Source organism: Nesoenas mayeri (assembly GCF_963082525.1).
Source record: "Nesoenas mayeri genome assembly, chromosome: 7".
NCBI classification, from domain to species: domain Eukaryota; kingdom Metazoa; phylum Chordata; class Aves; order Columbiformes; family Columbidae; genus Nesoenas; species Nesoenas mayeri.
Window position 1 is genome coordinate 23,486,999 of NC_137551.1, and position 126,705 is coordinate 23,613,703.

The 126,705-nt window shown below is 38.2% G+C and overlaps 3 protein-coding genes across 5 annotated transcripts; all 3 read right to left on the bottom strand.

Annotated features, from left to right (window-relative positions):
• Positions 1–15,066: 15,066 nt before the first annotated feature.
• Positions 15,067–61,232, bottom strand: BTAF1 (B-TFIID TATA-box binding protein associated factor 1). Of its 2 annotated transcripts, XM_080347919.1 has the most exons (38): positions 60,914–61,232; positions 51,655–51,778; positions 50,519–50,633; positions 49,057–49,203; positions 46,624–46,787; positions 46,112–46,248; positions 45,350–45,461; positions 43,995–44,063; positions 41,409–41,498; positions 39,960–40,055; positions 39,542–39,718; positions 38,868–39,008; positions 38,609–38,733; positions 37,328–37,448; positions 37,149–37,253; positions 36,765–36,914; positions 35,987–36,129; positions 35,650–35,824; positions 34,972–35,175; positions 32,487–32,913; positions 31,504–31,694; positions 30,400–30,553; positions 30,197–30,306; positions 27,104–27,305; positions 26,538–26,686; positions 24,161–24,313; positions 23,520–23,641; positions 22,016–22,183; positions 21,750–21,827; positions 21,541–21,670; positions 20,730–20,871; positions 20,488–20,618; positions 19,939–20,064; positions 19,049–19,201; positions 18,258–18,469; positions 17,941–18,100; positions 17,173–17,343; positions 15,067–16,940 (listed from the first exon to the last, which is right to left on the bottom strand). In XM_080347919.1, the coding sequence occupies exons 1-38, from the start codon at positions 60,925–60,927 to the stop codon at positions 16,794–16,796; spliced, it is 5,535 nt and encodes a 1,844-aa protein (XP_080204045.1). In that variant the 5' UTR covers positions 60,928–61,232; the 3' UTR covers positions 15,067–16,793. The 2 variants fall into 2 exon arrangements, with proteins under 2 accessions (XP_080204045.1, XP_080204046.1); XM_080347920.1 differs by lacking the exons at positions 15,067–16,940; positions 17,173–17,343; positions 17,941–18,100; positions 18,258–18,469 and having other exon boundaries at positions 19,096–19,164.
• A 10,259-nt stretch (positions 61,233–71,491) lies between these two features.
• On the bottom strand, positions 71,492–91,800 carry LOC308042650 (uncharacterized protein; the record flags this gene model as incomplete). Its single annotated transcript, XM_080348237.1, has 11 exons — positions 71,492–72,189; positions 73,327–73,437; positions 74,282–75,199; positions 75,733–75,834; positions 76,819–76,894; positions 77,494–77,554; positions 78,914–78,969; positions 79,400–79,523; positions 80,368–80,499; positions 84,147–84,222; positions 91,685–91,800. 11 exons carry the CDS (start codon positions 91,798–91,800, stop codon positions 71,877–71,879), a joined length of 2,085 nt encoding a protein of 694 aa, XP_080204363.1. The 3' UTR covers positions 71,492–71,876.
• Positions 91,801–115,327: 23,527 nt separating this feature from the next.
• Positions 115,328–122,533, bottom strand: CCNJ (cyclin J; the record flags this gene model as incomplete). 2 transcript variants are annotated; one of them, XM_080347957.1, is made up of 5 exons in its annotated part: positions 115,328–115,733; positions 117,391–117,550; positions 117,639–117,938; positions 120,339–120,549; positions 122,438–122,533. In XM_080347957.1, 5 exons carry the CDS (start codon positions 122,504–122,506, stop codon positions 115,328–115,330), a joined length of 1,146 nt encoding a protein of 381 aa, XP_080204083.1. The 2 variants fall into 2 exon arrangements, with proteins under 2 accessions (XP_080204083.1, XP_080204082.1); XM_080347956.1 differs by having other exon boundaries at positions 117,391–117,517; positions 122,438–122,506.
• Between the last annotated feature and the right edge of the window lie 4,172 nt (positions 122,534–126,705).

The window sequence follows — 126,705 nt, forward strand, 5'->3', positions numbered from 1 at the left end:
GCAGAGACACAACTATAGTCTCTCCCACAGAGAAGCATATAATACACCAGACTACAGAGAGCAGCCTTACATACCATCACACTCCCTGCTCCTTACGCAACTTTGATTTGTTTTGCATTGTGGCACAGTTTCAGGTTAGAAAGGAGTTCCACACAGATATACTCAGAGCCTCGTGGGTTGCACTAACATTGCAGAACAAGCATTCTAGTCAGTAAAAAGAAAAATAGAAGGACTGGCATTTCCATTTCCCCCTAATGCTCCATCTGTGCTCTAAAAGAAAAGTACATAAGTTGTTATCAGGTATTCATGCCCCGGAAGAGAAGTCCTTATTTCTGAATCCAGCTTTGGTTTAGGTGAGACAAAAATACCAAACTGCTCAGAAAGGAAAAGTTATAGGCATATGAGAAAGCAGAAGTTAGATGCTTAGAAACACCAAAGTTTGCATAATGAGAGATCTCTGCCAGCATTTTGTAGCTGAAGTCGGCTCACAGGTTTGGACCTTTGTCCTCATCCCCAGCCAAAGGCCAAGATACAGGCTTGTGAGTGGTGAAGGTCACTGTTCCTGGCTATCTGTTCTCACTACCACACTTTGTCTAGCTGTATCCTGAATTAGAGCTGAGTAACTTGCTTACCCATTTTAACTTCCAATGAACTCCTCATAGTCCCACTGTTTTTTTACTATTGTTCTTTCCATTTTAACGAGCTGTGGACTACGTATACCAAGGTGTTAACTGCATCATGGAATGTGTAAAGCTGCCTTTGTTCCTGGGAGCAAACTAGCTAACTGATCTCTTGCTGTACGCACTATAGAGACCTGTTTTTCCCAAGCCTTGGATTGCTGAACCCTTCATTCTCCCCTGAAGCAAAAAGCTGACAGTTGGACCATCTATCACTGCATAAAACCAGATTGGCTCATTGCACTTCCTCCTGAAACATAAAGTCTTACATTTTCTACCTTCCAGAGTTCTATTTTAACGGGATCCACCTACTTCATTTTGTTTCCCTACTTATGTTTCAGAAATTCAGGTGGCAAGAACACATTTCAGTAATTCAGAATGTCTCCAGGAGTAAAGCAGCACAACTGGACTACTTTAGAAAACATAATTACTGGGTTAGGGTTTTCAATACATCTCTGAAAACATAATCTCTTATAATTTGAGTCCTGATTATGATACCGCCTTCTAACACATAGAAAGAGTCACAAAAGTGGAACTGCTCTTTAATCTCACCATGATTAACCCCTGCCACTGGAAATATAAATTCCCTAGCAGCTGTGAGCTAACATTAGAGCAAGGTCAAGGCTGGGTTTTTTTTGTTTGTTTTGTTTTTTTCTTCAAGTGCTGAAGAAAACCAGAAAACCATAGGAAACATGGGATGCAACATTTTTTTCCACTTTTCCTCTTTTACCATTTCTCAAACACAAGAGTTTGTTTGTTTGTTTCAGAATTTGCTTTTGAAAATTTAAATACTGATGGGCAAACTTGTTGCAACAAATTTTGGAGCAACCTTCCTCTCTGTACTTCATGTGCTCTGTCAGATTTATACTACCTTAACTACAAGCTCTACACCTTCCATCACTAGGTGCTTCTTAAAATATAATTCCCAGTTCATGAAACATTTGCTGTAGGTCTGCAGAGAATTCACTGATTACATGATCCCAACATCTTTTAGCAACGCAGTAACTAACCTGGACAAATATATGAAAATATCTTCTTTCTTCATATCACGTTTCCCCGCAGGCACTGGCAATTCCACAGTAATTTTTAGCAGTCATCCACGAGAAGCGATGAGGTAGGACTCAGCACTGCCGACTCCCAAATATTTAGGGGAATGTTTCTTGCTCCCCTTCCCTCCCCAGTAAAGCTCTCAGCTGGAATCAACAAGTGTACACAAAGTCTTTGAATTTCCAGCTATAATTTCAGCCCTCTTATGGCCAGATAAAAGTTTGAAAACATGGCACTTAATATTTTTATTATTTTGTGAACTGCTGTAGTTTACAACTAACATCTGATTCTGGTGGAAGTATGGATTGGGGTAAGTGGAAACAGCAAAACTTTGCACTCATGCCGTAAAAAACCTCGCATCCATGCTACATAACATATTCCAGTGGATATCTAAGGTATTGAGTTGTTCTAGTCAAAGATGGATCTTGATGTTTTCAGCTGCTTTGAATTTCTATAAGTGCTGATATACAAAAAGTCATGATATATGAAGCAAGTATACATTTGAAACCTTTCAGTATGCAAGAGAAGATCGACTTTTGTTACTGTGTCCTCAGCTTCAAATAGTCCTAATTAGCAGCTGTCTCCAATCTTTTAATGACTCTGTAACATCATTTAGTTCTAAAGCCACATGCTGTTCAAATTGTCCTTCAAATTTTAATGCCAGTTAAATTTGGGTTTAACTTCAACTCACCTCCCAAGTTTCTCAGCTGTGAATAATCCTCACAGCTCAGTGATTTGGCTGGTATTTGTCACCTGTGCCATGCTGCTAAATTCCTCCTACCTGTCCTAACAAGCTCTCTGACTGGGCCAGCTGACAACTGTCTAAACACAAAATGAAAGGGAAAACAGCAACAAACTCTCCTAGGCCACCTAATTAAGGCTGGTGTGAGAAACAGGTTACCTCATCACCCTTTGTAATTTTCAGGGATTAATTAATGGATGTTCGCTGCAGCGGAGTTTATGAGGCAATAAATAGCTTTTGTGGCTGATTAAATGCCTAAGCAAAGCTGATAAAGGCATCTAATAATTGCAGAAATAATTTATTGCCTTGAATACATCTCTGCCACAGATGCAAGTCTTATTACATGACAGCTCAGCAGCAGACTAAGAAAACAGTGAGACATCTTCTTGCCCCTAGAGACCCTGAATATACAAATATGCAACTCAGCCCCAAATCAGGTTGATCCTCACTTGTCAAGCAACAAACAAAAGGCAGATGAAGATGGTGATTTTGCTGCTCTATGAACACTTCAGCGGCACATACACCAGCTCCTTGGGCCAAGTACCACCCTTTTACTTGCAGGGCTGCAAAAAACCCCTAAAGCCCCCTGTAGCGCCGGGCGCTCCCCGGCTTTTCAGGCAGCAGCAGAGCAGCACTGCTGCCGCTGGGGGAGAGGGGCTCAGCCAGAGCCGCCCTCCTCTGGGCTGTGAGCTGAGTTTTCGGGCAGCGGCCGCTGGTGCCTCGGGAGCCCGGCCCGCCCGCCCCGAGAAACCCGCCTCACCTGGGCACGCGGCCTTCTGGAAGGCTCGACGGGCGGGGCACGCGGCTGCGCGTGCTGCCCAACGGACACTAACGGACACTAACGGCCACAGGGCCCCGCGCGCCGCCCCCTGTGGGTGCTGCGGGCGGAGCGAAGGTGAGCGCGGGGGGCGGGCGCAGGGGCACTCCCGATTTAGAGGGGTTTTTATTGTTGTTATTACTATGATTATTTTTTGAGCCCCAGGGACAGTGAAAGTAGGAAGACAGCCCTGGCTGCTGCAGCCACACAGCCAGTGTTGGACCTTGGAGCCTGTGCGTAAGGGTTGTATTGTCTCTGTTTTTCTGTGCAGGTGTAAGAAGCTGCGGGCTCTGCAGTCAGCTGCCACTTCAGCTTCTTTGGACTTCCAGGCTGGCTGGTTTGTTTTCTTCTCTGGTGGAAGTTGAAGCTGCTTTTCATGCTCAAGTGGGAAGAGAAAGAAGCAGCACAAGGCTCTCAGGGTTAAGGGATTCAAACCCCTGCCGCTGCAGTGCTGTGGTGGCTTCAGGAGCTGTGACCGCATCTATGTTGAAGGCAACAATACTACACAGTGGGAATTTGGAGAAATAAACCAAACTGAGCCGGGGAACATGGTCTGATTGCAAGTGCAATCTCATGTCCCTCCCTTCTTCACTTTGCCCTGACCCCGCACAGCCCAGGTAAACACTCATGGTATGGGTTTTCTTCCACTCTTTTTGCTTTGTTTGTTGCCTTGCTTTTCAACTGATAAATAATAGGTACAGCCAAAGAGTGATGTAACTACAAGAACACACAGTTCTGCATTTTATAAACAATAATTAACAACTGCTGATTGTGCCAGCCCCTAGATGCCTGAAATGCTGATAGCATCTTGTGGCTCTTAGCAGGGCAGCAAAGAAAGCAGAAGTATCAGCTTTAAGTTCTGCCATGTTGTCCTTTCCAGCTTGCAAATGAACTGATAATTTAACTGATACAATGCCTAAGTGCATGACCATTAAATTAATCAAAAACAAACTCAGGTGGGGTGGCACTGACTGTTGGTTTGGTTAGTGTGCATGATGCTTCTCTTGGCAGTCTCTTGAAAACACATTCTCCTGAATACGGGTATGGGCAGTATTTTGACTTTATGCACAGATATGGACTTTGTTTATGTTTATACAGGTATTCAAAGCTTCCAAAAGAATAGAAAATGGCACTTTAGCACTTTTAACTTGGTTGACAAGATTGTTGTGTTTTGTGAGTGATGATACTTGCAAGATAGAGGTACCAAGGATGTACAGTTGCAAGTGTCCTGGAAGTGTTTTATAATTTGAACAGTGTGGAAATGTGGGCAGCATGGAGAAACAGATCAAAATACAGTGCAGCTTTTTCATAAAGCCACACTTGTCTTGATAGCACAGAGTCAAAAGTTGGTTTTGTCCATAAGTGAAGTAGCTCTGATTTAGAAGAGAGACAGGAATCACAGTCAGAGAACGGCTGGGGCTGGAAGGGACCTCTGGAGATCATCTAGTCCAACCCACCTGCTAAAGCAGGTTCACCCAGAGCAGATCACACAGGAATGTGTCCAAGTGGGTTTTGAATGTGATCAGAGAAGCAGATTCCACAACCTCTCTGGGCAGCCTGTCCCAGTGCTCTATCACCCTCAGAGTGAAGAAGTTTCTCCATCAGAGTGCATTGCTTTCTGAGGGTTGACAGCTTTTTAACAACTTCCTTCTCTGGCTGTGGCAGAGATCACGTACAATTCAACTGACTTTTATCAAGCTGTGTTTACTAACTTGCAAAGGCAGTTAGATTTGAACATCTGCAATAGCTCTTCCCTTGCCTTCTCATGACAGATTTCTACTTGAAGTCTTTATTTCTAGGATGCTAGGCCATGATTGATAATGAAATCACTGAAAGTGCAGTATGAGTCATGCAAAACAGGATCAGAATACACAAATGTGTATCTGGAGGGAACAATATTTATTCAAAGAGAAACAACACAGAAACAGTAGCAAAAAACATACCACAGCTAACCACCCAATTCACTTGCTGCTGGTATACTGATAGGTATTCCTGTTTTCTTGATGGCATATCTAAGCAACCAGCCTGCAGAAACTATGAAATGTAATTACTTTGACATATGGGAAATCTCTGGCAGGCACAAACTTGGCATGGACAGAACAGCATCACCCTGCAACGGCCCCTGGAACTGGAGTGTATGGGAGACGTGGCCAGCATGTTCTGACTGCTCAGCTATTTCTGAGCCTCTGACTGAACTGCAGATTAGTTCAATTCGCTGCGTTCCTGGAATGGCCCTTTGGCAGGATGCAGCATACTACTTTTTCCTTTCTCCCCATCTCTGCATTTCACCCTTCCCTACTTTTCCTGCAGTTTTTGTACCTGAGTTGAAATCCATGGTTTTGAAGTTGCTGTTCTCTGGATCGACTTCCCTCATTTAAAAAGGGAAATTGAGCAGTAAGTGTTTTTCTTTAGTACGTGGAATTTTCCTCTTATAGCTTAGCAAACCCCGGTCTCAATTTTACTTCACAAGGAAATACTGCAGGTCATAATCTGTAAGAGTGTATGTTTGTTGATTACTTGCTAAATTAACAATAGACACCCAACACTGAGCTAGCTATCTCCCCATTATGCAGAGCTAAGAAAACAGCACAAGTTTTGAGTGTGTGACTTCTTAAGGTTTTTGGGGAGAGGAGGAAAAGGAAAGAAAACCTAACAAAGTTCCTAAATCCATGTTTGAGTTCCCTAGTGTTATCTGGTGTTAAGTACTTTGTTTCTTCAGCTATTCCTTTCTTCCATTTAAAAGTATTCAGGATTTTGCACAGTTTAGCACTAGAGTTTGTATAATATTCCAGATATTTATATACTAAAATGGACTTAAGTGGCAATTTTGAAGGCAATGTAAATTCAGTCTTAGCCCTCTTTGTGTAAGCAGCAGATCTAATTTTTTGATAGAATCTCAGACTGTTCATCAGTGCAGAAAACAAAAAATAACTGCCCCACAACAACAAAATTAACAAAAACCAACAGACAAACCAGGAACATGCTCTGGTCTCACCAAGAACTACGTAATACTTAGCACATACAAGTGAAAGTGTAGTCTTAACTTCCAGCTTTCTATGTTATGGTAAAGAAAAAAAAAAGGAAAAAAAATAACACATTTCCTACTAAAATTATATAGCTTTGCACAAAAAAGTACAAACAGGGATAAAGTTTAAAGGATAATCACAATGTTGCACCACAATCAAAGTTATCTTCATAGTTTTATAATACTGAAATAAGGAAAAAAAACTAAGAACAAAAGTTTACAGAGAATTCAAGTAATATTCATATGTGTCAAGAAACAGGAAAAAACACCTTTTGAGAAGGACAAAGTATTCTGTTTTATTTTTCTCCCTTGCACTCTTTGCTATTTTCCATCAGCTCTGGTGAGTACCACTGCAGAGTTCTGTGCCAAGGGAGGTGTGTTTAGTTTGGGGTGGCTCCAGCTGCAAATGGTATCTGCTCCATCAAAGCACAGGTTGGTCACACAAGCAGGATTCTCAAATTAGAATGCAGTAGCAGTCAGCTTGCTGCTAGGCACGCTCACACAGAAAGATTGTATACGTGCACATAAGAAAGCTTGAGCCATAATCTCCTTTAGAGATTCTGATGAGAATGAACTCATCATAGCTCCATCTCCAACAGAGAGCTGTCCCTCCTTCTGAGGTTTCATCAGAAGGTCTGAGCTACTGGTAATATACTACAAATACAGTGGTATTGGTAATACAATATAAATACAAACCAGTAAGTCACCATTAATAGAAACATAAATGTTCCTTGCTTCTATAACATAAAATGTTTCTATCCCACCCTTCATGTCATAGACATGCACATTCAACAGGGACATTGTCAAGTACTGGAAGAGCTGGATGTGAACACCTTTGTATGGATCACAAAGCGAGGAGAGCTTTAAAAAAAAATAAAAAAAAAAAATCAAAAAAGTAAGTCAGCCTAGGGGAGGTTAACATTTGATGAGAACTTCCAGTGAGGGCAGAGGTCACAGTTTGCTGTTGGTGCTTCTTCTACTTCCTTGGCTGTCAAACACAGCAGAAACCCCCAAGAAAGCACACTACACCTGGACCTGCTGCTGCTTCTCAGACAGATGAGCACAAATCATAGAATCATAGAATGCTTTGGGTTGGAAGGGGCCTTCAAAGCTCATCTAGTCCAAACCCCTACCATGAGCAGGGACATCTTCAACTAGATCGGGCTGCTCAGAGCCCCATCCAGCCTGGCCTTGAATGTTTCCAGGCATGGGGCATCTACCACCTCTCTGGGCAACCAGGGCCAGTATTTTACCACCCTCATTGTAAAAAATTTCTTCCTCACGTCTAGCCTAGTCCCCTCTTTTAGTTTAAAACCATCACCCCTTGTCCTGTCATAACTTCTAGTTAGGAGGTCTGACCTCATATAGTTGAACTTTTTGAAATTGAAAGACATGTACTTGCCAAAGCTCATATAATCACAACCTAGGAATACAGAAGTACACAATAATGTTGAAAAACCCAAATAATTTCTTAAACTAATTTATAGAACATTGGAAGAATTCAGTCGAGCCACTTCTCTGGTTACTATGTAGTTACTCCTTGTCTTTCACAGGCATTATGTCACACGATCAGCACGTCTTTTTCCTAGATGGAGCAAGTCCCTTCCCAAGTGGAAGGAGCGCTGAACTGTCTGCCCAACTTACCTTCACACTTGGCACATGAGCAATCAAACTGATCAGAAGTCTTACCTGGAAAATGTGGAAACCTATAGGATGACACTTGCTATCCTGGCAGTGCTGACAGAGACTAACTAGATTATTTGCACTGGAAAGCCCATGGTAATCTCATCAAATTCCCTGCAAAATTTCTCTTCATCAATGCAGAATTTTCCCTTTTGGATCTGTGAGAGCAGTTCTGAGGCAACTACTGGATCCAGCTGGTTCCATCCTTGACCACTGCACATCAGACAAAAGTCAACATCTAGTTCTTCACCCAATAAAGTTCCATAACAATGTTCTATCAAATATCCTATGGAGCAGGACAATAAGAAGAGAGTTTTTTTTTCCTTTCATTGTCAAATACTTGCTTTTAATATTTCCTGTATACACATCACTAGTGAATGGGAGGGATAAGAGAAACTATCAATCACAGCTTATCAAAGAAAACTTAGAACCAACCTCACACCAGATAGGATACAGCAGCACACTTGTAGGTGAAATAACAACTTTGCTTATAACAGACAGTACAGTCAAAAGTGTGATGGCAGAATAAATATTTTAATAGTTGTTAAAAATACTGACAAAAAGGTAAAACAAGCTGCACAGCGACTGTTCTGAAAGAATTTTAATGCTCTGTAGTGAAGATCAAACCCCACCATTTGTATGAAGCAGCCAGTTATTTCCATGAACCTGCTAGCTAAGTCACAATGAACTAAGAATTTAAACACCTCATTATTTAGGGCCCATTAAAAGCTTGTGCTTTCAACATTTTTGACTATTTCACTAACAACAAAGAACAGTTCTGCACTTGAATAAAACAGGGCTCTAAGGTCACTTGGTGAAATGCTATCTTATTGCAACTACATGACAACTTACTGTTTGGCAAAGAAACTACAAGAGCCCAACTGTATAGGCAAAACTCTGCCAAAAGCAAAAACCATCAACTTAAGTCTCAATTAATGCAATTAAGCTGCCTTTTTAACATGGGGCGGGGTGGAACGACACACACACCCTGTTCTCTAAATTTAACATGATCACACTGTTACCATATTTTAACGATGATAGCTTGCTCCTTGGGTCAAGAATTGCGTCTTCTTTTTTTCAGTCTAAATATGCTAACACTTGACAAAACAAGCTAGTAGTGTCTGCCCTTTCATTTTTGTTACTTTGCTACATGAACTGCTAAACACATTTCTGCATTTCCTTTAAAACAGATCTCATTTCTATCTACTCAATTCCAGCTTATCCTTCTTATATTAATCTACACAAATGACAGTGCACAAGCAAAAAACAAGTATCCTTCTGCTGTGTTTTGTTTTATACATACTCCTTTGCTTGTCTTCCTTTACTTCCTTTTCTTGAGAAAAACCAAGTAAAGCTGAGTGACTGCTTACAAGTCACAAACTTCTTATGAACAAAGATATTTAGATAACTGCAGAACAACAACAAAACCCTACACAACAAAAATCTGAGACAGAAAATAAGCCAAGATCTTATCTCTACAAGAAGATACAATGCTATGATAAAAAAAAATTTGGTGTTAAAAAATGTTAGATTACCAGAACAAATCAAAATGTGTAACCTGGAACCAATAAGCTGTGTGAACTACTCAACTCTTTAAGGGATAGCACACCAACTCAAGTCTCTCTCCTCCGCTATAGCCTATTAACAATATTTGCCTTTGCAATACATAGATATGCTTCTTGCTTCAGAACTTTGACAAATGATTTTCCAAATGAAAATGAACTTACCCTTCACACCAGGGACCCCTCCAACACTGCCTCCCCCAAGGATTTACTGTTCATAGTAGGAAGATTTCCTTGCCTGACACTTCAGGTAGATTCAACATGTCTGTCACCATAAAGGCATGAAATTCTCCGAGTTCACTTGCACCAGAATAGAATGAAAAGCATTTGAAAGTAAACAAAAGAACCTGTTCCATATATTACAATGAATGACATTAAACTATCCAGTGAAAGAAAGCAGTTTTGAGCTAAGAGGAAATTAAAGTGCTATACAAACAGCATTAAAGAACCCAAACAGTTTGACTTTAGTTGTGACTATATAGAAATAAAATAAATGAAAAATTTAAAGCATATTAACTCACTGCTTGATCTCAAACGTACAAATTCTCGGTGCCAAAATTCATTGAGGTTTTTAAGGGGGGTTTTAGGTGTTTTATCGGGGAGTGTGGGGGTGTGTTTCTTTTTGAGAACTGACCAAACTGGTATTGATATAAAAACAGTCCTCAAAAGCACCCTCCATCCTGAAGTCAACAACTTTCTTAGATCTTTTCTTTATCCAAGGTTATGTGAAATTGCACCATGACACTGGTATGGTACTAGAATCAGTACCATGCATTTGTGGCTGCCTTGTGCTCTGAACCATGTTAAATTGAGGTATTTACTTTAAAATGTCTAGAACTTTACTATCACCTTGCCTGGAATTTAGGACTGAGCAGCTTATTACACAATGTTCCTTCAGATTCATTAATCTCCTAAACACTTTCTCTAAAACCATGCCAGTCTTCTCTTTCTCTGTGTTTCTTCCAGGCCCTGTCAGGATCCATCTTTCAGAAATTCTTCCACTCGGGTCAACCAAAGCATCTGCCACCTGTCCTGCTCACAGCTGTTCGTAAGACACATGCACTATTGGAGACAAAAATAAGAAAAAAAAGAAAGTTTCTGCAAACAGCAGAACTAAAGAAACCCTACCCTACCTCATGTTCTTTCTTTTGCCTACTTGGGGATATACTAGAGAATGGTCATACAACTAAAGAATGCCATTCCCATTCCATTGTTTGGTGGGATGTTTACCACAATTCATGTCATCCTCTATAGAAACCACTCTAGTCATTTGTACCTTAGCATTTGTGCACTACGTCATCTTCCATGATATACTAACTGCATTCTGTATGAAAAAAATAACATTTTTACCTCTCTATCAGTTATTCTTTGTTCACTTTGCACAACCAACTTCCTTCAACAACTTAAGGAAATCAAGAGACTGCCCTACCTGATAACACAGATGCAAAAGAGAGCAGAAAAAACCAAGACTATAAAGAATGATAGGACAAGAGAGAACCATAAGACTCTACAAAAACAAACCTTTCAACCCTACAGGGAAGCTTTAACATGCCACCGCTGCTTCACTATTTCTGCTAAACATATCTACAGTTGAATACATTACTTCATATTTAAAGTCTTTTTCTGCCCTCTGCTGGCAACCACAATGCGTCATCACAGTTCTTTTGGCCAATTGATGTCTATCTTACCAGTACACTTTGTCTGCAAATTGCTTTGTCTATCTGGACAGCATTTTGGTGGATGTGTCACAAAACATAAAATAGCTGCATCTGCAAACACATGAACAATACGGTGGTTTCTTCTCAAAATAATAAACTATCAAATTAAACAAAAGCATCAGTAAAACTCCTACAACTAGAGCCTCCACTAGCATAAAATTATATCGTATCATTGCTTTCCATGAAAATATTTGCATGCTTTCTGCTTTTGATTATGCTGTCTTCATCTATGAAATGCTGCATTAGGAAAATATTTTCCTTTAATAAACTAGATGATCAACAGATAGTGACTTAATGAACACCATTGGAATCCTGATAATTCACTTCAGCTCTTACTTTTCATCGTAATTCTCTCTCCAAGACTAACCTCATATGCAACTAGAAACACACCTTTCAGATCTACAGTTTAAAGAGCAACTTCTGTACAACTCAGTATGGAAAAGCTGGCAGCCATTGTACTTTGTATTGAATAATACACAGATCTGTGCCCAAACCAGCCACATCGAAGAAGTAAGCGGAAGGTGGACAGGTATGGTACCTCCCTTGACTTCCCTCAATAACAATGTTTGCATACTTTGCATAAGCTTTTTCCAATAGTGAAAGCCAAAACATATCCTCTGTCTGACACTGGGAAAAGCAGAGTTTACCACCAAAGCAAGGTAAACGATCCTTGATGGTTACTTCCACCCAGTGTCCAGACTGCCAGACTTGACAAGTGGAACAGCCTTGCTATGACTCATCTGTCCAGCTGGGCTGACCTGCATGAATTACCTAGATGACACAAGCAAATATCCAGAAAAAGAATGATTTTAAGAAAAGCTTAAAATAGTCTGAATATTAACTGTTTGTAATAGTCACAGGGAAAAAAACCATCAGGGACAGGTCACTGCATGCCCCACAGCTGTGGCTGGGCAGGAGTGACGGCAGCCACCCACATGACCCCGAAGTGATGAGAGAGCAATTGGGGGGCCAGGGATCCGTAGGCACTGCAGGTTCCCGAGCACGGGTGGGATTCCATGCCAGGAGTACCTGGAAGAAACTGGAAATCCCCCTGCTCAGAGCTGGGGGAGGAGAGAGAATTCATGGTCATCTGAACAGCTCTGAGAGGCTAAGGGAAACAAAACCCAACTATATTTTTGTGAAGAATATAACAGAGAAACCGTCAGATAGGTTGTTAATCTTGACCGAGTGATCTCCTGAAATAATAGCAAAGATCACATTTTCAGATCGTTGATCTCTCAATAGTTGTCCAAGGGCTGAACTGGCAGAGTAAAGACGTCAGTTCTCATACTTGGATTACTACCACTGCCCAGTAAAAAAGAAAAAACAAAACAAAACACAAAAAAATACTGACTTTCTATAAAAGAAGAACAATGACAAAGAAATGCAGAAATACAAGGCCCCTGGCAGGCTATCCCTCACTAAGCCACTGCTACTTCCAAGGTCTTTGGGCTGGTTCAAGGCTATTTTTTTTTTTTTTGCATTTGAGGCATTTACATTCATGTCTCTCAGGAAGCTGACGTGGGGTTAAGTAAGCAGGCTGCTGAGCCAGCAGGAGAGGACATGATTCTTACCAAAATAGCTGTTTTTCACACACCTGTAATGATGGGATTAAGTCTAATGGTTGCACCACCTGGCCCGTGGGCAGAGAGGTTGTCTTAATGAGAAATCCACAAAAACCACTCCTCAGAACGGATATACTCACCAGTCACTGCAGTACTCATCTGACCACTGGCGGATCCAGAAAAATGTTCTCAGTCCCTTGTCTGTTGTACAGACAGAAGGCTTCTCCATTGCATACAATCAAATGTAATCAACAAACAAGACTTTTCATGTTTTGAGCCTTTCATGAGAAAAGGAAACATTGTGGTTGTTAAGAATAAGGACCTCTCTCATCCATGGCTCATGCAAGAGCTGCAGCTGCATAGGCTGCAAGTGAACAGATCCAGGAGAGGCATGTTGGGGGAGGGAAAGGGAAGAAAAGACTGAGAACAGTGAAGGTGCCTGTGAAGCGTAAAGTGCATGCAACGTTGTTGTAGGTAGGCCCACATTTTGGTGGTGGAGCAGACTTGTCAAGCTCCTATCTCCTTTCTGAACTGTCCCTCTACAGCCTTGAAATGCATCTAGGCCTGAAGATTTGCTAAAGATGGTAGTAAGCTCTCTAGCAATGGTAGATCAGGTCATGAGTATGCAGCCAGCTGAGTCAGCAACCATAGGTTATTCATAAGTAAGTGCTTGGCCAGGCTCTTGCCCACCAGCATGAGAGAGGCTGGTGGCAGCTCCTGCTGCCCACGGTGCGGCTCTCCTCAAGTGGGACTCCCTGTGGTTGCTGTAGGACGCTCTTGCTGCACTGCCCACCACCGCTACTGCTGCTGCCACCGCTCAGCTCGAGGGCCCAGAACTTACCTGCCAGAGATGAGGAGCTCTTCCAAATGCAGATCCAGGACAAAGTGTTTTCCATGATTCATTAATCATCCCAGATGGAGCTGAAATTAGCAGCTGCCTCTTCCCATAAAGGTATTTCTGTTTGCTTCAAGTGAAGAAGTTGTACTTTGAAAATGGTAGCTTTATTTGCTGGGTGTTTTGAAATCAATATAGGATCCAAATCACAAAATTGTAAATGCCAGTGTTCCATCTGGTGAAGTAATTATGTGAGTTTCCATCCCAAATCTGGCCTCTGAGGGTCTGTCCAATTAGTTTGATTTCTGTGATTATATTTGCAGAAGATAGCTTTCCATTTAGTTTCAAGTAGAATTTCAAGCAGTCTTAAAGTTTGGTTGAAAAGCACCAATACATATACAGTTGTTTCAAAATTGTTCTTCCAGCCCAGAATGCAGTCACTAGCAAGAAGTACTTAGTTTTCACAAATTAGCAAGCTTTTACCCTGGGACTACATCATTAGAGGTCCGCCTTGGGTGACTATTAGTGTTCTTTTGATGCCATTAAACAACGGAGTTAGAGTAGTACTTCAGTGCAAATTACACACAATTTGCATTGGGCATGCATGGTTCTACTCACAGGTCATGTTTTTTGGGGCCTGCAATGACTGCATTTCAAGGTTTAGGCTACATCTTCATTAACAGCTAATACCCTTCAACAGGGCCAGAGCTGTAGAGCAAAATGGCTGGTGCTGATAACCTGACATTTATGCACTACCTTTGAAGTTTTTATTTCAGCCTAGTTCTGGTCTGGTTCATTGCAGCTGAATACTCATTGAACAGGTCAAATGCAGTTAGAGGCATTCCAAGAGCATATTTCTTGCTTGAGTTTTGTGGTAAGTGAACGCAGCTCATGCAGTGACAATACTGCACTAGAGCAAGCCAGATCATGGTAAGTGGTCTCCTAGCTCAGAAAGCACAGAAAAGCTCTTAGTTAAATACTAAGGTGAATAAAAATGTTTTTTTTTGTGTACTTAGTGCAGTGTTCCTGCTCGTTTCCATTTTGAAAATGTTAATTCACAGAACATTTAATATCAGTCAGTACATATAATAATCATGAAATTATTATTCTAGGTTCTGCTCCTCCCATTTTTCAGGTGCAGGAGTCTTTTTGATGTCATATCCGAGAGAGCCATCACAAAGAGTATTACAGTTGCATAGCAACCTCAGTGTGATAAATAAGTGGTTTAAAGCAGTCCTTTGTGTATTTTTCTCCAACAGGAGCCAAACAGTTTCCTATCACTGTAGCTAATAAAACTCTTGAAGTCATAAAACACTGCATATGTTTTTCTAAGTAAGAGGTTTCTTTATTCAAATATCTTGGTACTTCTGGGCACTATCACCAGATTACTGCACCAAGTTCTCTTAAAAGTGCCCAGTATTCCAGCATTATAATTTCTCTGCAAACAGAACATCAATATCCATCTTGTCCTCCCCTCCCTTGGATTATCAGTTGAAAGCACAACAGAAATATTCTATGTATGAAGGTAGAAATGAACTAATATAATAACAGTAATCCAGCTGTAATGTCCAAAAGCACAGTCTTCTACCTAGTCAGCTACAGGGAAAAAGTATTCTCTACCGAAAAAGAGACCCTGAATGTGGACATACACAACATGCACGTTATATATTCCCAGTTTTGTTTATTTTCATGGAATGCTAATTCAGTTACAATATGGCAGTTCATAACTACTGAAATGTGACATTAATTCCTCTCCAATGCTGCAGAACAGTCTTGATTTATATATATTGTTTTAAAACAATCTTATTTTACATCGTTGAGGTCTCTGGTGGTTTTTAAGCTCTGATGCTTAAGCACACAGCAAGCTACAAACCTTAGGTTTTTATATTTATACATATATTCTACGTATTCAGACAACTGCTGTAAGTTATCTATAATTTAATATTTATAAAAAGTGCATATACTGGTACATATGCACATCTAGAAACACACTTTTACTACTGCCTCCCTTTTATAAAAAGCTGCGTAACACACAGCCATATTATTCTCACTCACTGTTAAAGTCCTTTACTATCTTTGTTACACAATATCACCTATTCAATTCCCGCAAACTGAATGTAAATATTTCGATGTTTATTTTCTCCTAAAGAAAAAAAGTCCTTCCTATTCCTTTAAGAAGCTTTAAAATCATGCATCAGTTTAACAAACAGTCACTTTAGCATGGATTTTAGAATCCTAGACAGTATGTAAAATCTACTTCTGGAAAACGTCTGTCTGTATATTTAATTTCCTTTTTTTTTTAGTTACAAAAAATATATAGGATTGAAACATACTGAATACATGCATCTCTCAAAGTGGCTATATTCTAGCCTTATAGATAAATTTTAAAAGTACACCCCTGCTAACAGGATGCAAACATGGCCTCAAATAGGCCATTACCTGCATTTAATATAGCTCCTTACATTAAAAAGTTCAAGTCAGATGTTCTCTTAATATGGTGTCAAAAGACTGAAGAGCCTAATATATTTATACTCAATATACAAAGGTGGGTGCAAACACCTAGTGCCATTTAATTATTCAATACTTTCAAGGCTTCTAGGCATTGCCTCTTGTGATACAAGTCCTGAAATTATCTGAATGAAAGTTTAAGTTGAAAATTGTTTTTTAACACACCATAAAAGCAAGTTATGTTTAAAAGAAAAATGTACACTGGACAACTGGAAGTACTCACTGAAACAACTGTACAAAACTATTATAGATACAGAAAGAAATAATGGTGGACTTAACTTCAAACAGAAGTAACACTTGTTAACATATGTAAAAACTTGCTGTGTTTTATTCTTCTACCAAATAAGAATTTGCAGCTGTTCAGAACAAGTAAAATTCAAACCACCTCGCAATGTTTTACATTTTTAAGTTTTTATGCAGTGCAAACGTTTAAGACAGAATAACCCCCCAGTGAAACAGGTGACACTACTCAGTGCCAGTCTTTTGAAGAAGATTCTTTCAATAGGTCTATTTACACATTAAGCTAAAGGTTCACTATATATGCTTTGAAGTTTGCTGAATATCAGCAGAAAAATACGTGAACTAGCAGCAGTTGTATTACGAATATATGATGGTTACTTTAACGAATGCATAAAATTTTCAAGACTGTATTCAGTGTCATACTGTTCTTGATCCCAAAGTTCCCCAAGGTTTTCGAGTATTGATTTCATTGATGCTTTGCCAGAAGAGGTAGAAGTATCTGCTTTTTCAGTTTTTCCATCCTTCACAAAAGAAGAAAAAAAAAAAAAGAATCGATAATATACAGAATAATGTTTTCAGGAATATACTAAATTCTTTGAGTCTGATGATTTTTTTTAGGGAAATATCACTTCCTCTTGTTTTTCAGAGAGCTGTCTACTATGTGTTCATCTGATTAAAATTTACATTTCAAAGCAAATATTTTCTCCAAGCTTACTCTATTTTTTGTAAATATTTGTAAAAATGGTTCTTTACCTTGTCAAGAGTGAACAGATCAAGCAGCTGTTCTGTTCCCATGCTCTGTAGGCTTGTGTTTTCTTGGCTAATCACTGTATTTGCAATATTCATTTTGAACTTTTGAAGACCCATGATCTTCTCCTCCAGAGTTCCCCTGGTTATCAGGCGATATACATTAACAACACGTTTCTGAAAGGAAAAAGAGAGCACACTTAGCTAAAAAATAGCATCTTAGGTATTCAAGAAATCACAGCCTTTTAGTATTCATCATGGACAATCTGGAAGCAGTTTGGCCTGGAGTTCCCCTTCAGTAATTGTACTCAGTCTGATGTTAGATGAAAAGGATGAGACTATGGCAGCCTATAGCAGAGGCACCTGCAATTGCATCTGTACTCAGGAAGTTTTGAATTCATGGCTTTTTACAGCTGTAGAGGGAGACTAACAGTAGTCACCCTTTCCTTGTCCAGGCGTCAGAGAAGGACAACCCTGTGGGGCTTCCCTTCAGTTGTGTGTCTCAGCTACATCTCTACCTCCACTAAAGGGTGATTCTTCACTGGCCTCTCCTCAGCAGCCCAGGGAATACAGAAGAGATGGCACACCAAATTGGGGATATGATAATAGAGTACATACTCCAACATATGGCATATTTGCAAGAAAGCAGTATGAACGAAATCTTGGTGAAACCACCAGACATCACTTTTATTATATCCTACAACTTTATCCAAAGTTGAATAACAGGACTTCAGGAAGAAAAAAAAAAAAAAGGGAAATGGAAGAGTTTTTCACCTGCCCAATGCGATGTGCCCGATCCATGGCTTGCAAGTCTCTCATTGGGTTCCAGTCATGTTCCACAAATACTACTGTATCAGCCCCTGTTAAGTTAAGTCCCAGTCCACCAACATGAGTGGTGAGCAACAGAACATCTATAGATGGGTCATTATTAAACCTGCATTCAAAAAAAGTTAAGCATGGTAAAATTCATTTAAATAACAGATTTATGAATCTCAACTGCTTTGAGGCAGACAAAAGAATGATTTTGTACCATATAAATAATGTAGTTCATTACAGTTTACCTTGTATTGGTTATGAAGGGATATGCTTACCGTGAAACAATGGAATGCCTCTGACCAGCAGGTATGCTGCCATCCAGTCGTAAATAAGTAACTGAAGGTAACTGAGGTCTGAGAAGGTCATGCTCCACTATATCCAGCATGCTCTTAAGCTGACAGAAGATCAGTACTCTGTGCTGGGCCACAACAGCTTCTGTACCGCTTTCTGAAGATCCACCATTCCCCAAACCGCAGTCCAGCAGCAGCTTAGAGCAAAAGAACATTAAAGCATATCAGCAAAATGACAGTAGATCTCACATAAATATTTACATTGATGGACTATAGAAATTAGAAATAAGACAAACACTACTGAAGGAAGTCTGTAAATGACAGTCACTCAAATGACATAATGCAGAGTTTGGCTTCATTGTCAAACCATGAAAAATTTAAGAGTCGTCAGAATAGTAATTTTCTTCATTTTGCCTTACTTGCAATAGAATTTAAGTATGTAATGCAACCTGACTTTATCAAGCTAATAGTCTCCTGTACAATAAATAGAAAAAGAGCTTTTCTGTAACAAGGAAGCCAGGAATAAAGAACAGAATAAAAGTAAGGTTTATTATGTAAATGTCATCACCTTGAAGCAACCTTGTGCTTCCCCCGCTCCTTGAATTAACAGGAAAAATAAGACATAAGCTTAAAAACCTCTAGTAGTCCATTTCATCTGCTACTTAACTAGCATTTTAAGATCAGTCTTCACATTGACGAAGTCTTAAAACCTTCTGAACTGCAACATTGGCAGAGACATTTAGAAAATTTATGGCACAACATGCAAACCTACTTACTTGTTTTAAAGCAGACAGCTTAGGTGCATGTTGGATATCTCGAAGGGATGAATTATGAGCTGCAAGTTGCTCTGTAATTCTTTTATATTCTGGATGTTGAGTTGTTAACACTAATGCTGGATGGTTACATAGCTTCCGTAAGTATTGCAATGCCTTTGATTATTTAGGAAATTAAATTCAAATAAATGGTTAACAACAGTATAGTTACAGAAAAAGGATAAACAAAATTGATTTTTAAGTACAGGGGCCATGCAACCACATTCCACAAGTTGGACTTCATTTCAATGAAAATGTATCCTAAAGTTGCATATTTATATTAAGAAAGCCTGTATTTCACACTGTATCCAGTAACTGCTATGAGCATAATGATCTTGTTTCCTGTTGCAGCAACAGTGCAAAGACCATTTCCCACACCTTCACGTCAGCATGGGATATAGTCCATGGCTTTGGGAGCTGTGCAGACCCTTTGAGAATTGTTTCCAGGTAGCCATGACTTAATCTGCAATTCTGTAAGACCATGAACTTCCATAAATTCAGATCTAACCTTAAGAAAGTGGTTTTGTTCATGTTTTAGAATCTTAATTTTCTAATGCAATAACTGATGAGATCAAAGTTAGTTGCCTCTTGTTTTGGGGTTTTGCACTTCCGGTAATCAGTTTTTAATCAACAGTGGTATCCAAGATCTACAAAACAGCTGAACACTAGTTGAGGAAAACACTAAAAGACAGTTTTATATCATTTAAGACACAAAAACATAGTTTAAGCATACTAGCTATACATCACCTTCCAGGCAATCTGATCCAAAAGCTAAGCATTTTTTATTAAACCCACAAATATAGTTACCAGAAATACATTAACAAACAAGTAAAGGTTACTGAAGAAACCTGTACCTGAAATACATGACCTGTGGCTTTAAGCTTTGGTTTTTCAGTTTCTTCATTCAGTGAAATTGAAGAAACTGTTTCATCAATATCACATTTGGCACGAGACTTGGCAAAATCTTCATAGAGCTGAACCTGTAGACCAAGCCCCAGACAAAAGAATGACTTAAGTGTTTTCCCTGAGAGAAGACAAATGGTCACTTTTTAGAATTTAGTTCTGAATCATCATAAGTCAAGAATGCTATTTCTATGTAGCACAAGATCAACAGTAATAGTGGAATTGCTTGCCATTTTTCTTTCAGCTTGGAAAACATTCTTAAAAAAATCTGCAGATGCCTAGATGTTTTTGTAGAAGAATGCCAGAAATTAATCTAAAGAAATACTCTATCGCAACTGGACTGAAATCAGTTTTTAAACATGTGCTAGAAAGCTTTTTAGTCCTGTGGTTCCAGAGAATGTCAGAGCTGACATCAGATTGAGCCAGGAATACAGAAGTGGTTCCTTTGTGGTCTTAACTATACTGGAAAAACTAAGCTTCCAGCCACTTTTTAAGCATACCTGTAGAGGACTGAGAATACAGTAATAATCTTGAATAATTTTGGGTGGAAGATCTTGCAGTACATCCTCTTTCATTCTCCTTAACAGGAATGGCAGAACTTGGCGGTGCAGTGCTTCCATTGCAAGAACCCCTAGTGAAGCAACGGAAGCAGTATTTTACTGATGGCAATCTCTCCTTTCTTCAGCAGTTCTCATTTAAAGGAAAACAACAAGAAAAGCAAGATTTAATGTCTGATCCCTACCAGCCTCTTGTTCTCGACTGGAGCTTCGGGCATCTCTACTTGCCAGTATTGGTTTCCCATAACGAGCTGCAAATTGGCGTTCAGTACCCAAAAATCCTGGCATAAGGAAGTCAAACAACGACCACAACTCTAAGACGTTGTTCTGAACATAAAAGAAACATTTGTTAAATTATTTCCAAAAGTAATCAATTGTTATCAGAAACATTTCCATGCACATTTAACACTGTCTATTAAACGCTACAAACATAATGCTTCAACATACTTTTCAGGTTCTGGAACTTTGTGGCTCTTTCATCAACTTCAGCTATGGGGAGACTTGCACGTGCACTTGAGCATATAAATGGACTTTGTCTCAAGCCAAACCCTGAGTTCTTCTGGACAAGAAAACCCAGGAGACACCAGTGGTCTTAGTCATGCATGAGACAGATACTCCACAGACAAATCATTTGGCCAAAGCCCAAAATCTGGAGTTTTCAGAGGAGAGTTTCTTGCCAATGTCACTAGAAGCATAGGAAATGTTCTCTCCCCTTCAAAACCTGCTGCTTAAAGAACAAGTGATAGAGAAAGCTGTGTTGCCAACTTTTGAGCCTCATTAGTACCACAAATCTTGCACTCCATTCCCCTTTACGTAGGTATACTAGGAAAAAGATGCAGTTTCAAGCATTTAGCAATAAAAAGCTTTTTTACAACGTGCAGTTTGAACAAGATGACTCTAATAAAAAGCACAATAAGATGGACTGCAAAAAAAATATATCTTTTGCATGTTTTCTACTACCCACCCAACTCCTTAGGAAAAAAGAAAAGCAGTTACCTGGATTGGTGTACCAGAAAGAATTATCCTGTAATTGGCTGTCAGCTGTTTTACTGCTTTTGACAGTTTGGTTTTCCCATTTTTTATTACATGGCCTTCATCAAGAATGCAGTAATTAAACTTAATATTTCTAGAAAAGAAAACACAGACTTCAGTAGCATTTAAAATTCTAAACTATTAAAAACCTCAGAAAACATACCAGTTCTTACCTGAAAAAGTCAATGTCATTTCTCACAACATCATATGAAGCCACTATGAGATTGTGTCTTTTCACCTGGTGTTGTAACCTTAAGAAAAAAGAGGAGATCATAACTGAAGTGTTTCTGGCACGTTATTATTTCAGCTTTTGAAGGTACCATCACAAGTCTTCCCATGCCCACAAACTTTGCTTCAGTAGTAGTAGTAGTAAAGTGAATTACAAAATTCTGAGTGTGATATTTTACTCTACCCAAGTCATAAATGCAAAGCACATTACCTTGCTCTCTCAGTAGGAGGTCCTGTATAGTGCAAAGGATTAAGATATTCTTTTGAGCAAAATTTGCCTACTTCATCCACCCAGTGTCCTGTGAGTGTAGGAGGGCACACCACCAAGGAGGGAAGAGGAACACTGTCCACCAGTTTTGTTCTTGCATATTCCTGAGCCCTTTATGAATATAAAAACAAATTTTATATTTATTTTTTTTTTTTGCACAGAACAGTTGAGGTTGGAAGTGACCTCTGAGGGTCATCTGGTCCAACCCCCCTGCTCAAGCAGAGCCACCTACAACCAGTTGCCCAGGACTATGTCCAGAGTCATTACCATAGAAAAAGCCCTATGATTAAGCCTAGTAAAGCCTCTAACACCATATCCCACAGCATTCTCCCAGAGACGCTGGCAGCTTGTGGCCTGGGTGGGTGCACTCTGTGATGGATAAAGAACTGGCTGGAGGGCCAAGCCCAAAGAGTTGTGGTGAACAGAGCCAAATCCAGTTGACGGCCGGTCATGAGTGGTGTTCCCCAGGGCTCAGTACTGGGGCCAATTCTGTTTAATCTCTTTATCAATGATCTGGATGGGGGGATTGAGTGCACCCTTAGTATGTCTGCAGATGACACCACGCTGAGGGGGAGTGTTGATCTGCTGGAAGGTAGGAAGGGTCTACAGAGGGATCTGGACCAGCTGGATCAATGGGCTGAGGCCAATTGTATGAGGTTCAACAAGGCCAAGTGCTGGGTCCTGCACTTGCATCACAACCACCCCATGGTGCACTACAGGCTTGGGGAAGAGTGGCTGAAAAGCTGCCTGGAGGAAAAGGACCTGGGGGTGTTGATTGACAGCTGGCTGAACATGAGGCAGCAGTGTGCCCAGATGGCCAAAAAGGCCAACAGCATCCTGGCTTGTACCAGGAATAGTGTGGCCAGTGGGACTAGGGAAGTGATTGTTCCCCTGTACTCAGCACTGGTGAGGCCCCACATTGAATCCTGTGTTCACTTTTGGGCCCCTCGCTACAAGAAAGGCACGGACATGCTGGAGAGAGCTCAGAGAAGAGCCATGAAGCTGGCGAAGGTTCTAGAGCACAAGTCTTATGAGGAGCGGCTGAGGGAATTTGGGTTGTTTAGCCTGGATAAAAGGAGTCTCAGGGGAGACCTTATCGCTCTCTACAGCCACCTCAAAGAAGGTTGTAGCGAGGTGGGTATTGGTCTTTTCTCCTAAGTAAGAAGCAATAGAATGAGAGGAAATGGCCTCAAGTTGCACCAGTGGAGGTTTACATTGGATATTAAGAAAAATTTATTCACAGAAAGGGTTGTCAAGCACTGGAACAGGCCGCCCATGGGAGTGGTTGAGTCAGCATCCCTGGAGGCATTTGAAAGATTTGTAGATGAGGTTCTTAGGGACTGTGTTAAAGGCCAGTATCAGGTTAACAGATCTTCAAAGGTCTTTTTCAACCTAAACAATTATATGATTCAGATCTTTAAAAAGAATGTTATTTGCTTAAACTTACCTGAGGCAATGATCACCCGCAAGAATGCAAATGGATTGTAAAGTTTTTCCTAAGCCCATGTCATCACAAAGAATTCCATGAAGTTTATACTTATTGAGAAATGCCAGCCAATTCACTCCATCCTGAAATTAAAAGAAGATCAAATTAGAAAATAAAAAGAATGCATTGGAAGTAAAAACTGGCTTTTGGCTAGTTAAGCTTCACTTCAAACATGTTCTGTCATCCATCAATGCCAAACTAGGAGCTTGTTCCCACCATAAATGCATCCACTACAGCCCATTCACTGAAAAGCAGAGGGAAACAAAGGGAGAAACATAAGTGGCCGAACAGTACAACAAGGCCTGGCTTTGCACTAGTGAGCTGCCACAGTCAGCCTAAGCAAGGCACAGCCCATTGGCCATTCCCTGAGAAAAATGACAGAATCAAGAGGTGAAAAAACCCATTCACTAAAAGAAAAACAGGATAAATGGCATGCATTAGTTATTTTGTTGTTCCTTCCCCAAGAGTCCAAGATATATACCGCACAGCTAAAAACAAAAGACTCACAAGCAAAAGCAATCCAGCACCCAAACAACTCCTAGCCTTCCATAAAACCAGACTGGAACTTATTGCTCTTCTAAAATAGAAGTATAAGCTCTTACCTGCTGATATTTTCTGAGTTCTGCTTTGATTGGTACTGGAATTTTATAATTTTCCAGTTTTTTCCCATCCAACAATTGTTCCAGAAAGTGACGTTCTTTAGCTTTCATGCGGATTAATTCTTCAGACATGTTTGGTGGATTTGGTATACCAGCCTAAGATAATATTTTGATACCAGTAATATAAGTACAGTACTCAATTTTCACACAGACAATAAGAAATAAAACCTCATACTAGCTAAGACATTTTAGACAAACAGAGGTCACTTCCAATAAGGTATTTAAGAACATACATACACACAGACAACAGCCTACTTGTTCAACTGCCTTTTCCTACTCTCCCTTTTATAAGAAGTCTGAAGTGTGAATATCATGCCAGTTAATTTGGTTCAAGTATATTGTCAACTTGCAACATGATTGCTTATCAATAAAACAAGACAGATTAAGTTGAACCATTTATCTTACAATCTCTCAGTCATATTTTCATTTTTTATGGTTGAATGAATAATGAAATTGAGAATACAGACACAGTAAACTGAGCACAGCTAAGCTCTCCCAACTCATTTACTGTTATTCTTTCCAATTCCTCACAATTAGAAACCAACACAAAAGTACAAGTTCACAACTCCCAAGTTTATTCAGACCCCTATCACTTATCCAGCAGATGAATGCGAGTCTTGCATTTTAGGCAGTATATAAAATGCCAGCAACAAACACTAAAGACTAAATAGAGACTCTGTTTTGTTACAGAACTATAAGTCATGCTTCAGGGACACAAAATTGAAAGAGTAGAAAGGTTTGTTGTTTTTTTTTCCTCTGTTTTAATAATACCACTATAACTACTGAAAACTGTAAGAGTTTGGCTTATGAAATGTCTGCAAGACTGCCCTAAAAAGTCTTCCCGTTTAAAAAAGTAAAACTGCATCCATAAAACAGCACTCCCCAAGTCTTTTTCACACAAAGCATGTGTTAAACTTTGTCTGTGAAAACATGATAAAGTTATTTCTATCTCAAAAAAAGGATTTCTCAATAAAGTATTTCCCCATAAAACACCTATTTCCATAGCCCTATCAATCTACCCCCTACTCTTTCCACCAAGGTGAGTCCAACCCCTCTACAGTTATTAATTTAAGTTCCTTGTTTGGCGTAACATTTAAAATTGCTAGCTGTCCCACAACAACGCTGGTATTTTCTCTCATTATTAATCTACTTCACTCTACGTTTGCATATTTAATGTAGTTCAATATCTGATACTGAACTTCCTTTAACTGGAATGGGAAATCCTAAGGGAGTTCTTGAGTAACTATGGAGAAGACACATGAGCTGATCATGCATACGTATACAATTAATAAAACAAATATTCTACATTTTTAACAGACGCTCACTAAATTCTGTCAAAATTGCTTTAAAAAAAATTTAAGATTATGCATTCCATAGGATTGTATTAGGTGCATAAGAAGGGCACTGGTGGGAATGGAATTGGAGTGAACAGTAGAATGCCAGAAACTAATTTCTACTTCACACACTTTCAACTTTTTCAACATCTCAGTGTAAGCATACAGAAATAATTAAGTGCTCCATTTAAGGCAGATTGCTAGTTATCAGATTCTAAGGTTCTATTATGCTAAATTAAAAATTGACATAATAAAAGATACTAAACCCATTAAACTGACTTTTTCTATTAGAAACATGCAAATAAATTCTGAACTGTCTTCTGTTACCATCTGGTGGTGAAACTAAGTTACCTAAAGCCCCGTAGTCCTTGAAGTGGTATATGAGAAAGTGACCGAGGTATGCAAGTTGTAGTAGGTGTGAAAAACTGAAGCAAATCCACATTGATTAAACATTACTGCATCATAATACATTTAATATTTTGCCCAATGCTGTAGGGTGGGGCTTTTTCATTTTAAATACTAGGAATAAATAACTGTACTTGTCTTTACACTACTTCTATTACTGTTATTTCTTTTTTTCCTTTACATCAGTATTACTTTTTTATGCATTTCTCTTGACCACATGCACAACAAGAATCATACCTAGGGACAGCACATAACTCATAAGACTTTTAAGGTAAAACTAGCGAAGGCAGCATTACATGAAAAGGTAATTAATATACACTTAACGTACACAGTCAAAATGAGTTTCTTAAAAAGATAAATTTTTCGGTAACATTAATTTAGAAAATCACTAGCAGAGGCTTCAATTTTACCTATTTTTACATTTTAAAGGATACAGCTTCAATTATCTGATATGGACTCAAGATTTATAAAAACAGTTACTTGTTCAGCATTTAATAAGCCAGAAGCTTGGACTTTGTGGCTGGTGAAAAAGTGGATACAGGACAGTTCACATACTCAGTATACTCGCAGTCTGAACTTACCTCAAGAGGCATTAGTCTAATTAGTGTTGCAAAGCACTGAGTAGCCATAAAGCGTACACTGTCTGTCTGATCACTCATTCTGCCCAGAACTGGAACCACCAGAAGAACAATGTATGGAACAATACCAACATCCAGCTGCTCCATTACACCTGGATCAGCTATTAAGGAAATAAGTTTTTACCACTTCAGGATTGTCTGACATCAATATAGACCTGGCAGATTCCTCACTTCAATAGGTAAAAGTTATTAAAACATTACAATCAGATGAGCAAGATTTCTACTAACAAAGCAATGGGAAAAACAGCCCAGAAGTCTGATCTACCCAGTGACATTTAGACAAATGAATTCCATGGTTTGAGAAACAGAATTACCTCCACCAAAACTTCATTTGATAGATAAAATAAAGGTGATGGAAATAAAAGTTTCCTTCTTGTCTACCGGAAGAAAACAGCTTAACATTTTATTTCATTCCTACTCCCATTTTTTTCAAGGCAAGAGTTTTTGTTCCCCCAAATTATACAACTGCAAAGAGGTTTCTGCATTTTTGAATACTCAAGCAAGGATACATGCAAGTGCTTCAATTGCACCTTCTTGTTTGGTGTTGTCATCTATTGCTCCCAACCACGGCAGAACTTTCTCTAGGAAGATATTCATTGTTTCCATGGTAGCTATTTTGCTCATAACACCTACACAACGAGCAGCCATGTGTCTCACTGCAGTGTTGGGATGTTGAAGGCACATAGACAGATGAGGCAAATGCTGTATTAACTGAAGAGAAGAAGAGGGTGTGGGGGAGAATGGTTAATATGAACTATAAACAAATTATGGAATTAGTTTGAAGTGAACAGTCTTTTAATGTCACTGTTACCTCCTAAATGGTGCTTGAAATGGTTCCTTCACAGGATCACATTTTCATTTTGTCAAAACTAATATTTTGACTCAAAACAAAAAACTGAACTTTGAAAAAGTACTACTCCCCGATACAGTTAAAATTCAGACAGTAACAGAATGTTTAGCATTTTAGTCAAAATGTAAATTAAGAAGCCCTTGATAATTAAGGAAGTGTTCCACAGTGGAAATATATAGTATTCAGTACTCACAACTTTTTATAATAATTATTGCTTAAATACAGATACATAGATTAAATAACTCCTTCCAGCTAGCAAATTTGTCCTAGACTCTTCCCATTTATATTTAGGCAGATGAATTATCCATCTTGGGTGTCTTATTAGCTCTGTGTTACAATACAGACACCCAGAAGGAAATGCCCATCTTCCCAGGGGGTACACATGTACCCACATGCCTTTTGCTCATCAGCAAAAATGTGTTTATGTCAGATATCCTAAACAGATGGTCATGTTCCTCCTAGTCTGTCCCTAACTGCTAGCTTTGATTAACCAATTCTACACTCTTTGACTTTCTATGATTTTTTTAAAAGTCTGTATAGAGTATTAGCACCCCCAAAATCAATCTACACATTAACTCCTATATAAAAACCCTTCCACATCATGTGCTAAATTCACTCAAAATCACTTCAGTATTTTAATAAGATAGATAAGAAACAATTTCATATGTGAATCTTCTCCATCTGCTCAGAATTCTACAGCCATTCCTTATGCCCAGTCCTTTCCCATCATATTCCTTCCAGAGTTCTGCCTAATTATTCCTTGCATGGGAGCCTTTTTGTATATTTTTTATCATCCTGTTGCCCTTCTCTATGCCTCTTCCAGTACTACTATGATTATTCTGAACTAGAGTACTCCAGATAGGTTACTACTGAAAATTGTATTCCAATATGGGCATAATGGTGACTTTCTTGTTCTGTCTTTCTTAACTGTACTGTTTGTTTGCTTGTTGTTGTTCTTTTTCTTCCCTAGTATTTTACATTCAGCTGATGTCTTCACAGAACTCTCCTAACTCCAAGATCTATTGCCTGAGTAGAAATAGTCAGTTCAGAGCCTACTACTGCATATGATGTATTAAGGCTTTTACATTGAGAGGTAGATAAAAAGAAATAATTTTAAAAATTAATCAGTCCAGTCTACTTGGGTGTAACTGATGTCTCCCACAATTTTTGCATTCCCTGCATGTGGTCCCTGTCTATTCTCCAGGTTCAGCAAATCTGGAACTAGAATAAAGCAGAGTTGAGATGCTAATTTCAATGTAACACAATAGCATAAATATTATCATAACTCAAGCTTTGGATACTATCTTGTTTGGGCATTTAATCCAGAAAAAGGTAGGTCAAGTCTAAATTGTAGACAGGTGTTTGCTTTTGTGATTTATTCTACAAATAAAGAATTTAACATCCTATAGGACACAGGGAAAAAATAGCTTTGAAGTGCAACAGCTTAACTACTGAAGATAGAAGGCTATGTCTTCAGTTTATCAAGACTATCAAAGTGTAGCTAACACCACTTAACCTTATTGCAGTTAAAGACAATAAAAAACTTCATCAAAACTCAGTCAATGCAAGAAGCTTCTAACCCAGCAAAACTCCATTAGCCCAGACCACAACACAGAATTTCCTATCATAACCTTGTACTGAAGACCCAGACCACAATTCTCAGTTTCTGTTAAATGGGAGGAGCACACACACAGTCCCTGAACATCCCCCATACCAAATCCCTTCAGCTTTGAAGCAAGCTAACAAGTGGGCTAACAAGAACCTTATGAAGTTCAACAAAGACAGGTATAAGGTCTTGCACCTGGGATAACATAATCCAGGAGTGCAGCACAGGCTGGCATCTACCCAGCTGAGGAGCAGCTCTGTGCAAAGGGACCTGGGGGACAACAAGCTCCACAGCAGTGAACAGTGTGCTGCTGCAGCAAAGAAAGCCAGCAGGATGCTGGGCTGCATTAGCAAGGGCACCACCAGCAGAGACAAAGATGTCATTATCCTGCTCTAATCAGCACTTGTTAGGCCACACCTGGAACAGTGTGTTCAGTTTTGGTCCCCGCATACAAAACAGATGTGGACAGGCTGGAGAGGTTCCAGAGAAGAGGCACAAAAATGATCAAAGGACTGGGAAGATGTCATATGAGGAAAGGCTGAGAGAACTGAGCTCGATCAGCCTTGAGAACAGGCTCAGGGGAGACCTCAGCACCATGTTCCACTATTTAATGGTACAGGTTAATCCTGGAGAGATTCTGATTGAACAAAAGAAGGAAATTTTTCATGTCCATTGGAATAACCTCCCCAGGGAAGTGGTGGATTCCCCAGCACTTTTAAGATTCAGTTGGACAGGGTGCTGGGCCATCTTGTCTAGACTGGACTGTCCTTTTGCCCAGAAAGGTTGGACCAGATGATCCTCATGGTCACTTCCCAAGAGACAAACTCCACATTTGTGCTGTTCCCGATAGACTTGCAGGCTTTGCTTCTCTTTGGAATGGCCTGAATGCCTGCAGAAACACACACCAGCTTAATGGCATTTTTTTGTGAGAGGACACTAAGGACAGTTTTGGTCAGCAAGTTTTGAAGATGCTAGAAATTAAGAGTGGAAATTTGGACATGCTTGACAGGATACAGGACTTGAAGAACAGGTGGGCTAGTAAGTACCATAAAAATGCCATTTGAGCAAGATTAGAAAAATATCTTAAACTGTGGCAACAAACAGGCTTAATTGCTTCATACAAAAGCTGCTTTGGAATATGATTACCAGAGGATGTAGCTGAGTATCCATTGAAGCTGCTGTTGTTTCAAAAACCTGTAAAGAATTTACTAGCTCCTGGGCAGGAACATCTCCTTTTTCCAGTAAGGACTTTCGGTCTGTGTTAAGAACAGAAAAAGTGTTCAGTTAAATACTGACATACTGCACCCAGCCTTCCAGCTTCCCTAAGCTTAAATCAGAAGTGTAATTACCAAAATTATTTATGTGAATGTTGTTCTTTAATGAGCCAACCATAGCATCCCAGAGATGTGGCAGTCCCGTTGCCATTTCGGCACCAAAATGTTTAGCTATGGTAGATAAGGCAAATTCAGCTCCTCTTCTCTGTACAACATAAGGTTTCTGAGCCTAGAATTAAAAAATTTAACCAAGTAGAGAGGACAAATACATTTAAGAATAACAATTATTTTCAAGAAAGCTCCTACTGTTACATAGGCATTCAATACTGCTTGTCTTTATAGCTACCTATGACACATTTGCTAGTCAATGTTTTCTTTGAACGTTATTAATTTTTATACAAGTAAAAAAATAAAAGTACTTTATAGCAGATTTAAATCCTATAAATTTGTGGATATGGCTCTTGCTGACACATGCCCATTTCGGCAAGAGGTTTTCCAACTGGTTCCAATTCCAGAAGCTCAGATATTGCCAATGTAGGGAACACCAAGAACAGTAACATGCTACCAATACTTCCCAAAAGCAATATTTGGTTTGTTATTAAGCCCTTTCTCTTCACTCTCTTCAGAAAGTGAAACTGATAAAAATAGCTTTAGCAACTAAGAACAAAATCCACAACACTGTTTAGGAATCCCAGTCCTGAAAAGGATCTTATTAAAACACACGGAAGTTTTATATAAATAGAACAGTAACAAAGAAATCTGGCATATCAAGTGTGGAAGTCAGATGTACGTCCTAAAGCCAGTCATATTCAAGTTTTTAATGCTTCAGAACTCCTGTTTTACATCAAGATGACCAACACTAACATGGGTAACAGGACACAATCACAGCACAGTTTGTGGAAATCCACTTGCATGGACTTACATTGAGATATCAATATCCTGTACTAAATGTAAAATATTTCAGAAGTATTATTTTTCTTAATAACACACTGAAGATTTAAAACATCATCATCAACAACTAATATATGCTGCTTCCATCACAAAATTTTACATCAGCTCAGTTCTCTCATGAAAAGATTCTGGACATCTCTATTATAATGTTATCAACTCCAGTGAATTCAACCTAACAGAAGGGAAGGGTGGATGCACAAGCTGCAAAGGCAAGTTTTTGAAATCTACCTCATCAAGTTCTGTAGGAATGCTTCCACTACTGCCAGCAGGGAGATCTGCAATTGGGGCTTTTGGAGCTTTTGGAGTAGGACCTCGACGACTTGTGATGGCAAAAGCAGCTTTCTGATGTCTGTACAGTGTGATTATTCCCCTGTGCTTCGTAACTGTATGATGCATCCCATCTTTATCGGAGTTCGGCCCTAAAGGAAAAGAGAGAATAGCTGACAACAACTTAAGCTGCAGTTTAAAATGTAGGTGGAAGTGACAGCTACCTACAAGTTACCTGCAGATCTCAATGTTCTTAAACACACACAAACCACAACAAAATCTCAGAAATATCATCCTCCTCAAGGATGGAAAAAATTAAAGTACAGAGCAGAGTTACTCTGTTAAGAGCACAATACAAACTTGGCAAGAAAATCGAAGTGTGTCAATTGTCACATAAATTCTTATTCTGCAAGAAGTACAGGTAACAAACCTTTGAGCAAACATGAAAAGTTTAAACAAGTTTGGTTTTTTTAATATAAAACACCACATTATGTTCTAAAGTTTAAACATACATGTTCTCTGTCCTTCACAAACAGTTCAAGACTTCTACCATGATACAACAGCAGATGCCATCAGTATCTTCGGTTTTGTTGATGTTTCTATTTATGCTAATCAGCTTAATTTTCAACTCTCTTCAATTTCAATTAAAAGCTTCATAACATGTAAGTGAAATGTGATCATAACAGTTAATAATTGAACAACAGTAAATAACTGAAAATTGGAACAATGTTATTTTATACATATAGTTTTTGAAAACTATACACATCTTCAGCTGCACATAGTGTATAGTTTAAGACACCTAAATGAAATAATTACTAACAAATGACTAACAGTTGCTGGCATTTTAAAAAACACTGAAAACAAGACTCCCTCAAATACTCATTTTAACTTTTCAGAGACAAGCAGCCATATTTTAAGAATCCCAGGAGTCTCAGACAGCATACCTTTGGAGTTTTCATGGCTTCCCTGAGGCTGCGCAGGACATGCTGCTAGTGGGGTAAGATGTGGATCCACACAGAGGGAGTTACAGAGATTTTTTATAATCTTTGAGTTGGGACAAGGAGACCTTGTTGTACATTGCTGAAGTAACTTTGCTATACATGAAGCCACATAGTTTTGTATAAGTGTATTCTCCTCTTTTTTGATGGCTTCCATTAAGGGTTTTATAACAGGATTCAGTTTTTCTGGAAGTTGCTGCAAGTTCACAACTGCACATGCAACAAATGTATGGACTCGCAGATGCAACACTTGCCATTCTTGATTTGTTTCTGTAACAGTCATTTGGACCTGTTGTCGTTTACTGTCCAATTGTTGTAGAATTTTAGGATTCAAAGTAAAGGATGATGTCACTTCATTGAAAACAGAAGTAACCTAATAAAAAGGAAAAGAGAGTTACAAATCTGTTTTGTTTACTGTAAAATTGGATATCTTCTGAAAACTGTGGTATTCACAACATAACAAGTCACTTCACCAGGTATGATCATCTCCATTTTGCCAGCAAAAAGCAGGAAATACTTTAAAGAATCGTTTCTGGAATCTTGAACTGCAGCTCAAGGGGAAAAATCAGGCATATTATGAACATGTCAAATGTAGATTCCTAAAGCTAAAATAGGAGTTTATGTACTCCTCCAAATTTAGATTGTCCTATATGTGCCAGATATATCCAGATATTCTGGCAATATGTAAGCACATGACAGATAAGAAAAAGAGAATATACTACGAATACAGGAGGCCAGAAAAGATGTGCAAGGTCCTGTGCATGAACAAGTTGTTTCTAAGATTATTTTCTTTATAGGAAAGAAGACTGGGATAAACACCTAAGGAAAAAACACAACACAGTAGTTGGAGGACTTGCCATATCCTCCCCCACTTGACTACTGGTGCTTAAATCTTTCATAGGAAACAGATTAAAAGCAACATGGAATCATGGAAATGCTGAACTTATTCTACTTTTAAGATAGTCAGGCTCCTAGGTACAGGAAAGACGACAGCTTTTGAAAGGATTAGTCGCATGGGGTTTTGTTGTTTTTTGCACTTCACTTTTAAAGGTTCAAGTTGAGTCTTTTGACTATCAGACTTGTCCTGCTTCATTCTATAGATGCCTCAAGTTCTATTCCACATGACTGTGATGACTGTAATGATCAAAGGATGCACAACATATGAACAGTGAGGACAGGCACAGGGTTTTTACACCTAATGCATGAAGATCCAGACTACAATGCAGAGTAAGTCTGGTGTCTGTATTTCAAGAAAACTTGGAAGAGTTGAAAAGGGTGAAGACAACAACCACAGAAAATAGCAAATAGTTAAGGAATGAGTCTTCTACTCCAGAACAGCTATCTTTTGAAAAAACATGCAGTGGTTCAGAAGCACTGTTACTAAACAGTTGAGGTATATGAAAACTCATGTACTTCACAGAATATGAGCTCTCACGATCCTGTCTGGCTTGACCTTGGGAATTTATTTTAGATGGCAGCTGTAATCAGACTGGCTGCCAAAATTCCCTCAGCCCATATACACAATTATCTATAACTTGAAAGATATCCTCAGATTTCCAAGTTAAGCTACTGCATTTCTACATAAATACTACTATCTGAGAATTTCAAGATCCATCATCCTACACTTATCACGACCATAATCATACAAACTTAAACCTTCTTATCATCAACATCCCAGTTACATACACAAACACACCTAGGATCCTAATCCCCCTCCTCTCCTGCCCCAAGCTGCACCATATCCATCACAATTCCTTCATCCTCCCAAATCTACACACCCCTCCCACATCAGTCCCCTTTTATTCTGCAGGCTCTCAAATCCACAAGCTCTTCATTTACATCCTACCTCATCTGTCCATACTCCTATCTTTCTCTCTGCTTAAGAAGCCAGTTTGGGATTAAAAGAAAAACTTTTTAAATTGTTGACCCAACATTATCAGCTGTTTTTGCTTACAGAGCTTTTTATGTCAAGAGTTACATTTTATTAGCACATCTAACATTGATATTTTCAGATTAAAAAAAGACAAAACAATTGAACAGCCAGGAAAAACCACACGCTTTAAAGCACATGCTTGGCAGATTCGGGCAGGGGGAAGTTTAGAATTTACAGTTTGTCTTCGACAGTGGTTTTGAAAGAATTCCAGCCTGCTTTGTTTTCTTCTATGTAGATTTCAATGGGGAATATACACCTGCATTCAGAACACTGTACTACTTTCTCCTGTTAAGTATCTACGTTGCATTCTACTTGATTTTGACATAGCCTGTAAACACCACAGGGAAAGTGGTAAGTATCTATCACATATCTCATGTCAAAGGACGTGTGAAGTCACCACATTATTTCTGAAATTTACTGTCCATGTAATAATTATGCTGAAGATGTATTTCAAGACAATAATATATTTGAAAGAAGGGCAGACATGCCTCTACTTACCAGCTCATTAGCTTGATCTATTGTAAATACACTGCAGTTTACCCTGTTTCCAATGTCAATGTGTGCATCAGCGAACAATGAGATGAGTTGTTTACATTCATTCTGCATTCGTGTGAAAGGAACAGCAATTTCATCATAATAGAGATGTTCAGAAAGGACCCCAAGTAAACGAGGTTGCACACAAGTGGCCACGGTTCTACACTCCTAGAACAAGAAAAGAATTTGTATTTCTGCATAATCACAATTCTTTTTGTTCAGTTTGGGCACTAAACAGTGCAATCTAGCTACCAAAATCCAGTTTCCAGAGGGACCGTTAACATTTGTAACCCAGAACGTTAAAGACTTAAAAAAAAAAAAAAAAAATAAAAAATTCAGTCTGCCACTAGAACTGCATTGGTAGCGAACACAGAGAAGACAGTCATGTTAAAAGGAAGCACTGACCTTAGATAACATGTGTCTTGAGAACAGACTTATTTGTAGAAGAAATGTGAACATATTTACTGATTCATAGTTCTGACAGTTGCCTTCAGTTACCAAATAATTTATGCCTCCATTTTCTAACAATCAAGACTTTAGTAAATAGATTATCAACTGAGATTTTTATTTCAAGCTAAGTATCAGATTAGTTGTGGATTAAGATAGTAAGTAAGGTGTATTTTTGCTGCAGAAACGTCCTACCTTTTGCAAGGCTGCCCACTCACAAATTACTAGTGCAACACTAATCCTCTGCAAGGCAGATTTAGAATTCAAGTGGAAAAGCAGTAGCTGAGCTAACGATTCAGCTGGCTTTATTTCTTGAGTAACAGTATTTACACCTGGGTCACACATGCAGCAACAAAGTGCTCCTAGCAACCTGAAAAAGGAGAAAGAACACCCACTTCAGTGTTACAATTGCTCTGCAATTAATGATTCAAAATGAAGATGCCAAAAAAGTCTACTCAGATTGTGGCAAAACCACTATATAACGAGAAAGAAATTGATTTTCAATATTTTTCCAGATTTCCAGTAAACTCACTTTGCTGCCATCATCCGAGCTCGCATGACAACATAATCCCTGGTTGCTGGATCTTCTGCAATGCTGTCTGCCCCAGCAATGTATTCCTGAATCACTTCCTTATTCTGGGTTTGACCTTGACGCAGTTTAGCACCTGCCTTTTCCTGACGAATAAAGTTGGGAGAGGCTGAAACTAAATGTATTTGTAATAGAAAAGACAAATTCATATTCCATAACGTTTCAAATAACCATCATACCCCACAAATGCTGGAAAAAAAGGCAGAACATTTCTTGGATAGCAGACTTCTTAAAGTAGTGAATCATTATAAATCATCTCTCCACTAATAGTATTCCATGGTCCTTTTAAAATGTATTATATGATTCCTTCACTTTTACATTAAAACTAATACCCAACATATAGCTGATGAACTGAGTCCACACAGAACAAAAAGGAAACCTCTTTCAGCATGTTTTCAGAAATAATGCAGCACTTTTAGACTTAAATCAATCTTGCAAACAGATGGCTTTGGTACCATGATGGTTACGGAACCAGGTAAATAAAGATTTGTAAAGTAAAGGATCCATAGAGAATGTGCTGCATGACGGAACTGAGTTCTCATGGATAACCTGAGAAGAACTATTTTGGCCTACAGACATCAGGTTTGTAAGATAGGTTACATTTGGAGTTATAGAAATGCACCACCACTCCCCTCTAACATCTTTAGAACATGTCTTTGTATTGCTGTGCAGCTAATCAACTTCCTCTTTCCCCCAAACAGTGAGGTCACATTTCACTTACTTTTGACCTGGTTTTTACTTCTAGCAACATGTTTAAGTCAATGGGCAAATGAGATGGCTGCATCATTAGGCAGAGCCAGGCTCCCATCCATGGACAAGCAGCTGCAACCACATACTGTACAGATGCCTTGTTTAACAGTTCCAGCCATACCTGGGGAAAGAAACAGTGGAAACAGTGACAAATCTGTATGTGGTCTATGTAAGATCGTACATGTGCTGATACATTGTAGGAACCACCCAATTCTCCTTCACTCTATGCTAAAGCATCACATAAGCTAACTCCAAAATAATTAATATGAACACACTATTCTTTATCTACATAAAAGTGCAGATGATATGAAAGAGCAGGATACACAAACACCATGTATCTATGTCATGTAAATACCTTGTGAATAAGATCCAGAATTTCTTGATTGCTTTCTAAGATACAAAACTGAAATATGTGCCTCAACATGTCTTGCAGAATTGGAGTCAGCCATGTTGAAGAGCTCTGAAACGAGGGTATCATATGATCAAGCAGATTCCAATATGTATCACAGTAGAACACTAATAACTAATTCTTACCTGGTCTTGGGTAGACAGCAGTGTGAATAATGTTTCCAGTGCTGCTTTTCGCACAGAAGATATAGTATGATGCAAGAACGGCCACACACGTGGGACCAAAACTGTGAGTGATTGCTGAATACTAGCACATGAAGGGGAGATGTAGAGGCAGTGACAGGGAAAAACAAACACACAGCTAAGTTAATTTTGTTTATCCTCAATGATAAAGTTTTATCCAAAATAAAGCTTTTTTTCAAAGGTATTATTGCAGATGCTTGGTAATTTTAACTGAAGGATCAAGTTACCACAGTTTAAACATTTAAAATAGTTTGAGTCAGTATCTTTTTTTTGGGGAAAATACTGTTTTCTCTTACTGGTATAAAGAAGTATTCTATTCAAGCATGTCTTTTTACCATGTTGTTTCCCAGATTATATTCTGGGCTTTGTTCAACTAATTAGAAAAAAGTGAGGTTTTGTTCTGAATTTATTATTAGGCATTTGTGAACTTAGAAGTAACTAAAAACGAACTTGGATCTTTTGTGCATGAACTTGCACATCAGCTGATGCAAGTAGAACATGCTGAATTAAAGACGGCATTAGTGACAAAACACCATTCTTAATTTTGGATTTGGGCAAAAATCAGCTTCAGCAGTGATGATCATATAGGATGAGAAAGATAAGATGTGTAAAGCATCTACCTTAAGTATAGATGCTGTGAGTTTACCATGTGTATTATGAAAAATGTTAACATACTGATATGCAATTCCTTTAATTTGACAGAGTCCCAAACAGAGAGGAACTAGGCATGGTCTTCAACCAGTCACAGAGTTACTGGTTGTACTACTGATGTGAATTTTCAAGTCTGTAGCTCTCTCTTCAGAACTGGTCCAATGGTAAAGTTCTACAGGTATACACACATTAACATGCATAGTTTGCTCTCTTGTTTGGAGTTTGTCAACACAGCACAGACAAACCAGAAATTTGTGGGCAGGACCACCATATGAGCAGAGACAATATCCTTTTACTAAAATAACCAAGATGAATGGACAGGGGAAAAAATAAAGTCACATATAAACAATGTCTAGTATCCTTTAAGTCTTTAGTTGCCTTTTACTCATATAATGAGAATAGAAGCACTGTCCTAACCTTCGTTTTACGGAAAAGCAAGAGTAAAATTAAAACACTGATTTAAATCAAGCATCTTCTTGGCACATGACTTGAAAGCAACTTTGATTATTCCAATTTGAAAATAACTGGGTAGTCAAACCTGCAATACTGAAGCAATACTAATTTAAAAATTACCTGCATTTGCGGACCTGAGGATAAGTTAGAAGGGAAGAAAGAAGGATCATGATACTGTTTGTGGAAGCTGTCAAGTCATCCAACTCCAGAAGTGCATCCCACAAGGTATTAAGAATAAAAGGCACCTACACAAATAAGCAGAAGAGACCAAATTAAAAAAAAAAAAAAAAAATCCAGGTGCTGCCTTTAAGTGTTATTTTCTTCACTCAGATCAAAAGTGAACTTTGCAATCAGAGTTGATGGAAAACATTTCAGTAACCTTCTGAGACTGAAGTTGGACCAGGCTTTCCACTACTGGTACCAAAGATGCTGCAGCAACAGCTCGGACATCATCATCCAGATCTTGGAGACCTTCAATTATTGCAGGCAACACTTTAGGCAATAATGTGTTGATCATGTCCTGCCAAAACAACCAAAAGCATTTTTAAAATTAAAAAGCATATAATGCCCCAAAGAACTAAAACATACTCTGAGTGTGTGAATAAACCTGTTTGTTACATAAAACAGAAGCTATGGGTCCAAGACTATGATCTAAACATCATCAGTTACCATTCACGAAGTAAAAGCCAGGTTACAAATTGGAATGAACTGTGAACACAGCTCACTTTTGCTGTAAACAAAGCTCAGTATTTGCAGAACAACACCATAAATAGACTCTTGTAGCACTCAGCTCTGTTAGTCAAAGTATCATCAAAATAAAGCAAGCATAGCCTCTATTTATCATGTTTTGTGCAAGTAACTTATCAAGTTACAACAGTACAACTTTGCTACATATTTGCATATTTCTGAACCCTGGATATAAAAGTAGTCACGTCAATGTACATATGGCTGCAGTGCAAGCAAGCTCACTTTATCATACTGTCCAGCAACACCAACTTTGAGCAGAGTTTTTTTGTTCCAGACCTTCCTGCAATTTGTCATGAGGATTATTACCTGGCGTACTGCCAAAGCGTACTTTATTCCTAGGAGACCACCATGTCTCACTTCCCACTGTTCCTGTGTGAGCAGCTTCAGGAGAACATCCACTGTTTTATGAACTCCAGCCTCATTCATGTGTTTCAATACAACTCCCAAAGTCTGAGCACAAGTCTCACGAACTGGTGCTACCACCTAGGATAAAGTAAATGATAAAACAGATACTTCTGTATGAAATTTTACTTAAAAAGAAAAAAATATGAGTAGAGTCAGATGACCGAAACTGCTATACTAACAAGGTGAAATGTATGTATCAGCTACTTTGTAATACGCATCTCTGAGCAGTTACAACAGGCACATACAGTGAGTGGCACTGCTGCAATATTATCTCCTGCAGAAGCTTGCTGATCTACCTGTGCCCTCAGAGACAACTTACTTCATCTGAAACAAAGTCTCCAAATCTGTCCAGTGCAAACACACAAAGAAGCCTAATAACCAGATCTTCTAGCCACTCCTGATGCTGCTGAATCATCTGTAAAGAGAGAAAAATTGAACACTTGAATATATTCATTCATAAAGGATTTCTGATATGCTTTCTTTAGCTAAAATTTATCTAAAAGATATAACAACACGTTTAAATTAACTTAATATAGTCATCTTGCACAGACAGTCATTCAGATAATATATACTGACTAATGTCAACATGTCCCAGGCAAATGAATTACCATGTTTGAAGAATATTTACAAATAAACTATGAAGCAGTACTTCTCTGCTGTGGGAGGTTCAATGAAAGGAACTTGCTCTTCAGCCATGCCTCTTCCAGATTTAACAAAGCAATTTAGACCAAGCTTGTTCTGAATCTCTGGTCTCTGTTAGAGACCCACTAGATGTGTAACTCAATGTCAGAGCAGAAGCCCCATAAAACCAACTGCTCAGGCATCATCTTTCTCATCTCCACTGTTTGCCTGCTACATCACCACTTCCCTTGAAAACTATCGCTTTAATGAACAAAACTTTCATCATATTATGGATTTCATATTCCCATACCTGTCAAAGAATTATAGCCTGCATACAGCATACACAGCAGCCTTTGAAGTGAGCCTGGAGTACACACACTCTTTCCATAGATAGTTAAGGAACTGTTTAAAGTATCATATTGTAGCACGTGTTATTATTACCCTGCATTCTCCATGGAACAAATACTGCTACATATGGAAGCAAGGATAGCTACCAGCTTTTGCTTTCCCTATATACAAAGTATGCTGAAGTAGCTTGATTTACGGTTGATTTACGGCATATCCTCATTCTTCAACACCCTCTAAACCACAAGCTCTCCCAGCTGCTTTTACAGCAGAGAAATCAGGATGAATCTGAATGAGATTCACTATTAGTCAACAAGTTAATACTCTCAGGATGTTTTTTAAAAGGGTTTTCCTTTTAAATAGACTATTTAAAATACTTTTTGTCATAATAACAAAGCAAGCAAATCCATCAAGTCACTATTTAAGTGCCTAGAATTAGATGGTCTAAGACGCTTCATTAGAGTTACATGATCAGATTGTCAATTTTATTTCAGCATACCCTTACCATGACCTGAAAATAGTATTTTCTAGTATGGAAGCTGGTGTTTAATACCTTTACACACAGTCTACACATTAATGGCTGCTTGTACAGTAGTATGTTTTTTGCATCAGCTTTTTAAAAAGAATGTAAGCATTTCATCAGGGCATACAACGATTTCATCCAGGTTATTTTGAGCAGACAAATCTCATTGTTTATATTGCCCCAGATCAACCACCTTCTGCAAAGCTTAAGTATTTTAAGAAGTCTGCTTTCAAAGCTTCATTTAAGTAACATGTTAAGTCTACATTACTGGAAACTTACCTCTTCTAAAGAGCTATCTCCCATTTTACCACCGCTTTTACCATGAGCTTTAAGTATCTCTCTCAATCCGGTACCTGCACCATGTCGAACCTAGAAAAGTGAAATAAAGAGTCGATTTTTGAATATTTAGGAAAAAATAAAAATCACACTGCATAACTGAAACAACACTTTATTCTTGATAGAGACATTTCAAGTACTGCAGAGTTAGTGGTACTTAAAGATTTGTGGGAAAGGACAGTATTTTATTAGATCAAATCATATACATAATAGTAATCTGTTCAAAGCCAACCTGTTCTTTTCCTAAGTATTTGGCAACTTATGGACAGAAACAATTAAGAATTGCTTCTGCTTTTTAATACAGAAGATATTATTATCATATTCATAGTAATGTAGCCAAAGACAGTTTTCATTTAGTTTTACCTCACTACAAGACACTGGTTTTCAGAGAAAGAGCAACTGGAAGATATTACTGGTTTTCGTAAGCTTGTAAGCTAGAGAAGAGCAAAAATCTTATATTTCTTAAAAACTCCATATTTCCCTACAATCCTCTATATTTCTTAAAAAAAAGTTTGGATCCCCATTGAGTATTTTAGGGTCTGCAAAACAAATTTCTGAGAATTACTGTTCTGCACAGACTAAAAACCTGCCTTGCTTGGCTAAATGTTAACAAGTAAATGAACAACTGACATGGGAAAGCAAATTATAGCCACTTGTATGTTCCCACCAAACATGAACCGTTGAAAACACTAAGAAGAGTTTGGGAAATGTCAGAACACTAGTAGAAAGATGTGCTATAGACACACCTGTTTCTGGTATTTTTGATACATAACTGGACTAGAAACTGGCTAATCAAGAAAAGCCCACTCAATAGATACATAGGAAGTTGCAAAAGTAAAGTTCTGAACCAGGTTTTCATTGAGAGGTCTTCATATAGGTAACAGCAGAACTTACTGGTAGTTGGGTTTTTTTGTTTGTTTTTTAAAGGGCACTTCATATACATGGTTGTTGCTAGCAGAAAGTTATTGTATTTCATCATAGCAACAACTAGAGCTAAGTAGTTGGTGGGTCCTCCCTTAATAAGAATATCTTAGATTAAATGTAAACATACACATCTGCATATTTACAGCTCAGTGGCTACTGGCAAAAGCTATAAGCAAGCCAATAAAAAAACAGCCAGAGAGTGTGGTCTTAAAATCCAAACCGTTCATAACAAACCAATCATTTGCTTATTTGGTCCAAGATTGCTTATGAGATAGTTTCTACAAGCCAAAAGAGGAAGACTTTGCTAGTTAACTTCTAAGCTTCTGCAACATAAACCAGCAAGACAAATGTATGAAGAAAACACCAGAAGCAGGATTCATCTTGTCTGACTTCAGCTGCCTGGAAGCCCAGCAAGCATTCTGAACTAGTCATCCAGGCTACCTCTAGACACTGCAAGAAGATGCCAGAGGGCCATTTTATAAATGCATATTTTGAGGTAGTTTAACCTGCTTCTCATGCAGAACATACTGTAATAATGATTCTGTATTGATCTACTTAATTGTGTGCACCCTATATCAAATGTGCTAACAAAGATATGAGAATGTCTCTGCATTACAGAAAACAAGCGGACTTCAGCTTCAACTGCAAACAGCCTACTTTCAGTTCAGATGCAGTGATGTGCCCACAAATATAATTATCCTTCTCTGGGCTCAAAATTATTGTGCTAGCTGCAAAGATCTCTCTCTGTGTTTCCAAGTTTGAGATCAGTACGGGTAGAGACAACTTGCTATAACTGAAACTGTGCTGCAGATATACCGAAGTATATTACAGTTGGTGTTAACATTTGATCCTTCAAAAAAATCAACTCTCATTAAAAAACTGAAGTTAGCTGACAACTATTTCCTTCTTTAGCTCAAGGAAGAGATACCATTGTCAGCTACATCATATTTTTGCTTTGAAGTTTGTGGAAAAGAGTATAAGGACTGAATAAAAGGGTGGTCAGAAAAGGTTTTGAATCTCAGAAACAAATTGTCTAGGCAAACAAATATAGTAAATACGAAGTACAAAAACCATATAATTCTAAAAAAAGTTAAAAGTTCATTTTTATAAATGAAGAGAACAACTAATGATTTGTAGCCTACCCTGTTACCAAAGGATTGATCCCCTCGCTTTTTCTACTAACTTAGCATTAGACAAACATGCCACCATCATCATCAGACCATACAATACTCCTTAAACTCTTGATGAATCCAATCCTGTTTTAATTGTTTAATCTTTTTGACCACAGATGCATGTGTTTATTTTGCTTGAGTTTCAATACTTCCAGAATTCTTACTTATAATCACTGCTTTCCATCTTTCCTACTCTCCACTTGAGTATATATTACACTTCTTCATTTCCTCTTTAAATGAGTCTTAAAAAACACTTAAGTTCTCCAAAAGCCAGGTTTTTTCAGCTGTGTAATCTGTATTTACAATTGATTTAATTTTTGCTATCTAGCAAAATGGTCTCAAGTCCCACATGTAAAATTTCTATGTTTCTGTAGAAGCCCTTTTTTTTTTTTTTGAATCTATAGCTACACCTAAGATACTGCACACGTCTTACCTCCCAAGAAGGGTTAAAGAGATCATTGCACACCTCTTCACAAAAGCTTTCCAGAGGCCATTCATTTGCCTAAATTTATAAAAATTTAAGTATGAGATTAAAAAGAGATCAGGTGAACACTTCTTATATTGCATACCACTTAGATATGTGAAGATCACAAAGACCTACAATAGCTTAAGTATTTTTCTTTGTTACTAGACAGAAATGAAAAACAAAAAGCACAAAACAACAACAACCAACCTTCTTCCACACTTCAGAAACTTTGCTGATCAGCACCAGATCTTTTAAAAAGCTTAAGAAGATTGTCTGTTAGTAATGTAACCTCTTCTCTACGGTAATTAATTTTGATGTTCTGGAATTCAACCTCCTTTTAACAACCACACTAAGGCAGAATATTAAGCAAAGTTTCTTATCCTCCCCAGTGATTCTTTAAATTTATGAACTCTGCCTTTAAAGAAAGTAATGGGCAAGTCTCAGTTTTAAATTACACTACATAATCACATTTTGTCAGTCAATCCAGTAAAAAACACCACCTTTTTCAAAACACATTCTACATTTTTGAAAACCAGCAGCATATCCACTATCTCAAGATTTCCTGCAATGAAACCAACAGGTTTTTGGAAAGGAGATTATGAGACCAACATCAGTAAGTTCACAACTTCACAAAGCATTTAAAAGTCTAGCAATGAGCAGCTATTCAAGCCTGCAGTTCCCACTAATCTCTCAAATTCATTCTCCAATCGCCATTTTGCAAAGAATTTAATTACTAAGATATGTTTGGTAAAATCTTTTTGTAGATTAGAGTCTACTCAAGATTCTCTACAAATGAGCTTCTATGTACCATTTGCATTCTGGTATAGCATTTCTTACAATTTTGCAGGTTTTCAGTCTATTGAAACAAATGTAAGTTCTTCTAAAACTAAGGTAATTGTTTAAATCTTCAACTACTAAAGACAGAACTTAATTCTAAATTAAGCCTAGTTAAAGTAAGGCAAAGATTAAATGAAGTGTAAATGATCAAATTATTTATGGCTCAGTGTAATCCTACCATTTAAGTGTTTAGCACAGCGTTACAGTTTAATACCCAGGTCTGACACCTGTAATCCACCTACTCAGGTTCATTTGGGTCACAAACTGCTACTAATTGGTTAAACGTGTTTTCTTCCTCCATGCTATACACAGTTTGAAGCTCATTTGCTTCTTTACATATAAAAGTAAGCTGGCAATGGCATTCTTTATTTATCTTAATGCTAAAATGACTAAAGAATTTGGGAGCATAAAGGAGTTTTATTTTACACCATTCTGCTACAAAACCTGAATTATCATTCCAGCTACAGCAGAACAACACATAATACCTCTTCTGGAGCATTTTCTACGAATGTTTTTGAGTCTGTGGCAGGCTGGTTGATGACAACATTTGCAACTTTTCTTCTCTTTTCTTCTGGTTCCCCATCAGTGCTGTCATTGCTGAGAAGGAACAAGTATACGTTTATGAACTGAAACTATCCTTTAGGGGAAGTAATTATGTCTACAAGTGAAGTCTCAGACACAATACAGTGTGGCAAGAATACAAAACACAGAAGTTTAACAGTGAAATATGAAAAATAGATAGGTTTACATGTAAGAAAACTCAGTGAGGAGATGGCAGAACACTGTCCCAAATAGAAAATCCTTCCGAGTCTTTTCCAAGAAAGACAAATTATTAAAGAAAAATCAAGGAAAGATAATTTTGTTTACTGCTTGATATAAACACATTAGGTACAATAATACGTCGCTATCAATCACAGTGGGGAACACAGCATACATGAGAAAGTTACATCTTAAATCTGTAGTTATTGTTTATCTTTTTGAATACCACATTTTCATGTGCTGTTCTCAAGCCATATTTAATAACAGGGATAAATCACAAATTTTAACTGAAGCATCCCATTATTTCAAGATCACTCTAAAGCTTAGTAATTAACAAAGCTCTGCTGGGAATAAGTCTGGCACACAAGTGTTTCACCATCAGCACAACTGGCACACAAAAGATGAAGATGCAAAGACTGTAGGAAGTTTTCCAACAAATAAATCAAACCACAATCCCAGCTTAACTGAAATAAAGGCAAGTATTATACCTCTTCTCATTAGCTTCCACCGCATCTCTGGATCTTTGCTTTGCAAATAGCTTAGCCATTCTTTTGGCTTTATTCTTTTGTCTACTGCTCATACCAGCTCGAAATTCTGAGTCTATTAACTCAGCAGCCTGAAGAGTCTGAAAGAAAAGTCATTCATTGTCAATTCTTCTTACCAGGAAGTTCCTGAAAAATCCTTAAACCCATATTGCTCTCCCAACCATCTTCCCCAACCATCTGTCATTTCAAACTCAGAGCAGCAGTTTGACATCAAACAACACTAACATATAACTATGTGGCATAAAAATTCAGGAAGCCAAAGCAAACCATATTAGATAATCTTTATAATTCAAGTATGATAACTGCAGAAGCACAAATTTGGTGGACTCGGCAGTGTTAGGTTTACAGTTAGACTGGACCACCTTAGAGGTCTTTTCCAACCTAAATGATTCTATGAAATAAAGCAAAACCACTATATTATTCCTTGCAGCCAAACAGCTCAAGGTTTTACCTACAGGTTGTTTGTTTACTAGTGAAACTGAAGAAGGTGAATAGTCCAGATCTTCATCATTGAACAGATCTTCAGTATTCATCCCAATTGCAGCACCCATATCTAAGCCAAGTTTCTTTTGCAACAGTTTCCTTTGCCGTGCTATCCTCTCTTTAGGATCAATTTCACCTTAAAAAAAAGTTTTTTGAAAAGGAAATAAACGTCAAATTTCTAACCTAATGTATTATTAAAGATTTATTCAATGAAATAACAAGTCAAAAGTTACAGAATGAAGTTGTACTCTGATAATAAATCAATACAATATTTTAAACCAAATCACACTGATTCTTAGGAAGCCCTTTTCTGCTGCTGAACCTATACTAATAGTTAATCTGCCATCAATTTTTAAGCAGAAAAACAGCTCTCATGAAATTCATTAAATTACATTTGGTCTACAGAAGTAAAAAAACAAGTTTCCCACAAATTCTTAGGAAAGTGTCCTTGGAAAAGAGTGAATTAACACAGTAATAAAATAAATCCAGCAACTGATTCAAGAGCTAGTGCTTTTTTTATTGAGCACATGCATCCTTGTTGGATCTGTTGATTTTGGCAGGGTTTTTTTTGTTTGGCATTTGGTTTTGTTTTTTTAAAAGAATGGTTTCTTTTCCTCCTAGACTTTATCTTCTGTTAGGAAATACAGACCTAAGAAATAACAACCACCAATAAAAGCCCTCAAATGATATTCAATCCAATATCCTGTATTAAGCTAGGTTGAATGTGAACCCATTTTCTTCAGAAACATTCTTCCTTGTAAAACGCAATAGACTCAGGTGTCACCTTTCCTCCTACCCAAACTAATCCCTGATGGCAATGTAGATTGAAGCATAAACCATGATTCTCTTAGGGTGCTGGAGTCTGTTAACGATTTTATCCTCAAGCTTAACCTATCAAGCAAGGCTCATTTAGGAGGTTAACAGAAGTTACCTCAAGAATGTTGCAAAACTTCAACACTTCAATTACTGAACACCTAGACTTAGGGAGCATCCACATTTACATTAAAAATTAGAATATTTTAGTGGCTACGTAGAATAAACCTTCCATGTAAACCAAAACTTGCAGTGTGTAGGGCTGACTTCACTCTTTTTATATGTGTGATATGGAAGCCAGGCAGGAGATTTTTTTTTTTTTTGGTCAAATATCTGCACATAACCTTTTCAGTAGGTAACAAATATTGGCAGAATTTGGGGATACACACCAGGTTAAGCAGTAATTAGTAGTTAATTCTATCTATATCAATAAGCCTTTCTTTTAAAATTGCATTTAACTGACAAACAAATACATACAACCAATTCCATTCTCTAGAAATTTTTTTTCCTTTCACAAGTTCATCTTAGGAAAAAAGTGTCAAAGACTGCTCATTCCAGAGATTATTCAGCTTGCTTTACATCCATTCACATTGCCTACACACCAGTTGCAGTTGCTTAAGTGTATTTACCATTCTTCTCCTTGCCAATCTTATTTATCCCAGTGTGGGAATAAAACATAGCAGACTTCTATGAACTAAAGTGTCCTATTCCATCTATTTGACTTCTGAACAGTTAGGGTTTCATTAGAAGAGATGAAACTTGTGCAACAGCTTATTAAGCTAGCATATAAGATGGCAAGCAATAAAACAGCAGCAAGGTTTAAGACAGGATACTGCTGAAGCGTCAGCAGCCATGGGTTCCATTCCTTGCTCAGCTGGTGATGATCTGTGTACACTGCAAGTAACAAGTGAATCAGGGCTATGCAGTCAGAGCAGATCCTTATTTATAGCATCATTTCATTTGGTTCAGAAACTGGAAGATGGAGTGGAATTAGAGCAAGAGAGTAAAGGAACAGCAAAAAATATATCTTAGATTAAAATAATTAAATGCCATTACACTGAAATAAACCAACTTTCTCAGCTAAGTTGAAGAAATGTATCAGACAAGTAACTTGAAACAAAAGACATTACGCAAGTGCTGATATTTGACCTTCCAACTTTAACAGTTTTATCACAGTATGTTTCATGCAATGTTTCTATATTTGAAACATTCAAGCTTCTAAATAAGCCACACCCTACTATTTTATTTGGGAACACTGTTCTAATGAAGAACAAGTGGTGGTAATTCCTGTACCTCAAGAGTCTACAGAAGCCTTTAATATTGCTTTTTCACTCTCTCTTTCAGGTTTCCACTCTCCTCTTCCCCCCTGTACACATACTAATTCTAAGAGGAAAAAAAACCAAACAATCTGCACCCTCTTAAACTGATTAACTTGAGAAAGATAATACAAACCAGTTATGTTGGGGAATATTTTCTTCCATTATTTCCTAGCATCCTGAGAAACCATGGATGACTAGACTCATAATATTGCTACAACAAACTTTTTCAAATCAGTAAGTTTTCTTGTCTGCAAGTAAGATATAAAGATATACCTGATTTATCATCTTGGACTTCAAATTCTGCACCAGCAGATCCAAGAAGAGATGCACCATGTTTTAACAACCGACATATATCAAATCTGTCAAAACGTAACCGATCTGTTGAAGGTGAATCTTCCATAGGACTTTCTGAGCCTTGTTCTGGAGAGGACAGAAAAAAGTTAGCGTTGGAGTCCTCCGGGGACCAGCACTGCAACCAATTCTATCAGTCCTTAACAACAAGAAGGAGATTTCACTACGCACTCTTCTCTGAGCTCTTTTGGGTAACTGAAAGTCACAATGGCACTAAGGAATCCAAAAATTACTCTCAGAACAGACTAATGGCTAAAGAGGCAGATAAGGTTCAAAATTAACAACCTAAACCATGCCTACACAACACTGAACTCAGAACTGGCAGTTAAAGACCTCGGAGGCACTTCTGACACTTCTCTATATTCACCAGCTTACTGGACAGTGACAGCCAGAACAGCCAACTAAGTACTGGGCATCATCAAGGACACTGAAAACACGGCAAAGTGTATCATTTTGCCACTGTGCATTCTAGAGATGTGGGTACACTGTGTGCAATTCTGTGCATCTCAAGAAGAACACAAGTAAGAAAAATCACAGAGAAGGACAAAGTTATCTAAAACACAAGGCAGCTGTCTTGTGAGGAAAAACTAAGAGACAGCAACTCCTCAATCTGGATAGAAGAAAGTTGTTGCAGAAGAACAAATATGATGGCTTACAAAAATCATACAGGCAGTAGATACGGCAAACACAGAACTTGCTTGTCAAATTCTATAGCAACAGAACCAGAAGGCATTAAATGAAACAACTACGAGATCACCTCAAAACAGGTGTGTTTTGTTGGTGGTGTTTTGCTTTCCTTTTTTAGAACAGTTAATTTCTGGAACTTGCACCACGTAAGGTTGTGAACACACAGTGCCAACAAGTTTAGCCAAAAGCACTGAAAACAGGTCCATAAGTTGGCAATAAAAGCAACTCTTACATCCCTAAGATGACAATTTCAGATGCAAACTGAGTACAAACAGAATAAATTTCAGCAAGCTGTCATTTCACCTCCCTTAGAAAGGTGCTTTGAGCAAGGTAACAGAAAAGAAAAAGTGCCTGCAAAATATGACAAAGTTGATCCGTTAACATTTTCTCTATATTACTAGTTATTATTCTTTTTATTTATGAAAGTAGCGCTTTATGAAGGGTACAGAGCAGAAGACCAGGAATCTTAGAAGAAACAAAGATCAGGCACATCATTGTAATTTAATATGACCATCTAAAGTCAAAGAGGTTTACTACAGTCCATGCATATCAAAAAGTCTATGCTCATTAAAAAAACCCACAAAAACAAAAAAAAAAAAACAAACCAGAATGACATAGTAGCCTTGAAAAGTCTCATGTCACAGTCAGTTTGCATCAGATAAAACAACAAATTCTACATAATTCATTTAAAAAGTACCTTGTTTTGATCTTGGAGTTGGATTCCACTCAGGTACATTTTTCACTATTGCTTCAACAGCCTGTCCAGCTGCAATACGAGTATCCCAATTCGTACTTCTTAAATACACTAAGACCTTTAAGGAGAGATTAATAAATAAATACTCGCTTAAAATGTACTTTCAGAAAATCCATCAGCTATTTTGCTCTACTAAAATACACTTTTAAGGCTATGGATTAAGACAACAGTCAAAACAACAAAAACAAAGGACAAGAAAACAAACCAAAGAAATGTGAGCAGCCTTCTCTATATTGCTCACCGCTTAGCAGAACTCTTGCCATAGCCAGACATTAAGAATTCATTAGATATATTTAGTCCCATCAGTCAAACTCAGCCTTGATTTCCTCCAGGTACTGAACAAGGCTTGAGACTTCTGTTTTTTTGCTTTCTAAAAGGAAGTGTTCAGAAGAGATCAACAGACCTTAAAACTGCAAAGTCATTTAATCCAAGAAGAGGGACAATATGGGTCACTCAAAGCAACATGCTCTTCCTAAGTAATTTGCAACTATGTCTCAAATCTGGAAAAACTATTTCTTTCTCTGAAAGTGGTTTGATATTCATGATTCCTTGGCCACTCTGATACCATCTATTGTGGTGAGGCCACCTGTTCATAAGAGCAGAACTGAGGTCTCACAGCCATGTCCAGCTGTCAGATACAGACTATTTTGCTGCTTTTACTGGACTTGGCCAGATTGAAATCTCAAACTAACAAAAATCTCGTTCCATTTTGCAGCCCTTTTAAAGACAAGCAGGCTCCTTTATTTTTAATGCTGTATCAGACCAGTAACAATCTTTAAAGGTGGGAGGAGAAAATTTTATAAGGCAGTAGAGCTTTTCTTTATAAAAGCAAATCTGAATTTACAGCAAAAATTGACTAGCAATACTAAATGCAAAGTGAAACCTGACTTATGTACACAATGCAGAGGCTGTGAAAACAGCAGGCTTAACAGAAGTAGTCTCTTATTTTCAAAGAACACAAGACTACTATGCTTTTTCTTCTTCATCCCACAGAACCCACAAAGCTTTAAACCAGTTTTATTCTCATCATTGAAGTACTGAAAGCAAGCTCAATTAAAACAAACAAACAAACAACTTACTTTAGATAAGAGATTATTCAGTTCATGAGGATGCAGTTTCACTACTTCTCCGAGTTGCTGTGCAGCTGCTTTTCTTGTTACTGGTGTTGTACCGGTGTCCAGTAAAATAAAGAGACGATCAAGCCTAAATATGATTGACAAAACCAAAAAAAATTTATGGTATTCATAGTTCAGCTGTGCATTTCTATTAATATTCTCCCACATTTTTCACTTTATTGAAAGCAAACAGAATAAATGTTTGGCAGTTGACAGGGTGACAAACTTACTTTTTTTCTAACAGTAAGCATAGTTGTTCTAAAAGCACATTTAATTTGATAAGCAAAAAAGGAAACTGTAAAAACAGTTTAAAAAAAATCTGTGGTTACAAGAAAAAAAATCAAATTCTTCCCTTTGTTCTGTGATAGAGCATTTTCAATCTTGAAAAATAAATACTACTAAGTTGCAAGTGATTTTCAAATTCTGAAGCAAAGGGCTTAACTCCTCATATTGCATATTATAATTTCTTTTGAACACATAGCATGTGATATATAATATCAAACTGCTTTCTCAGGGTACCACAAATGTTTACTTTCCATATATTTTTCCCCCTAACTACCTGGAATATGTAAGACCAAACCTGTTGTTGTATTTACAGCTTTGAAATAATCCAACACCTCTGGCCTTCCCATGAAACACAATAATTTAAAAGAACAGATCTGTTTTCACAGTAACTGTATTTACTAAAAGATACCTTGTACATCTATTTTCAGAACAGCTAGCTTACTCCTCCTTCAGAGCTACTGAATGAGAAAGTCATCACATAAAAACACACATAAAAATATACTTTTCCTATATAATCAAATCTATGATGGAAGTAACAAATGTTCATTACTCCACTATAAGTGGGACAGTTAGAACTCTTTTTACAGGGTGCCTAGTTTATCAGTTAGTTATTCAGCAGTATGAGACTCCTATGGAATGCAAACCCAGAATTTGTTCATGTAATACAATCAGAATTTTTTTTTCTACCCTTAATCATAAATATACTCCTCCAAACACTGCAACAATATGAAGCTGAAATTTACAGAGCAGGGAAGCTCACCCAGATCTGCCAAACGAAACAAGGACACACATACGCTGAACAGCTCCCCTTCTCGTGAACATGTACCGTGACCCAATACAGGAAAAGGACAAATGTTTTGCCTGTTATCATTAACTACATTTCTTCAAAACTGGCATTACCATTAGTTTCAATCATAAAAAAAACCAAACAAACAAAACCAAACAAACAAAAAAACCCAAACAACAAAAAAAACCTCCACACACCACTCTTTCCAATATCACTGGATTCTGTATTTGCTTTGACATACTTAAACTGCACTTACTCCTGACAATAGCTTATAATGTGACACAACACATTAGCAATAATAGTGCTACAGAGCCAAAGTAGTAATGCCACAGAAACACAGTTCCAAAACCCCAAATGCTTTAACTGGAGATACTAAATATCCACTAGATAAAAATCAATCAATCAAACAAAAAAAACCTAACTGAAAGTATTTCAAATCAGCCTAGTATTTCAGACACACTTCTGATATTTGCCAGCTTTGAAATAATTATCTTCCTACTAGTAAAACAGGCAAGCTCATTTCAATTTCTGTAGATGAAACTGGAGTTTCAAATTGCAATGATTTAGTGTTTCGTAAATATCTAAACTAGCCCTTTTGTGTGACTTGACCATCAAGTGTGAAAGCAACAGCTTTATAGATAGAGCTTTTCCAAATCACTGATAGTGGACTAGTCAGGAGAAACATACTAGGTACTTATTTACCTTAGTACATTTAACAGTGATAATCCAACCTGATTTGCGGCACTCAGTATTATTCAGTATTAAATATCCTAGTGTACAGTGCAACCACATCTTGCACTAACATGCTGCTTCTCTTACTGTTAAACTCACTCCTTTCAGTCTTCAACTCGCTGGTAAACAAAGTTCACCAGTTAGCAGCACCCACTCCTTTAACTATCGAAGTCAAGCAGAATGTGCAATTAGACCACTGCCTCAGCTAGAACTCTTCAAGTGTAAAAACAGGAGGGAACCACTATGATGGCCCTCAAAAAAACCCCCAAGTTTAATTCCAATTATTGGTTACAATACTAGATATTCACTCCTAAAACCCACAACTTTTTGAAGCTGTATTACCTACAAAATACAGTTGTTTGTTGGGTTTTTTAACCTGCAGTATGCTTGGTTTGTAACTAGTGATTTTAAACTGTAATATGTTTAATTTACACACAAACGCAAAATGAAAACAAAAAACCTTCCTGTTGTTTCACATCACTAAATGATAATCCTTCTGTCACCTTCCAGTCCCGAGCCAACTACATTCCAATGACAAGACAACCATGCACCACCTCTATGTGAACTTGTGCTATACGAGCTCATTACAAAGCACTAACCTGTTCAAAGAGGTGGATACTTTTTTCCTCGCACTTCAGAAATTTGAGATTTTTCTAATTGCTGCTGAAGTGTATCAACAAGATAGAACTTGCAGTGGCAATTCAAAATTCTTATGAACAGCATTACATTCAAATCACTTTTTCTTCTAAGAAATACCACACGAGCTTTTACACTGACACAGAGCTCATTAGAAATGTTTCTGACACAAAGACATCAATTCAGGTGCTAAAAACTAGGCATCTAGTAGCATTTGAGATGCTTCAGAATGAGTCATGCACATGGGGTCAGCCGACATGACACAGAATGCAGGAGCCCCTTGTCATTCTGAAGCAGCCAGGACATATTATACCATCTCAACCGGCACCAGACATCTAGATTAGGCAAGTGAATCCTCGCCACATAAATATTCCAAGTCATCAAACACAGAGCATTTCATTAAAGCACACTAGCTTTGAAAAGACTAAAGCTTGAAATCTTACTTTCAGACTAGAACCACCTGAGAAATACTAAAGAATAATCAGTAGGTCTGTGATCAGGATATCAACTGTAACAGCCATCCCAAATTGGACCAGACTCTTCCACCACTAGACTACAACAGTTTTATCTAACAACCCCTAAAATTAAAAAAAAGTAATTAATTTTTAGAGAAAGATTGCAGGCAAGAAGAATTCTAACAGTACAAAACTTCATTTACATTGCTATTTGTCAGAATAGCAAGGTTGGCTGTCATAAGGGGGAACATCATCTCTCTAATCAACTCTGTTATACAGAATGATTATGCACGCAGGCTTAGTTCAGTTAACTAAAGGCAGTTTTGTGAATAAAAGTACACAGAAACTATTACTGACCCTCGGCCATTAAACATAATAAGCCCTTTGCTCTTCTGGTGCACTATCACAGCAAAGAAAACATTTTTGAAATTACAAAGGACAAACAGGAGAGCAAGTACCTTCAAAAGAGCCAGTACAACTAACTCAGTGGCACCCTGCAAGGTAACATGATGATACCCTGTTCTACTCACTGTCTTCTGATAAATTTTGCATATTCAGCATTAAGGCCAGATTGGATGAGTCTCTGAGCAACCCTATCTAGTTGAAGATGTCCCAGGCCATGGCAGAGGGGTTGGACTACATGATCTTTAACTCAAACCATTCTGTGATTTTATGCTTGAGGAACAGCTCCAAAAGCTGGGGCAGTAGGACACACACTGTGTTGGGTCCCTCCCTGGAGTCAGAAACCAAACCCTGCACAAGTTTTATGGTTCTAAACCAAGTCAGACATGACTGTATCCAGGCAGAGCAGGCAAATGTTGCAACAAATGACCCGTTCTGTTCTTCATGCTCATCTTGAGTTCTTTGGTGCCTAAAGATATGTCTCCAAAGAGGAGGCTGATCTCCATTTGAAGGGGCAGTTACAATGTTCGAAGTGAACCTTATGGCACTCCTGTGGAAACTGGATGATGTGGATTTAAAAGCCATTCAGCATTAGAAAACTAGTAGTGGGATAGTTAATGACCAGGACAAGATACAGAAATCATCAACAGTATCTCTAAAATGTTTCCAAAAGAAGATGTATGCAGCTGAATTGTATAAAGATCTTGATCATCCCAGCATAAGTGTTCTGACTGGACTCGGTCCTGGATAGGACTTCAGATGGGGAAACTTTCAATTTGTTTATTTCAATGAGTTGAGGTTTAAAAGGGACAGTGAGCTGATCCTGGCTGCCACTGAAGTGATCTGTTTGGACTCTGCATCTCTGTGTGCACCAGTATATTTAACAGGCCAGGGAGTAGTACCTGACAGGAAAGGCCAACTGGTACAGAACAGCTCATAACTATCCTAGTGTATCCTCCAACTCATTAGAATTGTGTGACTGTACAGGAAAACCCCCTTAGTGGTGTAGTCCCTGGAATGCTCTAATGTCAGACTGTGTCTAGAGCTCTTTGGAAGACTACCTGCTGACACCCATCAAAAAGCAAGGGAATTAGGAATCTACACTGTAAGTCATATTTGAACACCCAGTAGCTTCCTCCCAAGCACTATTTCTGAGTACAGAAATCTCCCAGACACCTAGAAAACATCACTAAAGAATATAGTCTGACAGGGGTTCACATTCACTCTTAAATTCAACCTAATTTTTAATAGAGATGCCTTTGTTTTCCTTGTTGACCTGATAATCCTTCGTTCAGTGTGGTGGTTCATCATTTGGTGATATCCCAGCTTGGTAAGCTTCACAGTTCAAAAAAGCTCAAGCCCTGACTAAATCACATATAAACTGTTAAATAATCAATAAAACAACCTTCCAATATATAATCAGCGACCTAATTTAGAACAAAGAAGTATGATGATACACAAAGAATGATCGTGATTTTACTTCTCATAGGTGGGAGACCGTGAAGTAAATAGTTATGAAGGTGGGGCTGTGGACAACAGAAATTTTGTTTCCTACAAAGCAGTGGAAGGGATATCTGGAATAAAACAAGAGCTCCATCACCACACTGGTCACAGTATTACATACTGCATATGGAAGTCAACCAAATGCTACAATTAGTATAATTAAATCCATTTGGAATGTATAGCTCATATATTATATGATCTGTAGCACTAGGGTGTACAAGTTTTATTTGTGAACTACTACATATGTATCTGCATCCAAGAAGGCAGCCCAAACACATATGATCAATTACATAACTGTGAGAAAGAATAGGAAATTAAAATAGCTGTAAAGACTAATAATATAAGAAGTGTTTCAACAAGTGATCTAGGGAACTCCTCAATAAGAATTCCAGTTCAAGCTGCTGGTGTAGGTTAGAAGTCTTATCAGAGTGCAATCCTGAGTTTCAATTTCCATTTCAGTCTGTTGGGTGTCTGAGAAATTTCACAGCTCTATCTTATTTGTGTGGCAGTGAACATGCTACTTCTGCTTCCCATGAGGGTGTGCACACTCCCTCCTACAAACAGCAACAGGGAGAGCAGTCCACTGTTCTGCTCTTCCAGTTCATCTCCATCAATAAGAGAAGAGTTACAATATTTTGCCTCCTTTTGAGTCAGGACTTCTCTAATCACATTGGTTAGAGCATTCACCTATTCCAACAGTACAAGCATATGCCTTTGCATAGTAGGGAAAACATACTTCTTGTTCAGTTTAACTCTCGCTTTTCATGCAAGAGCAGCCATGAAGAAATAGCTTCCAAGCAAGCTAGAAGCTGAACTCTTTCTTTACAACGTTTGTTACTCCAAAAGAACAATTTCTAAAAGGTACACAGGGCCCATAGAAGATTTTTGGACAATGCTGGTATCTGTAAGAACTTCATATTCCCAAGGATGCAGTATTACACTGGAAATGTTACATAAATAATGACGCCAGTCAGTGCAGCCATTTATTCTTGGGAAATCACAGCCCTCCACCCCAAAAGCCAAGAGTAACACATGAGGCCCACTTATTTTCCAGGAGCTTTACTATCATAGCCTTCTGACATTATTTAATTTTAAAATAAAAACCACATTCAGTTATACACAAGTCCAAGTACATGAAAACACTGAGAGCTTTAGCGACTAGTATTAAACTTAGATGGCCCAAATAAAGAATGGCTTGGAAGAACAGCAAGTTGTTATGCTTTCCCATATTTGCTTAAGGAAGTATCTTGAAAAAACCCTGAAGAGGATGTCTTTAAGTTATTTCAGGGTGAACTTAAAGATATACCTATTCAATTAAAAGTATTTATTATTAATGCATCTTGCCAGCCTCATGCATTTAATCACATTTTAAAAGCAATTTGTTTTCCTTCATACTGTGAAGGCCTCCAAAACCAGGCAAAAGCCATTAACAGCTTGGTGTTGGAATAATGATCATGTGGTGCCTTTGAACACATTAGAGAAACTGGAAAAAAGTTATTAGATATTGAAAGAGACTATCAACACTGTAATCTACTGAAACTCAATCACCCTGAGTACTCTGTGAGCATTGCCATTTCCCATAAATTGGCAGTATTGCTTTTTCATCAAGTGTCTCAAGAGATCACTAGCAAGCCATTGCATTTATTCACTTGGATCATATACTTTGTAGGAATTAAGCTGAAGCAAAACTTGTCACTTCCTTTTTTTCTTCTCAGTTCCACTATCAAGAATAAATTAATTTAATTAACTATGCAACCATTGTACTACTTCATACATACTTTTAAGACCAGAGACAGGAGATAGAGCCTACCAAATTAGCTTGCACATTCACAGAAAGAACATCAACCTTCCCACCCACCTACGCATACTTCTGGAGGATGGCATTCATTAGTTAAGTCTTTTCAGCATAACACTATGAAAGAGATGAGCACATACAAAGCAACTGTTCTGCAACACCTTTTGGTATGAGGTATCTACTGTATATAGAAAACAGGTCTTCCATCTGTGTAACAGCAGAATCTGGTAAAATATATGCGTACATATAATGCAGGATAAAATATCAGAATCTCTTTCATCAACAGAATGTATTCTTCCTGAACAGACTAGGGGTTTGAGAAAGGTTTTCAATCAGCCAAACAGCAGAAACTGAACTTTACTGGGAAAATGACCACTTGATAATTTACTGGTTTGGAATGTAAAAATACCCTTCCCCCAACCTCCAAAAATGGCTAATTTTAAAAATATTGTTCCAATACAGAACTAATCCTAATGAAGTTTTTTTGTTAATATCAGTGTCTGGTGTGAAGTCAAAGACTACGGTTCTTGGAGAAAGATTAATTTGAATCAACTTCTCCCTCACCCTCCACACTTGTACAGTTAGAATCATTCAATAATGAAGTATTATGGTGGTCCTTCAAAAATATAAAATGTAATAGTAACTACCTGGAGGAAAAGTACAGATCTCTACAATTAAACATAGCTGGTACAGAAGCTGGAACAACTACACCCTTTACACAAATATAGTTATGTGGTATATAAGTGTACAAAGCAATTATTTTTTAAATGTCTGAAAATAAAGGACCTTAGAAGTTCAACATTCTGAAGTAAAGGGTGAATACAATTTCTTTTATTTACAAAAGCAATACTGACATGATATCATCAGTGTTCCTATGGTCCAGCAGCCAAAAGATTCATTTATCAAGAGCTGCTGTGTAAGTTCAAAGGGATAGTGACAGGTTTTGCTGTAGCTATTAAAAAAACCATACGCAAGGCCAAATTTACACAGTATCTGCTGTGGAGTTAGCCAGGAATAACCAAGGCATTACAGCACTCCAAAATGTACAATTTACATGTGGAATTGAAACAATTCTATACCAACTCATTTGTATTGCAGAACCTTCATTAGAGTTTTATAACTTATGTTGAACTTGTGTAACATTTTGTTCCTAAAACTCTACTCTGAAACAATGTATCACATATAACATTAACACACCAATTTTCTTAGTGCTCCACACAGAAGTTTTAGAGCCTTATCCAAACCAGAATTTTTCTGCTTGTCAGTTACCAGACCAAACAGGTGTAAACTAAATCTTTACAAAGAACACTACTGCTTTCCACTAAAGCCATGTGATGTTACAGAAATACAGGAACATTGGTAAGTGAACATGAAACCAATCTTTACAGTAGACACAACCTCATCATACAGCTGAAAAGCTGTATCTTGACATTCATTAGCCCCCATATCACATATATGTTAGCAGTTATTCAAGCAGACTGCCCCAGACCTCATGTAATTTGAATACAACTATTTTACATGATAGCTTACAGTAGTATTTTAATATACATAGTAGTCTTGTTACAGTAATCCTTACTACTTCCAAATTCTAATGGACACCTTCAGGGGGGGGGAAAAAAAAAAAAAAGTGTTGAGTAGAATAAGATAAATGGATGCTGTGCAGAAACTACCAAGCTCAAACTAGAACACCTGCTACTAGAAGTCTTAAAAGTGTGTATTGCTGCTATAAGTTTTAGTTAACAACGGATTTCCATTACAAACGTGCACACCTTTACTTTGCTACATAAAACTGTAAACTTATTCATACACAGCTTCAGAAACAAAATTTACTTTCGTTATAGCACTTCAGAAGTGCAGAGATACTACCAACACGTGACTTGAAGCCAATCTATCATAAGGTTAATTTGGATTTATGGTTTCTCTTCAACTATTCTGTTAGGAAGCATTTCCAGCCCCCCCCCCCCCCTCCAAAAAAAAAAAAAAGGCTGGAATTTAGGCTCAGCATTTTTTACAAAACAGCTCTATTAAGACACACTTCTGTATCTGTGAATACTTCAAACGCTGGCACACCCCAGCAAACATGTGTGTAAGCAGATACTACCCAACATCTTGAGGCAGAGCCAGAACACGCTAATCGCTTTTCTCCATGGAAGCCCTTTTTATTTTGGTTACTTTACAGCTAAAGGCTGTGAAAGCCAAAAAGGTTCCTTACCACTTTCTGAGACTCGATAGCATTACCCTTATTCACTAGCAGTTTAAACCGAGAAAGCACTGGGCAACAAATCAAACGCGTCAAATTAAGGAGGAAGCCCGAGGTGGCCCAGACAGAGCCCCTGCGGCCTGCTGAGGGGAGGGGGCCTCCCTGTGCGCCGGGCACGGGAGTCACCCCAGGGCAGGCAGCGCAGCCAGGCGCCGGGGTACAGCCACTCCCGACCCCACCGAGGCGGCACATGCCGCCCAGGAACGCGGAGGCCCCAGCGAGGCCTCCACAGGCTTCCGAGGCGAGCGGGGTCGGAAAGCGGGCACCTTCTTCACCCCCGCACGCCCCGAAGCCAGGCCACCCGGAGGGCCGAGGACTCCGGGCCGCCGCCAGCTCTCCTTCCCCCACCCTTCCCGGCTCCTACAGACCTGGAGACGGCCATGGCCGCCCGGAACTGGGCCGCGGCGGAGGCTCGCGGCGGGACGGCAGGCGGGGGGGGCCGGCGCCGCTCTCCCGGGGCGGAGGGCGCAGGGCCTAGCTCGGGCCTCTCGGGCGCCGCACCCGGCCTCGGCCCCGCCGGTGATCCGCGGGGAGCGGCTGAGCGCAGCTGTGGCCGGCAACGGTCCGAGTCTCGCTCCCCTCGGGCGGGCAGCAGCAGCGCGGGCGTGAGAGGCACACGACCCTCGGAGCGCGAGTTAAAGCTTCTATTCCCCCATCGCCAGGGCGAAGCCCAATGCCTGGTTTTATATGAGCAGCCATCTTGTATTTATTCCCTTCCTCCATGATAGCCGCTTCCTGATTGGCAACGGCGCCCGACCGCAGCCAATGGAGAGAGCGCTTCTAAGAGCAAGGAGGGCGGGCGCACGCGGCGCCCGGACTGAGCAGGACCGGCCATGGAGCCTGCCGAGCCGGCTGGGGGGGGCGCCGGCCTCTGGCGGGGCGTACCATCTGCACGCGTGTGTGTGGAAAGCTCAAAGGAGAGCGCCCCAGTCCCTCGCCCCGAGGGGAGAAGAGAGGCACCAGAGCGCGAAGTACACGCGTGTCCTTGCCAGTCCACCGGATGGCAGCGCTTCTCCACCATCACCGTGGCGGGAGAGAGCAGCCGGGAAGTGGGCGAGCTCACCCTGCGCTCCCCGTTCGCCGAGATGCGCTGCCCCTCGGCTTACGCCCGGCGCTGCGGCGCCGATGCCCAGCCCACGGAGACTACGGCTCCCGGCGTGCAGCGCGCTCGGCACCGCGCCCCCGCGCGGGGACGAGGGGACGCGGCCCCGGCCGAGGGGGCTGCCCCTGCCGTCTGTCCCTCCCGCTCTGCGCTGCTGTCCCGGCCCTGCTGGGAGCGAGTTGGGCGCTGGCGCCGGTGGTCGCCTCAGAGCGGTTCACTTCCGTTACTCACACGGGTTTATGAACCGGCACCAACCCCCCCAGGCAGCAAAGGGGCATCTGAGCCGCTTCCTCGGCGCGGCCCAGTCACAGCGGCTGCGTAAACGGCCGCGTTCCGCTCCGCCACCTGCCGCCTCCTGCTTGGCGGACGCAGCTGGCCCGTCCGCGCTCCGGGCGGCCTCTGGAGCAGAGGGCGCTTAAGGCTCCCCGGGATCCGCCGGCGGTGGCCGGTGCCGGGCGCAGACCCTGGGCAGCTGCCCGCGGTTTGCTCTTGGGAAAGAAGCCCAGGCTCTCCGAGGGCCTGCTGTCAGCTTCGGGCACATCAGAGAAACACCGGTTCAGAAATTAGTGTTCGAGTAGTCATTTAAATTAATTATCCCAGACAGGGGCGTAAATTTAGCTGACATACATAACCTTTCATGTGATTAGTTGAAAACACAATAATAGAGTTTGCTTTCCTGTAAGCGATGCATAAACTTGCATAAATACATGAATTTGCATAATACCATATGATAAAGTTTTCCTCTAAAGCCGACTGTGGTGCATATTTAATATCAGAGCTTTCTGCAGGGGTCTCTGCTTTTCTGCTGGTTGGTTTCCCTTCCCTGTGGTTATTAACTCTTCAAGTACAGGGTCCCTCATTCACACCCCACTAATACATCCATATTCCAAACATGCTACCTGCAGGTTCACGGTCTTTTTACAGATCTATAAACAAGACACCAGTACATAATACCTCAATCCATTCTTATCCATGTAGGTCCAGCCTATACTGAAGTCCTTTAGAAAGTTTTGCTGCGGGCACCTCTTTCCTGCTGGTTCCCTCTCCTGTCCTTTGGTGGGAGCTCTGTGGTGACCAGCAGCTGGTGTAGGGGCATCAACCAAACACCAGCAACATGAGTTAGCCCAAAGCCTCCGCATCACAGAATGTGGCCAGAGCAAACCACAGGCTTCATTTTCTGAGGTAGAGATGGTTTTTGTGACAGTGCTACACTCTTTGACCCAGAAAATGTCTTTTCCTGTCACGTCTGTGATGTAGTAACTAGTTTTAGGAAGCTCAGTATGCCTCCCATAGCAGAATACGTAAAAAAAAATGCAGTGTGTTTAGTTGGAGGTCAAGAGCCTCTTACTGAAGTGCTCCAAAACCACACGCACCTTCCTTTCTGCCATCAAACGCAGTCGTGTGTTGCAGGTGCACCTGCCTGGGCCCCTGCCCCGTGATCTGAGGCATATGTTTACTCCCATCCCATGATTGTATGTATTTTCACATGATGGAGTGCCTGCTTTTCAGCCACATGATGGGGAAGAACAGCAGGGACCTGGGGTAGGGAGCAGCGAGGAGCAGGGTGGATGTATTTTTCTTGCGTGTTAGATGCTCTTGACAGGGATGTACAGCAAATATCCCTGATAATATTCCCACATTTGTTTAGCCAGGAATCAGCAGCCATCCTGTCCTGCTGTGGGCGTTATTGAAATGACCCTCAGGTGCTGTTTCCAATTCTAACACCCTATTTCCCCTTAGGTTCCTTAAAAACATTTTGTGCATTGTTTTAATAGCAGTCAAGGCAGAGTGCCCAACAAACATGCAATAAAATTTGTTTTGAACAGCTCCGTAGGGGTTATCCTACCTGATAAAAATAAGTGCAGGGAAATGACTGGTGATGGGTCTTATGCACTGAGTACTTGCTGAAATGATGATAAACTGCAGTCCAAGCAAAACAATCTACAAAAGACAGAAAGAACGATCCGTTATTTACCTAATAGCAGGCATTCTGGACCGAAACAATATTCATTCAAGTTTCACACCATATATTTTTGTATTTTTATGCGACATTTATGTGAAGCACATCACTACTTAACTCTTCACTTGTATCTTCTGCTTAGTTCTTTCCCTACACCCTATAAAAACCAATTTTTCTTTGTTTATACCAATCCTTTTTGCATATTTTTTCTTTTCACCTATTTTTCAAGGAGTAGCCATATATTTTCTCCTGGTTTTTTTTTGCATATGTTGAAAGAACCCCCCTCCACTGCAAATCTGCTGTGTGTCTCTCAAACCTGTTCCTAAATTAGATAAAACTCAATAATTTCAAGTGAGGTGGTATGATCATTAATTCCTTCATTGATCTCAATTAATTTTATTTTGTTTTCCTTCTCCTTCCAGCTGTGTCCACCTGTGAACTCTTATTGCATAGACTGCAGCTTTCTTAATTGCTACATGTACCTACAGAGCCCAGGGAAAAAATGGTGCAGTCTTCAAGTGCTAGAGCCGTGCAAATAGTAGATGACAGAGGCACATTTTTCCTGGTGGAATCCCTCCTGATTAGGCCTGACATACCACAACCTTCTACATGTTCTGGTCTTCTAGTTTAATTTTTCCAGTTAGTTTTTTTTGTGTCCTGAAGGTTTGTAGATTTGCAGTGCTTAGGATCACACCAACCTCTTTGTAACAGTTGGTATAACATTTGATACCTCCTAGTCTGATAAAAAAATATTATTTTCATGATAATTTGCATGTGTTTTAGTGATTGTCTTATTTGATTTCTAAATTCCCTTGGAAATCTTGTCTGAAGAGACACTAGTATTAAAAGTTTGTCCCTGCTTTGCAGTTTGTTCAGATATCTTCTCTGCTGGTGCCTCAGTCACTATAATTATTTTGATCAATTTGGGAAATTTGCTCTTAGATAAACATATGTATTATGATCTTATGCAGGTAAATTGTGCAGGTTCTTCGCAGCATGTATTTCTTAATGCTGTTTTCTGTTCTGAAGTCTAAAAAACAACCAGTTATCTTTCAGGCTATTCCTAGCATGCTTTAAATTTCTAATTTATTTATATATATTTAACTGTTTCTTCTTCAAGTATTATTTAATCTTCCCAGTTTTTATTTTACATTTTATCTCTGTAGGTTAGGCCCCTCTTTACTGATGCCACTAAAATCAGATTTCTGATTGCTGAAGAACATTTTTTTCTTGATTAATCTCTTGTTTCTTGATACCTAATTAATACTTTTTTATTGGTCTTCTACCTTTTTTTTTTTTTTTTATTTAAAGGTGTACTTATTTATTATCATTTAAGCTTCACTAGTTTCCATGCTCTCATGCTTTTAATTGTCTCATTTTTACTGCAAGGAAATTTTTTACTAGCTGCATAATGTTCTTGAAAACCTCCTTAAAAATGGGCAACTTGTACATGGTCTTCCTTTTAAGTTCTTCACCGTAAGTGATGGTGGTAGGAGGCTGGATGCTGACTGATGGCTCTCGTAGTGCAAAAAACACCTAGACATACCAATGAAATGCTGTGTTTCGAGAGAGAAATCGGGGTGAAGTCACTGCCTCCCACAACACAGATTAGCAACATTAGAGGAAAAAGTTTGATGGGCTCCCATTTCTCAACATCAAACAGGATTGTGATAACAATTAGTTAGTAAAAATCACCAATCCCTGAAAAGTTCCAAATGTCACCAGAGCTGTGTAATTATCTCATTATATTTCGGTGCCTCTGATCATATTTAACATTGTACATTCAGGACAATTTTCCTGAATGAGGGTTTCCTGATGTGACAAATAGACAAAACTTGTGATTCTCTTTGGAGAACTTCTGTTCTCAGGGATTTTATCTCATGAGATTGCATAATCTCCATTATAAACAGATATTCTGCACAACTGATCCACCTTGTTGTACAACCTCATTTTTGTTAACCGTGGTCTGTAATTTCTTCAGCATTTAGTTCCACGATCTCAGACCTCTGATTTTCTAAGTCAGCTCTACTTTTCACTCTATTCTGTAGCAGATGAAGACTTAAATTACTGATATTCCTTGGACACACATGATGTAAAAAACTGGAAGTTCCTTAGTTTTGTCTTGCTGTTATCCACGCTCCTGGTTTAAATAAATATTTCATAATTTGGGTAGTTTATTGTTCCTATGGCATGTTTTTTATTTTTATTTCCAAAATAGCTTTTATGCTTATGTTTAAATCCTCCCTCTTTTTACCTCTCTCTGTAGGGTGTTATGAACTCTAAAGTATTAGGAAATGAACAATAGTAACTCCAATGGACATCTGCATCTTTACACCTGATCTCTCACTGACATCTGGGAGAGCAGACATCTCCATTGATATACAGAAATTTATATAGGTGTTTATAATGCACATATACATACATTTATACATAGGTATACACGTATATAAAAATGAATTTAATATTTCATATCTGGAAAGAAGACTGAAGGGGAGAAAAGTTCTTGTTGAGTACCTAAGGTGTGGAATTTTTTAATCAAGGTAAGAGGCAAAAATGAGCCACAGTTAGAGACAAAGATAAATGGAAATAATGAGGATAAACTCTTCCTATAAAGCTGCAGGTCCTTCTACACAGGCCTGTGGAAAAATGCAACATGAAAATAACATGAGAGAAGCAAGTAGAGACCTTTTATGAAGTTCTTCTGTTATTTAAGCTTGTGTGGCTGTACATTGTTGTTTTTTTTTTTCTTTATTTAATTTCAGTAGTCAGATTGTTCTCTCATAAACTAAGGCAAGAGAGACATTAGCCTGTGCAGTAGCAACAACAACAACAAAATGCACAAACTGAATACGAAGAGCATAAATAGAAAAGCACCTCTGTCATCAGGGACATAAGGATTCAGAAACACACTATAATGCTGAATAAACAGGGCCAGTGGTTTCACATCTAGTCCAGCGCTTTCCAAAAGCTGTTGCTTTTTAAACACAGAAAAGAAGGCTAATCTGTGGCCATCATCACAAATTCTCCTACAGTTAATGAGTTTAAATTAGATTTAAAAACAAGCCAAGTGAACCTATCCTTTGCTCTCTCTATATTATATTACAACTAGTATATTAAATGATAGAAATAATTAATGTTTTTCTTTTAATTTGTAGACACTGTTTCTTGGAATATATTTTAGGCCTACTAAATATTTCTGGTGTGTAACTTCTGAAGAATCAGAATTTACCATTCACCGTGTACCAGAACTGCTATTAAATAGCTCCAACGTGATATAGATACCAAGATATGGTGATCCCATTTTTCATCTGAGATGTGCAGACAAGGATGAAACAGCTGTAGCATTCACTTTGCAATCTTAGCTTACACTTCATTTTTTATTTACCATGTACATTCCAAAGATGGATTGAGGTGTGATTAACAGGTATCAACAATAGCTTGTACTCTCTTATGTTCTCCTTTAAGGGTTAATCTTGCTGTATAGACTTTTGTTTGGTAGTCTAACTTGCAAAGTTAAAACTTCTCTCTGTTTATGTTAGAAAAGGTCCTTTGAAGAACTGCATGAAGATCATCCTCATCTGTGTCAACTTTTAAGTTTATCAGTCTTGGGGGCTCTTTCATCTTCCTTTGTGGAACATGCAGTGCTGAATGTTACTCAAAAAGGAAGAAAATGCCTCCTGCTTTTGGTATGACTTTGTCTTGACTTGCTTGTTTTACTTCTTATAGAGGCAGTTACCTCAGATTTGTTACACTTGAACTAATTCATAACTGCAAGTTTTGTGTGACAGGTACAGTAATAGCAACATTATAGTGTGTTTTGATACTGTCCTGAAAGCGTGCAATAAGATGGTAGGTATTTCTGACAAATTAGATTTGATTCTCAGATTCCTCAAATAATGCTATTCCTGATATCCAGTAAAATCTGGCTTGTTTTTAGTAAGTGAAACAGATTTGTGGAGTAGTTTCTTACTTGTCTGAAATTCTCATTGCATTCTGGAGGGAGTATCTTCAGGATATTATACTAGACATAGACTAGATTTAAAGCTTAAAGTGAAGCCTTAAGTAGTTTTAAGCTCCCACATGACTGTATTGTAGGATTAGAGGTCTGAGTGCTCCTGTATTTTTTTGATAACTGTTATTTACATCAGCATGGTGCTTACACAGAGCCACAGGCACAGCTTAGAAGACCCAGATAAGAAGTTGTCAGGAACTCCTCCTCCAGCATGTGCCCTCATTTTCTACCCAGTAATCTTTCACCAGCTTTTTACACGTGCATCTTTTGCACATTTTTTCCTTCGCACTGATAACTAACATTTTCTCATTTGCCCTCCTCCTTCATTTTTCTCTCTTAAAATATTTTTTTCCTGTCCTTTTTCCTTTGCCCCCGCACCCCCATTGTCTTCTCACCTCAGCAGAAAGGAGACACAGGTTGCCTCCTCACCTGGTTCCTTTTTGTCATGCTTTCTTCTGAATCCGCACAAGAAGAAGAAAGAAGAAAGCCATCTGCGGGTTTGGCAGCTGCTGTCCACTGGGACCAGTAAAGCACAGTCTGCTGACAACTTGAGCAAGTAAGAGTCAGCCTGGAGAGGAAGCAAACACCAGTGGTTGGTAACAGCATGGAAGCTATGGTTTTTTGTTTGCACACACATTTTAAATAAACTGCTGCTTACAGCAGCCAGGAATTCATATCCCCTTGCTGAACCCCAGATGGGGAATACATTCTTCTTTTCCCCAGCACTGAGCAGATTCTAAATCACAAATGATCTTAAGGTGTCTGCACTTCTGGACACCTCGTGTGAGACATCTTAAGAAGGAACTGATCTTCGGAAGCCGGTGCTTAGGTCATTTAACTGCTGGTCCCAGCACACTGGTTGTAGCAGTGCACCCCAAATTTGAATCGTAATACATCACTGAGCCTGCAACTTGCTAGCATTTACTATAGATGCAAATACACAGAAAAGGATCCTAAATCATACTTGTGTCTTCTTCTAGGTCATTTGCCTTTTGCCCCAGCTGAGAGAAGAACAGTCACATGCAAACCTTTCTGGCCCTTTTTCAGTTAACTGTTTATTCTTCAAACATAAAAATAAGCTAGCTGCATGTGTAATGCAGGTTTCTATGTACAAACTTAATTGTATCCCTGTGTTTTAGTTTTCTGCTGGAGCTAACCTTTCTTTTTCCTAAGCCCTTGTTGGGAATCAGCCTTCTGCATAGAGCTTATCCGAACTTTCTCCCAGCATTTTCCAGGAACCACCTAAACATTTCTTGACCCAGTACGATCACACCTCCAGGCAAGCTGGCCCCATGGCTTCACCACCCAATCAAAGTCAGGCCTCCAGTTAAATCATGGCTTGAGGACAGCGATAGAAAAATAAGTTTTCTGTGAGTTCAGAGTTCAGTAGTTCTCTATATTAAAACTCTTACAACTTCTTCAAATAATTTTGTGCTGCCTCTGGATTTTCTGTATCCTTGGGTTCTTCTTCAAAGTTTCACACTTAGGGCAATGGGAAACCAACACTGTCCATCCAAGTCTAGATTTTTATTGCTCTTTGATAGAACAACAGCTATTTCTGCGTTTGCTAAGAACATACATAAGGGGCCAGAAAGGTTTTATGACATTTTAATAAAACTGAAATAAATAAAATTGTTGGGGGCTTTGGTGTGATTTTTTTTTTTAAATGAGTGCCACTGTAATACAATAGTTGGTCTAAAAATGAGAAACATTTTACTTAATTTCATTCTCCACCATGTGGATCAATCAGTAATTGAATACTACAGATAAAAATATGCAGTGATGACTCAGCTGTTGAATTCAAGGTAAGTGTCAGTAACAGTTTGTAATGTATTATGTGGGTAAGCTCTGCCTAATTCCATTAGGAACAATAGGCTGGAAAGACTTATTCTAAATTCTAAAAAAATAAAATAAATATACAAACTCAACTTTGGCTATTTTCATATAGTCATCTCAAAGCTATTTGTGGAAACATCGCATCTATTAATTTTGCTTGAAAAGAAGAATCCAACATAGTTGCAGAAGCGATGTTTCTTTTGTCAGATAATAGGAACACCACCACCTGACTATGTCTAAACCCTCCAAGGGTCCTGCAGGATCTGACCAAGGACTGGTAACAGCTACCGCTGATCCCAACTCCGTACACCACATTTCTCTTTGCCCTGAGCTTTCCAGTGCACCAGCTTCTCAGTTACCCAGGCAGCCCTGGCAGCCCCATTGAAGTAATGAAGGATTGACTGTAGAGTCACTTCAGTCCTAAAATACATAATTCAAACCCCCAAAGATACAAAGGGGAAATGCTTGCTCTTTATTCACTGTCTGAATATTGCATACACAATATTAACAAAAAAAACAAAGAAAACAAACAAAAAAAGGCTTGTAATACCAGTCTCTAATTCTTAGTTGTCTGGAAAATAGCAGGGTGCATTTTTTTGTCGTTTTTTTAAAAAAATCTAGAACTATAGTGGCCCATATTGCAGACCTTCCTCACATCCAAATGAACAAGTCTAGATAGAGTCTCAGCTTAACCCCCATTCAAAAACAAACAAACAAACAAAAAGGAAAGTGAAAGAACAAATGCCTTTTCTGAACATTTGGTGCTCAGTTCCCCAACCGGTTTATATAGAAAGAGCTTCATTCCTGAGATCGCATGAATGAGGCTCACAATCAGAGATGTAATGGGAAATATAATTGACTAGCTGCTGTGAAAATGAGAAAACTATTTACTTTGTACAATAAAGCCAAAGTTGTTCTACCAGTTGCAAAGGCAATGGAGCATTTGCAGTTTGAATTTGTATTCACAGAATCCTTTGATTTTGGGAACTTTTTGCATGTGTTACATAACAACAGGAGTTGCCAGATATTCCACATTTTTCAAATCTAGTCCTTATTTAGTAGTCATAGAACCATGAATTCAGAAATCTGGGGTTTATACTTCTGCTAAAAGACAAAAAAGCTCTGTGGGTTCTGGCTATGAACACATACACACTTTTTTTTTTTCCAGTGTATACCTATAACTCTCTTGGTTTATGCTTTAAAACTATGCTGCTTTTGAGGCAGTTTCTTAATTGCATGAATTAACTATCTAGCATTGATTTTAATTGCTTATTTTATTATCATGGTCTAGTTTTATTCTTATTGTGATGCCTTTAAAATATTAATTTATTAAAATGTAAAAATGAACAATATAATTTTTAAAAATTACCTAAGTATTACATCAATACTGCTTTCCATCCTATGAGCTAAGATACCTTTATCCACAGTAGGAGCTCCTGGTACTACTGTGCAGCTGCTGGTGTCACTTTAGTTCCCGTCTATTGCACCACCTTCTTGAGACTCGCTGAAGTGCTAGTTCAGAGGAGACTGTTCAATACGTGACTTGTAAAAGTAACTTACCTGAAAAGCTTATTCATCTATTCTGAATACATCACTCTGCTGTGCTGTAAAAAAAACTAGTAAAAAATAGATCTGGAGAGTAAGACAGATATGACTGACAAACATGGAGCTGTAAATATATAGGCACTGTAAACTGATGATACATAAGCTACCTCATTTGCATGTGTTGCTGAGAAAATTGTGCAATTTACTTGCACTTGGCTATTCTGAAACATATATAACCTATGGGAGTAGAAAAAAAATATACAATCAGGATGGGATATTCAGATAACTGAAAAGCAAGTTTGACATTTGGAGTATTCAGACTCCATCAGCTTCCACATTCTTAGCAATCTGGGAAAAATTCTGCTTTGAAAAAAAAAGTGCAACTATAATAGGTCAGTTCTGTTGACAGTACATAAAATCTAGAATCAAAGTGCAATGTTACAGAGATTAAAGGATGAAGTAGACATAACTTTGCTTCATTTGTTTTATAGTATTTTCCTATAATCTCAATGCTAGTATTTTATTATTACTTTTGCATCCTGCAATCACATAATTTTAAATAAATGTAAAACAAAAACCACAACTGCAATCACTCAGAAAGTTGTTTGAAGGTACAGGGTTCCAATTTCACTAAGAGGAAGGACTACTTTAATTCCATGTGGACTCAGACCTTGTCTCCAACTACACTTAACAAATAGACCCTAATAAATTTAAAGAACCAAACATCAGTAGAAGCTAATCTTACAATATTGACCAGTTCTCTACTACTGAAATTTGCATTTTCCTAATTCATCTAAAAAAAAAAAAAAATTGGTCCACATACAAAGTAAAATGTGCAAAATTAAGTCTAAGCTGAGCAAACATTGTCCTTTTTATTCAGTTCCAGTTGTAGTGTTCTCTTGGAGGTAAATCATAATGTGTTCTCTCTTCATCTTCAGGTCTACAACCTAATGGCAGACCATAATTGTAATCAACTGTTACAGCTGGTAATCTTTTGCTTTGTTCCATCTCTCTGGAAGTTTCACCTTGAAAAGGTGTTTTTTCATAGTCTATTGAACTATCTTCTTGGTGTGCAGATGAAGATGGATGCATTGTTCGTGAAGAATATGGTGCAAATCTGTTTTTTCCCCTAGTAAATTCATCTGAGGGATGCATTCTTCTATTGTCTTCAGGACAATTTGGTCGATTACTGTAATAAGAACAATAAGAACAGTGAAATCCTTAGAAATAAAACAGATGATTTATTGTTGGTGGCCACCATTAGAAATTCTTGGGTTTATCCCCCAAAATTAAAATCCTCTGTACTGGATGTTACAAACTTGTTTATCTTAAGTTTTCAATTCTAATGATTACAATCATAGCTCTTTACAGTAAGTAATTCTACTGGAAGATGTTTGTTTCAAGTGCTGTTTCTAATTAAAATTCCCTGTCTACTGAAGGTTCCTTTACCTAGGGGCCATTTTTCTTCCTAAGCCAATGTTTTCATTTTTATGAATAATATGTAATAGTAGCTCTCTAGTACATAGGATCAACAGGCAATAATATACTTTCAATTTATACCTCCAGATATTTTAATTATTAATTTTTCTGCAATAGAAGAATCACTCTCCTACAAAATACATATGGAATGATCTAAAAATGCATGTACAATATAAATACCTTTTGGTTTGCATTCTCTTTACTCTCAAGTACCTTACTTACTTGGTAAAATAAGTGGTCTATAAAGCCAATTCAGAACAATCTTTGTCATTTTAAAATCTTCTCCCTCAGTTAACCACAGCTTAATTTAAACTGGAAAGGATCTCTGGAAGTACCTAGAGCCACCTGCTCAAAGTAGGTCTAATTAGATAAGTTTGTGCAGGTGCCATGTCCAGCTGTGTTCTGAGGACACAGACGGAGAGAACGGCCATTTCACAGCTGCTGTGGGCAACCTGTTCCAGTGTCTGACCATCCCTCACAGAAAAACTCATTACCTTGTTGTAGACAGCAATTAAGAGTCAAATATAGCATCTGTATTTTGCTTTCTTGCTTACTGGCAATAGCTGTTCATATTTTGTAGTACCTTAGCTTGAACTGTGCTTGTCATGTCAATGGCTAATATCAGGAAATCTCAAACCATTTCATAATCACAATACAGACGGACCACACATTAGCGATATTATTTGCTCAGTGTTCAGATTTAATGGTTTAAACTGAATTTAGGCAAAAATATTAACATCAATTTTTACAGTGTACAGTTTATGTGTATTTTTTAGTTAGAAAACTGGGGGAATAACAGACTTACCATCAAAAAACAACCTATGAAGCTATGAAATCTGATATTTACCTGTAACTTCTTTCAAAGTCTTCATTATCAGATCCATAATCTCTCTGAAGTGAAGGAGATGAGGGGAAATGAGGTTCTGGTGCATTTTCATGGGAAGAAAAAGACTGAATTCTGCAAATAAGCAAAAGAATCACATGTTAAGAAGATTACAAGTGGTTGTAAGCTTTTGAAAACTATGCATTTATCAAATAAGATAAAAATATTACTTTAAATTAAAATTTACTTAAAATTTTAATTGTATTAATTTAACACGTTGAAATGGTACATGTCATTGTAATGATATAATATCCTCTGTTTCAGCTATACAATGGAAGAGACTAAATCAAACTTCCAACAAATTTGTCAAAGTCCAACAAATATCTGAACTATGTTCTGAAATATTAAAAATATTTTGAAATATTATGTCAGACTCTAATAGGTTTACTAATAAGTGATATATGTATTTGGGAGAATATGATGCATGTTCTAAAGCAAAGAGATTTCTAACAAACTACTAACTCATGAAATAAGCAAATGCAAGTCAAACTTCCTTGTGACATTACTGTTTATCTCTGGCTGAGGGCATAAATAAAATTTCATATCCTCTTCTGTCTTGATTATTGCTTTCTAAATGTAAGTTTCTATACAAAGCAAAGTAAGACAGAGAGTTTTGTTTCAAGCTGTCTCTAAAACAGTAAAGGAAATACATAAGCTTTTAGATTAAAGAAGCACAACCTTCTAATTTAGGAAAGATTGATTTTTCAAAGCTGCAGCACTCCAGCTTACATCAAACCCTTCTGTAAGTAAAAAAAAAAAAGGCAATTAAATGATCATTTTTATATGATTTTAAAAGGATGATTAATTGATTTCAAATTAATTTATTTGGGAAATAAATTAATTTTAAGTTTAATTTAAAAGTGCTGAGGTTTATACTTTTATTCTCCTATTCTGTTCTTACAGCTCAAGAATGCTTTACCTGTCTGAACACCATTCACGTGGCAAGTCATCGTGACCTGGATGACCATGAAAAGGTCTTGGCCTTTGTCCATGCCCTTTATTAACATAATCAAAGTCTTTTAACTGAGTCTGTTCCTGTAAGTTGTCATAGGGCTGATGGTCATGAAAAGGTCTGTGTCTTTGTCCAGTACCTTTATTATCATAATCTTTTAGTTGCACCTCTGCTTGTAAGTCATTGTGAGGCTGGTGATCACTGAAAGGTCTCAACCTCTGCCCACGACCCCTATTAACAAATTCAAAATCCCCTAATTGTGGCTGTATGTCATCATGTGACTGATAGTCATGGTAAGATCTCAGTCTTCGGCCAGGACCTTTGTTGACACGATCTACCTCTTTCAACTGCATCTGAGTCTGAAATTCATCATGAGACTGGTGATCATGGAACACTCTTCGTCTCTGGCCACGGCCTCTGCTACCAAAATCAAAATCCTTTGACTGCCTGTCTTCCTTCAAATCACTGTGAGATGGATGGTCAGGAAAAGATCTATGCCTTTGCCCACGGCCTCTCTTAAATTCAATGTCCCTTGATTGTCTCTCTGCCTGTAAATCCTCATGAAACTGGTGTCCATGAAAAGGCCTCAACTTTTCTCCAGGTCTCTTGTTACTGAAGTCCAAGTCCTTCAGCTGCATGTCTTCTTGATAATCATCATAAAACTGGTGATCAGGAAAGGGTCTTCGCCTCTGTCCTGGTTCTCTATTGCAGTCCCAATTTCTCATCTGCATTGGTGTTCTTAAATCATCCCGAGTCTGATGGTCATGAAGCGGTCTCCGTCTTTGTCCAGGTCCCTTGTTAATAAAATCAAAATCTCTCAACTGCATTTGTCCTTGCAAATCATTGTGAGAGTGGTCATCATAAATTCTTAATCTTTTCCCAGACCTGTAAAGAAGTTTTTGTCTTAAGTATAACATAATATTTTTAAGCGTTACAAGTCATTAATGAACACAAGTTTTTTTAACTAAGGATTGATAAGAAAGACATTGCAAGTGAAATACAGAGGTATCAAAGCTACTAAGAATCCACACTGTAATATTATAAAACTAATCAGTGTCATAGTGGAAACTGTGACAAATGTTTAATTAGAATTCCATAGCACTTGTGAAACAGGCAAAAACAGTGATTTCAAATTAATTAAAAATAATTGCAGATTACTGTAGAATAACAAAGGATAGACAAAGTACGACTCTACATTTTTGCAAGCGAACTAATTACTTATGGACTTCTAATAGCACACATTCATTCTTTATCTTTTCCCTGATTCATCAAATTCTGCAAATATACTTGGCATGAGTAGGCTATATTAATAAAATCTCTTTTAAATTAGAGTATCTATAGTATTTTCAATAAGAAACAATTATCTTTCCCACTATGTGGGTTTTTCTGACTATTAAATCCACGTTTCAGACTATTACCCCTGAAAATCCTCATTTGGGAATCGCTCTACAGGTTCTTCCATTGCATGTGGTGGGGGAATAATATCTTCATCTGAATCCCATACATCCATTCCAAGGTTACTAAGAATAAAAACATCTCACATAAGCTTCCTTTTTTAAAACGTACTATTGAGAAAAAACAAAACAAAACCAACAAAAACCAAAAGAAAAACCACATACAATTCCTCAGTTTAGAATGACAGAATTTTTTTTATGTTAACTTAAATTTACAGATATTTGTAACTTAGCAAATTTTAATCTTGTGCATTTATTTGAGGAAGGGCTGCAGGGAAAGCAAAGAGAATACCTAAGCTTCATAAGCTTGGAATAACATCCTAAAGGATGTGAGACCAGCACTACACCTATTAAAAAATCTGACACAGGACTAACATCATCATGCATGGACTATAAAACAATGATAACAATAATACACATGGCATTCAATTAAACTAAAAATAAATCAGCCAGGTATTATTTTAAAAACCATTTACTCCTACAAGATATCCTTGACACAAATAACTTAGAAAGAGGTAAAGATTAGCTGTCCTTAGGTAAATATTATGAACATGAAATTCTTACACAGCAGGGATACAAGTTCTATGAATAGAGGAGTTGAGAATAATCTTCCACTTTGGTAGTTTTTCCTATACTTTTTTATTCCTAAAACTGCTGTATTTTCTTTTTTTAACATCTGGTTCTACCATGCCAATAGCAGCAGGCAGATCATAGAGGTTATAAATAAATCTTTGAAGTGGCTCCTTTCAGCGTATAACAAGAGAATACAGACTCCATACACTTGTCATAGTATGATAAAACCACACCAACGGTCAACAGTAGTTGTCAGATTAAAAAAAAATCTTTCAAACCATACAAATTCAAAAGATGAACAAAGGCAGTACACTGCATGTTGTGTTATTCATACCAGAAGTCTTGCAATAAATGTGTAGTTGCATACTAAAGGTTTAAGAGGGGGTTAATTTTGACTTGTAACTGGAAGTGAACTTTCCAAAATACCAGTAGACATACTGGAAAATCTTACCCATACAACTAAAGGCTTTTGCTTACCTTCTCATTGGTTGTGTTCTGAGATCTGTGAGATACACAAGACCATCCATGCGATGACCTCTAGCATCACCAAAAGCTAAAGGAATAAAAAAGATACAAGTCTAATGAAACGTGCTCAGACTGAGCCATAAAAATGTGAAAGGCAAGTTTGTGTTCAGCACGAGATGCTGAATTTGAAAGAATTCTAACTTGACACTAAATACTTCAGCAAGCTAGCATCATTGCAGCATTTTTTAGAGCAATTGAAACTAGTAGTGGTGGCAACCTATGACTGAAAACCTTTCAAAGCAAAAGGAAAAAAAAACTATTATAAGCAGCTGAAACAGACTCCTACAATGCTGTCAGTTTGCTAATGCTCAAGCCTTGCCTGGAATATAATCAACAGTCAGATAAAATCATCTATTGGAAGCCAGCACATGAAATAACTCTAAAGATACTAAAATAGAATTGTTGTATCTGCGAATACAATTGCAGTAATTGTGAATTACAAGCCAACATATGCCTTAGTTCACACTGTATAATTACCTTGGATTGCTGCCTCTGGATCCCAGCCTTCAACATCTACAAGATATCTGAAGAAAAATATTATTAGATTATTGTCCCAAAGGGATCTAAGATTAATATAAGAACACTAGATTTTGTGATCATTGACTTTTGTTTTTATACAATCCTTACCTACATATAAGGTAGCCTGTTCTATTAATTCCATTAGTACAGTGAACGCCAATGAGTTTCTCTATCAAAAAGAAAAACAGTCTTTAATAGTTCAGAAAGTGAAATTACTAAAAAAATCAGTGCAAGACAAAAAAAAAAAGCTGTACTTTTCTAGCAAAGTAATGATAAATAGTGCTTGCTATTTACAAAATATCAAGCCTGTACAAGAACAGACAAATTCAGACTTTGTTCTCTTCCTGCTGGATCTCCAGCAGCAGTTAGCTTACTACGTACTTCCAAACCTGAGAAGACTGAGATTAACTCTGCAGAACGTATGAAAAGAGGAGTGATGAGAGGTAAAGTGAAGAAGTAAAGCCAGAACTGCAGTAACAGAAGAAACAGAATAAAATACGGTTTTGAAAGCAAATCTAAACAAGCAAATGCAAAATTGAGAAACTTAACTTACGCATTCTTGTAAAACTTACAAATATGAGAAAATATGCATAATGCCTCTAGTGTCTAGGAGTATGAAATAAACTACTAGAAGAATTCGTTTAAATGGACTAAAAATTTGGATCATTATTGGGATGAACCATAGAGATGAGGAATTTGGGTTCATGCATGGATAAAAGAAGCACTCTAGTGGGTCTCAGTAACCTCTAAATAAATATATTTTTTTCTTTATTTCTTTGCCCCCCTGGCCTAAGCCCCCAGGTTATACTAAGCAGCTAAAGGTGAAAAAGCAGAATAACTTACTATTATTAGGGTGTTTCAAATGAGGTGTTTCCAACAGAAATATGAAAAGACTAATATGGTCATGCAAGGCACTGATAAAACTGCATCCAGACTATCCCCATACAATTCATATATTTCATGAAAATATATTTCATATATTTCATGAAAAAAATGAAAAAAAAATCAAATTGAAATAGAAAAGACTACTATGATGGTCACAAAAAAAGGTCATGAGAAGGGCTCTAGGAAGCTTGTCTTATTTAGTTTGTAAAACCAAATCTGAGATACTGAACATAATAATAATGGGGGTATGGGGAACAGCAATACTTAAGGGCAAAACTGGCATGAGAATAAAGGTATATTAACTGATTGAGAGTTTTAGGCTAGATTTCAGAAGAAAACCTTTAATCATCAGACGAATAAAGTTCTGGTCTTTGAAATGGGACTTCGATAAATTTTTGCATGAGATAAAAATGTAATTGCCACAGAACAGGACAGTCACATTACCATATAAGTTTATTATAAGTTGGTATCCTAACAACTCAGACACTAAAAACCCAACTTCCCAAAAATTTTTTGTAAGAAGAATCCTGAGTAACCTTAGGGGTAATCGAAAACAGACGGCAAGTTACAACGAGTGACTTAATATCAAAATGAAAGTTCTCCCAACTCTCAAGTTACATAAATTCTGCCAAAACTGCCTTACTAGCTGGAACTGCACGTCTTCATCCAGTAACAAATTAGGAATTGGTTCTCTCAATTCTGAGAATCAGAAATAATTAGATTCAAATACAGAGTATTCTTTGTCACACCAGACATCATTAGATCAAAACCAGAAGAAAACCTAATACTTTCCAAGTAACTTCCCTAAGCTAAATAAAAAGAGCAAAGGAAGAACCTACACACCGAATTCCTGAGCAAGGACAAAGACTTCTTCTCACACCTTTTAATTTTCCCACTACTTGAATTCAGCCTCTCATACCTGAGATTTAGGTCAGAGTTCTTTCACAAAACTGAGTTGACCATCCACAGCAAAACCACAGTTACACTCTGCAGTGAAAACTGTGTGTACTTGGGCAGTTAATATCCCTGCTTTCTCACAGAAAAAGCCAAAGTAACCACAGCAAAGAGCATGAAAAAGCGTGAAAGAATGGTTCTCCAATATTGGACAAACAGTTAAAAATTTATTTACCATTTCCTGCGTTTTCCCATAGGAATTTTCTGACCCATTTTTTGAACTGTAGGATAGTAGCATTATCAGGGACTTCAAGTCCAATGGTATAAAGTTTCTTATACTGCACACTTTTAGGTAAATCCTAGTGGCATGAAGAAAAAAAAAAGGTAAAAATAATTGAAGTCTTGCATCAATGAAAAACCTTAAGCAATATCTAACATAATGCCAATGTAAAACAGTAGTTCAAAGAAACCTGAAAATGATCTTGACACAATTCTGTAGAGACATACTCTCAGAAACTACCATTTACATTTCCACCTTAAAGACTGATCTCAAAGAACAGTTTCTACAGAAAACTTATTCATCCCTACTAACAAGGCAGCACATTAGCTGAAGAGCACAGAGTTTTGTAATTCCATTCTAACCCATTTTACAGTTATGAGCAATATTCGTCCTTTCCACCCACAACTGCACATATACTCACATATTCACCACTTAAATGCTTACAGCCCATGCACATTAAAAGATTAACGTTCAGTTATAACACTACTATTTATTCTCTCCTCCAACAGAAGTCTGATTAATGACAATTGTTTGGACCACAACAGTAGAAAATTTCAGATTAGTAAAGTAATTTAAAAGTGTACTCTTTCTTCATGGATGCTAGTGAAGACCAGTAAATAAAGACCCCAGGGATAAATGAGAATGTCTTCAGGGCACAGACTGTGAGCCTTCTGCATCTTTTCTGTGGTGCCTGGCACCAAAGTCTTGATCCATTACTCTGAGTTATCATAAGACAAATAAGTCACAAATCCTCCTAGCTGGGAGAAAGAGTTATTTCCTCTGCAATAAAGCATTTAGTTTATCTTCAAAACACAAAATAAGTATAGATGGCTCACTTGTCTATTCCAATTCAAGGTAAGTAAATGTATAAATACTTTAAAACAAAGGTTGCAGTAACTATTCTGTTATTATGCTTATATTACCTTAACTTCATAGTATCGTGTGGTATATGTTAAATCAATAATTAATCCAAGTTCCACATTTAGGGCTTTCATTGCAGCAATTAAGTCTTTTGGTGTAAACTTCTGGGTTGGGGTAAGCCTCTGGTTAATTGCCTACAATGTAAATAGAAAGATTTTCTTTTTAAGTTCTAATAACAAGACATTTGTAATTCAGCTGCTTAATTAGGACTAGGAAATATCAGTATTCAAAAGAGATGTTTACAGTATCAGAACCATACCCGTGTATCATAAGGATAAAAAAAGGAAGCAAATAAAAAGAAAGCTAGAATTTGTTATGTATTCAGATGAACATGCAAGAAAATGTATGAGAATTTCCACTTGTATGACGTTAACATTATTAAAATAAGCACTAATTTGATAGACACAAAAATCCTGCAAAACGCAGCATGTGTATACTGATCTTTAAGTAACCAAACATCTGCAAAAATTAGAACAGCAAAATCCCCTTTCCCCCAAACATACTTTATCCTGCACAATAACACAAAATTAACAGTGTATTTCACATAAAACATTATGAGTTGCGATACAAGAGTTCATTTCTTTCAAAGGTTTTAACTTTCTCCCCACAAACACTGTGCAGACATTTTTATCCCTACTTCACCTCTTGGCAGAGTGTACTTGCATGTCATTTAGCACTGCGAATTATTAAATAAGACTAAAATATGGTGACTAAGAAAGCTGCGTGTTGGTGGGTAATGAATAAGTAACTTCATTTAATAGAAACAGTGGGAAAAATGTTTACTCACCCTATTGTAGCTGTATTTTTGGAAATGTGTTCTTCACTCTAGGTATGAAAATGCCTCATGTACGCAAGACTGGATTTTCTCTGAATAATGTACTTGTCTGTTGTGAGAGCCTTTTGACATAGGCTCAGCCACAACCAGTAATGACAGTGGCAAAAGATGCAGCAGCCTCGACCACCTCTCAGTTCCTTTATCAACAAGAAATTCAAGCAGACTGGACTCAGAACTAATGGAAAGGAAGGCAGCCACCGACCACATACCTCCTAGATTCACTGATGGTATAGCGTAACTAACCATTACTCCTTTGACTGTACAGACTATAATCTAAGATGCAAGCAAACACTTATCTCAAGTCTGGAAACAGAGACAGGAAACCAAATTAGAGAATAAACAGCAGGACAGTCCTGTCAAAGCTGTTATGCCATCAGGAAGCTTGAACGAAAAAGAGTAGGTAGAAAGCATATAGAAAGTATTCAGTCCTGTGTATTTCAGGTACTGGTGCGCTACTGAAAAAACAGTGGAGGTTGTTGAGGTTCAGACAAAATGAACATGAGTCAGTTATCTCACCACTACTCAGCAGTGACTTGTAGTAAGATCAGAAACTGAACTTGCTAACTTGGACGTGACAATGGTGAATCTGCAAAAGGTCCATGACAGAACATTAAAGAATTATTTTCCTTTACTACATGAAGTCACACAACCTGAGGTGGAATACAATTACAAAAATAAGTTATCTCTGAACATATTGCTTGATTGAATAAACAATTAAATGTGTTACAAAAGGCTGTTTTGAAAGACTGCTCAGTATTCAGTAGTTTAGGTGTTTAACTGGGCTTGAGAACGTGAGAAATTTTTATCAATTCTAAAATCCTTCTAATGGCATGGGGAAGAACTTGCTCAGTCCTACTGTACTGCAATGTTACTTTTAGCATTACAGTGATGATCTGCAAGGAAGGACAGAAAATCCTTCCAAGTAAACCCATGATCTTAAAGCCTTTACTATCAGCACATCTTCTGCTAAAACAATAACCACTGAGTCTTGAAATGCTGAACATGCTTTTTCAACACATTTTTGAATTTTTTCAGTTTTTCAAAAAATGCCTTTTCCCTTTGGGTAAAATCACCAATCATTGATTTCTTAATGGGCAACAGAGGGAACCTGCTGCATATTTACAAGTCTGTTCCACTAATTTAGCAATACAACTTCTGACAGACTATGACCAATCAGTTCTTCAGCATTTTCAGATCGGTATACTGACCTCCACCATATTTGCAAAGACATCAGAGTTTAGCAAGTTACACATTTTATGTGTATTCTGCCACAAACCGCATGAGCATCAAGCACAGGGTCTCTGGCAGACTCGTCATTTCAGTGTCTTGCATAGTTGAGACTGAAAAAACCGAAGGGACAGAAATGTTACTGACTTTGCTTTCTTGGGTACCAGACTTTATATCTGGCCAAGTTCAAAGGGAGCTTCACAGAACAGGGATCTGTGCCTCAGTGAGATCATTAGGACTGGACGTGAGCAACACACTGGAGTGCCTACTTGTGATATATTGCTATGAACACTCCCTGAGAATGTCTGCCCTTTTTGTGATCTCTGTCGGAGCTCCTTCCAGGCCACCATAGGAGCTACAGGGAAACAGCAAAGTTAGCAATGAAGTATTTTCCTCTGAAATCTGGAGTGACAGGGAACTGGAAATACATGCACTGATCAAATCCTGCCTATTACAGTATATCTATGCAAAAAAATGGATGCTGGATCAAGTGGAATTACAGGAGCTCATGATGCAAAAAATCCTCTCTCAAATACCCCAATACTAAAGAAGCTAATTATAAATCCACTGAATTTTATATTCACTGCTAGATCTGTCCACTGGTAGTCTTTGGTAGAAAGACATATAGCTATTGTACTATGCACCAGGACCATGGAGAACATGACAAATGTCAAGTATGAGATTTGTGGCATCAAAGGAACCAAACCATCAGACTAAAGCTGTAAAAGCAGCTGCAGGAAGCAAACCCTGCAAGCATTCCACTTCAGCTGTTGTTGATAAAAGTGAACTGAATGGTGACTGAAAATGTAATGGGCATTAAGATACCTGAAGAACCAAATTTTTTGTATATGAATATTAGAGTGCAATCTGTAGACAGCAGCTTAGACAGCATATTTAATCTTAACTGCTATGGTTATGTCTAACCACTGAACTTTAAGAGTGTAGAAACTTTTATTTCCTCTTTATCTGAAGCAAGGACTTGTAAGAGTTAATTTATACGTTTGCCCTAATTTGCCCAAATTTGTTGTATGCCTCAATCTACCAAAGAACTGAAGAGTCTAAAAAAGAGACTCCACATTTTGTATTGCTACAAAGAAGTAAAAGATGTGATTCAGCATATTTAACAGATTAAGATGGCATTCCATGTTAGTAAGGATCTAAAGGAAGTATTAGCACATTAATAAATCTATGAAGTCTTCTTTTTTTTAAATACACTGCACTCCTCCAGATCACTGAAGCTTTTTTATTTATTACATTTGTAATGTGAATCTATAATTTTAGAAGTCCTGCAGTGGCTGCTATCATTTAGTGAGTGTTTGATTCCTGTAATATTGTATTTTGGCTTACATTGCCCTAGATTGTTATTCAAATCATAATCCCTTCCATATGATTTTCTTATAACAGTCACGAAAAGATGCTAAATGAAATCATGGATTTAGGCCACTTAATAGTGACCAAATGAATCATGCTGAATAATTAGAGACTTTATGATTTGTAAAAGATAAATAAAAGGTAACATCAAATCAAAATTTTAAAAGAAAGAGAAAAAAATGTAGAATATGATGTAAAAAAGCCACTAGCAGATGACTGGAAGGGCTAAATCTGAATAAATTATTTTTCATAAAACTTTCCTGAAGTTCATATGAATATTCATTTTATTTTTCATTATTTTTGCACTGTGTCTAATAGAGTTAATCTGTAGTTACTTTTTATACATACCCCTTTTAAAGGTACTTTGAATGCAATAAATCTTGTTCCTGGTATAGGCTGTCCAACTGGTGTCAAACTCCGCCATCTGTAATGAAACAAATATTTATTTTTAAATTATTTCAAATTATGTGATTTAACAGAAGACACCTGCAGCTTCATGTAAAACTTTGTTTTTCTTTTAAAAATATACTTGCTCTTAGGATTAAAACTTCAGTAAAACAAAGCACATAAAAATTAGGCTCCTTTAAAATTATAACAGCAGTTATTTCAAACTATATGAAGTAGCTTACAAATATCAGGCAATCTGGTGCCATACTGCACAGAGTTTGAATATAACAGTTATTTCAAACTTTTCCAATCAGAAAGATACAAGAGTTATCTTTTTCTCTATGATAGGCCATTTAGCTACCAGCATATTATACAGATTTAGGTTACCAAACAGCAGGATCCAATGGTTCCTAAAATTCCTTGACCACATAAGCAACCAATCATAACTGATGTGCACAAGTTAGAAAAAAATGACCAATTAAATCCTGATAAGTAAAATATTTTTTTAAAAAAATCTTCCATTAGTAGCCTGCCTGTTTCACCACGAAACTAAGATATTTCTAGAATAAGTATAAAATTATGTTATAATATATTTGAATAAAATTAATAGATTAGCAGAATTTTGGGATAAAGTAAACACAGAGGTGCCTAGAATATGCTGGAAGAATATCAACAGAATATTGCTACAGCACTGATAAGGGCAGAAGCTTATTTAGCACACTATCCAGCTTAAATGAAGTTCAAGTTTAAAGTCTGGAGCCATAATAAACCAAATCTTTATTACCATAAACCATCTAATCTCCATTATCATAGAGCACTACCACAAAGAAAACAGTTTTTAGAGACAATGTGCATGATTGCTCTTATCATACAGTAGAATTACGTCCCCAAATCTGCAATTATTCCATTAGGTGGTTTCAAGGTATCACCAGGACATTTGAAAACAGTCTTTTTCCTTTCTTCAACTTCTAAAAAATTCTTCCCTCAAAATGGTAGGACAGCATTTACACACAAGTAGCACCAATATAAAGCATAGCAGATGGGTACGGTTCAATAGCTAAAAAACTATTATTATATTATAGTTGGTGGAAATTTTTCAACTTGGCTGAATCAAAAAAAGTTGTCATATGAGCATATAAATCATTTATTTGACAATGAAATCCAAAGTTTACTTTTAATGAAAATACAAAGCTTCTAGATTTTGCAAATGTGTTTAATTTGTAATGTGCTTCTTTTTCAAAGAAACATTCTTGACTGCACTTTCTCTTGGTACTTTGAAAAATATTCCATCACACCAAAACTTAGCAAAAATTCCCTACTAATATGAAGGTCTGTTACAACACCCAAAATACTAGTAATTGTAAAACTACACACAACTGGCATTCACAAATCCTACACTGTACTGAAAAAACTCTTGATGTATCACATCTCAGAGATTTCAGGATTTTTAGAAAGTATAAAAAACTTTATCTGAAGAGGAAAACAAGTTAGTGAGCAGATCAACTTTACCTTCAGAGAGGTAACTTACTAAATGTATGACTTTTATTTCTCCTCCTCATGTGAGAACAGATTGTCACTATGACCTCAGAGGATGCAGCTGGATGAATTAAAATCTACACAGCCTTTTTGTGTTTTCAGCTTGTACTTCCACTATTAAAATACAAAACATTTTCCTAAGATTCTTTAACACCGGTGCCCATTAACTTACAGTTTTCTGAATTAATGTTTAAATTAATCTCTCCCTTTAAATGGAATATCCAACAGCTTTTAGATTCCTTTCTGATTTCCATAAAACCACATCATTTGTGAAATAAACTGAATACTATACAGAATATTAAATACTGTGTATTTTGCTTTGTTCACAATTTCCATATGGGACTGTAACAAAAACTACATGTTGTCTGGATAAACTCTGTGAAATATCCACAATTACACTTGCCATAGTATACAAATAATGTTACCATTCGTAGATGCTTGGAAGTAGCAAAGGAAACACTTACAGCATGGTGACTGTAAGCATAATTGATACTAAAAAAATAATGTAACAATATACTTTAATGTCTTTAGCACTAACTTATCTTTTTTGTCTTCATCATGAGCTAAAGAACAGACTGAGGCTAACAATATAGACATATAGATGCTTAGTTTAATGGATAACAAATGGAATAACAAGAGAAATAACATCTCATCCTTAGGAAAGCTGTTGCAAACAGCTGTCACATAGAAGACAGACACAAGGTGAGAAGGTATAAGGGCTAGCTAGAGATTAAACTACTGACAGGTGTTTGCAGTAAAACCTTTTACTAAATTCCAAATTATTGCAAGACCTTTGTATCTCATGATTGCAATGAGGGAACAAGTCTTCTACTTCATCTGTTCCCTTAGCTTAGGATAGTTACATACAGGCAAAAAAAAAAACAAACCCACATTCTTAATCACCATAGTTTGAAAAGCAGTGCTCAAAAAGTTACACATCATGTATGACAGAGGAAAAGTGTCTAACTTGATAAGACTTCCCAAGTGAATTTTCAGGCTTGTAAACTTTGGAGTCTGGCAGTTGCAGATTAGTTGTAAAATATGCAAACAAATATCTGAGACTATGTTCCGTTTATCCTAGTTTAAGATAGATAAATTGTATATGAAGCAATTAACATAATAAACAGTGTAAATGGACAGAAAATATTACCAAAGATAACAAAAACTACAACATAATGAAACACCTTAGTTGCAAGAAGTGCTCGGTTAAAAAAAAGAGGAAACAAAACATACAAAAAGACTGTGAAATCTGCCCTGTGCATAGTTTAATTTTATCTCATTCACTTCCTCTTAGAAAGGCACTAAATGCATAAACCATAGTTACATGTACATTTAATATGAACTAGTGTTAAAATTCATGAAGAAGTCGAGTTTTAACACCAGCTCCTGTGTCTTGCTCATTTTAATAACTCTGGAAATTACATATTGTGATTTAAAACAAGAAAATGCTCTTCCTGCTTTTGCTCTTAAACTTCCAAATAGAATTAGAAAATGGGTTGTACCTAGACATACGGAAACAAGTGCTGCAAATGCCATCATAGAAATAAAACAGGAATGCAGTATATTTTCTCCAACCTAGTTCAATTACTCTTTGATGTTGCCTCTACCAATAAAATGTACAAAATGCTTTACAAAATTAGGATTTAATCTGATAGCAAGCCATATTCACATATACATGTTTAGAAACATTGTGAAGGAAAGCATAAGTAAAAAAATCCCAACGACAAAAGACCAATTACCTTAGGTAGTAAGACCATTTAAAAGATGCCATAAATTACAAAATTCAGATTTTTTTAACCTGCTTTCTCTTGGAAAACCACCGTGATTATCATAAATATGAGCAATGATGAGCCAGTAAGAAATCATTTTTTAAAAGCTTAAAAATATTATTTTTTTTAACTAGCAATATAACAAAGACTTCGTAAAAATTCTGAACTTTTTTCAGATTAAGAGATCGACAGAACAATGCACCAGGATTCTGTAGCTTGTTGTCAGACCTTAATAAACTTGAGGTTTTATTCTCCTGTTTTTAAAGCCATCTAAATCCACCCAGAAAAAAATCTGCAAAATCAGCAACAAACTCAAAAGCTGCTGACAGTGCTATGGTAGAAAATGAGCAGAAGTGACTCCTCATCAGAAAATATAAAAGGTACATGTTCCACTTTATCTTTAAAATGATATTTTAAACAAAAATTCCAGCATACTGTTGCATAACTAAAAATTATCTCAAATTAAACCCAGCAGATTGAAATTAAGTACTTAAGAGAGACAGCACTTAAAAAAAAGTGACATGGACTACACACAGATCAAGACCTGAAAATCAACAAAACATATACATTAACAAATTATTTAACTATTTAGCTTTTGCACTTCCCACTTTCCTATCATGTTTTGTCTTCATCGCTCCCCAACTACCATGAATTATTTTAAAACACAGGCAGATTTTTGCTTGCTGTTTTAAACAACAGAAACACTCCTTGGTTGAGAAAACGTGTTAAAATCAAACTAAAAATATTGTTCTCCTTTCCCTCTGAAATGTCTGTGATGCTTGAATGGCTTCTAGTTAAATAAATAAGTGGAATTATTATTGATACTACAGCTAATCTGTTAGAGGTTTTTGAGCCTGTTTTACATGAAAATATATTACACTGCTTATCTCTTTTTATTTAAATGAAAAGAAATCATGTTTTATTGTCTTTTACTTTCATCTTAAAAATCAAGAATTATTCAGTAAAACAACAGAAAAGAAACTAGCTTCATGCATCCCAGTAAAAGTTTATGAGCTATGTGATCTAGATTAAGCTATGAATCTAGTAGCAAAATCTTTTGGAACAGCAACAACCAGTGAAATGGCTGCTGTTCAAGGACAAGAGAAAAAACCAAACAGCAATAAACTTAGAAAAACACTTTTAAAAACCAAGCAGCTTCAAGACCAATCAAATGAGGATCATCAACAGGGCCGGCGTAGCAGCATCCAGCTTCACATGGGCTAACAGAAGTCATTATAGAAATGCCCAGAATAAAGGGAGGCTTACAGTAAATTTGAGTAAGGCAAAGTGTAGCATTCATCCTGAAACCTCTTTAGTTAAGCTAAAAGGTATGTTGAAAACCAAGATAATAATCCAGGCAAAGAACATTCAGTCCACCTTCTCCTCTCACTGCTGGAACAAAGATGGTGCAAACAGCATCAGATCAAATGTTCTGGGCTAGGGCTGAGTGACAGGGACACAGAAACACGATTAGGACAAGAAGAACAAGGTACAAGACTGGTAGTGCAGATCCACCGCTAACACTGACAATTAATACCACTTTAATATAACCTAAGGTGCCGAGTACAGTCAAAGAGCTGATATCTAGCAAGGTTTTGCAGTGCTATAGCACAACCCTTACATAAAGGCAACTTCAAAGACACTGCAGACACAGCGTTGTAAAAGGCGATAGTATTAGCTGACCAGTTAAAAATAATCACCATTTCTTGTTTAGTTGCACTATACCTAGCTACTTTTAATTGAACTGAAACCTCAAATTTATTGTATTGCTTTAACTAGCATGGTGACATTTAGATTAAAACTATTATAAACCGTACAAAGAATTGAGGCAGTAACAGAAAGACAATCTTTTAAAATGTCTATATGTAGTGTGACTTTCTTTTGTTTATCTACTACAGTGTTTCTCTTGCACTATCATTAAAAACAAAAGAGTTACTGTTAGATTTATTGCTATTACAATACTGATATGATTCAAGTGGTACTTCCATAGCACGCTAGCGTCTAGACTGGTCCATTTGCTCTAGTGTACCACAATCTCATTTCTACCAACAGTGATTTCTGGGGCCAGTAAATTGCATGTGCAGGATCACCTAGCTCAAAATTAGTTTTCCTTAACTCCTCTTCCAGGGTTCACTGCTATTTTCTTCCCAGTCACCTAAACTAATTTACAGTGAAAAACTACAATATTCTGTGCTAGCACAAGAATTACATCAATATACTGCTGCATGAGATTGGGAGACTGACAATTCCTTAAACTCCTTTACTGCCAAAATCCCAATACTGTTGATGTCTAGCCTGATTTGTTAATAGTACGGAAAAGCGAGTATCTGGAGAAGCTCAAAGCACTTCAGTATCATGAGCTTTGTCACATGGTAACACTAACTTTATAACCAATTCCTCCACAGTAGATGTTTCTCTCCCTGAACGATAAATAGGTATTAATTTCCAATCATAGAAGCCAAAAGTACAGTCCACTGCTTCTTCTATACTTAAGAGAAGAAATGCACGCAGCCTGAAAGCTGCTCCAGTTCAAATGCTGGGGTAAAAAGGAATGAGAAATGAGCACCCAATTCTAAAAGTTTTACTAATAGTTTCCAAGTATGAAGAAAACAAGGAAGACAATTATTCTTTCAGGCTCTCTGCATCACTGTTTGCAAACCTAACCCACTTTAGCTCAGTATTGTCCAACTTTTAACAGAAATTTCACAGAAAGTTTTAGAGAAAAACATGCTTAAATACCTTTTCTAAATTTTAATCCCCAAGTTTGTCAGCTATGAAAAACACTTTAAAGTTTCTTTAAGTTATTTTTAAGTGTTTGTTCATCACTTTTAGGAAAAGCATACTTTGCAGGAAATGCTTTTTGTATTTTATTGCTCCTCCCAATAATGTTCTTAATAAACTTATCTCTTCCCCTGAAACCAGGAAAATGTCAACCCTTCCTCAAATAATGTGTAAACTGCAAGTTATTGCCATGTTACAGGGTGCCTTTATATCTCAGCACACCCTCCTATCCAGGAAGTTTGTACATGTACATTGTAACACATCCATTGAACTTCCAAACTTGTACTTCCTTCTTTTTTTCTTTTTTTTTCAGTAGAGCTGGAGAATAGAACTGTCTGCTTTAAATGACATCATTCTGTGGTCCTCATATGCACTCCCAATCAAGTAATCAGAAAGCCCATATAGTGCATTTGGGGGTCTTTATTTTTGCTGATAAAACATTTTTGTTGTCCTCTTGCTAAAAACAAAAATGCAGGATGTTTCTGGACCCAAATCCATTAAAATAGTCCTTGATGACATGCATCCAAATACCTCCTCCCATCTTATTAGCTCTTCCTCCACTCCTGGTTGTAAACATCTGAGTAGTCTGAAGGATGGACTATTCTCCCATTTCCCCAGTACATATACACCTGGGGTGAAGGAGATTAGGAAGAAGGGACTGTGTTTGACTGATGAAGTGTTCACAAACAGGCTGGAGCATTATACTCACCTGGGGGATGAAGGGCTGTGTTGTTCCTGTCTTGGAGAAGATACCTACCTTACCTGGCTGCAGGTGGTGAAGATGCTTGTGGCAAGAAAGCACCTGGGGCAGTCAGCACCCCTTCTCTGTAGGCAGGATTATGCCTGCTCCTGCCTCATGCTTAGTGTGAGGCATACTTACCCATCAGGGATAGTATTCTTCTTTACCATGCTGAAAGCAGGAGCAGGCAGAGCAGGAGACAGCGGTGAAAGTGGGCACTGCAGCAGAGGAGAGAGAACCGCGCAGTTAACACGGTGCTAACCTTTCTCTATCAGTGGGCCTCCTCACAGGGCTGACTCTCAAGTATTATAAAATAAACCATTCAGCTGGGGCTTGAAGCCATCCTGAACAAGTCCTGCAGCTTGCAAGCTAGCCTATTTTCTCCACGGATACAGTAAAACAAGTTGGAAAAAAACCCAACTCACTTCTCCTCTCCAGGAGACCAAGAGAAACAGAGAGGAGAGGCAGCAGGTTTCTCTAACTCTAGCAGCAGCACTGCAGGGATGAAGATGCTCTGGCAGCCCCTTCTGTCCCTCTCCTGTGGCTCGGGGCAGCTGCTCTGCCCTTGTGCTCCCACAGCTACATTTTTCTCAACGAGAAGAAACTTCAGGCAGCTGCAAGAGGCGAGGCCGGCCCCTCAACAAGGGAAGGACCATTCCCTGCCCCACTTTAACCTTGGCGGGTCCGGTCCCGCTGGATCCCGGGCGCTGCCAGCACCCGCCGACCTCAGCTGGGCCAGGGCAGGGAGGAGAGGGGAGTGGGGGGCTGCCCCCCGCCGCGTAGGGCCCATGGCCGCCGCCGCATAGAAGACTCCTCTGAGGCCGGGGTGCGGCTCCCTCCTCAACCCGCTTGGCCCCGCGAACGCAGGGAATCCCGGGCAGGACCGCCCCCGAGGCCTGTCGGGGCGCTCTCGTAGCGGGAGGTGATTGAGCTCCGGGGAGGGAAAAAGAAGCGGGGCGGGGGCAGGTCGCGGCCTGGCTGCCGGGGGCCGGGCAGTCGGCTGTCGGAGCGGGCGTGGGTGGCAGCAGGGGTCGGTAACAGGGAAGGGCCCGTGGGGCGGGGAGGAGCGGGGCTGCGGACGGCCCGTACCCTGACAGGATTTCCCTCGCAGAGGAAGGTTGCTGCGAGACAGCGCGTTCCCGAAACGGTCTCGACTGCGCCTGCGCGGCAGCCAGCCGGCTGCCCGGGAGGGAGGAGTGCGCGTGCGCGGCGGCTGCCGGTCGATGAACGGGGGCACCGCTGCACAGCGTGCGATGAGCTGCCGGCCAATAGGACGCGAGCTGCTCCTGCGCGTGCGCGGCGAGCCCGTGAGTGAAGGGGGCACGCGCCGGGGCGCATGCGTGCTCGGTGGGGCGGGGGGAGGGACTGGGGCGCACGCGCAGCGGCTGGTGGCGGGAAGTGTGTTCGGGTGCCGTTGCGGGTGTCGTGGGGGCGGCGTGTCGGCGGACGGGCTGCTGGGGTGCGGCTGCTACGGCAACCGGTGAGGGGTCCCGCGGGTGGAAAAGGGCGAGTGCGCTTTTTCTCGGTGCGAGGTTTCGTGTCAGGTGAAGCCCTGGAGCGCTGAGATGTCGGGAGCTCAGCGGTGCTGTGTCGGTTTGGAGGAGCCGCTGAGGGGGAGCGCACGGAGCGGGCGGGTCGGGAAGGATGGTTTGGCCTCGTCTCACATCGAGGCATGCGCTGTGTTCCTGTCCCCACCTTTTCTCTTGGAAGAGGAGCCAGCTCCTGTGCTTAGGGCCACCTTCGGCTCTTTCTCACTATGTTTTCTTTTTTTCCCCCCCTCTTTCGTTCTGTCTGCAGATTGTTGTCCTGTGTTGTGCCTGCTGTCTGTGGCTTGCAACGGTGTCCTGTTCACGTCTTGCTGCTCGGAAGGTGGATAGATGGGAGAACATGTCCTCTTTTTACAGCAGAAGACAGATGGGGGGCGAAAGAGAAGTAGTTGGTGAGCCAGTGCAGTCTGTGCTATTAGTTTTATTTTCACTTTTAGGGTGGTCTTTAAGTCGTTTCTGAAACTTCCTCAAGTGTTTGTCATTTGAAAACTTGAGTAGTTGATAACCTTCAGTGTATTAATGTACAAATGCTGTGAAACGCTAACAGCATTCTTGCACTTGCCATTCATTTCTCTATATGAGACAGAACTTGTCAGTGTAGAATATCAGAGTAGAAATTCTTTATTATGTAACTGATATGCCTGCTTATTAATTACAGACCTGCAATTTAGTCTGAAATTATTGTACCAGTATTAGAGAAACAGAAGAGCTATATTTCTGTTTTATAAGACAGTAAACTTTTAACATTTCTAAGACTAGAATATTACAGATTTCATCAGTTGTGTGGTGGTTGTTTTTTTTTTTTTTAGGTTAGTTTACTGGAGAAAAAAATAATATAAGTCCTGAATATATACACTATTGTCTTGCTTCTTTCACTCCTTTATTGCACACTTTAAAGCAATGTTTATATAACTTTTTGTTTACTCTGCTGAATTGAATGTACTCTGAAGCAGTGCTCCTTTTTCAAGTATACATGTTAAAACTTCTTTGTTTTTAACGCAAACACTTCAGACAAATGGATCCTGATAAGAAACACAATGAAAAGTTATCAGATTAAATAATTTAAAGATTCCAAGTTTCATGTTGTTGTTCACACTGGTATAAAGAACTAGAAAAAATACACAGCAAATATGTGAGCTCTCCGAATGTTCTGTTTTGCCAGAAATCTTAACTTCCTGCCTTTTTTCCACATCCGTGTAAGAAATGTTTCACAACTCATTTCACTAAATCAGTGGAATTAGAGTAGAAGGTCTCTAGTTAGTGCTTTAGAGCTGAGAGTTCAGGATGGAAAGAGGGTGGAATAGAAATAGCTTAGTGTTCTTTAAAACAAAAAGCAACACTCCCCAGCCTCCTGCAAAACTCAATTGGAAGCCGAAAGATGCTGTCATAGCTCCGTGTAGCATGGCCAGTCCTAACTAAATCCATTTGATGTGTGTAGGAAAACAATTCTTTAGTCCCTGATTATGCCTTCAGTGAGGCACGACTAGCTTAACCCAGCAGCTCTGCATAGTGTTGCCTGTGAGAGCAGTCATGATCATTCTTTGCTGAAGCTCTGTCTGAACATGCCTGTGCAGTTTATTCTGAGAAAATGGGGGCAGCTATTCCATGGTATTTCATCACTTGGCTTTCTGCACTGCTATTTTGCGATACTGTAGCAGTTGGCTCACAAGTACCCTGAGGCATTCAGTACAGAGTGGAGTGGGCCATATGCTGTCTGCTCTGCTTTTAGAGAAAAGCATGATGTAGGAAAATAGATTGAACTGTTTCTATGAGGACAGTTGCTTTGTAACTGCAATGCAAAAAAGAAGTGTACTGAAGAGGTTATTGAATTTGTATCTGCTGCGAGTAAAATAGTGGGTTTTATACATTAAATTGATGGATCTTTTCATTAGGTGGATAGTTATTTGGTTTTGTGAAGCATTTGTTTCTTAGAGGTAACTATGATTTGTATGCTTACGAAGAAGCATAATTGTTAATTGTTCTGAAAGCTAATCAATGGGAGTACAAGAGGTTTTTGTAAGCTTTTTGCTTCTGAGTATAAAATGTATCTATAATCTGAGAATAGTAAAATGCAGATTCTATATTGGGTTTTTTCAGGTTTGTAAGTGTTGTGAAACTACTAATATTTTAGCCATCAAATGTAACATATCCATGTTTCATAGCAGTATTTTCAAGAGTTCATGCAAGGATAGTGCTGTCTTTTTCACTTCCAGAAATGGACAAAAAAAAAATTCCTGTGGCTTCAAGAAAGACAACATAAAACCTGTAGTCCTAAACTATTTTAATCTGAGGGAAAGCCAAAGACCACAATGTAATTTACAACTACTTAGAGGAATCTTGTGGAATCATATAGTGCTCTTTTTAAGAGAGGACCATAAATTATTAGAGTTCTCATAACACTTCATCTTTGAAGAATAGTTGAACTTTACTATTGTACACTTCAGTGTCAAGTATTCCTCTTGAAACCTAATATTTAAAATAACAACTTATCTCAGTTGTTTAGTGTCCTCTTTGTTTTGCTAGAAAACATATGCTCATCAGTAAGGTACTTCTAAGCAAAGTGCGATGTAGTGAATGCAATCACTTCTTTGGCTAATAACTTACAAAGCCAACATCAGAGGAAAAAGTTTTAGAACCTATAGCACAATTTAAGAAAATGATCTTCATAAACCTAGAGTAAGAGGGCTGATATATTTAGTTTGGTATGTATCTTTTAACAAACCAGTTTTCTGGTTTGTGTGTCTTCTGATTCTTTTGCATAGGATACTTCCAGAGGTTGTCGCATCAAGTTAGACAGAGTACAGCAGGCAAACAGGTCGTTAGCAGTCATTCAGCCAGGTAGTGCAAACAAGGGAAAGAGAAGAGAGTAACCAGAACTCTTCACCTCCACAGTTTAAACAGGATGTCACAGCAGTGACTGATTTCAGAGAATTCTGAGCTATCACCTTGTGCGTTATAATAATTTATTATCAATGTTATTATAGTCTTTTACTAGTGATGTCTATTCTATAAACAGAAGCATATAGTCCATCTCAACAATGCTACTTTTAAATAGCTGGAAAGAATAAAGAATCTTGAGGAGGAAAAAAAAATTACATTTACAAAACAAACAAAAAAAACCCAAACCAAAACCAAAAACAAACAGTGCTTTGTTAATGTTGCCTTTTAATATAGTATAATCAAATGTCACTATTGAAAGGCAAAAATACTTCATCTTTGTAATTTCTCAGGTAATTAAGATACTGTGATTCACGGATGTAGTTTTGGAATGCCTTATGTGTCAGTATGAATGGCAACGTTTACATAAACAGTACAAATAACCAGTGATACTGTTTTCTACTAGTTATGCAGGTTTACCACATCTGGAGAAAAAGATGGTCTTATAGTTTAAAATTGACTAAAACCATTTACTAAAACCATTAATAACGTTGCTATTTTCTCAACACAGTGTATTTATTACTGTTAGCAGAACTATCCTCTAAGGAACCGAAGTTTTAAAAAATTATATTTAGTAAGAAAATACTTTTGGACCCTTTTAAAATAACTTTTTCTTCAAAGGGAAGGTCATTGGCTTCTTGTTCTGAATAAGCTTTGTTTAATTGTTAATATTAAATTTTCTGTTTCTTTTGAATTTGAGTCATATTTGGGTTATAGTAATTTTTTTGTTTGGAAATTTGTAAATTTGCATTATTTTTGACAATGGGAACATTTTTATTCTAAACTTTGAACAGCTTTGATTACTGTCTGAACCAGATAAATGGTTGCTATAAATTCTACTGTGTTGAATTATTTTTAGGTTTGTTTCATAGATGCCTGCAGTGAGTGGGGTGGAAAAGCATGTTATTTTTCAGCATGAGCCCTTTATATCTCAGGCTGCTCAACTGAATTGATTTACATCTATATTAAAGGTTACAATGCAAGCAAGCATCCATACTCTATTTGCACCTCTCTGGAGATGGAGAATCCCCTTCCTCCTCTAAGTTTATGCCCATATTTAATTATTAACATATTTTATTTATAGTTTGTATTCAGTTTCTTGGCTCTTTTTTCTCTGCAAAAGTAGTCATTGTGGACATTTTAAGTTCTTCTTTCAGTGTGCCTATGAAGACTGAAATGTGATGCAAATACTATGTCATTTATTACATTTCTCAAATCCCTTTGTAAGAAACTTTTCCAGGCTTCTAATAATTATCTTAACAGCTTTTTCTGTATTGTTTCTTGTTTTCCTCTGTCATGTTTTAAAATATGGACCCCTAAGTTGTGTTAGTGTTGGCTAAGTCAGTGCTATATAGATGTGCAATTTTTCTGTACTCTTTACCTTGTTAGTGTTTCTACAATGAAATATTATACCTGCTCTTTTTGCTTTACATGTACGTGGAATTATATCTGCAGTTTGATTTTTTTTTAATAACTTCTATTGATTTTTTTTTTACTGTGACTGCTTTTTCAGGATACCTCTTTTAAGTGTGATATATATTCTTTACATAGTGCAGCTTTGTTACTAGAAAGTATCTTGTATGAGTATATGTGGCTTGAAGAATATGCATTGCCTTAGTTCTGTCAGAATTTACTGTTCTTTCACCAATTTTGTGCTGTCATCTGTACAGTCTTCTTCGAGATTTGATATTCTATATGATTAAGAAAAAGTAAAAGGTGCTGGTCTGTGCCGTAAGCCGTTCCATCTGTAAGTCACAAGGGGCTCTGTAGGCTCAAGTCAAGTTCTCATTATCACTCAACTCTGTTTAAACACAGTTTTCTGGTAGTAGCACTAAATGTACCTTGAAATCATGGCACATTCCCAAAGCTTGTGCTTTTCTTCACTGCCACTTGAGTGTAGTGTCAGATACAATAGCAGTATTAAATAGAGTATCTCTTTCACAGCTGGAGCCAATGCCAAATTTTTTTCCAACTAGATGTTTCAAAATAGACCATCTCTTTAGTCAAGGATGTGCAAGTAATGCAGATTTTAAAAACAGCTAATCATCTTCCTTGCTTAAGCCAATTTATTTTTTTGTGTGTGTCCTTGAGATTTCATTGGATGGTGGTATTTGGTTTGCTTAATTATTGCTATGTATTCCTGCACACTCTGAGTTGTCATTAGTGCGTGACAGCCAGAATGATTGTCAGTACTAGAAGCATGTTCTGAAAATCCAAACCATGATGTACAGTAAAACAACTATTGTAATGTTGGTCCTCATAATTTGTTTATTAATAAGTTTGTACATCTACTTGATAATGGGTCATTTAACATGGATCATGGAACAATAAATACTTTAAGCAAATACTTTGAGTTTGTTGTTCTTTGCTGTATCATATTTCCTCAAAGACTTTCTTCCCTCTTGTCCTAGACTGTGTTTTCATGCAGCAGTTTTGAGATGCCTCATTTTTGAAACTTGAAAATATGCTTTCCATATACTGTTTCTGATGCTTTTCCCATTGGATTATTCCTATTGGGTTTCAATACAAACTAATAATTCATACCTGTTCATTTTTGCATATTTCTTTTAGTGTAACTTTTATTTGTTGATCTCCTGCATGGTTATTAAACATCAGATGGGCACTTGGATTTTTTTAATTGAATCATTCTTTGAAGTTATGGAGTCTTTATTCTTTTCAATCAAAGAAGAGTCTTTGAGATGTAAATGAAAATCTAAAGTACAAAGTGCTGGTATAGATTTGTAATAGCTCTTGTTTTGTTTTTCAATGTAAGTAGCGTGGATTTGCGTCAGTGTAGCTGATGATAGCAGAGTCCTGTTAGAAAAACTTGCATCCGGTGATTTGGCTTGGATTTTTTCAAATAAATATTTGTGCATTATTCAGGGATGTTGGTGTGCAGTTTGATTACATTGTTAGATTGAAGGAAGATCAAGTACTCATAGCTGAGCCATGCCGTAAACCAAATATCTTGAAAAAGTAACTTTGGCATGTGGAAAAAAATTTAAACAGTCCTCTGAAGAACAGCTGTGTTCTCTTTTTAGTGGTACAGTGATACAATACTACCCAATATTCCTGATGAATTTAATGTTAAATACTGGTTTGGATGGGATAGGTTCTTCAAAGCATTTTACTGGTTATTAATCTCTCTTCCTGTTTTGTGAACCAAGAAGCCTCCACTGTAGTCTGATTTTTTTTTTTTTTTTTTTAATGAATATTATAGTAAATTAGAAACAATGCCGATTAAGAAGAAAAAAAAGTAGTTTTTGTTTTCGTTGTTTAAAGTGCTAGTCTCGATTTGGAAACACCCTAACCCACCTTTCCACCTCCCTTCCCCCTTTGCAATCTGCTCTGAAACAGATTAGAGCTGTAACCACCGGAGGGAGCAAATTGCGTGATTTGGACTCTTCACTAAAAATGTCTCCAGTTGTCAAGAACCGTAGGCTAGGAAATAACCCATGGCTAATTCACTCTCCTGTTTTTTGCATCAGAAAAGAATCCATTTGGAAATTAACAATTAATGTTAAATCTCAAGTGCAAGAAACATGGGGCATTTTAGTTTATCAATATTTATGTTGACTAACGCAGATGTGACAGCAGTTGATCAAAGAGTGAACTTGTAGGAAAAAATGATATGTGATTTACATTTTATTTAAAACATTGAAAGCTTTTCCTTGATCTGTTTATCATATTTTACTGAAGACATTGAGTATGCTGGTAGATGACAAATAAACTTGTAAATCAGAACCTGCAGGAAGGCAGTACAATAAACATTTACATATTTCCTGCTATTGTGCAACAAAACTTAACCAGTCAGCTAGAAGACCATTAATTTTTACATGCTTACATTCAATAGTCCCATTGAAGTCTGTGGCAGTTCCCATGGTTTAAGGTAGGTGTTCCTGACTTTAATTTCCTCACATTCACTCATCAGCAGCAATACTAGGTCCAGGTGAAGTATGAGGCCTTATTGCTGGGGAGTGGTGTCTCCAGACCTCCATAAAGACTTCTACTCCCTTAAATAAGAAACCTGTGCTGCTGTCTTTGCATCCATGCCTCCTCAGCCTCCACTTTGCACCTACCTGAGCAGTGTCAGTGCAGTGGCTGGAAAACAGAGGGTGGACACAAGGTCTGTGGCCATGTACAGAAGGAAGCTGTTAGGAAGCATAATGAACGTGACGCTCTTAGTAACTTAGATTTAGATAGTGCTGTGAGGAGCAGGGAGTTGGACTCAATGATCCTTATGGGTCCCTTCCAACTAGAGACAATCTATGATTCTATGAACAGAAGTGGCCCATGTGGAGATACTTTGGATTTAGTTTGTATCTTCATTCAAGCAGGATTATGAGCTGCTCAGGCATGTCACTTTGAAGTGGTTTATATGTCACACATATAACTGTTGCAGACAGACTAAAAATGTTTTATTTCTGTACCCTGTTTTCAGTAGTCATGAGTATGTGCATATAGAGGCCAGTAGCACTTGTTTGGAGAGAATACAAAACCAAATACTGCTATAAGGATGCATTGATTTAGTATACGTTATGATTATTTTAAAAAAAGCTAATAATTTGGCATTTCTAAGTGTACTTTTGTGTTGCAAGGATTCTTGAGATATAACATTGACCAGAAGGAACTGGAAAAAACTTCAGGTGGGGCTGGGGGATGGATGTATTTATGTAGACTGCAGATATGTTCAGTGTCAAAGCACAAAACAAAACACTGGTTTAAATTAAAAATGATAAAATAGATGTATCTAATTTCTTTTCAATTCACCTAGCATCTATTCTGAGAATATAATAGGTTCGAGGATGGGTATATTTCTGCTTCTTTAGTCTTGCTTCTGTATGAAATTATTTGCAAAGTGTAGTCTCAACATCTGTGGTTGTTCAACACTAGCTTGTATAAAATGTATTGAAGTCAATCTTGAATTTCAAAACTGTTTGAGATATTTGATTTATATTGACCTTGCTAATTAATAGGCTGTGCTTGTTAGACATTTGAAAGTTGTAAATCGTCAGATTTGAATTATAAAGTCACATTTATGGAATCTAAACTGCAAAGGTGTTTAGGTGATATCAATCCTGCTTTCTTTTAAGTGAACGGCTCTTTTAGATGCATGAAAATCACATCTTAATTTACGCACTTTAAATGGTATCTCCTTTTTTAGATTATAGCATGTTATGATAAAAGAAGGGCAAGATAAATTTTTGGCTAGTGCTTGAAATGAACTGAGCATCCCTGCAGTTGTCTGTTTGTCCCCCAGATGGAGTATTTTGTAAGTAGTAGTACTGCAATAGAGAATATTTGATGTCATGTTGGACAGGGTGGTTTTTAAGTTATTGGACAGAGGAACACTCCCTGTTTTCTAAAGGAAAGTTTAAGTTTTACATAGTTAGACTTCATAAGTCAAAACTTGGCTGAGGTAATTGTTCTAATACTTTCTGATATTGCATTGAATTTTGTGTGAATGTGATGAAGAGGAGTTGCTCCTTATAGTTATTTATCAAACAAGGTCTTTCAAACAGAAGTCTCAGCTGGAGGAATAGAGAATATCTTCTACTGTATTGTGTTCTATGCTGTCATACTTAGGCTTTTCTCTTTCGTCAGTTTAAAATGATGCATTTGTACTACTGTCTAGCCCCTACTGTGACTGCCTTTAAACATCACTTCTAGATCTTTTATTAACGAATGTTTGACAGATGTGCTCAGTTGTCTTACAGCTGTCTTAAATTGAAGTCATTTTTCAATGTGGATGGTCTAACAAAACTGACCCAATATATACTAAACCTTAAGAAAAAGTTAAAACTGCAATTAAAAAGAAAGGTTTTACTTGGATTATGTAATGTACTTTAGGTTAGTTTGAGTTCTGTAGAATATTCTCATCAGTTACTTCACAGGATTTTTATTCCAGGTTAAAGCAGATTGATACGAAAATAGGAAAGAATATCCATGAATATGTTCACAGAAATTACTTGTGAGCTTTAAATCTTGTCAGACCACAGTTTCAGAGCAATTTGATGCAAGGGTTTAATGACATATTTGCTTATGATAATGAAGTGTTAGACTTAATGACCTGGGGATCTCCTCCAGCACAATGTTTTTATGAAAGCTTCCATTTATGATAAGTAGTTTCAAGATTTTTATAACAAATTTTAGTCAATGTCATTTCCCTTGCCCCACAGAGTTCTGTAGTAGTCTGTGGTTTAGGCTCTGCTTTTCCCCCTAGCGATTCTTACAAAAATGTATAAGGATTGTGGAGATTGCTTTTTTTTTTTTCCCCTTAAAGTTTTAAAGAAAATTTAAAGTGGAATAACATGCTTTGTAGTAGAAGTGCTCAAGTCCATGACTGTATCATTTCTGTAGTAAGTTTTGTTATAGCTATAGTAAGAGAGAGCTTAAAAGAAACAGATAAAGTCTGGTTTGTTTTCTGAACAGCACTCTCTTTATCCTGAAAAGAGACACCAAGAGATATGTCTTTTTACTACCAAAAAACCTCCTCTCTGAACTCTGATCTCACAGGCTGTCAATAGTGACCTCTACCTGTTGTTGTTAAGTAGTTATGAATTACATGTTTTCTGGAGGCTTTCAGGAGTTGAGTTTTTCCTGATGACCATTAACTTGAAATTCAATAAAGCATCCTCCTTCAGGAAAATATGTAAGCACATGTTTATCAGCCATTCAGATGTTAAAATGCAGGTGAGGTGCTACGCCTGTGATGTAGTGGAGTATAAATGTTGTTTGAAAGCCATGTAGTTGCTATGGTCAATTAAAATTAAGCCTCACTTTATTTGAGGGGGGAGAAGGTGACCTTTCAAATATACTTTAAAAATATATATACATGCACGATTTTATTGAATGGCTTTTTCTCTTATGTCAAAAAGTTTTGGCTTAAATGTACCTTTCTTTCTAGATGAAAAAGAGAAGCTACATCCTTTGATGTCAGGGAAACTCATGCGTGCTTTGTCATGGGCAGCTTGTGAAGGAATTGCTTTCCTGTCATACCGGTTTCTCAGCTGATAAATTCTGCTTGGTGCAGGTGGTAATGGACGGTATATTTTTAAGGCTGGCCAGGATTCTGATGTGTTAGGATTTCATGTTCAGAACTGTGGGAAATGTTTGTATGATAGCTTAGGGTTTTTAGTGCATCCTAGTTAAATATCCTCAAAGTGAAGCATAGTGGAAAAGCTTTAAAACGTGGTCAAAACCTAACATTTTAATTAGATACTGCATCTAGCATGATGATTTTTGTAGACTGGAAGACTTATCACACATTCTTTATAGATGGGACTCTATATTCTATGAAACATTGTAAGCCCTCAAACTGAGCTGCCACAATTTATAATGAAAGATGAAGATCTGACGCAGACAGTCAGCAAAGACAATGGCACTCACCAGAGTATGGACACTATTCCATTTAAATGTTTCTTGTTTTGAAAAAAATTCTGGGTTCTCTAAATTGTTCAGCTTTTCAGCTACAAGTACAAATTTCCCAAGAAACTTGACATTCTATGAAATACTTTTGCTGTTGAAATTCTGGGTCAACTTTCTTCGACAAGCCAACTGATAGGAACTTTTGTCTTTTCCTTCATTAAAAAGTCTTATAGCTTCTCTTTCACTTAGTCATTTTAGGAATTAGGTATCAGTATGGAATATTTATCATACCCTGAGAAGAGTTGTCCTAATAATTAGTTATTCACAATGTTTTACTTCTGCCATGTACATTCAGTGTAAAATTATCAAGATTCAACTTCCTGCAGTTGTTTTTTGGTATGCCCATATCTGCTATTTATGACCTTATATTAGGTATGTTCTTGTGATACAGACACTGGTAGACTGTTGATAACACTCTCTGTATTTGTGATGTTAAATTCACTTTCTTCAGTCTGTCTCTAGAATATAAGCTTTCTTGTCATTTTTTCTGCAACTTTTTCTGAAGCTGTCCTGTTCATCAAATTAATAATTTAGAGATTATTTTTGTGATAAATATTTTAATAGAACTCTGTCTTTATGCCAAGATTAGCAATGAAATTATTGGTTCTTGAATTCTTCCATGAAGAGGGGTGGTGTATTCTGGGAGTTATTAACTTTTGATGTCCATTTTTATGGAGATTTTCTGTAGAGGTCTGTAGTGTTTGTGTTTTTCTTTATTGTTGCCCTTAGGACCAGAAAAGAATTGTGTGAATTCCCAAGTCATACAGTGAATTTAAATGGAAATAAAGCCTGTGATAATGATTGATATAAACAACTAACACAAATACTGGTAATCAGGTATAAACAACTGACATAATTGATATTGATAACATGAGGTATCTGCCATCTCAATTCTCAAACCTTTTGTAGCATGATAACCTTTTGAAAAATAATTTCCGGAGTAACTACTTCCAGTTATTACAATTATAGAAATTATAAAATTATTTTAGACCTTTCTTATAAGCATATGTATCCACATGTGCTACATTATCAGTGACAGCTGTGTACAGTGCTGTTCATTGAATGCTTAACTGAAAAACTGTTATATTTTTAAAATTCTAGCAATTCCAAATAAATATATATTTGCAGATGCCAGAAGTAGTAACTAGCTGAGTCACCTACCCATCTGTTGAATATCTTATGAGTAAACTACCAGGTAAAAGAGTGAACTGAAATATATCAGTAGGTGGCAGAAAGGCACTAGCGTTGAAATTAAGAAAACTGTTGCTTTACCTGTGTAACCAGAACCTGACATCTATGCCTTTATAATAAAGTTTTGATCTTTCTCTTCTTTGAGCTCCAGACCCTTTGTTGAGACTTCTGTCTTGATGTTTTCTGTCTTGACAACAACCTTTTCCTACATTGCCATTTACTGTTCTCCAGTTAGTTCAAAATCTGCCATCAGAAGGAACTTTTCAGATGCTTTGATGCAAGTAGACAGATTCTCTTTCTGTGATGCTCAGGGAAGACTGGGAGCTGGTGAAATGAGCAAGTGCTCACAACACTGTGATAACCCTTCGTCTGATACAGGTGTTCCTTGAGGATACTGCAGCTATAATATGGAATAGTTATTTTGCTGTTCTGTGGGAGATTTTTGCTAGAGGTTATTTTTGTGTAAGTTTGAAAAGGTGAACTCTGAGCTTAGGATGCTTGAGTCTTTGATCTGCACATCACCATCTTGTATTCAGCAGTGCTTAGTGGTTCAAAGTGCAATGCTTTATGAAAAGGACATACCTGACTTCCATGGGTTTTGGAAATTTTATGACTGCGTCAATGCTCTGCTGTATCTTGAGCTAAGAAAGCCAAGCTAGCATATGAGGAACCAGTTCTGGTTGTACCTGCAGCACTGTTGGTAGTTACTGGTTCAGCCTGCCAACAAATAGTTTTATCTTTGTGTTCTCCCTTACATCATCTTTGCATTTTGATAGGATGTGTCCTAAGTGTTGCAATGGGCACTCATACAAAAAAGAACTGTCTTGGATCATTTACAATTCTGTTCTCAGGTCCTCAGGAGCAATTGAAAGTAATATGAAATTAAATATAAAATATTCTTATGGTATTCACAAAACTCTGTAGGAGGTTTGGGTGTTACAAAAACAAGGTGATAAGATTTTTAAATTTTCAGAGTGATGATATTCTACAGTGTCCAGTATTATAACAATTGCAGTGGGTGTTATTGTTTATGAGTACTCTGTCTCTGTATGTCTCAAAGCTGATGTGAAGGCAGCTCCCCACTTTGCTACTGCAATTCCAAAATAGCCTTTTCCCCAAACCTTTTAGGGAAGCATTTCTTTTGTCCAATTTGTGACTACAATGGAAGGTGGGGGTGTATTTCCCTCTTGATGAGGAGAACATGGCACCCTGAAGGAGGAACTGAAATGAAGTTTGTCTGAGCAACACAAAGACTTCAGAGAAGAATAAAATGTTCAGTCACAATGTTTTGATTATTCTATTCAAGTTCCAGATTCTGCATTCAGCTATAGCTGGTGCCTATCATGAGAACATACACAGTGGGAAGTTTGGGAGAAAAGACTGAATTAAGGGCTATTTAGATTATACCTGTGCTTGTAATAACATTTTTAATTGGCTATTTAACGAAGTCCTTTTATTTAAATTATCTTTGTCAACTTGAATAGGATAATGGAAAGTGAACTGCAAAATACTGGAGGTCTTAACATCATAGAATAGAATCATTCAGATTGGAAAAGACCCTTAAGATCATGGAGTCTGACTATAAACCTAACACTGACAATTCAATTTCATTTTACAAGTTCCTTAGATTTTACTGTTTAAGTGCATCATTCCAAGATTTCTCTTCCACTTCTTTGATACTGAAGGACTAGTAAAAGACTGTTTCCCAAGAGAATTTGTCACAGTATGTGTCCTCCTGGGAGAAGTCCACGGCTGTTCTTCAGGTGTTGGTGTCCTTTTCCAGAATGTAGTGAGTAGAATCCTTTGAAGAAGATATAAACAATTATTATTTCCATTTATTTCATATAATTGGAATCAAATTGATTTAATACCTTAAATACCATCTCTTATATTGTATTAAAGTGATTTTCTATAATACAGACCTTGGCAAAAGTATGTAATTGTACTGCATTTCATGTGACTTACCACAAGTTTTACTTGGATACATTTATTTCCTATGGAAGCGTGTGGTGGCTAGAATTTTAATACAATTTTTGACCATCGTTGCAACAATCAAACCTCAACTATCATCCACTGAAAATAGTTTAAAATAATTTAAATTGAATATTGGTGGGTATATTTATTTATTAAGGATTACAAACCAGGATGGATTAATGCCTTGGAGCACACATTATTTACCTACAAGATTCTTCTCCGTAGTCAGGCTTTGAAGTTACAAATCAAAGTAATTTGTATGTTCTACTTTATAGAACACTAAAAAGAAATAACTCTTCAAAGAGCATGTCTTTTTAAAAGAAATGTAAAGCACAATTTCCAAACAGAAGAAATAATAAATTGTGGTTTTAACAATGAAAGAAGAGTTTTATCAGGAACTGTATTAAAAGTTGCTGAATCTGCCACAAGAGCTATTGGATGCTCATCCTAACTTAAGTAATTGAGTTTATTTTCTAGCATCCAGTAAAAAAATAAAACAACCAAAACCAAACCAACAGCAACAGCCAACCAAACCACCAGAATTTGTGAAATTAGTCTTTGACTCACAATTTAACACTGTAATGCATAACTTCCTGGTGGTGGTTATGGAAGCTAATCCAATAGAGTATAATTTTTATCATAAACTCTATAGATGGTTTTAAAATAATGTGGATTGTGATTTATTCCCTACTATGTATTACATGCATAGCCTACTTACATATACTTTATTTTTTTGTAGTTTCTTTTTCTTGACTTGTAGCTTTAATACCTTATGGATCAAGCACACTGGATGAAGATGATGCTGATATTTAAAGGACACCAGAAGTAAAAATTGCATAATAAATGTAAATGAGGTGGGAGATTACTGAAACAACCTGTTTTAAGTTCATTCTAATTCTTGCAGAATTATTATTTACTTTATAGTGAGGAAAAAAGTAAAATATTTAATTGCTAGCTAAATACAGACTATGACTTGCTATGATAGTCAAACCTGAAATAACCATATAATAATACAGCTCCAGGAGAGTTTTCAAGACAGATGATGCAAACCCTGGCGACTCTTTCCAGTGGAAGGCGCGGGGGGGGGGGCGGGCAGAGGAAGAAAAGAATTCTCTTAAAAACACAAATTATTTGTATGTAGGTGAGAAACAGTGTTACAGAGAGGGGAAAAAAAAATCTGGTAACCAGTTTATTCCTTATACTTTTGCATATAGTATTACATCAGTTTGGCTGTGGGCAATAAGAACAATGTGTAGTAGCAGTAATTTACACTCTTGTGTAAATATTTTCTTTATTTTCGGGGGAAAAAAGCATGGGTGCTTTTGGGAATGTCTATTTTAGAAGGAAGTCTTTAAATAAACGTTTGCACATTTTTACTTCTGTGCCTAAGAAAAGCATACAGCATATGAAGTGCTTAGCAGAATCAAATATACATGTATTTGTACCACAACAATTTATTGAAAAGTAACTGGTTTACTGTATCAAGTCTAGGAAAGCCCTCTGCTTTCTGCATTTAGTTTGATCCACTAAGTGGAAGGTACAAGAAATCCTGTCATAGATACTTATTGGCTCATTTGCATTAAGAGATGTTCCTTCCTTACCCCCATTAGTATTTGGCATAAATCCTGAATGATTTAATTAGCTACGTAAATGTCTAATCTCTTGAAAATCCTGCTAAGCTCTTGCCCTCATTGAAAGCTGTGATAATTTGTTCTAGTTAATTTCAAATTTAAATGCAGTGCCTTTCAGTTCCACTAAATGTTCCTTGTTTTGTTTTGTTTTTTAATAATAGAGAGATTAATAGGAACACCAATTTTACCCTGTCTGTCCTATTATTTTGCACCCCTCTGCTGTTTGCTCTTACTAGATTCTTCTTCAAGTAATACCATTTTTTTCAGTGTCTATGCAGTCACTGTGATTGTATGTAAGGTAAAATGAAATGCTTACGGAAGTTGATGCCATTAATCCATTTTTTTCAACATACACTAGTATTTGAAGACAGATGTAATTTGGGCTGTAATTATTCTTCTGACATATGAGAGACTTTGATCTATTCAGAGTTGTCCTGCACCTTTTTCAAAGGAAAGAGAACAATCTATAGAAGGTTGCAGAAGAAAGTGTTGCTTTAAATCTGTTTTATAGTCTTACTGTAAGTATGTAAGAAAGTGTTTTTACTTTCTTTTCCACTGCAAGTGTACATCATTGCTGATATTTTCTGTTGATATAGGGGGGAAAGATAGCATTTGTACTAACTCTGGAAAAATTATTTTGGGATCTGTTAATGGGGCTGTATTGTAAGGGGATGTGTTAACAAGCACGTTGCATTTTTATCCCCTTCAGAATGTTGACTGCTTTATCAATGAGGATAGATCGTAAGAATGTGGAGTTAAATCAGCAGGGAGATAGTTTCCTGTTAAAAATAAACCAATGTATGTACTAACATGAGTATAAACAGGAATATATGAACAGGGAATGGCTTGTGGAAACAAACAAAACAGGCAGCATTTTCAAAGAGACAGTGATGATGGAAGTGCCTCCAAGCTACTTTTGTGTTCTCACAATCCAGTTGATCAAGGAAGTGGAAAAAATTCTTGATGTATCTTGGCCTTTGTGGTCTCTGCTGGGTGTGGTGCTGCATGCTTCCTACCTTTTTACCAACCAGTTCTCCTAAGTCTTAGGAGACTTTACATGAGATTCTCACAATGGACTTAAAACTGTCTCTGTGTTGAGGGAGGATCCCTTTACAGCATGTAATCTGAACCCAGGTATAGAAGCCGCATAGGGCTTTTTTACTAGTGGAGAATGTGTTTCCCAGTAGAATCTTATCCTGTTTTCACATCTGTCATTCAACAGCTTTTGGATGCATGGAAACACACCTACCTCTTCATCTGTCAATAAAGATAGTCTTCTTGGTATTCATAATCTTTGCTACAAGGTTATGGAATATCCAAGTCCTTGGTGCTACTGTACCACATTGAACAAGCGCTAAGATAAGATATGAGCACTGACAGAGCATGCAGGGCCAGCAGCACAGAACCACTCCAAAATACAGGCACTGTCCCTGGAAACTCAGCCTCTGTGACATTCCTGAAGAATTTCTCAATCTCTGGAGATACGCAGCGATGCCATCTGTAGTGTCATTTACCTTCCTGCAAAATCTATGCATCTGAACATACTGCAATACTTAGCAAACCATTAGTGTTGTCACTGTTTTAAAAACAAAACAACTAGAAAACTGTTCTCTAAGTAACGGAGTTGATAGGTGGCTGGAATGCAAATGTGCGTGTGTTTGACCTCTGTAGAAAAGGCTAAAGCAGAACACCATTTGGTAAAATCTTTCACAATGTTGTGCTGACAAAAGGCAGAATCACAATCTGCCCTTCTTGTCTACTGTGGAGTCCCATTAATAAATCTGGAGGTCAAACTGTAAGGAGGGTAAAACTTAAAAGTACCCAGTCAGATGAGCTTGAGTATTGCAACCTCCATAATACAACTGTGTCAATACACATACAATAATTTTCAGTTCTGTTCAATTGTCTGTTTCAATTTTCTGAAAATTTCTAGGAAATGCTTCACATATCTATCTTTGTTTTCTTAAATAAGGCAAAGATACCTAGATACTGAGGATGCATGGAAAAAGGTGTTTGAGGAGCAAGTAATTCTTGACAAGAGCTTGTTTACCAGATAAACTGATTGAGTCCACAAAGAGTAAATGTAAAATGCTTCATTTAAACTGTAAGCATTGCACATATAGTAGAGCATTTTTTATGTATTAAAAGGTTTTAGCTAGAGAGTGGTTATTTATACAGATGTGTAGCAATTCTTTGTTAAATAATCCTTCCAAGTTGCAGTTACAGCTGTAATACTTTTTTTTTCTCCTCACGAGAAACCATATCCAGATGCTATACATGCATTTGCAGTAACTGAAGCTGTATATCAAACTGACAGTCATTTTTCAGAAATTACCAGCAAAGAATTTTCTTTCTATGCCTGTTTTCATCCATATCCAAATAATGTCTTGTTTGTGCAGTTCTACTTAGTTTCTGATCAATCATAAATAAATATCCTTTAGTTAAATTATAATCTTTAAAAACAAAGTTACTGTTGCTTACCTCTCATGGAATATGATAATAGACTAGAATATTTCAGTTGGAAGGGACCTACATTAATTATCTACATAAGAATTGAAAACTAGGAAATTAAACTTTTTGGTTGCAAAATGTTGCAAGACCTTAACACATCTTTTCAGTACTATAAGAAATGAGCCAGTCTGTTATGTTGTTTCTATTTTTTTGTCGGAAGACTCTAAGTATATGTTATCTGTGGAATAAACTAGAAACTGGCATTCTACTAGCTGTAAATCTCTTAGTAATTACTGACTGATTAGCATGAAAAAAATCCTACAGAATATGTAGTCTTAGAGTGGGCTTTTAAATGATTCATGGACTATGGAAAATGAATACTTCAATGGGCTGTTCTGTGAAAAGTGTTCTTTTATCTTGCTGTTTCAGGAGAGCAAATTCAAATGTTCAAAGAAAACTAAGTAGCATTTCCAAACAGTTTTAGAACGCCTATGCCAGCTCATAGGTGTGATAACAATTTAACTGATTTGCAATGTTGAATATTATACATGTATACAGGTTTGCAGTTTTAATACCTCTAAGTCTTAAGTCTCCCTACTTCTCTTGGTAGGACTGGCAGCAGAAGCCACATCCTTGCTTGCACTGAGGTTGTTCAAAACCTGGAGTGACTTTTAGATATTTACTCTTTAATGATTCAGTTACAAGTTTATGGTTTTTTTTAATGTTTAGTAGCAAATGCATTCCTTTGTCAGAATGTATGTCTTATTTATTGAAGTTATAGAAATTCATTACATAACATCTAATTACCGAGCAAAATGTGTAACGTGAACTTCACAAATGTGCTTGTGCCATAACTTCTAAAATACCATCGTAACGGGGGCTAAAAAGAACAGTGTGTATTTTGTTATCACTGCTTTATTTGGTGTTTTAAAGAATTGCTATTGACAACCTTATAATAAAATAAAACTGGGCACTTGTGTTCAGTCAGATAAGGATTTATCTACCCAAGAGACTCTTGTCCTGTGAACATTCAGAATATAGATCTAATCAATTATTAAAGGAGGATGCTACATTACTTTCTGGCTTATATTATTCTTCACAGCAGTATAATAGTTATGAAAAAATATTTTTTTTTCTGGTGATGTGCCATTTAACTTTAAATCCATCATTTAGGCTAAATTTGCAGTGCTCAAAGAATATAACTATCCTCATATTTAATGTAGATAATGAGCCTGGGTCATGGGAAGCAGAGATAAAGTTTTTCTTGTTGTGTGCAAACACAAAAAGCCTCAGACTTGAGATTTAGAATCTGAAGTTGAGACTAATGCTGAAATATTGAAAAGTAGCTGACAGCCCTTGTAGTTGTTTGAGACTCCTAAAGGTCATGGGTAGTTCCTGTTTTGTACTTAGAGTAAAAAATATAAGAATTTGAGATTTCAAGGAGACAGTCGAGGTAGACTTGATTTTTGCTGCCCAAAGGGGTAAAAGTTGCAGATCAATGTACCTCTGTAATATGTATGCAACCATTGTACTAGAACATTGCCCTGTTCCTCAGTGGGACAGGACAGAGCTTGCTCTAAGCCCTCTAGAAGGGTTTTCACAACCAGAGTTTATTCCTAGATTGATGGGTACAAGCTAACAGAGAGCTCACAATTTCATTTTCTAACTTCAGAGGAATTAAATTGTATGCAATGTACTTAATTTTTGGAGTTAGCCTTGTTACAAACGTGAATTGTGTCATTATTAGGAAGAACCAGAATTTCTTTTAGTAAGGAGCAGTTATCAGAAACTTTAAGCATGCAAAAAATATTTCTGCTAGGACATGATTTTATGCTGCCTTTGGCATGACTGAGCCTTCACAGCTATTTTAAATAACCTAAGTGCTTGTAGCTCTTGACAAAAGGCTATTTCTACATCTTCTCCTAAATGATTTCTAGTATTAGAAGTAAGAGAGTATATAACTTCTTCCTTTTTTTTGAATGAGAACAAAATGAATTCAACCCCTGCTCTTGAACTGCGCTAGTTCTTTTGTTCTTGATTCCTTTGTTACAGCTGTGCACTAGACACATTGTTGAAATATACAATGTTTAGCATATGCTGTGGATGCAATTAGTTTTAAGTCCCTTCTTCCATGATTTCCTTCCTATTTTTTAAATTGTAAAGTCAAGGTGTTCCTGAAGCTTATTATAGTGTCACAGAAAGGGTGGGGAAAAAGAAATCCTTACATCTTCAGCCCATACACAGGGATGATGCAAGATGGAATAGGGTCAGTTTACATATTTTAAATGTCCCTGTCCCTCCTCCCTGCCCCCCCCCCCCCCCCCCAAAAAAAAAAAAAAAAAAAACGCATCATAGACACTGGAGCCTTCTTACTCAAAACTAGTTTTATTTTTAAAAATAAGTTGAATGCATAGCACTCACAAAGGTTCCATTGTTTTGGACATTTTGCATTTAGGAGCACCATTCTTATTTATGCCATAAAAAACACATTTTGGTTCTAACAGTAAGAACAGTGTATTTTTAATGTACACTGGTAAAGCCCTTTTAAATAATATATTGAAACTGTTCAGTGTACATTTTCTCGGTAGTCATTATGCAGCTGTAGTGTCAGAAAAACTCAGACTAAGTAATAAATTAATACCAAACAGCATGTAATGGATCTTTTTACAGTTGACCTAGTGTCTTAAAATAGTCAAATAAAAAATACCCTATTAAATGTAAATTTGCAGTATTAACTAAGGGAATAAGCCCCCCGCCCATTATAATTCCAGTGTTAAGTATTAGTTAAATTTTTATGTATCAAATGTCTATGGAATAAATTTACTAATACCCCCAAAACAAGAAGAGCCTATACTGCTGTGTCACAAATAAAGATGACAAGTTAGCTGATCTAAAGATTTTACAGAAAAAAAATTGCTACAGGCATCTGCTGTTATTTCAAGTCATGGTCTATTACAAGACTGTACATTCATAGCATCAGAGGTAGTTAGAGCACTGAGGACGTGGATATAGCATTGCAACAAAATGAAACCTGCAGAAAGAAGTCCATTTCCCTCTTAAATGGGTCACAATGCTGAATAAAAAGCATGGCATCTTCTGAGGTGGAAGTCTCTACTTAACACTACTCTCAGACACAGGGATATTCTTTAAGAACCAAAGAGGTGGGGGGGGGGACACACCACAAAACCAAACCAACTTGCACTTTAATGAAGAATTGACCACACTATGCCTATTTCAAAGTTGATTCTCTAGCATAAAGCAGAGAGTGTAGTCTCTTTCATTCACTCTCCTGTCCCTCTTGACTTGCACATATATGCTACAAAAGCCCACAACAAAAAATGGGATTTATGGGAAAAAAAACCCCACAAACACACCATAAGCAAAAAAAAACCTCCACAACAAACCAAGACAAACAGGATTTTTTCTCCTCAACAATAAATAGGTATTTGTAGCATGTTTATCACTCAGCTCCAGAAAAAAAGAACACAGCTGTGCTACCCTCCCCTCCCTCCATTCTGAACATTATGGTAAGGCCTCCTCTCCTGTGATAAAGCCTTCATTTTAATATGGATAATTTATCTTATTTGCCCCCGCATGATTTGCAATACTTCAGTGTCATTAGATGGTACACAAGTTTAAGTGCTACCACTAAGACAGGGGAGGAGGTTGTAAAAGAACAAATAAACAAAAAAAGCCTTAAGCCCACATACTATAAAGCTATTTTAAAGTAGTAAGAATCCTGTCATCCATACATCTTGCTCCCATATTCTACCACAGGAGAAAGTCAGGTATCTTCTTGTATGTTAAAAAAAAATAAATTCTCCATTAATATCTCTACCACCATTTTCATCCAAGAGTTGGATGCATGAAGCTTTCTACCCTCAGACTATACACTCCACAGGAGATAGTGTAATTCCATACAGTTATGTAATTAGCACCTTAATTGTGATAAAGCAGTTTACTCTTCAATAGATTTTAGATCCACCCATTTAGAAGAATAAACCTCTGCATTTTCTTCTGGAACTCCCAAATAGTAGAAAAAGTTGTCCCGCTGTTACCTGAGAATTTCCCTCCACAATGAGCCTGATGGAACTGGATTTCTATAAGCATTTAACTGTCCTTTTTTTGTTTGAGTGACATGGTCAGTGCAATTGGAGGATTCTTTCTGTTGGTTAATAATACATGTGTGTGTGTGTACACAGAGGCATCACAGCCACTGTAGTAGTTCTAGTACAGTACAAGTCCAGCTGAAACTGTCTCTTTTTTCCCATTACTCAATACCACGCTGCTGGGCAGTAGTTCACATCTACGTTCTGTGAACACTAACATATCCCTTTGGTACTCTGCATATAGAGGCCCTGAAGAAAAGCCACTCCACTTGCTGTAGTCTATTCCCTCTATACCTTCCTCCCTCAGGTTATACCCAATTAAGTGTACAAATCAGCAGCACAGAGTAATGCGTAGAAAATTCCCTGAGTTAGTAGGAAAGTGTTACTTTAAACATAAAAAGGATAGGGAGAAGAAAAGAAGCAAAACCATAGTGTCTATCCGGCAAGGTACAAAACTTAAAAGCTAGCCAAAATACCAGTTAACTCAAATGCCTTAGCCTAAATCAAATATCCAACACAAGTGCTGAAAAAGGGGCAGGAGTATGGAGTTAGCCATATGGAGATTTGTTTCTTCTGTGGTCCTCCCAGATCTGGAGAAGTCTGGCATTCAATGGATTCTTATGTTTCAGTAAATTTGAAGTAAGTGTTAATACTGTATGGTGATATTATATAAATGTCTTCAAAATAATACTGCATATCTCCTTCATTAAAAGCTAAGTCTGTAGTTAGTCCACAGCTATTTTTCTTTTGACTAGTATTTCAAATGTGTGTTAGAAGCACAGAGTATTCTGAATGCCAGAGTAAGAATTTCTTATCCCCAGGTATACACATTCTTTTTAGAGGGTGTTCTGTGTGCTTACTTTTTTCAGTCTGTATTTGATCTATGGTACTAGTTGCCAATCCAGTTGCTTTTTTCTGGAAAGACACTTTTTTTATTCAGTTTGTCACCCCCAAACTTATTTGAGGTTTAACAAAAAAAACCCCAAAACAACTCCCCTCAACACAACTTCCCACCCCAACCAAACAAGCACAAAACCATTTTGTACTTATCACCTCTCAAAGCAGGGAGTAATACAGGAATATCGTCCATTCACTTGATAACTCCGGTTGTAGGAGACACTTATACATGGCTTCACTTCTAGCGGAACAGCTAGTGACATTGCAGCACCAGTCTGTATGTGGCCTCGAGCCTGAACGCTAGACTGTAAGGCAGCGGGGCAAGTCTGAAGTGGGTGAGATGTTGTACGATTAGATGATATCTGTTGACAGTTTTGCTGCTGTGATGTCTGATGGTGATACTGTAATGAAGATTGATGAGCTTGGAGATATGGTATGTGCTGTTGAGCATTAGCCTGCTGGGGAGTTGGAGCCGGTGTCTGAAATGCAGTATGTTGGGCAGACTGAGCATGTTGTCCTTTTTGCTTGTTTGCTTCCTTCACATCATTATCATGTGCACTAAAACAAATTGAGAGGACAGAATAATAAACAAAAATACATATTAAAATAAACTCTTTTGGGTTAACTTGTAAGAGCACTCTAAAAAACTGTGCAATTATCTGAAAGCTTCAAAGCTTTTAAAAAAAGAAAATAATTTTAGCCTACCCTTCAAAATATTCTCAGATTTAAGAATTTGTTTCTTTAAGATACAAGGGTTTTTTTCAGCATTTTGCTTCATTGCACAGCAATACAAAATGCAGATAAAAGCCAAGTACAATACAAATAATACAGCAATATCTAAAATTACCAGCGCAATAAAGCCTGCTAGCATACGGCAATAATGTGCCAGATTACCAGAACCTGAAATTAAAACTTACTTACTGCATCTCATTTAAGTCTGGTGACTATACGGTTTTTAAAAGATTGACTTTACTCAAAGATCATATATATAGTGATATTGGATCCTGTTCTGGAGAGTAGAAACGCCTTCTTTTTTTTTTTTTTCCCTTTTCTCACCTTTTTTCTAGCCCACCCAGTACTTAAGTTAGGCAGTTTAGCCCACCTGATTTCCCCTTGATTTACACCTGTCTGAAATACATTTAGACATATTCTTTCTCTTGCTCTTATGCTGAGGTTAAGCAGGTACCGCCTACACACTTCAGTTAGGCCTAAAATCATCTAAGTTTTTTGGTACTGCCTACACAGAGCAGATCTCTAAGACCATTGTGGTTCAACCCCTAAGCAGTTTTTTTTTTTCTATAAGATTACCAGCTTTTTATGGTGTAGTGCAAAGATGACTAAAAGGCTTCCACCTTCTCCCCACCTCCCTAAGCAATCCTGAAAACAGTTCTGCAGCAGCACTCTCATGTTCTGGGTCCTATTCCTTTTATTACACACATTAGATTAGCAGAGCCCAAAGAGCCCATTACGATGGGCTCCTTATAAGCCCATGCTTATAAGGAAGATGTGATTCTTCCAGATACAGCTGTTCCTGTGCTTCTAGGGAGCACAACTGTGTTTGGGTCTGGGCAAGGGCAAACTTCTGTAGGAAGAAAGCAGTTATGGTAGGCATAGGTTTTGATCTTTTAGAATAAAAGAACTGACTGCATAACATCCCTTCCCAGCAAGGTTCACTTGGCATTCATTGGTATTTTTATTACATGCCAGCTGTACCTCTCCACTGTAGTGCAAAAATGAATACAGCAAAAATAGATACAACCTCTTGGTCATTTCTCCGTCACAAAGCTGGCCACTCAGTCTGCATGTTTGATCCATAATCTGTTTGAAGCATCCCTTGAACTTCCAAGGCATACAATCTAGAGAGTAAGCAGGAGCTCCTGTGCCTTCAGTACTCCTCACTATTTCCTCCTGCTCTCTGAGTAGACTACAGAGATCAGCAATAAGTTATTTAACAGATTCTCAAAGCATACCAGAAGACATTCAGTGGAAATGCAAGGCTGAGTTTGTTGAAAGAGCAGGAAAGAGGTTTGATCTGATAAGGTTTTCTTTTTTGAAAAGAACAAAACAATTATTACCTAACAATATTACCTACTACCCAAGTAGTTTTAGAATAGAGAAAATGAAATTCGAATATATTTACTTTCAGTGCTAACAGCAATGAGGCATACCAACAGATGCAGAAATGGCCTTCAAAGAAGCTGCTTTGTTAACTTACATTAATAATCGTTCAATACATGGCACTAGGAAATCCCAGGAGTACGCAGTGAGATGATGCAGTCGGGTAGGCCACGTAGGTGAGAGACGCAAGATAATCCGTGAAGAAGCTACACAGGCAGTAGCAACTAAAGAAGGGGCATAACTTAAAAATGCATGATCTAAAAAGAAGGAATAAGAAAAAGATTCATTTAAGTTTGACTTTATCTGTCAAGACAAAGGAGTCATTACCTGAAATACGTAACTCACCTTGCAGTGACACCTCCAGAAAGTAATCAGCATATTTTGCCATATATAACTTGGTCTTCTCTAAGCAAACCATTGGCCAGCCATCATGAAGATCAGTCTCATGGACAGCAATAGAAAGATAATAGTCGATGAAATGGGCAGCAGTTGGGAGGCACAAATTCCACTGAAATGTTTCTAGCAACATCAGCTCCATATGAAGCAAATTCTGTTTTGTTAGTACCAAATTCATGTTAGTCATACAACCCAAGCTGTTCAACTGTTCAAGTTTGGGAACACTGTCTTCCTTTTCTTCAAATTTACCTTCAGGTGAACAGAAAGAGGGGGGGGGAAAAAAAAAGGTTCAGCACGAGTGAACTATAAAACAGATTGTATCTAATGTTTGCATTGGTCATATTTCAATTCTGCTGCGTCAAACAAGCTTGAGACTTTCCTGCACATGCAAAGCTCAAATGGAAGATATCATCAGAGACAAAAGGGGGTACATTTCAGCAGATAATGTCAAACACTGTGTAGGATATTGTGCAGTGAGTGCCATGTTTCCTGTTGGTTTTCCTACCCCAGCACACAGAAGCCAGTTGCCAAGAGCAGAAGTGAGCTGCATTAGGACATAACTGGCACTGCATATGCAAGTTTTTGTCACCAAATTATTATATAATGTATCCCCATCATTAATGAAATACCACTGTAACGTGATTTGGGATACACAGCACCACAGCATTTGACTTTAATCACCCTCCCACCCCCTCACACCCTTTTTTCTAAAACTCACTATAGTATAGCTACAGCTCTAGACAATGTGGCTGCTTTTAATACCTGCTATGGTAGGTCCAGTTTTAGACTTGATAGCTGATAAGCTGTTGCAGCAGTTCAAACAAGTGGTTTTCAGCAATGTGCATCTGAAAACCCACACTGCCATGTATACTGTTTCCACTTTAATACTGCTAACAGCTTCAGCTTTCCTTGGACTTTTAACTTGTCAGTCCTGTATGTTTTTAGCCTGAAGCAAACTGTGTATGTCAAAAATCCATTAATAAGAGAAACAAGTGTCACATTTCCATACAGTTTGCCATATGGTTGTGCTCTTTCCATTTCATTGCAAATCCTTTCCATCTGACACTCGCTATTCCATACTACACGATATGTTGTAAATCCGCATTTTTTAGGGAGTTTTCCAGGACCGAACATACTGAACATTTACTTTTTTTTCAACAGTGGAGGTACTTATACACAACTCAGAACTCAAGACCAGTCTCAGTCTGTCAGTTTTTGTTTCTCATACTCTAGTAATTATAGAAATAAAAGCTTCAGGAGTCACATTGTAATTTCTCTTATTGCTTCTATGACCTTATCAGATATATCACAGTGTGATTTGTCCAACTTAGTGCACTGCTGATTAAACTGCTTGTTTAAGCCACACAGAGCAAAAGTTTAAAATAGCATTCTGGTTTGTGCTTTCTCAACCAATTCATACACTGCTGCTCGGAGGAATGAATACTCCAGGCTTTCAGAGCTCTGCTTGCAGCTTGTCATGAAAGATGGCAGAGGTGATTTTTTTTTTAAATTGTCTTCAGAACATGATTTGCATTTGAAAATCTGGCATTAGTTCAAAGCCAATCAGTTTTCCTAAATGGATTACACTGGTTTCTGAGGCCAGGTTTTCATACTCAGCACCTTACCCTTTGCAAAGAGAAGATTGCTGGCTCGTGGCATCCAGTCAGAGTTTACCCCCAGAAGAATCTGAAAAAACCCTTTTCTTGTTTAACTGTTCTGCTGAATAACTGTATTGGTGGAGACGGGATGCAATGAAAGGAAGCAGCATACCCAAAATAGCCAACACTTCAGTGCTCTGGTTTTCTAGCAAAGAGGGCCTAGAGCTACCATGCAATATTTCTGAGAAAATGAAAATGGATTCAGAGAAACATCAGCAGAAATGAAACCAACAGTTAGTTCTGCTGACAGGACCTGCTTCTCTGAATCTTTTGGTCTAAGAACAAGTGCCAGCAGGTATCCCAGTAAACTGCACCTGTATTTCTTTGGGGACTTCTAAAAGGGGGTCTACAAATGTCAAAAGATGGATACACTCCACAAGAATCTAGCCAAGGTCAACATAAGCAGCACTGTTAATAGTGTTTGTAATTAATTCTGTCTTCAGAGTACTGTGCATTCGCCAATGTATTTCACCAGTATTACATCTGGTAAGTGACAATACAGGATTTATGTTAGTCTTAGCTTGCTTAAAGAACACTGCAATTTATGAAATCGGAAGTATTCCAGAACCACACAGCAGCCTCAGCAGGGTCAGTCTACATATGGTTTATTTAATTTCTTCCTTTATCACAGGTATGCAAATTTCTCATTTGCAGCATTGGATCTCCCTATTTTGACATGGCCTCAGAAAGACAGTTTTTCTATTCCTATAATACAGCTCTGAAAGTTCACCTTAGAATAATTTGTTACCAAGCATAAACGTTAGTTTTTAATCACAGTTTGTTTTTCCTCCCCTCAGTTTCATCACGTGCCAACAGAAGTCAAAATAAGAGTCTAAAGAAAGGCTCCGTCAATTGGGCCAAACTGATATTCACTAAACTGCTTGTCTTTTATAACCACTTTGTTTCCCCCACCTGCTAATATCTCATCAAGACACACCTTTAGAAGGAGAACCTATGTTGCTCTAGTTAAAGTTTGGTGCTACATACTTACTTGCTAAAAGTAAACAGGAAAGAGCAACTACATGCAACTGCTGTATAGATATGTCATAACGATCCATAAAGAGGTCCAAGAGATACACAGCTAGATGTCGTGCAGCAGGACAGAGTCTGAACCGATTGCTCACAATGGCAATCAGATCTGCAAAGTATCTTCTCAGATGTAACTGGGGAGATTGTCCTTTGTAGGAGGGCAGCTTCAGCTCCTAGATGGACAGCAGCATGTAATTTTATTAAAACCATCATTCAGTTTGAATTGGTATCAGATTAATATAGCTGAAATTCTCAATTTTATCATGGCATTTTCAAAGGATTTCTCCCCTCTTCCTTCTGTTCCCATCATTTCAGCATCCCTTTTCAAAGAAAACAAAACCTATTTGTTGTATTACAGAACTAAGATATAATTTGGTTCTGCACAACACTAATATAATAATTTAAAATCTTTCAATTGGGCAATCAGCTAGAGTGACTTTAGCTTTTACCATTTCTGTTCTATAACGTCTAATGGAAAGGCTGTACCTGCCAGCAGGGAAACAGCGAGGGCATGTGAGCTTCAGCTCAGCTGCTTCAATGCAAAGTCCAATAGCTTAACTCAACCCCCTCTTGCTACAGCTCAGTCTAAGCAATCAGACTTTGTACTGAAGTGTTTGCATGTTCCAATGCTGCCCCATCTCCTGCAGGTGCTTCCAGAATGGCACCAACAGCTGGCTGAGGGTAGACACATTAGGAAGAGGAATGGGGTGTGCATGTGTCAGTGCTTGCTGCGTGCATACGCTTAAACCCTGACTTAATCTGGTCCGATTGATGTTGCACTGACAATGATTGCAGCATGCTCTTGCGCATTTAGTTAAGCGTACATAAACGTAACATGGTCTCAGATTTGGGGGGGGGGGGGGGGGGCTCCACAAAACAAAGGCCCTACCAACACCATAGATGAGAAAAATCTGAGGCATGATCTGTTTTAAATACAAAATTTGGACTGGTAGAAACAACATTCCCCAGGCTCCTGCCTGGTAACCAGTATCTCCTCTGATACACAGCAGAACACCAGTGCCGTCTTCTGTTATCATGAATAAATTTATGTGTTAGATTGTGCAACCTACTTACTGTGTGTAAGTAGCATTTTGAATACAATTAAACTTCCTGCAGGAAAATCTGATGACATAAGGTCGGAATGGAGTTACAAAATTTTCAAAGTTTTAAAGTCAATTCAAAGTTCTGAAACATGCTATTGAAGTGGAAAACAAAACAAAACAACACCCCCCGCCCCGTACCTATTAAGCTCCAGAATTCACCTTTCCCAACTCAAACTTATTAGTTTAGTAATGGTAATTTCGGTAGTAAATAAGTTATCCTGTCCTCTTGTGTTCCCCTAAACCCCTGAGGGAAAAAAAAAGCTGCTTTAGAAGTCACACCTTCAAGAAGGATAATCGACTCATCAAATACTATCAGGCAGAAAAAGAACGTTTTTAGTAGGTTCAGTCACTGCAAACTGATTTTTAGCTCTGGGCATAAGATGTGCCTTATTATGGAATTAGCCCCAAAGAGCAACTCCGAGTCAGTCGAAGCAACTTCAAAGCAGTGTTGCCGTAACCCTCTCCTATCCGTACTGCATCTAGTGGTTGTTTGTTTGGGTTCTGTTTTGTTACAACAGCATCACAGTGCTTTGTGCAGAGTTTAAACTTGGACGCACTCGCGCATCCCAACAGGAGAACCAGGCGCACAATGACCCCTTTGCCTTTTAGAACTGCAGAGAGAGAACAGTCCGCTCAGTCCGATAAACTGTCAGGACTGATGACAAACAGCCCGAGCGTTAACTGAGAGCAGACACCGTGTTTTTCCACGTCTCAAAAAGCAAACTCCACCGAACCCCCGCCGGACCGAGCCCGCCCCACATACGCTTCCCGTCCCGCTTCGAGCCGCCGCGCCGGCTCCCCCCGGCGGGCCGGCTCCGATTGTTCGAGCCCTCACAAAGGCGCCGGGGCCGTCGGCCTCCGCTTCCCCCGCGCCGCGGGGCCGGGAGCGGCCTCCACCCCTCGCCTCCCCAGTCTCCCCGCCGCCCCCCGCAGACCAACCGCGGCCGGGCCGGCCTACCTTGTAGCGAAGCGCTTGGTGGATGTCGGCAGCCAGCTGTCCTGTCCACCACTGCGCCTCCAGCTCCATCGGCGGGGCGAGCGGCAGCCGGGGCCTGGGCGGAGGGGAGGAAGCGGCGCTCGCTGAGCGCGGGCGGGGCAGAACGGGACGGGCAACACCACCCTCGCCCCTTCCTCGCCTGCCCCCGGTTAAACGCGATCAGCCGCTGCCCGCGCCGCGGGGCTCCCCCGGCGCCCCGGCCCAGCTGGCCGCCATGCAGGGCACAAGTGAGGCTCGTTAAGCCGCCCCCTCCCGCCGCGGAGCGCGGCCAGGCGAGGGGGGCGCGGAGGAGCCGGCGGCCCCAGGGGCGCGTGATCGCGCCCAACAAAGGGCGGCAGCGCCTCCCCCACCGAAGCCACCACTCACCCTACGCAGCGGCGCAGCTGGCGGCTGCGGCGGGGCCGGGCCCGGGGCACCTGAGCGCGGCGCGGCGTCCCGAGGGCTCCCCCGCCATCACGCGGCGCCGCCCGCCTCGCCCATTGTTAAAGGGCCGAGCGGGCCGGCGTGTGTACAAAGCCAGGCAGCGCCCGCACGCGGCCGCCCGCCCGCCAATCGGCTGCTGCCTTACAGCACGGCCCGTCCGCTGGGGGCCAATCAAGGCGCGGCGCTCACGAGACACGCCGACCTCCGCGGCCACGCGCGGGAAGGTTTTGGGCCCGCGGAGCTCCCGTAGCCGCCCCGATAAAGGCCGGGGAGGGTGGGCTGGGCTGGGCGCCGCGGCGGCACCCGGAGATGGGCTGGGGCGTTACCCGTTGGCAGGGTCCCAGGGTGTGGTGTAACCCGTACTGGGGGCTGCAGGACCTTTGGGGTCTGCCCCCGGGTGTCTTGGGAGAGCCGGGTTAGCGGGGCTCTCCCCGGCCGGAGCACGGTGATGCACCTGAGCGCACCTGATAGCGCCCGAGAGCGCTTCCTCCGCCCGCCCGCCCGCCCCGTCTTTTCCTCTGTCATTTTCCCTTTTCGGTTCAGCCGTGAGGTTTGTAACACGTGCAGCGATCGTGTCAGGAGCCGTGTGTCGTTCAGCGCTCTAGCACTTCACATTTTCACTTCAGCAGAAAAACACACATGCCACTCGGGCAGCAAAAGCTGTGAGGCTCAAGTTTTAGATGTGTTTTGTGGGCGAGCTCTTGTTCGCTGCTAGTAAAATACCAGGGAGGTGGTTTGTAATAGGTGCATCCTCCTGTGAACAGCCTGTGCCGTTCAGCTGTGCGAAGTGGCCAGTGTTGCTGATGGGCGATCAGCAAACAGAGCTGCCACCTGTGCTCTTGCTTTAGCGGTAGGTGCTGTGTATTGGTTTGTTTTCAGAAGCCCTTTTTCTAGATAATTCCCCCTTGTTTATAACCCCCTGCTGCAGAGATCTTAATATCTGGTCCTTTATAGTGGTTTACATCTTTGAATTCTCAAATACCCAAACAACTGGCTCATGAGAATGTAAAACCTAGTACAACAAGCAATGCAAAGTGATGAAGAAGAAATGCATTGGATGCAATTTATGTTGAGGGAGCATATTTTAATTTTTTCACTTCTACCAATGCTCAGACTTTTTTTTTTTTTTTTTTTAATTAAGAAAATGGAAACCAACTTTTTGACATAACCGGTTTAATGACTGGAGCATGGGCTGTAAAAGCCTGTTCCTTTAAACATGCATGTCTAGCTTTAATGAGTAGTCCTATGGACTGCAGTGGCTCATTTCATTAGAGGAGGTGTGCTCAGAGGTGGTGGCTCTTGTTTTTGAGGACACATTTTTTAGGCAGTTTCTATTTATGACAGATTTTGTTATATAATGCCACATAGTTTTATGAAGAAAAAAAACCAGAAAAATGTTAGTATTTTTGGTGCATACATAATTGAGAAAATAATTCAACTATTTAGATTAGCTATCTGAGATGTATGGACTATTGACAAAGCAGCATTTTGCTGTTCTGATGTCTGTCTCATACTTACGCATTGCTTTATAGGCAAGTGCATGCTCAAGCTAGTTTTAATTTTAGAGTTATTTATCCTTGAAGAAAGGTAATAATAAATCTCATATTTCAAGGGTAGGATAAGTCTCAAAAGCAGGTTGCTAATGGAGACATAATCATTCAGGACACCTCTATGGCCTTCAAAAATGCATTGCCCGCTTGAAGAGGAGAAAGCTAATAAACATCAACATGCTAAAAACCTGTTGCAATGTGCCCGAACAAGGAAGTCACAGTCTAATCTTAAGTATTGGGAGAAATTACTATTAGCACTGCTGCATTCCCATAGATCTATTTAACCACCATGTGGATTAGTCTGTTGCTGGACTGTTAAGGGGTGTGTGTGTGTGGGGAGAATAGATACTTGCTGGTTTATTTCTCAGATGTGCTTGTCTGACTTGAATAGGAAGCATCATCCCGATAAAGCTATGTACTCTGAGAGCTATTCATTTATATATAATGATCGTAATAACTGAGAACAACAATGATATTGTAGTTACTTGCCACACTGCAAAGATGACAGAGCTGTGGAACTATCTATTTCAGATCCTTGTAACACTTCTTTGTTGTCTTTTTCCAAGTTGCTATGCAGCCATTACAGCCTATTTTAATTGAGTTGGTGGTCTTGTGTACAGTCACATCTATTGTATACAGTTATGTCTGTGTCTGCTTTTCTTTCAATCAAAAGATAGGATTGGAAAGACCCTCATTATCCTGCCCAAGGCCGGGATTGCTTCTGGCATGTGTTTTTCTGATTTTGGAGGCATGCAGAAAATAACCCTATTGAAAAAGCCAAAGCTCTTCTGTGCAGCCACATTGTTATCTGCAGGAAGCATAAATCTCTGTTTGCACCTTAACCCCTACTGGAAGAACTCTTGGAGCCTCTGAACTGAGGCCAATTGCTTTCAGAGTCCAGAGTTTCCAAGATGTGAATTTAGAGGTTTAAATAGAACAGTGCAATGAGAACCAGTTAATACAGCTTCTTTGCATGTCTTACAATCAGTCATAAAAGTAATAACCAGTGGTATTTTTTTAACTGGTGCAGATTTTATCTACTTTTGGTGGTCAAGGCTGTGTACAGTGCTCTGAGTATTTCCACCTTCATCCCCTGTGTGTAAGCCAGGGCAAAATTAAAACATACTCAGTCCTTAGAATAAACAGAGGATATTAAAGATTACTTTCAGCAGCAGTAGTTAGGTTTTCTTTAGCAAGAAACTGACAGTGTGAAGTTTTCCACTTACATGTAGTACATGAGAGAATAGAAAACAGAACAAAAGGTTATGAAACCATTTTGAAATGGGTATCCTGTCTGTGAATGGCTGTGAATCACCTAAGCAAATACATGTGTCTCAAGGGGGAAATGAGATTGGCTGTCAGAGCTGCTGTCTGCTTTGTAAAGGTACCAGATAGCAAGAAGCACCGTTATTCTTCGAATTCCCCAAGAAAAGTTATGACCCTGCACTACATCCAGAACAGGTTAGAAGGTAACCTGTGAAATCTGGACTAAAACACTTGTAACATTTTTGCGGAATCTTCTAAAGAGGGTGCTACTGAAGTCCTACAATTTATGGACCTGTAACTTGCAGGTTATAGTCCTAACACAATTTCAGACATGGTGGGTGAGCTGACTTCCCTTTGTAGCTCCTGGGAGGTTAGATCTGTATCTCTTGAGTTGATGCATGTATTTATATGTTTAATCTGTTTTTTCCTCCCCTAATTTTTCGGTGGTTCTTCTTGGCCTGCGAAAAAAGAAATGTGGCTTTTAAAATACAAATGAAGAACTTGCAGGTAATTGCCAAGTACAGCAAATATTCTGATCCTGAGAACCACCATCTCTCTACATTAGAAACCTTTTCCTCCTACTATACTGTTTCTGTATATTGTGTCCTAAGATACATCTTTGAATTTTGGATTTGTCTTGACTGGCAGAATTAGATAAATCAGTCACTTCAGTATGTAAGCGGAGTCCAGAACAGAAACTGAATTCTGGGGTGACAAAGCACTCAAGGAAATATTTAAATAATGTCTCAATCACTGTGTTAATTGTTGTTTTGTTTATTGGTTCTTGCTTTTGTTTTGATGCTCGTTGTTCATTCTCATCCCAATAAAGAGATGGTAATTCTGTAAAAGGCATTTTAGAAGGACTGCATTTTTTAAATTATAATGTAAGAAAATCTCAGTTTTGTAGAACTGAGCATTATATTAAAAAAAAATGTTCAAACAGTTCTTGTGTTTCTTAGGGCTCAGAAAGTTAGCTCTGCTTTTGTTACT

What these genes read in the sequence shown, in the direction of transcription:
- BTAF1 (XM_080347919.1), bottom strand. An exon ending in TGAATAATCTCTTATCTAAA is followed by an intron (nt 50,634 to 51,654) that starts GTAAGTTGTTTG and finishes CTCTCCTTAAAG; the next exon opens with GTCTTAGTGTATTTAAGAAG. An exon ending in GAGATAGCTCTTTAGAAGAG is followed by an intron (nt 40,056 to 41,408) that starts GTAAGTTTCCAG and finishes CTCTCTTTACAG; the next exon opens with ATGATTCAGCAGCATCAGGA.